Below are 144179 nucleotides of genomic sequence, written 5' to 3'. Positions count from 1 at the left end.
CTGCATACCCTCGTCAGCTTGTTTGAACTCTGCCAAGCTAACCGCCTCCACTACGTTCTCCGGCAACAAATTCCAGAGTTTAATTACACGTTGGGTGAAGAAAAATTTTCTCCGATTTGTTTTAAATTTACTACACTGTAGTTTCATCGCATGCCCCCTAGTCCTAGTATTTTTGGAAAGCGTGAACAGACGCTTCACATCCACCTGTTCCACTCCACTCATTATTTTATATACCTCTATCATGTCTTCCCTCAGCCGTCTCTTCTCCAAGCTGAAAAGCCCTAGCCTCCTTAGTCTTTCTTCATAGGGAAGTCGTCCCATCCCCGCTATCATTTTAGTCGCCCTTCGCTGCACCTTTTCCAGTTCTACTATATCTTTCTTGAGATGCGGCGACCAGAATTGAACACAATACTCAAGGTGCGGTCGCACCATGGAGCGATACAACGGCATTATAACATCCTCACATCTGTTCTACATACCTTTCCCAATAATACCCAACATTCTATTCGCTTTCCTAGCCGCAGCAGCACACTGAGCAGAAGGGTTCAGTGTATTATCAATGATGACACCCAGATCCCTTTCTTGGTCCGTAACTCCTAACGTGGAACCTTGCAAGGCGATAGAACTAGAAGACGTGAATTGAGGTTGAAGGGGAGTTGAGCAGGTATACATATGAAGTATCACATCATACCATATGTAATGAGTTTATCTTGTTGGGCAGACTGGATGGACCGTACAGGTCTTTATCTGCTGTCATTTACTATGTTACTCTTTGGGGTTCTACATGGAATGTTGCTACTAATTGGGATTCCGGAATCTTGTAACTCTTTAGGATTCCAGAATCTTCAGAACTTTTAGTGCGAGAACAGTGCTGGGCAGACTTCTACGGTCTATGCCCTGACCGTGACTGAATAGATAGGGATGGGCTGGAGTGTAAATTTTAAGGGGCTTTGACATTAGCTTCAGAACTTTTAGTACAAGAAGAGTGCTGGGCAGACTTCTATGGTCTGTGCCCTGAGAATGGCAAGGACAATTCAAACGGGCATACATATAAAGTATCACATACCATGTAAAATGAGTTTATCTTGTTGGGCAGACCGGATGGACCGTACAGGTCTTTATCTGCTGTCATCTACTATGTTACTATGATCATGACCCCTTTTTCAGATATGTGTGTAAATTTTAGGTGCAGATTCCGAGCCTAAATTTATGCAGATAAATGCCAATTCAGTCTAATTAGTGCCAATAATTGCTTGTTTAAAATCCATTTATTGGAACAACTGAAAGGTCTACACTTATTGTTTCATTTGTATTTGAACAGGATTTCAATTCAGTTATGAGACTTTATTTTAAGAATGCTAAAACCCTCTTTGGAGGTGAGAAAGTGTGGATATTTCCTGATGTTACAAAACAAACCCAACAAAAAAAGGAAAATATTCTTAGCTATGAGGAAAAGAACTGTGGAGCTGGGGGGGTTCTTTTTTTCCAGCTTACCCATGTAAGTGTGTAGTAAAGATGGGTGAAACAAAATATATATTTTATTCACCAGAACAGCTAAAATCTTTTCTGGACTTGAAACAACTGCAAAAATAACAGATATGTTTCAATCTTGATCTAACATTGAGTGAAAACTATTTTTCTTTATTGTGATTTATGCTGTATTGCTTTGACAAGTTTACTCTCGTTAAATATTTTGAAAGGATAATAAATAAATATTTTTTTAAATCCATTTATTGGCGCTAATTAGCTCATTATTCAATTAAATTGAACACGAAAATGGACATGTGCCCAAATTTGCACCCATAGTTTTTGGCAACTTTTATAGAATTAAGGGGATAGCGCACTCTTAATGACATCGCCCCTTAAATGAAAACGAAGGCTAAGCAGAACAAAGCAACATAAACAATGCTGAAACAAAATGAACATTTTTGCAGTGCCCCACCTCTAGGGGGCACTGTAGCAGCCAGAGGAGATCTGAGGAGGAGGAGAATGATCTGGGAAGAAGGGTGGACTGGTGGTCCGTGTAATGTTGGCCACTGGTCTCCTGTAATTAAAGCTGGCTAGGCTGGCCAAATACAGACTAGTTAGCAACCTTCTGTGGATTTCTCAGTTCCAGCCTGACAGCTCCTATCTCCCAGATATGCTGGCACTGGCTGTCTTCATGGCCTGCAGTATATCTCCAGAGGCAACACATTCTGACACACAGTACATTGGCAGCCTCCACATTTTAACAGTTATCTGATTTCCAGGTTTGTGGAAACAGATAGTTTTTTTAGCCCAACTGCTGGTTCTAATTATCTCAGCCTTGTTTAAAAATAAGTGATAGAGATAAATCCATAAATTACCTAAATAATTGATGTGAGCTCTGGAGCTAATAAAAACTTGCTCAGTCTGAGAGATTTTTTTTTCCCTTCTCTCTCTCTCTCCCTCTTCTTCTCTGTGTCTCTTGTGCTCTCTGTCTCATCCTACCGTGTCTTGCCCTGTTTTTCCCTTCTCCTGACCCTCCCTGTCTCTGTCTCTTCTCCATCTGCTCTAGCTGTGCCGGGTACGTTTTGTGGAATAGATCTAGCCCGGGCTGTGATCCCCTATCAGGGCTGGGTTGTCATTGCAACGACATGGAAAATGTCATAAAAAATGATGACAAGGGAAAAAAAATGGATATTTTGTGCTTTTTCATTTGCGGAGATCATGCACTTTTTGTCAAAATTGCTATTCCAGAAACGGTGCTAAAATTACGGAGGGAGATTAGGGGGCACCTATAAAATCGACATAGAAATCAATGCTGACTAAGCGTATTCTAGATTTAGGCGTGGTATATAGAATACACTTAGTCGATATGTCAGCGCCTAAAACTACGCGCCTCCATTTACACCAATGAAAATGTGGCGTAAATCACGGCGCACAGATTTATGTGCACAGGGCCATATTCTATAACTATGAGCATAAATTTCAGAACGCCCATGAAATGCCCAAATTTCCCCACTCATAACTACACCCCTTTTTCCCTGCGCATGTTAGAACTTAGGCGCACTGCATTAAGAATGCGTTTAGTGAGTTGCGCATGTAAATTCTAATTAATTGCCAATTAGTGCTCATTATTGCTTGTTAAGAGCTTGTTATGCCAATTAAGTTATGCGCGTTGTTATAGAATACGATTGGATTTCGGCATGCCTCTCTAGGTGCATTATACAGAATCTGGGGGGGGGGGGGGGGGGGTAGGTGCCCAAAATCTGTGCTCTATGATAATATTCTATAATCTTATCTGGGTGTCAAGATGCTGTTAGAGAATAGAGCCTAAATTGGCATTTGGGTGCCAACATTTAGATGCCAACACTTGAATCATGTTAACAGCAGGTGGCTAAGGGAGGAGTAGCCTAGTGGTTAGTGGAGTGGACTTTGATCCTGGGGAACTGGGTTTGATTCCCACTGCAGCTCCTTGTGACTCTGAGCAAGTCACTTAACCCTCCATTGCCCCTGGTACAAAATAAGTACATGAATATATGTAAACCGCTTTGGATGTAGTTGCAAAATACCACAGAAAGGGGTATATCAAGTCCTATTTCCCTTTCCCTTATGACATCACAATATCAGAAGTGAGCCAAGTATCAGGCAATCAAGCCATTGTGACATCACTGATGAGGTTGGCTCTTATTGGTGGAATGAGTGGAGGAGTAGCCTAGTGGTTAGTGCAGTGGACTCTGATTCTGGGGAACTGGGTTCAATTCCCACTGCAGCTCCTTGTGACTCTGGGCAAGTCACTTAACCCTCCATTGCCCCTGGTACAAAATAAGTACCTGAATATATGTAAACTGCTTTGAATGTAGTTGCAAAAAACCTCAGAAAGGCATTATATCAAGTCCCATTTCCCTTCTCCCTTTCCCTTTTATTAAGCTGTGTAAAAAAAATTGCCTTAGCATGCCTTTACATGGCTCTTTTACATATGCTAAGACCATTTTTACTGCAGTGGTAAAATGACCATGTGCTAATGTTGCCAATAACGTGCATACTGTCAAATATTATATAGCATGCCTACAGGGGCATTTTCGAAAGAGAAGGGCGCCCATCTTCCGACACAAATCGGGAGATGGGCGACCTTCTCTCAGGGTCGCCCAAAATCGGCATAATCGAAAGCCGATTTTGGGTATCCTCAACTGCAGTCCGTCGTGGGGATGATCAAAGTTCACGGGGGCATGTTGGAGGCGTAGTGAAGGCGGGACTGGGGCATGCTTAAGAGATGGGCGTCCTCAGCCGATAATGGAAAAAAGAAGGGCGTCCCTGATGAGCACTTGGACGACTTTACTTTGTCCATTTTTTGTTACGACCAAGCCTCAGAAAGGTGCACAAACTGACCAGATGACCACCGGAGGGAATTGGGAATGACCTCCCCTTACTCCCCCAGTGGTCACTAACCCCCTCCCACCCTAAAAAAAACTTAAATTTTTTTTGCCAGCCTCTATGCCAGCCTCAAATGTCATACCCAGCTCCATGACAGTAGTATGCAGGTCCCTGGAGCAGTTTTAGTAGGTGCAGTGCACTTCAGGCAGGCGGACCCAGGCCCATCCCCCCCTTCACATGTAGGTGCCCCCCTTCACCCCTTAGGGCTATGATAGTGTTGTACAGTTGTGGGGAGTGGGTTTTTGGGGGCTCAGCATACAAGGTAAGGGAGCTATGCACCTGGGAGCAATTTGTGAAGTCCACTGCAGTGCCCCCCTAGGTTGCCTGGTTGGTGTCCTGGCATGTGAGGGGGACCAGTGCAGTACGAATGCTGGCTCCTCCCACGACTAAATGCCTTGGATTTGGTCGTTTTTGAGATGACCAAAAACCAGGGACGACCATCTCTAAGGTCAACCATCTCAACATTTAGGTCGACCATCTCTAAGGTCGACCTAAGTGTTGAGATTTGGGCGTCCCCGACCGTATTATCGAAACGAAAGATGGACGCCCATCTTGTTTCGATAACCCTTCGCCTCTCCTAGAGATCTCTGTTGAAATCCAGGCATATTCTATAAAAACCCGTGTAACTTAATTGGCTTAAGAAGGTCATCAGCATTGATAACAGCCAGGCCTAGTCAATCTCCCCCCCCCCCCCCCCCCTCAGCAGCCCTGGAAAAGAGAAAAAAATTACAACAATAGCAAAATGACAGGCAGACAGCAAAAAAGAAACAGCAACTCTTGGGGCCCTTTTACTGAAATGCTGTAAAATTTGGGCTTAATGCATATAATTTACCCATGAACTTGGTGATGGGTGTCTTCCTCTTTTGTGTTTCTTGGTTTTTTTTTTCTTTTATTTATCATTTTACTTAATTACATTCACATTTATCACATAAATATAAGGAAATACAGAAATTAATATAAAAAGGAAAACGTTTTCTCTCAACAATATATATTTACATAATTGTCCACAATTGGAAGATCCAAGATCAGGAAAACAATCAAAGAAAATAAGAAAAACTCAAAATGGTTAATCTTACACTTCACATTTTCTGAGGGAGGAAGGTTAATCGGTTATTGCAGCCGGTACAGTGGTAACTGAAGGAAGTTGCTGCAGAAAATTCTTCAAATTTCCACAAACTCTTATAATTTCTTAGGTTCAAACAAATAAGTAATAAGGAAAATAAAACACCTACAAGGGAATCGCGCTAGGAAGGTCCCACCTGGGGCAATGATTCCTGGCTTAAAAGCCAAGACTTCACACCTCCCCGTCTGCGATTCCCTTGATGTGTCAGGAAATATATGCATCTTTGAACCCCAAAAAACTATCAACCATGTATCGGAAATACAATTTCAAAACATTGTTCCTATCTAAATCAAAGACGAAAGTCACTAATAATATAACTCTATCTATAACTTAAGAGATGTAAGTTTAACTGACATTTTGGAAAATTCTTGTATTTTTTTCATTTATGATTTGGTCCGATTTATCATATTTGACATTCCGCCTTTAGTAAACAAAGTTACATCAAAGCAAATCACAATACAAATAATTAAACATGCAATAAAACAAAATAATAAAATAGTCAACTGTTATGTCTACTTTTTATTGGAAACAGCCTGGAATGTTGTGATATGTGGTATATTAAAAAAAAAAAACCCTTTTTCAATAAATACAAGCTCTAACTTTACCCTTGTGGCAGCTGTTCTGGAACTTTCCATCTTGAAGGTCTTTCTGCTTAAAAATGTAAAGAATTGCAAAACTCACAAACAACATTTACTCAGCCACAAACAACATCCTTAAATGTGTTGTTAATTATCTTGCTATGTGTTGAAATCTCCTTATGATTTGGCTTCCTTTGTGCGTCCAAGGTTTGACATTTTTCAGCTCCTTCCTGAGTTGCTCCTCCTTCGGTCTGTGAATGTTGTGCTGCAGCCCGCTTTTCTTCTTTTACCAACCTACGCCGCAATTTCTACATATGTACATAAGTAATGCCACACTGGGAAAAGACCAAGGGTCCATCGAGCCCAGCGTCCTGTCCACGACAGCAGCCAATCCAGGCCAAGGGCACCTGGCGAGCTACCCAAACATACAAACATTTTATACAAGTTATTCCCGAAACTGTGGATTTTTCCCAAGTCCAATTAGTAGCGGTCTATGGACTTGTCCTTTAGGAAACCGTCTAACCCCTTTTTAAACTCTGTCAAGCTAACCGCCTTCACCACGTTCTCCGGCAACGAATTCCAGAGTTTAATTACGCATTGGGTGAAGAAAGATTTTCTCCGATTTGTTTTAAATTTACTACACTGTAGTTTCATCGCATGCCCCCTAGTCCTAGTATTTTTGGAAAGCGTGAACAGACGCTTCACATCCACCTGTTCCACTCCACTCATTATTTTATATACCTCTATCATGTCTCCCCTCAGCCGTCTCTTGTGGTTCTTCGTGGCGCTGTGGCAGCTCATGTTTTTGATGGCGGTTCACCTGTTGAAATATTTATTACACTACTTTATTTTTTTTAAATGAAAGGGTCCTTTTACGAAGGCGTGTTAACGGATTTAGCGGGCACTAACCCCCAGATTCTATACATGGCGCCTGAAACTCCGTGTGCAAACTCAAGCATATCGCATTACGATGTGCATAACTGAGGGGCACTTTTACAAAGCTGATTAGGCACCTATGGGCGTCCAATGCCTGTCAAATTGGCACTACCGCCCAGCTACCACCAGGGGCGTAGCCAGACCGGTGGGAGGGGAGTCTAGAGCCTGAGGTGAGGGGGCACATTTTAGCCCCCCCCCCCAGCGCCACTGACCCCCTCACCATTTTTAACCCCCACCCCGCCATTTTTGACCTCCCCACCGCCACCGCCACCTTTGACCCCCCCCCCCCCAGCGCCAACCCTTTCGACCTTCTCTTCCCGCCGCCGCCAACCCTCCCCTGCCGCCACCGTCGGGTACCTTTGCTGGCGGGGGTCCCCAACCCCCCGCCAGCCGAAATCCTCTTCGGCACAGCCGCGTTGCTGATCTGCAAGGGCAGGCTTCTGTTTCCGTGAGTCTGACGTCCTGCACATACATCAGACTCACAGAAACAGAAGCCTGCCCTTGCAGATCAGCAACGTGGCCGTGCAGGCTTCTGTTTCTGTCTGACGTCCTGCATGTACATAGATTAATTGTTTTAACAAGCTAAGCGTTGTTAACAGCTCTTAAGAAGCAATAACAAGCGCTAATGGTCAGAAATTAGAATTTACATGCATATATTGCTAAGCATATTCTGTAATCTACTGCAGCTAAATTCTAGCGCGTGCAGGCAAAAAGGGTGTGCTTAGCGGCTTTGAAATGGGCGTTTCATGGGTGTTCCAAAATCCACGTGCGTTGTTATAAAATATGGGCCAGTGCGTGTAAATGTACGCACAGGGATTTGCGCCAGCTTTTCATTGGTGTAAATGGATGCATGTAGATTTAGTCGAATAAACTACACTTAAGCATATTCTAAATACCGTGCGTAGATTTACGTGTGGTATTTAGAATACGCTCAGGTGTAATTGCCTAGCATGTGCTAATTTTAGGATCCATAAATAGAATCGGGCTCTAAGTGTATTCTATAACGTTATGCGCCTAAATTCTAAGTCACGTAGTTGAAAAGGGGGTGTGGCCATGGGTGGAGCATGGGCGTTTCTAAAATCTATGCACATAATTATAGAATACATCCGATCTGTGCCTAATTTAGGCATCGGAATTTACAGTCCAGGGGCGTAGCCAGACCTCATTGTGGGAGGGGGCCAGAACCCGAGGTTGGGGGCACATTTTGAGTGCCGCCCCGCCACTCCCCCCACCCCCACCGCCACACCTCACCTCCTCGCTCCCCATCACCTCGCTTCGCTTCCTCGCCTCCTTGCTGCTTCCCCTCACAAACAAATACCTTTGCTGGTGGGGGCCCCCAACCCCCGCCAGTCGAAGCCTTCTTCAGCGCTAGTCTCCGGCGCAGCCGCATTCGCTGCCTGCCCCCTGCTTTTCTTTCTTCTTGCTCCGCCCATGCACGCAAGAAGAAAGAAGAGCAGGGGACAGGCAGCGAACGCAGCTGCACCAAAGACTGACACTGAAGGAAGGCTTCAGCTGGCGGGGGTTGGGGACCCACACCAGCCAAACAGGGGCCCGGACGAAACTTGTGGGCCCCCGTGGCCCCCCGTGGCCCCCCGTAGCTACGCCCCTGATTTACACCAAGTAAAATGTGGCCTAAATGGACATGACCAAATTTAGTTACGTGGCGAGCTGCCCGGTGTATTCTATATGTTATATGGAAATTTATCTATTCTATAAAATGTAGGTGTACTTTCGAGAATAGGCCTGGGGTAATTTTTTTCCATGGGGATTTCTCAGGCACCATAGACAGAATCTAGCCCTAAATGCTGCACAGCCCATGAGCACGTAACAAACACAAATTTGTTAAAAAGACCCCGAGTGTTTTACAATTCATTTTATTTGCTTTATTTATTTACTAGTTTAAAAGGCCCGTTTCCGAAACAAATGAAACGGGCGCTAGCCAGGTTTTCCTCGTAGTGTGTATGTTTGAGTGAGTGTGTGTGTGAGAGTGACTGTGTGAGAGAGAGAGAGTGACTGTGCGATTGTGTGTCAGAGAGAGATTGTGTCTGTGTGCTTGTGTATCTGTGAGTGAGTGTGTGTGTTTCAGAATGACTGTGTGCGAGTGCGTATGTGAGACACAGTGAGTGTGAGAGAATGAGTGTGTTCCCCCCCTCTTATGTTAGCTAAAGTAGCATCCCTTCCCTTACAGGCGAGGGCAGTGCAAACGCTCATGGGCAATCTTTGATCTACACCACCACAGATTTAGAATGTTGGGACTTATGGAGGCTTCATTAGAATGTTAGAGGTGCGTTTTATATAGAGAGATTTACTTTACATTTTGTTCACACCTTCTTCAGCAGTAGCTCAAGGTGAGTTACAGTAAGGTACACTAGGTATTTTCCTGTCCCTGGAGGTCTTACAATCTAATCAGCCCTTGTATTAAACTGTGCTAAAATTTGCAGTTACCTTGATACGGGATTTTACTTGGTGGTAGCTGCAAATTTTACGTGCCATCTTTTGGGGGTATTACCACTATTGTGTTCGTGTTCCCATTAGCACTCAGCATCTGCTGAGAGATAAACGTAGGACCACTTACCGGCTCCTTTTTACGTAAGTGCAGTGTGCTAGCTGGTGAACACTTTTATGCCTGTTTCCAGCAGTGGCCAATCCGGGTCAAGTACCTGGCAAGAGTAAAAGAGATTATACACTGTTTATCCCAGAAATTTTAAAAAAATGGATTTTCCCATCTTAATAATGGCTTATGGACTTTTCTTTTAGGAAAGTAGCCAAATCTTTTTTTAAACCCTGCTAAGCTAACTGCTTTCATCACATTGTCTGGCAACGAATTCCACAGTTTAATTATATGTTGAGTGAACTAATATTTTCTCCCCCACTGCATGCAAATCTCTCTCATGAATATTGCTGCAGAATTTTGAAACCCTTGCCACAGAATTTGCAAACTCTCGCTGCAGAATCTTAGAAGCATCTGCCGAAGGAAAGTAGCTGCTATGATTGATTTTTCTGTAGCACGAGTAGTTTCCCCTTCCTACAAGAGGAGCATGGAACATGGTGCATGTCTTTAAAACTAGAAATCCTACTACTGTCTGGGTGATCATAGTTCTGCTATGTCACACAACATCTCCAAATGGAAACAAAGCAAAGAAGACACTTGCGAGTGCTGATAAAACCAGGGCTTTTTTTGAGGGGGTACTTGGGGGTACTGAGTACCGGCACCTTTTCCATTGTCTGCTAAAATTGACCCATGGTCTCCAAGTTTTAATGAAAGAGCTCAGGCTCTACACACCAACTCTGCCTTGTTATAGATTCTGTGACTGATTGCAGGGGACCTGGTTATTGTGGGGTAGGTTCCTCAGTGATCACCCTACCCCTGAAGGGTGGCCTGCCATTTGAGTACTGGCACCTTTTTCGCTAGAAAATATGCACTGGATAAAACTTCCATTGAGCAGCTCATAGTCACTTGGACCATTCAGCAGATATAAAATGCACATTCTGGCCAGGTGAGCTTTCATGCTGATACAAGCACACCACACTGTCAAAAGCTCCTGCGTCCATGTCTCTGGGTGTGTAAGTGTGAGTCAGCTTATGTTGGATAAACCTGCTGATACCCTGTCGATGCATGTGGGATGGCATGCAGAGTCCGTGCTGATGCGGGCGTGTCGCCGGACGCAGGCTTTTCTCATTTTTCTGGTGTCTGGTGCAGATTTGAAATAAAATAAAGCTGGACATCTTTAGCAGGCGCCAGAGCGGGCGATGAAACTGCTAATGAGAAAAAGCTTTGCAAAAGCCTGGCCAATTAATTGGAAGCAGACAGATAACAGCCAGCCTCCTCCTCCTTCCCAGAGAAAGATCTGTTTCTTATCCCCCCTCCCCCCCCCCCCCCCCCCCCCCCCCCGACCAAGAGTCCAAAGACCCAAAGGATCAGTTCTGCAAAACAAGGAAATACACCACCCAAACCGAGAACTGAAGCAGGAGGAAAACACTGCATTCCACACTCTCAGCTTAACTCTCTAAAGACGCTGAGAGTTGCAGCCGTTTTTCCAGGTCCAGGGCAGAGATGCCAAGTTATTCAGCTCAAGACCGGAGACTTTTTTTTGGCCAGCCATCTCATAGCAGTGTGGGATTTGTAGTGCTTGATGCTGCCCATTGAAATCAGTGCCGCGAGTCCCATAATGCACCAGGATGGGCTAGTCAGAATTCCAGGACTGTCCCAAAATCTCTAGCCTGGAACTGGGTAACGCAGCATCTCTGCTATGGTAAGCTACTCCACTCTGGAACAAGGAACTGGGAAAAAAAAACAGACCCCCGTCTGACCAGTAGAGAAAAAAAGGCAGGCCTAAGGTTGTCACACACAAGTGTACAGGTGCGCAGGGCCTGTTCTTGACACACAGCACAATCGGACAACGATGGGAGGAGAATGACGCTATCACTGATTAAGCCTGATCAGGGGCAGCCCAAGACAATCTGCTGCCTGAGATTTTATTTATTTATTTGTTGCATTTGTATCCCACATTTCCCCACCTATTTGCAGGCTCAATGTGGCTTACAATGTTCCGTCATGGCATTCGCCATTCCAGATTAAAATACAATTGGTATTACATAGAGAACCTAGGTAACATAATACGATAAAACAAACAGGTATAGAGAGAAAACATTCAGAATATCAAATAAGTGGTGATGCGTTATAGTTCTTATTATGGATCGTTGTGGTATGCCTTGTTGAAGAGATTAACCTGCTTATAATCGAAAGAGAAAAACGCCTATATTGTGACCCAAATCGGGAGATAGATGTTTATCTCCCAAAAACGAATAAAGCGGTATAATCAAAAGCCGAATTTGGACGTTTTCAACTGCACTCCGTCGCGGATGCGGACAACGTTGATGGGGGCTTGTCGAAGGCGTGGTGAAGGCGGAACTGGGGCGTGGTTATCGGCCGATCAGAGATGGGCGCCTTTCGCCGATAATGGAAAAAAAATATGCGTTTTTAGCGAGAATTTAGGGCACTTTTCCTGGACCCTGTTTTTCCACGAATAAGGCCCCAAAAAGTGCCCTAAATGACCAGATGACCACTGGAGGGAATCGGGGATGACCTTCCCTGACTCCCCCAGTGGTCACGAACCCCCTCCCACCACAAAATATGCCGTTTCACAACTTTTTATTTTCACCCTCAAATGTCATACCTACCTCCCTGGCAGCAGTATGCAGGTCACTGGAGCAGTGGACTTCAGGCAGGTGGACCCAGGCTCATCCCCCCCCCCCCCCCCCACACCTGTTACACTTGTGCTGGTAAATGGGAGCCCTCCAAACCGCCCCCCAAACCCACTGTACCCACATGTAGGTGCCCCCCTTCACCCCTTAGGGCTATAGTAATGGTGTAGACTTGTGGGCAGTGGGTTTTGAGGGGGATTTGGGGGGCTCAACACCCAAGGGAAGGGTGCTATGCACCTGGGAGCTGTTTTACCTTTTTTTTTTTTTTTTTTGTAAAAGTGCCCCCTAGGGTGCCCGGTTGGTGTCCTGGCATGTGAGGTGGACCGGTGCAGTACGAATCCTGGCCCCTCCCACGAATAAATGTCTTGGAGTTATTCGTTTTTGAGCTGGGCGTTTTCGGTTTCCATTATCGCTGAAAAACAAAAACGCCCAGCTCAAAAAAAGATAAACGTCCATGTTTTTTCGAAAATACGATTCGGTCCACCCCTTCACGGACCCGTTCTCGGAGATAAATGCCCATGGAGATAGGCGTTTCTGTTCGATTATGCCCCTCGATGCGTTACAGTTCCCATATTATGGATCACTGTGGTATGCCTTGTTGAAGAGATAAGTCTTCAGTGATTTACGAAAGTTGATAAGGTCGTAAATTGTTTTCAGGCCAAGTGGCAATGTGTTCCACAACTTCGTGCTCCTGTAGGAAAAGCTGGACGCATGTGTTAATCTGTATCTTAGTCCTTTACAGCTGGGGAAGTGAAGATTCAGGAATGTGCGTGCTGATCTTTTAGCGTTTCTGGGTGGTAAATCAATACGGTCTGTCATGTAGGCCGGGGCATCTCCGTGAATAATTTTATGAACCAGGGTACATATCTTGAACGTAATACGCTCTTTAGGTGGAAGCCAATGTAGCTTTTCTCTTAGGGGTTTGAGATGAGGAATGAGCCACCGAGGAGAGAAAGCTGCCTCCTTTGCCGTCACCAACCCCGCCATGGTCTGCCATCTCCCCCTTCCTTCTCCAGCCCCCTTCCACCAACATACCTTTTCTTTTTTGTTTTTCAAAGGTGGCAGCAGCGATTCAAAGAGGCTGCTCTGCTGATGGTCCTGGTCCCTTCCCTCTACTGCGGCCTGCCTCTTTGACATAACTTCCTTGGAGGCAGGCCGCTGTAGACAGAAGTGCCGGGATCGGTGGCAGGGCAGCCTCTGGGAATCGCTGCCACCGCCTTTGGAAAAACAAGAAAGAATAGGTAAATTGGTGGTGGAAAAGGATGGGGGAAGTAAGGGCCGGAGGCGATGCCTGCCTCAGAAGAGTGCCGTCTGAGGCCCCCCCCCCCGCCTCAGGTGGAATAATGGTAGGGCCGTCCTTGAGCCTGATAGTACTTTGCGCATAGCTTACCCCTTTGCCTGTGTGTGTTGCACCTGTGCCTTGTCTATATTGCTTTCCAACTTGTTTCCTTTCTGTACACAAACCAAAAGACTCGACACAGCAGCTGTGTTTCGACGCATCAGCGCCTGCCTCAGGAGTCTTGTAACAGGCTTTATGAGAATATGCAGGACTCCTGAGGCAGGCGCTGATGAATGGAAACACAGACGCTGTGTCAAGACTTTTTGATGTATATCTACTATAATAAAACTCACCCTCAACATTCTGAAGACAACGTTCTGAAGTCACTCAGTCACTCCCTGAAGGGTTCATGGATTCATGGTGGTGAAGCCACAACACTGACCATGTCTCTCTGCCCCGCCCTCGCATGACGGACCAATCAGAAAAAACAACTTCAACATTCTGAAACACAAAGGACCATCACAACACCGTTCCCAGGCAACACTAGGCAACGTAAGACAGACCAATCAGAGGAAACTACGTGACAATAAGGGAGGAGCATTCACCAGCAGAATGGCCCATTATCTGTGCAGCAAGGAGAGCACAGAACCACCGCTGGAACGAGAGAAGAATATTCCTGCTGTGGGTATGTGCAAAAATAGACCGGCACAGCACATCCCACAACCCCCAAGCAAAAAACAAAACCAAAAAAGAGACACATCAACAACCTGCACACACACCGCACCCTCACACACTCACACACACACACACAAAATAACTCTGTGACACATACACACACACACACACAAAAAGCCACATGCTAGCGCCCGTTTCATTGGTTTCGGAAACGGGCCTTTTTAACTAGTTTTCAATAAATTTCACATACAAGATGCTTTTACCTACCCTTTACCCTACTCTTTTGATTCGCCTACAACGGTCGTAAGGATCCCTGTCCTTCCGCTTCTTGTGGCTCCTCCCCTCACCTACTTTTTCTGAACAGCAAAATGTTCTATTAAACGGTGTTAAGAACGGAGAGCAAGCTCTGTGTTGTACAACACTTTTTTGGGTTTGTAGGTTCTCCACAGAGAAGACTGTATTATATTTAATCACAGACTGCGTACAGCTGATGCTCAGACAGGACCTGATTCATCCAAATAAATTTTGGCTTTCTGCGAGGGAATGACAGTAAGAAATTAGTGATCTATTTATCACAGCAGTTCCAGCCCCCTTCCTCTCTCTCCGGTGAATAGAGGCAGACATTCAGCTTTTCCTAACTCTTTCTCTCCCTCTCCATTCCCCCCCCCCCCCAATGTACCTAACATGCGTGTACCTCATTCTACTACAATCTCACCTGTATTCGTTCATACCTTGTATTTGTTCAGACCCGAATCGGCTAACGCCGTTAATGGTACTGTGTAAGCCACATTGAGCCTGCAAAAAAGTGGGAAAATGTGGGATACAAATTTAACAAATAAATAAATAAAGTGGAAGAGTGGCCTAGTGGTTAGAGTGGTGGACTTTGGTCCTGAGGAACTGAGTTCGATTCCCACTTCAGGTACAGGCAGCTCCTTGTGACTCTGGGCAAGTCACTTAACCCTCCATTGCCCCATGTAAGCCGCATTGAGCCTGCCATGAGTGGGAAAGCGCAGGGTACAAATGGAACAAAAAGACAATAGATACTATTGGAGATTCTACATGGAATGTTGCTACTATTGGAGATTCTACATGGAATGTTGCTATTCCACTAGCAACATTCCATGTAGAAGGCTGCGCAGGCTTCTGTTTCTGTGAGTCTGACGTCCTGCACGTACGTGCAGGACGTCAGACTCGCAGAAGCCTGCGCGGCCACATTGGTGATCTGCAAGGGCCGACTTCTACATGGAATGTTGATAGTGGAATAGCAACATTCCATGTAGAATCTCAAATAGTAGCAACAGTGGAGGAGTGGCCTAGTGGTTAGGTTGGTGGACTTTGGTTCTGGGGAACTGAGGAACTGAGTTCAATTCCTGGCACAGGCAGCTCCTTGTGACTCTGGGCAAGTCACTTAACCCTCCATTGCCCCATGTAAGCCGCATTGAGCCTGCCATGAGTGGGAAAGCGCGGGGTACAAATGTAACAAAAATAAAAATTTCCATGTCTGAGCGGCTTGTTACATGACCCTGCATTTTTTAGCATTAAATCTTAGCTGCCAAACTCTGAACTATTCTTCAAGCTTTGCAGGGTCCCTCCTCATGTTAGCCACACCATTTTGGTATCATCCGCAAACAGGCAAACCTTACCAGACAGCCCTTCAGCAATATCACTTGCAAAAATATTTTAATAAACAAGCCCAAGAACCAAACTTTGCAGCAAACCACTGGTAACATCCCTTTCCTCAGTGAGCTCCATTTACCACTCACTACCTTCTCTCGCCTTCCGTTCAACCAGTTCCTAACCCAGTCACTTTAAGGTCCATACCGAGGGCACTCAGTTTATTTATAAACTAGTAAAAGTGGCCCGTTTCGGAGGGCAATGAAACGGGCGCTAGCGAGGTTTTGTTGTTTTAGCGATGTTGGAGGGGGGGGGGGGGGGTCAGTGACATACCGACAGCTTGTGGTCCCGTATCCTTCCATTATTGCAGCTCCTCGATCGGTGCTTCGTGTGTAAGGTATTGGTGTGTGTCGTTCGGTAGTGTAGCATTGTGGGTGCTGTTTGATTGGTCCTCCGTGGCTCTGCCCTCGACGTCATGACGTTGTACGCGAGGGCGGGGCAGACAGTCATGGTTCCACTGCGATCTACACCATGACGGAAGTTGGAGTTGAAAAATGTTGCCTCATTAGAACGTTGGGGTTGTGAATTATGTCCGGAAGGGGCGTGGCTGAGGGAGTGTCTACTGAGTGAGGGTGAGTGGTGGTGACAGCCTAGCCTAGGAGGGTGAGTGGTCCTGACAGCCTACCCTAGGAACAGTACATTCAGTGCTTCACTGAACGTTGGAGGTGAGAATTATTTATATAGATCTATGTGGAACTGTGTCAAAGGTTTTCCTAAAATCTAAATACACCATATCTAGCGCTCTCTCTTCATCCAACTCTCTGGTCACCCAGTCAAAGAAATGAATCGGATTTGTCTGAAACGACTTGCCTCAGGTCCTTTAATCCAATGGATTTCAGAAACATCACTATTCTCTGTTTTAAAAACTAAGTGTTGATAAGCCTTTAGTTGCAACCCAGTGAGAAATGCTATAAGTAGCCTAGCAGATTTAAATGCTCTCCAAGCAGTGGCGTTCCTAGGGTGGCTGACACCCGGGGCGGATCGCCGATGCGCCCCCCCCCCCCCGGGTGCAGCGCGACCCGCCCACCCCCAGCGAAACGACGGACACCTCCCCCCGGTGAAACGACACCCCCCCGGGTGCATTTTTACCTGCTGGGGGGGTGCCGCGCTCCTGCCGGCTTCGCTCGTTCCCTGCTCCCTCTGCCCCGGAACAGGAAGTAATCCGTTCCGGGGCAGAGGGAGCAGGGAACGAGCGTTGTCGACAGACGTGTGGCACCCTCCCCAGCGGCGTGCACCCGGGGCGGACCGCACTCACCACCCCCCCCCCCCCTTAGTACGCTACTGTCTCCAAGTTTCATTGATGGAGATTAGTTATCTAATTTTTATTTTTTTCCTAGTACTTGGATCATGGTTTAGTGGACGAAGCGTATAGAGAATAATATCATTCCTTCTTTTTGTTATTTCTATATTTAATTGTTGTCTTGAATATTTCCATTGCATTTATGTTGTAAATGTAATTATAAAATGATATAAATAAAGTATAAAAAAAATAAATCTATGTGGAACTGTGTCAAAGTTTTCCTAAAATCTAAATACACTATATCTAGCGCTCTCTCTTCATCCAACTCTCTGGTCTCCCAGTCAAAGAAATGAATCAGATTTGTCTGAAACGACCTGCCTCAGGTCCTTTAATCCAATGGATTTCAGAAACATCACTATTCTCTGTTTAAAAAAAAACAGTAGAACTTCCAGTCTCCTCCCACCCACCCTCCAGACAAGCCAGGAAATTCAGACTCGGTCCTTGCACCATTTCTTTTTCCAGAAACCCTGAGGAGTTGTAATGTATCACACAGTTGAGTTGCATCTCCTGGAAGCCTTGTCAGTCGCAAGCTTATTGCATCAACTTTCCTGGAAGCCTCTGAGTCAAATGCTTGTTTGCTTTTCTGACTTATACTGTTGTGTGTGCATTTACTATTTACCAGTGCGTTTTTTTCTAGCGAAAAGGTGCCAGTACTCGAATGACAGACCACCTTTCAGGGGTGGGGTGATCACTGAGGGATCTACCCCACAATAACCAGGTCCACTGCAACCAGTCAAGGCATCTATGACATGGCAGACTTGGTGTGTAGAGCCTGAGCTCTTTCATTAAAACTTAGGGTCCATGGGTCAATTTTAGCAGACAATGGAAAAGGTGCCAGTACCCCCAAGTACCCCCTCAAAAAAAGCCCTTCTAAAGGGTGACAAGATTCCATGCAGAATTTCAAAGAGTAGCAACATTCCATGTAGAACCCCAAAGAATAGCAAGATTCTGGAATCCTAAAGAGCAGTGTGTTTTTTCTAGCGAAAAAGGTGCTGGTACTCAAATGTCAGGCCACCCTTCAGGGATGGGATGATCACTGAGGGACCCACCCCACAATAGCCAGGTCCCCTGCAATCAGTCACAGAATCTATAACAAGGCAGAGTTGGTGTGTAGAGCCTGAGCTCTTTCATTAAAACTTGGGGACCATGGGTCAATTTTAGTAGACAATGGAAAAGGTGCCGGTACTCAGTACCCCCAAGTACCCCCTCAAAAAAAGCCCTGCTATTTACCATAGATGCCATACAATACATTTGTTGATACTAAGCTTGTTGGTCCACCAATGTTTTAATTTTTTAAAACATTGGTGGCGGGAGGGGGGTCGAGAGGGTCGTCGGCAGGGGGGGGTCAAAGTTGTTGTTGGTGGTGGTGGTGGCGGCAATGGCGGGGGGGGGGGGGTCAGCGGGAGGGGGCTCCAGAGCCTGCCGAAGTCTGGCTACGCCCCTGATAAACAGTATGGATTTAGTCCAGAGGGTGGCTACTAAAATGGTCAGCAGTCTTCATCATTAACATATGGGGACAGATTCAAGCTTTCAATTTGTATATTTTGGAAGAAAGGTGGCACAGGGTAGATAGGATAGAGACATTAAAATACTTCCATGCGCAGGAGGCGAGTCTCTTTCTGTTGAAAGGAAGCTCTGGAACGAGAGGTCAAAAGATGAATATGAAAGGGGAGAGACTAACAGGCTCATTTTCAAAGCACTTAGCCTCCCAAAGTTCCATAGAAACCTATGGAACTTAGCCTCCCAAAGTGCTTTGAAAATATGCCTCTAAGTATATAAGTGTTGCCACACTGGGACAGACTGAAGGTCCATCAAGCACAGCATCCTGTTTCCAACAGCGGCCAATCCAGGTCACAAGGACCTGGCAGAAAAACAAAGAATAGCAACATTCCATGTAGAACCCAAAGAGTAGCAAGATTCCATTCAGAATCCCAAGTACATAAGTGTTGCTATACTGGGACAGACCAAAGGTCCATCAAGCCCAGCATCCTGTTTCCAACAGTGGCCAATCCAGGTCACAAGTACCTGGCAGAAACCCAAAGAGTAGCAACATTCTATGTAGGACCTTAAATAATAGCAAGATTCTAGAATTCTAAAGAATAACAAGTTCCATGCAGAATTTCAAAGTGTAGCAACATTCCATATAGAACACCAAAGAGTAACAAGATTCCATTCAGAATCCCAAGTACATAAGTATCACCACACTGGGACAGACCAAATGTCCATCAAGCCCAGCATCCTGTTTCCAACAGTGGCCAATCCAGGTCACAAATACCTGGCAAGATCCCGAAAAAGCTCAATACATTTTATGCTGCTGCTTATCAGTGGATTTTCCCCAAGTCAATTTAATAATGGTCTATGGACTTAGGAAGCTGTCCAGACCCTTTTTAAACCCCTCTAAGCTAACCGCCTTTACCACATTCTCTGGCAACGAATTCCAGAGTTTAATTACACGTTGCGTGAAGAAAAGTTTTCTCTGATTCGTATCGTCATCGCATGCCCCCTAGTCCTAGTATTTTTGGAAAGAGTAAACAAACAATTCTTGTCTACCCGTTCAACTCCACTCATTATTTTATAGACCTCTATCATATCTCTCCTCAGCCATCTCTTCTCCAAGCTGAAGAGCCCTAGACGCTTTAGACTTTCCTCATAGGGAAGTCGTCCCATCCTCTTTATCATTTTCATCGCTCAGGAGTAACCTCATATTTCTTTATGGAAAAGGTGGTTAATTCACAGAACAGCTTCCCTACGGAGGTGGTAGAGACGAAGCCTGTATTGGGACATGTACATGGCATGGATGGGCAGACTGGATAGGCCATATGGTCTTTACCTGTTATTTTCTCTTTTTCTACCTCAGTTGTTTTTCCCATCATAAAGAGCATATGAATTGGGGGGGGGGGGGGTGAAATGTGCAGACAGTGGGACAGTTTCTTTTCAATATGATCTCCTTCCTTGCAGAGACATAGAATTACTAGGGGACAACACTGGGGTTTTTCTCTTATGTGGGCCAAAATTTAAAAATTCATTTGGTGGAGCTGAATTCAAACTGGATGTAAAAAAAATAATAAGGAAAACAAAATTGATGTTCAACAAGTATAATGTGAAATGTAGATCCAAAGCAACTCATTTACATGACAGAAAACCCAGAATGGACCTACTTTTGCTGCTGCTTCTTTCCTCAGGACCTCTGGCCGGGGCCTGGGCAGTGCAGGACTGGGAGTTGTCTTCTGGCTGCATAAGTCCCTGAGGTGGCTGCAGGTTGTTCCACGTTTAGCAGCTCAGTAGAAGGCTAGACAGTGTATACGTAGCACACTCAAATGTCAGCAGATAAAAACCCACAAGGTTCATCTAATCTACCCAACAAAATCCAGAATCATGCCTGCCATTCTTTGCAGGGCCCCAGAGATATAAAATCTCCACCATGCCAACCATACAGGCAACCAAACATGATGGAGTCTTGGTTATTATTTATTTATTTATTGCACTTGTGTCCCACATTTTCCCACCTATTTGCAGGCTCAATGTGGCTTACAGAGCACTGTCATGGCATAGCCATGTCAGGTTACATCATACAATTGGTGTTACAAGAAGTTAAAGAAGGCAAAAGGATTTGTTCAAGCATTTGTAGGAAAGTACATTCTGAGTAAAGTTGTAAAGGTGTTGTATTCTAGTTGGATAGGTGTTGTATTATAGCTAGTTAAGGGTTCTCGTGGTAGGCTTTGTTAAAGAGGTAAGTCTTCAAGGCTTTATAACCACATATCATCTCCAAGTATTGCTTACAGTATTCAACCTACCAGTTTAGATGTCTTCCCCTCTCCCCTCAGCTGCATAACACCTTCACTCGCAGCACGTGATGATAAGGTGATCTGCAACACTGGCGCTGCCAAAGCCTCACCTGTCTTTTGCCATTTGCGAGACACAGACCCTAGAAGACTGTCCAGCATCGGGCCTCCGTTCCCCCATGCTAGACTTGTTAAATTTTCTTTCCGTCTTTTACCATTTGTGTCCCTGCTTAAGAAGATGAAAAGAAGATTCCAAAACCAGGGCAGTCACGTAGGCAGGTTGCAAGGAACAAGGCTTGGTCAGGGTTCCAGGGTGGATCGTACAAAATCAGGACAGGGAACAAGGTGTAATGCAGGTTCAGGACTTCACTGTCAGATGAACTTTCCAAGAGCCCAGCTCAGGGAAGAGCTAAAATCCCTGCTGGACCAGTCCTGGGTTAGAGCAGGTACAAACACAGAACAAAGAGCCAACTGGATAACAAGACATAAAAGCACAATACATTACGTTTATAGACCGTACATAACCACATGCTCAGAAGACCGGTAAAGAACTGTGAAGGGATGGTCAGTGTGTGTCCAACAGGAGATGCTGCAAAATCTTCAGGAGAGTCTAAGAAGGTGCAATAGAGGTCTGAGCTGAGGAGGGGGAATGAAACTGAGGTAAGGACTTGAGACTGGGGGTGGGAGAAGGGTGAGCCCAGAAAATCGATCTTGGGGAAGGAGGTAGAATACTCAAGACACAGATACTGGAAATGGACTAGTGTACAGTGGTCGTGAGATGCTTCCAGGAAATCTCAGTTGACACAGGTAATGTTAATATATATAGAATAGGACCTGCTGGGGGTCCATCTAGCCCAGTATCCAGTTTTCAACAGTGGCCAGTCCATGCCAGCTACCCCCCCCCCCCCCCCCCCCAAGGGATAAGCACTGGCTTTCCCCGGGTCTATCTTGATAACAGTTTATGGACTTTTCCTCCTGGAATCTGTCCAAACCTTTTTAAAACCCAGCTACAATAACTGCTTTACTTGCTCCAGCAGTGAGTTTCAGAGCTTAACCATTCTTGAGTGAAAAAAATATTTTCTCCTATTTGTTTTAAACGTATTACTATGTAACTTCACGGAGCGTCCCCTCGTCTTTGTACTTTTTGAAAGAGCACCAAGTTTATTCAAATTTAATATACCGCTCAGGCAGAATTCTAGGCAGTTTACAGCAATATTTTTAAAAATTATAAAACTGGAAAAGAACGCCAGTGCTAACCGGAAAGAAAAAGGAAGAGAAAAAAAAACAACACAGCAAACTATTTTAAATCCAGAGAGAAAGATTCGGAAGATAACAATAAAAGAGGAAAAAAAGGTCAAACTTTAGGACCAAAAGCCACAGTTGTTCTTTAAAAGATGGATTAGTTACCTCTTGCCAGATGTTCAAAGGCAAGGTGTTCTAAAGTTTAATTCCAGCAACCAGAGGCGTAGCCAGACAACAGATTTTGGGTGGGCCTAGGCAAGAAGTGGGTGGGCACCAAATGTTCCCTTCACCCCCCCCCCCCCCCACCAAAAAAAAAAAAAGATCTCAGCTGGTGAAAAAACGCTCCTTTCCACCTTGGCAGTCTGTAGCAGGCATGCGCTGAAAGCTGAGCATGCGCAGGTGCCGGTATTGTGGACAGTAGAATTTTCGTTACTCTCAGGGGGGAAGTCTTCAGCTGGAGGAGCTTGGGATCCCAACTGGCTACCGCTAAATGTGTGCTAATGTCGGGTGGGCCTGAGCCCTAAGTGGGTGGGCCCCGGCCCACCCAGGCCCACCTGTGGCTATGCCACTGCCAGCAACCATAAACAACCTTCCCTGAAGAGACTGCAGTGCTACCTCATGGGGAGAGGGGACTACCCACAGGCCCTGTGACGCGGACCTAAGGGTCCGGCATAGGAGCCAACTTTTCAAAATGATTGGGGGTGCTAAGCCCAAAGGACATAACCCCTCCCTGGACACATACAAGGAATTTTCTCAATACTGGGGGTGCTCAAGCACCCACAGCACCCACAGAGTCAGCTCCTATATACGTGGAAATATAGGGAGTGACAGAATCGATTCACTTCTACCTGTTCCACTCCATTCAGGATTTTATAGAACTTTGTCATATCTCCCCTCAGCCGTCTCTGATCCAGTCCTGGGTCTGCCCCACTGCATCTCTGGACTTGCAGTTCCACTGTCTCTAGGAAAGTCCAGACCTGGACAAGTCTGTGAAGGTGGAGCTGGGTCAGATGTGGGTGCTACTGATATAACAAAACCATCCCAGCTGCTTCCTTTTCCCGGTGTAGACCATAGAGCAATGTTTCCCAAGTCCGGTCCTGGAGTACCCCCCCCTTGCCAGTCAGGTTTTCAGGATACCCACAATGAATATTTTTTCACGGAGAGAGTAGTGGATGCTTGGAATGCCCTCCCGCGGGAGGTGGTGGAAATGAAAATGGTAACGGAATTCAAACATGCGTGGGATAAGCATAAAGGAATCCTGTGCCAAAGGAATGGATCCTCAGGAGCTTAATCAAGATCGGGAGGCGGGGCTGGTGGTTGGGAGGCGGGGATAGTGCTGGGCAGACTTATACGGTCTGTGCCAGAGCCGGTGGTGGGAAGCGGGACTGGTGGTTGGGAGGCGGGGATAGTGCTGGGCAGACTTATACGGTCTGTGCCAGAGCCGGTGGTGGGAAGCGGGACTGGTGGTTGGGAGGCGGAGATAGTGCTGGGCAGACTTATACGGTCTGTGCCAGAGCTGGTGGTTGGGAGGCGGGGATAGTGCTGGGCAGACTTATACGGTCTGTGCCAGAGCCAGTGGTTGGGAGGTGGGGCTGGTGGTTGGGAGGCGGGGATAGTGCTGGGCAGACTTATACGGTCTGTGCCAGAGCTGGTGGTTGGGAGGCGGGGCTGGTGGTTGGGAGGCGGGGATAGTGCTGGGCAGAGTTATACAGTCTGTGCCAGAGCCGGTGGTTGGGAGGTGGGGCTGGTGGTTGGGAGGCGGGGATAGTGCTGGGCAGACTTATACGGTCAGTGCCCTGAAGAGCACAGGTACAAATCAAAGCAGGGTATACACAAAAAGTAGCACATATGAGTTATCTAGTTGGGCAGACTGGATGGACTGTGCAGGTCTTTTTCTGCCGTCATCTACTATGTTACTATGAATATGCATGAACTTGATTTGCATACACTGCCTCCTGAACTTCCGTAAACTATTGAAAACCTATTTATTTAAGAAAGCTTACAATAACAACTCATCTTAAAAGATGGATTAGTCACCTCTTGCCAGATGTTCAAAGGCAAGGTGTTCTAAAGTTTAATTCCAGCAACCAGAGGCGTAGCCAGACAACAGATTTTGGGTGGGCCTAGGCAAGAAGTGAGTGGGCACCAAATTTTACTACTACTACTACTACTATTTAGCATTTCTATAGCGCTACAAGGCATACGCAGCACTGCACAAACATAGAAGAAAGACAGTCCCTGCTCAAAGAGCTTACAATCTATTTATTTAAGAAAGCTTACAATAACAACTCATCCTAAATACCAACTAACAAAACGTACGTATACAAAATGTATTCTTTATGTCTTAATTGTTTATGCTAAATTATCCTGATTTATAGTTTAATATTCCTAATTGTTCAAGTTAATCTGTCACAAATGAAGTTTAACCTAATACCTTTCAGTTCTTATCGTATGACCAACTTTCCTTCCTGTAACCTAATGTACTCTGTCTCCTCTTCCTCAACTATGTATTTCTCCTCTCCGGAACTGGTAATCACCACTTACGGAACTATGTAAGCCACACTGAGCCTGCAAATAGGTGGGAAAATGTGGTATACAAATGTTATAAATAAATAAATAAATTATATGCAAATCTCTTTCATGCATATTCATTGTGGATATCCTGAAAACCGGGTTGGCAAGGGGGGGGGGGGGGTACTCCCGGACCGGACTTGGGAAACACTGCAGCGTAAAGGAAGCTTACAAACTGCAAACAGGAAACCCTACTGCCATCCAGCCTTACTGGGCGCTTACCAGAGAGGCTGTGCGTTCCCAATCATTCCCAGATGAGCTGTTGTGCATCACCCTGTTCTGTTTTTATTTTGGCTGGTGGACGTGGTATGCTCTTCCTAAACATTGATCTTGGAATGCGTCTGTCCTTCAGCCCCCCCTCTGGGAACTGAGCAACGCTTGAGTTATGGGAATGGTAGCTGTCAGTGCTGGGACACGCCAAGGGAGATATTCAGGCAGGTCCATAGTGGTTACACATGGACCTCATCCTCTCTCGCTGTGTGTGTCCCCCCGAAATCCCCCCCCCCCCCATCACCACCATCAGGTCAACATATTCTACATACTAGTGTCAGAGGTACTCAGCCTATAAAATGCAATCAAAAACAGGCCTTGAGAGCTGAACAACAGACAGGAGAGGGGAGGAAGAGTGAGAAATGATTTTAAAGTATCTAAATCGCATCCATAACAAATAATAGGCGTTTTGAGGCCACTTCAGTACTCGCCTTCTTTTTTGGAGATACTAACCTGGCATTCTCCTTTCACAAGTTTGCTCTCTGCAGAATCCTGCCCCACATATTTACCTGCAGAAAAACTCTGTAATCAAATCCAGGGCCGCCGAGAGGGGGGGGGCAGGGGGGGACAAAATTCCCCGGGCCTGGGCCTCCAAGGGGGGCCCGGCGCCGCAGTCCCTTCCACCCCCCCCCTCCTTCCACCACCGGGCCTGGGCCCCCTGAATTAAAATCATAGCGCCTCACCTCGACCTCGCTCTGTGTGAAAGAAGCGCAGCAGCAGATCGCCTCCCTTTGGGCCTTCCCTCCCTGTGTCCTGCCCTCGAGGGCGGGACACAGGGACGGAAGGCCCGAAGGGAGGCGATCTGCAGACTGCCGCTGCTGCTGCTTCTTTCACACGGAGTGAGATCGAGGTGAGGCGCTATGATTTTAATTCAGGGGGGGCCGGGCCCGATGGTGGACGGAGGGGGGCGGTGATGACGACCTCGGGGGGGGGGGGGGGGGGGGGGGCGGGGCCCCGGGGGCAGCCTTGCCCCGGGCCTAGCCCAGTCTCTCGGCAGCCCTGATAAAATCACTCTGTGGCTAAAACTATATCAACTGTCTGACGTATTGTTTCTTCACTGCTGACATTTATCATGTTTCAATTAATATGATTGTTCTGTGCATTTTAATGTTATAAATATTTTTTATTGTTTACATGAAAAGTCAAACGAAGATGTATTTGTACAGAAAATTAAGCGCAAAAGAGAAACAAAGAGGAACTGGTTAATGGATAGAAAACAGAGGGTGGGGTTAAATGGCCATTTTTCTCAGTGGGGGAGGGTGAATAGTGGAGTGCCACAGGGATCTGTACTGGGACCGGTGCTATTTAACATATCTATAAAGGATCTGGAAATCAGAACAACAAGATTGTTCTTTTAGGGGGCCTTTTACTAAGGTGTGCTGAAAAATAGCTTGTGGTAGTCTAGGCGTGGGTTTTGATCCATTTTTCAGCGCACCTGTAAAAAAGGCCTTTGTTAACAACAAGGCAAGCGATCTGCAAGATCCAACGTGGAAAACAGATGAGCAGATCAATGTAACATCAAAAGGATTTTATTAGAGATACCGTATATAAGAAAGTTGCCCGACACAGGCCGTGTTTCACCCACAGGGGGCTGCGTCAGGGGCTAAAATGTATCCTCCTGAAAGGAACAATTGCAATTCTCATATAAGGGCAAGAAAAAGTAAAAGAAGAAAAAGCCAGCACAGACGGCAAGTCCTATTGTGTTGTCGAATCGCAAATCAGTACTCCGTTACTGAAGCCGGGTCTGGCGTTCCTCTCTCAGTTACTGACTCCATATACGCCTCTGCATGCTCTCCAGTCCCGATACCAGCAGCTTGCTCTGAAGAAAAGGATGTCGTCAGTGGAGTACCGCAGGGATCGGTCCTAGGGCCGGTTCTTTTTAACGTCTTTGTGAGCGATATTGCGGAAGGGCTGTCTGGTAAGGTTTGTCTCTTTGCGGACTAAACTCTGCAACAGGGTGGACACCCTGGAGGGTGTGAATGACATGAGAAAGGACCTAGCGATGCTAGAGGAATGGACCGATATTTGGCAGCTAAGGTTTAATCCCAAAAAATGCAGGGTCATGCACTTGGGTCGCAAAAATCCGAGGGAACGGTACAGTATAGGGGGTGTAGTGCTTCAGTGTGCGAAAGAAGAGTGGGACTTGGGGGTGATTGTGTCTGACGACCTTAAAGCTTTCAAACAGGTAGAAAAAGCGACGGCCAAAGCCAGAAGGATGCTTGGGTGCATAAATAGAGGCATGACCAGCAGGAAAAAGGAGGTGATAGTGCCATTGTATAAGTCTCTGGTGAGACCTCATTTGGAGTACTGCGTGCAGTTCTGGAGACCGCACCTACGGAAAGATATAAACAGGATGGAGTCAGTCCAGAGGGCGGCTACGAAATTAGCAAGCGGTCTTGAATGCAAAAATTATAGGGACAGGCTTATGAACCTCAACATGTATACGCTGGAAGAGAGGAGGGAGAGAGGAGACATGATAGAAACGTTTAAATATCTCAAGGGCATTTATGTACAGGAAGAGAGCCTTTTTCAAATGAAGGAGAGCTCTGGAATGACAAAGTTAAGAGGGAATAGGCTTAGGAGGAGTAACCTAAGGAAGTATTATTTCACAGAAAGGGTGGTGGAGGCGTGGAATGGCCTCCCGGTGGAGGTGGTGGAGTCGAGGACTGTTCCAGAATTTAAAAAGGCATGGGATAAGCATGTGGGATCGCTTAGGAACAGGAAGAATTAGGGGTTACAGAGGATGGGCAGACTGGATGGGTCATATGGCCTTTATCTGCCGTCATGTTTCTATGTTTCCATACCTACAATTAAATACATTCGCTATGATGTTATTCGGAAAATAAGTTTTTCGGTGATGGCCCCCAGTCTTTGGAATACTCTCCCTTCATATATTCGTCAACAGGATTCCCTGGACAAATTTAAGACAGATGTAAAAACTTCTCTTGACCTTTTCCTTTTTAGCTAGGAGGAGAGGGGATTGGGATTGTCAGTGTGGCAGAATAACCTGAATAACCTGGAGGTTTCCGTGTGGAATGTTTTGTACTCTTTGCTCATCTTTCCTATCTGAATGGAAGCCTCTTCAATATTTATTACATAGATTTATTTTTTTGATTAAGCAGACCACTCAGACAGCTTGGAAAAGAGACGGCTGAGGGAGGATATGACAGTTACTACTACTACTACTTAACATTTCTAAAGCGCTACTAGGGTTACGCAGCGCTGTACAATTTAACATAGAAGGCCAGTCCCTGCTCAAAGAGTTTACAATCTAAAGGACAAGTGAACAGTCAGTCCGATAGGGGCAGTCAAATTGGGGCAGTCTAGATTTCCTGAAAGGTAAGAGTTAGGTGCCGAAAGCAGCATTGAAGAGGTGGGCTTTAAGCAAAGACTTGAAGATGGGCATGGAGGGGGCTTGGCGTAAGTTCTGGTAGCAGAATTAGAAAAGGTTCAAAGAAGAGTGACCAAGATGATAGAGGGGATGGAACTCCTCCCATGTGAGGAAAGGCTTAAAAGGTTGGGGCTCCTCAGCTTGGAAAAGAGACGGCTGAGGGAGGATATGATTGTGGTCTACAAAATCCTGAGTGGTGTAGAACAGGTAAAAGTGAATTGATAGTTTTAAAATGAAAAGGAGGAAATATTTTTCCACTTAATGAATAATTGAGCTCTAGAACTCGGTGGAAGAGGATATGGTTACAGTGGTTAGCATATCTGGGTTTAAAAAAAGATTTGGACAAGTTTCTGAAGTAAAAGTCCATAGACATGGGGAAGCTACTGCTTGCCACGGGATTGGTAGCATAGAAAGTTGCCACTATTTGGCTTTCTGCCAGGTACTTGTGACCTGGATTGGCCACTGTTGGAAACAGGATACTGGGCTAGATGGTCTGACCCAGTATGGCTAGTCTTATGTTCTTAGATATAATGATTTATTTTCTTGAAGACATCTGGAAATACTACCTCAGGCTTAATTCTCTGATCCAGGAGTAATCTCATATTCCTCTTTTAGCCTAGTGGTTAGTGCAACAGGCTTTGATCCTGGAGAACTGGGTTCAATTCCTACTGCAGCTCCTTGGGATTCTGGGAAAATCACTTAACCCTCCTTTGCCCCAGGCACAAAATAAGTGCCTGCATATAATATGTAAAATGGTTTGATTGTAACCACAGAAAGATGGTAAATTAAGTCCCATTTCCTTTCCCCTTGAACTAATATGTATAGATTATAAACTTTAACACCTAGATTCTATATATCAAGATTTCCGTGTGCTTATAATATTCTCCTTCAAGACATTGTAATTATATTTACTATGTAAGCCGCATTGAGTCTGCAATGTGTAGGAAAGCGCGGGGTACAAATGTAATAAATAAATAAAATCAAAGCCTATTCCATAGCAATGTGCATATCCACCCTCATTAAGGCTTCCAACTGGATCCCGAGTTGCAGGAAATGGTTAATCCAGGCCTGGGTTTACCCCGTTGCATACAGGGATTTGTATTTCTGATTTCCCCATTGCATTCCCTGAGAAAAACAAGACTACAATTCTCAGTTTGCCCTGGGATAAACCCAGGACTGGATCAATCCTGTCCTGCAAATCTGGATCCAGTTGGCAGCCCTAATCTTCATCCTTCTCTCTCCAGCATCTGCACCATGCCTTGTCTCTCTACTAGTACTAGTAATCATTTTTATAGCGCTGCTAAGACGTACGCATCGTTGTCCACATTATATGCAGGTACTTTCTCTGTCCCTAGAGGGCTCACAATCTAAGTTTTTGTACCTGGGGCAATGGAGGGTTAAGTAACTTACCCAAGGTCACAAGGAGCAGCAGTGGGAGTTGAACCCAGTTCCCCAGGATCAAAGCCTGCTGCACTAACCATTAGGCTACTCCTACACCATTAGGGTCTCTCCTCCCTGCTCCCTTTCCTGTCCATCACCATCATATATCTTCACCCCCACCTCTACCTCTCCCTACCCCACATCAGCGTCTCCCACTTCTCCAATATCTGCTTCTGTGCCCCCCCCCCTGATTCTGTATCTGCCTTACCCACTTTCCCTTCCTGTCACCATCTACCTTTGCTCTTCTCCCCTCCCTTCATCTCAGCATCTACTTTGCCCTGCTACCCACTCCCTCCCAGAACCTGCCCATGCCTGTCCTCCCCTTCCCTCCCAGTTACCTGCACTATTGTTTCCTTCCCTTCCATCCATCATGAACATATTCGAAACTCATGTATCAACGCAGAGGAAGCAGAGCTGTGGCAGTCAGTGGCACAGGCTCCTCCAGACCTTCAGCTAGAGGGCACTGGGAAACCCTGCCATAGGACCACTCCCTGCCCATCTTCAAATCCTTGCTCAAAGCCCACCTCTTCAATGTTGCCTTCGGCACCTAACCACCGTACCTCTACTCAGGAAATCTAGACTGCCACAACTTGACATTTCATCCTTTAGATTGTAAGCTCTTTGAGCAGGGACTGTCCTTCTTTGTTAAACTGTACAGCGCTGCGTAACCCTAGTAGCGCTCTAGAAATGTTAAGTAGTAGTAGTAGTAGTAGGTGGGGCAGCGGTGATAAAATTCCCCGGACCCGGCCTCCAAGTGGGGGTCCGGGCTCAGCACTGGCAAGCTTCTTCATGCCTGCTTCCAGGTCTGTCCTCTCCTGCTCCTGCGTGGCACCCAGGACCCAGATGATTGCATTTGCATTAATGCAATTATCCAACTCCCGGCATGGACAGGAGCAGCGCAGGAGAGGACAGAGTGAGAGCGCAGACAGAAAGGCACGGGGGCAGTGACCCAGATGGGGTGGGGGCACTCACATGTATGTGGTCCAGCCCTGCCTGCCTAGTTGTTCTGGTCTCAGGTCTGTTTTGCTTCTTAGGCAAGTGAGACTTGGGGATCCCCACGAGCCTCACTGCTCTGGTCTCCCTGATGCAGTCCCCGCTCAATGTATGAGATGAGAGGATGTGTGTGTTTGTATCAGAGATCGCGTCCAACTGTATGTATCTCATGCCTAATACATAGTTGGTGTCTCTGTGAGGCACAGGGGGATATAATGGACTCTCTGGGTTCAGGAGGAGAGTCAGTGACCGAGACACAGTGAGATAAAGTGACTCCCCAGGATCACACAGAGAATCAGAGTGAAAGTGACTCCTTCAGGGAGAGTCTGTGACTGAGGCACAGGGAGAGAAAGTGACTCCCCCAGGGTCACACAGAGAGTCAGTGACTGAGACACAGTGAGATAAAGTGACTCCCCAGGATCATACAGAGAATCAGAGTGAAAGTGACTCCTTCAGGGTCACCTGGAGAGTCTGTGACTGAGGCACAGGGAGAGAAAGTGACTCCCCAGGGTCACACAGAGAGTCAGTGACTGAGACACAGGGAGAGAAAGTGACTCCCCAGGGGCAGAGAGTCAGTGACTGAGACACAGTGAGATAAAGTGACTCCCCAGACAGAGAATCAGAGTGAAAGTGACTCCTTCAGGGTCACCTGGAGAGTCTGTGACTGAGGCACAGGGAGAGAAAGTGACTCCCCCAGGGTCACAGAAAGAGTCAGTGACTGAGTCACAGGGAGAGAAAGTGACTCCCCAGGGTCACACAGAGAGTCAGTGACTGAGACACAGTGAGATAAAGTGACTCCCCAGGATCATACAGAGAATCAGAGTGAAAGTGACTCCTTCAGGGTCACCTGGAGAGTCTGTGACTGAGGCACAGGGAGAGAAAGTGACTCCCCAGGGTCACACAGACAGTGACTGAGACACAGGGAGAGAAAGTGACTCCCCAGGGGCAGAGAGTCAGTGACTGAGACACAGTGAGATAAAGTGACTCCCCAGGATCACACAGAGAATCAGAGTGAAAGTGACTCCTTCAGGGTCAGTGCTGGTATGTCTAGTAGTGCTACAGAAATGATTAGTAGTAGGGTCACCTGGAGAGTCAGTTGATTGAAGCACAGGAAGAGAAAGTGACTCCGCCAGGGTCACACAGAGAGTCAGTGACTCCGTCACAGGGAGAGAACGTGACTCCCCTAGAGTCACACAGAGAGTCAGTGACCGAGGCACAGGGAGAGAACGTGACTCCCCTAGAGTCACACAGAGAGTCAGTGACTGAGACACAGGGAGAGAAAGTGACTCCCCAGGGGCAGAGAGTCAGTGACTGAGACACAGTGAGATAAAGTGACTCCCCAGACAGAGAATCAGAGTGAAAGTGACTCCTTCAGGGTCACCTGGAGAGTCTGTGACTGAGGCACAGGGAGAGAAAGTGACTCCCCCAGGGTCACAGAAAGAGTCAGTGACTGAGTCACAGGGAGAGAAAGTGACTCCCCAGGGTCACACAGAGAGTCAGTGACTGAGACACAGTGAGATAAAGTGACTCCCCAGGATCATACAGAGAATCAGAGTGAAAGTGACTCCTTCAGGGTCACCTGGAGAGTCTGTGACTGAGGCACAGGGAGAGAAAGTGACTCCCCAGGGTCACACAGACAGTGACTGAGACACAGGGAGAGAAAGTGACTCCCCAGGGGCAGAGAGTCAGTGACTGAGACACAGTGAGATAAAGTGACTCCCCAGACAGAGAATCAGAGTGAAAGTGACTCCTTCAGGGTCAGTGCTGGTATGTCTAGTAGTGCTACAGAAATGATTAGTAGTAGGGTCACCTGGAGAGTCAGTTGATTGAAGCACAGGAAGAGAAAGTGACTCCGCCAGGGTCACACAGAGAGTCAGTGACTCCGTCACAGGGAGAGAAAGTGACTCCCCTAGAGTCACACAGAGAGTCAGTGACTGAGGCACAGGGAGAGAACGTGACTCCCCTAGAGTCACACAGAGAGTCAGTGACTGAGACACAGGGAGAGAAAGTGACTCCCCAGGGGCAGAGAGTCAGTGACTGAGACACAGTGAGATAAAGTGACTCCCCAGACAGAGAATCAGAGTGAAAGTGACTCCTTCAGGGTCACCTGGAGAGTCTGTGACTGAGGCACAGGGAGAGAAAGTGACTCCCCCCCACGGCCACACTGAATCAGTAGTAGAGAAATCTTGAACTCATATCGCAGGATATCTGTTGAATCCTAATTTGCTGTTTTACACATGAGGCTATTCCTGCTCCAGAGAAGAACATGTATTATAATCAGCTGTAAGGAAAAGATACAGCATCACAGTGGTCTCGTCTTTCTCATCTGATATCATCTCTCCATGCAAAGCTGGTGCTCACTGCTCCAGCCCCCAAACTGCTCCACTTCTCAGGGAACCACCATGCAACGCAAACCAACCCAGTTCTTAGATTATGCATATTGTACCTACTGTACACCACCTTGGATGACTCTCTTCATAAAGGCAGGTAATAAATCCCATTCAATAAATAAATATGCATTTTCATTCTATGAATATTCATTATGTAGAGCAGAGCTGTACCAAATAGCATATTTTACTATTCGGCCGACTACGAGTAATGGGCATTGAGTTTTAAAATCATAAAGAATCAACTTGAAATCAGGGATCAAGTGTTTATTTCAGTAGGATTTAGCACAGAAGAGCCCCAGATTATTCGTATTCGAATTTAAATCACTATTCGGCTGAATAGAATATGAATATTTGATACAGCAGTAATGAAGAGGCTGAAAACCAGATCTGTGGAGAGGGGCTGAGGCTGTGTCCTCCAAGACAGGATTCGGAAGGCACTGATTGAATTAGCAAATGTCTGGAACTTTGGAGCAGTATCTAATTCACCCATTTCTGCGTACATTTCTCACATGCTCAGGATTTCTCTGTACATGTTCTCATATGCATGTGTATATTTTGTGTCCTATTCCAGGTTTTGCCCATAGTCGCAGTCAAGTAAACATACCAACATCGACCTCTAGTGTTCAAGAGGAGCCATGGCACAAGAGAGTCCGGCAAGAGGATTTGGTATTAAAACAACAGGAATCTAATGTCTTCCCTTCTCACCTCCTGTGCATCCATATGTGCTTTCCTGCTAGCCCTTACAGAGTATCTGGTTGCCCTGCACCTGAAAGCACAGAAATAAAGGTTCTCTAAGGAAAACAAACATTATAAGATGAATTTTTTAATTGTATTAGCTGGTAATACAGTTTTTGACTTGCTTTCTGGAGCTGACACTCTGTTTCCTCAGATCAGGATAGAAAAAGCAAAAAAATGACATTTATCAGAAAATATAGCTGAATCATGAAAAACACATCAAGGGTGCCTCAAATGTCACTAAAGCCTTCTGTTGAGCACAGTTCCCCCCTAAGCTGAGTGGGAGTCGTCCATGTACAGTCCTGCCAGTGGGGAGTGCTGTTTCACTATCACATTTTCAACAGTGAGGATGTTATAATGTATCGCTCCATGGTGCGACTGCACCTTGAATATTGTGTTCAATTCTGGTCGCCACATCTCAAAAAAGATATAGTGGAATTAGAAAAGGTGCAGAGAAGGGCGACGAAAATGATAAAGGGGATGGGACGACTTCCCTATGAGGAAAGACTAAAGCATCTAGAGCTATTCAGCTTGGAAAAAAGGCGGCTGAGGGGAGATACGATAGAGGTCTATAAAATAATGAGTGGAGTTGAACGGGTAGATGTGAAGCGTCTGTTCACGCTTTCCAAAAATACTAGGACCAGGGGGCATGCGATGAAGCTACAATGTAGTAAATTTGAAACGAATCGGAGAAAAATTTTCTTCACTCAGCATGTAATTAAACTCTGGAATTCGTCGCCAGAGAATGTGGTAAAGGCGGTTAGCTTAGCGGAGTTTAGAAAAGGTTTGGACGGCTTCCTAAAGGAAAAGTCCATAGACCGTTATTAAATGGACTTGAGGAAAATCCACTATTTCTGGGATAAGCAGTATAAAATGTTTTGTACATTTTTGGGATCTTGCCGGGTATTTGTGACCTGGATTGGCCACAATTGGAAACAGGATGCTGGGCTCGATGGACCTTTGGTCTTTCCCAGTACGGCAATACTTATGTAAGCAAGCTCTACATGCATTAGATCAATCAAATAACATAGGCATGGTGCTCATAATGTCCAATATGATACCATGAGACACCTTAATAAGCAGTTAAGGGGGTAAGTAGATTTGCGATATATAGCCGGAACAAGATGGAAAGTACAAAGTCATTGGGATAAATAGATGGTTGGCTAAATTGAAGGCAGATTGAATAAGGTATGGGGAACTGGTCTAAGGGGGTCTTTTACTAAAGCTTTACTCGAGTTATCTGCAGCAGGGCCCATTGCTAAGCTTTAGAAAAAGACCCCCTAAGTTACAGGGTGTGGGGCAAGCTAGACCAGATGCAGAAAGAGTGGCTAGTCGGTCGCCACTAGGGACGAGCTGTTGTTACATGTCAATAACAAATGAAAACGAGCAGAAAAACCCGTAACCTTTAGTGTATTTTCATTTGCCGATAATAGTGTACACCGGTTCTGTATTTATTAGGATTTACTTACTGCCTTTTTGAAGACATTCACCCAAAGTGTTATACAGCAAGAAAAAGCCCCTTGATATTCAGCCGGCGACGGTCGTCAGCTAAATTAGCCCCCATTATTCAGTGCCGAGCCACATACGGGCACCGGCACTGAACACTGAAGGCTACAAGTGGGCAACCCAGTTTAGTGCCGCTGAATATGGGCAGTTGGGCAGGGACAGGTGATTTAAGTGGGTCAGAGCCTCTCTAGCCTGCTTGAATTGCATATATTTTTTTAAAGTTACATTTGTACCCCACGCTTTCCCACTCATGGCAGGCTCAATGCGGCTTACATATACAGGTACTTATTCGTACCTTGGGCAATGGAGGGTTAAGTGACTTGCCCAGAGTCGCAAGGAGCTGCCTGTGCCTGAAGTGGGAATTGAACTCAGTTCCTCAGTTCCCCAGGACCAAAGTCCACCACCCTAACCACTAGGCCACTCCTCCCTTGAAGTTGATTATAAGCAACAAACAATTACAGCAGTAAAAATATTGAAATAACAGCACATAGGATGGCATAGGATGCTACTTACAATCTCAATATGTAAGTAGAAGTGGAATATATAGAGGAACTCTTTCCTGCCCTGAAGAGGTCAGTAGACCACCAAGGCACCACACTAAGGTAAAGGAGGGGAGGGGAGGGGAGGATTTATTTATTGCATTTGTATCCCACATTTTCCCACCTATTTGCAGGCTCAATGTGGCTTACAGAGTTTTGTTATGACATAGTCATTCCAGGATGTCAGATACAATTAGTAATGTAAAAAGATTAAGTAAGGGAAAAGAGAAGGAAGGTGTTAGGCAGGATAGTATAAAAGGTGGATTTTAATAACTGGGTGGGTTGGTGAGGTAGTTTTGTAAGGAGAGGATGCCTGCCTGCCCGTCTGTCCACCAGCCTGCCTGTTCGTCCACAAATCCAGACAAATGGGTAGGCTGGCAAAACCCACCCGGTTGCCCGGCCATGTCCTCAAAAAGAGGACATGTTCAGGTAAAACTGGACGTATGGTAACCCTAAGCAGAAAAATCACATGTCTCGGCCACGAAGAGAAGCCAGAGCTGCTATGCATCCTGATTGCAGCAGGTTAACTTGGGCCATGGTAGAGGGGGGGAGCAAGGTGGAAGCTTGATGGCAATATGTGGGGGGGGGGGGGGGAAGAGAATGGGAGAGAAACTGAATTGAATGGGACTTGGGGGTGTGGAGAGCAAAGCAGTAGTTCAATGTGACTGCTGGGGGGGGGGGAAAGGGAAATGGGACTTGATACACCGCCTTTCTGAGGTTTTTGCAAATACATTCAAAGTGGTTTACATATATTCAGGTACTTATTTTGTACCAGGAGCAATGGAGGGTTAAGTGATTTGCCCAGAGTCACAAGTAGCTGAAGTGGGAATCGAACTCAGTTCCCCAGGATCCAAGTCCACTGCACTAACCACTAGGCTACTCCTCCACTCCACTTAAAATTGGAGGAGGTCTAGGATAGGGACGGGAACAGGGCAGAAGCTGGATACGACTTGAGGGGTAGGGAAGGGACCAGAACAGTAGATGGTTTTGACTGGTGGTGGTGGTAGTAGCAGAAGCTGGATGTGACTTAGAGGGGAACAAAGCAAAAGAAAAACTGAAAGAACTGGGACTTGGTGGGTGAATGAGAGTGTGTTGGGGACAGAACAGGAAATTATGGATGGGAGACACTGAGTGGGAATTTGGAGGGGGGTCACTTAACCCTCCATTGCCCCATGTAAGCGGCATTGAGCCTGTCATGAGTGGGAAAGCGTGGGGTACAAATGTAATATATATATATATATATACTGGTGTTTTAGGACCCAGTGTAATATTTATAATATTGTCTTTTCATAGATGGATTAGGGCTGTTATGGTGTGATAAGTTTCCTATACCTGTATATGTTTCGAGTGTCTTTTTGCAGGGTCTTCTGTTATTTTGCAAAGTGTCTGGCCCTTTTTGAAAGCAGGCTCTGGGGCAAAGTCAACCAAAGGCAGCCCTTGGCACCCAAAATAAGAAAGCTCAGGAGCAGTGGTTTCCACATCCTGTAGTCACCATACAAACAACAACTGTCTGCTTGAAACAAAGGGCCTCTTTTATCATTTATTTATTTATTTGTTGCATTTGTATCCCACATTTTCCCACCTCTTTGCAGGCTCAAAGTGGCTTACGATACATCATGAGTAGTGGAAGAATGTTAGTAAATAAACATTTTAGGGTTTTGGTCAGCATGATGATAATAAAACAAAGTAATAGTATACAATAATAGTATACTAGCGGTCCCCAGTGCTGTAACGCCGACAAAGCCCATTCACTTTGAACGGGCTTCGCCGGCACTGCCGCGCAGGAACTTGCTAGTGTGGCTTGATAAAAGAGGCCCAAAGTGTCTGGCAGTGGAAGGAGCGTGGGCTGTTCCTGAGGTGATGATCACAGTTTGAATATAGTAACATAGTAACATAGTAGATGACGGCAGAACAAGACCTGCATGGTCCATCCAGTCTGCCCAACAAGATAAACTCATATCTGTATACCTTACCTTGATTTGTACCTGTCTTTTTCATGGCACAGACCGTATAAGTCTGCCCAGCACTATTCCCCGCCTCCAACCACCAGTCCCGCCTCCCTATCACAGGATAGAATGTGTTCTATCCTTTGACAGCCTTTCCCTGGTTCTGATGTGGCTCTCGGGTGAGTGGGACACCTTTTCTGTTATGCGCACACTCACCCGAGAGCCACATCAGCAATGCATTGTGGTGGGTGTAGGGTACTGGGCTCCGTGATTCCACTAGCTTGTGTTAAATGCTCACGTCACGATGTTGGTAGTTGGTAGGCTCTACTCCCATGGTGCTTTTCCCTCTGCTTACTGGGTCAAAGTGTGCCCTGTTTTGTTTCCGGTAGTCCATGAGGTAGTAGTGGCCATTTTTGTAAGCCAGTTTTAGATCCCTTTCATGTGTTAGCCACGTTACAGAACTTAGTTCTTACCTTGAATGTTGCTGAAAGAGGGCATTGTACAGCATTCTGCCAGCTCTGACCTACTGCTAATCTCAGTACCAGAGAGACTCTTTGCCAGTAACATAGTAACATAGTAGATGACGGCAGAACAAGACCTGCATGGTCCATCCAGTCTGCCCAAGACAAACTCATATGTGTATACCTTACCTTGAATTTGTACCTGTCCTTTTTAGGGCACTGTCCAGCAGTATTTCCCGCCTCCCAACCACCAGTCCCGCCTCCCATCACCGGCTCTGGTACAGACCGTATAAGTCTGCCCTCCCCTATCCTCGCCTCCCAACCACCACCCCCTCTTCCCCCCACCTGCTCCGCCACGTGTTGTAAGGGGTATAGCTCTATTGTTGCGGAATATTGCGTTTGTGATAGAAAAATGAAGATGGAGGATTTATATTGAGATTCTCTGCAATCCTGGAGAGAATCCAGAGATCCAGACTTCACTCCCACAAAGAAGAATGTGTTGAATGATGTGTTGGTGGGGTGGGGGGGGGGGGGGTGGGAGTATCAGTTATAATTGTGTTTGTACTGGGTAGGTAGAACTGGCTGGGGAGGGGGGAGAGTTTCTTTTATGCGTAGAATGCCTTTTGTGTCTAATATTCCTAATTTAAAAGTGTGTGTGTGAGGGGGGGGGGGGGGAGAAGAGAAATGTCATTTTGGCTTCTCTTCCCCCCCTCCCCCCACCTAGCTTGTTCCCCTGTTCCCGCCCCAAAACTTTCTGTCTACAGGTGCCACAGTGGGCACCACAGATCAAGAACTAAAAATATAACCTGTCAGCAAATCCAGGTTAATAATTCATGAACATAACTGCAGATTTTTGATCCGGGCTTTGTGTTACCCCATTTAAAGGACTTGTGATTCTAGTTTCCTTGACAAATGTTGCACGGATGTTTGCATGATGAGACCCCATAGGCACCAAAATTAGGGGGATGCGTAGAAGCAAATACAGGTTGCTCCCTCGCTGGACACAATGCAGGAGTTCGTTGCTTCTTTGCTCCATATTGCTCAGCAGCAGCAAAGGCAGGCTGCGCAGTCCCTCCCAGGCAGCAGGGGGCGCGCCTCTTTCAGGCTGATGGCAGGCGACGGGCGCACTGCACTCCTCGCACCTCAGAGACCTGCGCGCGACGGGGACCTTTCCTCACCGCGTCTGCGCCTCAGTGCCGCCCACTCCCGATTGGCTGAGCGAGAACCAACGAGGCGGTGCTACGTCCTAGGGCGGCCTGGGAGGCCCGGAAGTGAGCGGCGGCGACGGCGTTGGTGCCTGTTGGCGTGAGTGACGTGAGGAGGCCCTGCGGGCTGGTAGGTCAGTGAGTGCCGGAGCCTCAGCGGGGCCCGGTAGTTCAACCCCCCCCCTCCCTCCCCAACCGAGCGGTGGGGGCGGCTTCCGTTGTCCCTTAAAACTTTGGTCTCTTGTTACACCGAGAGACTGTTTACACGGAAGGGGCTTTTTCTGAAATATCCCCCGGGGGTGTCGAGCCAGGTCGCCTGGAGCAGGACAGGTTCGAGAAACCGCCTTGTTCATGGTTTCTGTGCAGCTTCTTTCTCTGTCAAGCGGACTCAGAATCTTGTTGTCTCAGGGCCAACAGAGGGGTTAAGGGACCTGCCGGGGTCGGAGGGGTTAAGGGACTTCCAGGGTCGGAGGGGTTAAGGGACCTGCCAGGGTCGGAGGGGTTAAGGGACCTGCCGGGGTCGGAGGGGTTAAGGGACTTGCCTGGGTCAGAGGGGTTAAGGGACTTCCAGGGTCAGAGGGGTTAAGGGACCTGCCGGGGTCAGAGGGGTTAAGGGACTTCCAGGGTCGGAGGGGTTAAGGGACCTGCCTGGGTCGGAGGGGTTAAGGGACCTTCCGGGGTCGAAGGGGTTAAGGGACTTCCATGGGTCGGAGGGGTTAAGGGACTTCCATGGTCAGAGGGGTTAAGGGACTTCCAGGGTCGGAGGGGTTAAGAGACCTGCCGGGGTCGAAGGGGTTAAGGGACCTGCCTGGGTCAGAGGGGTTAAGGGACCTGCCTGGGTCAGAGGGGTTAAGGGACTTCCAGGGTCGGGGGGGTTTATTTATTTATTTGTTACATTTGTACCCCACACTTTCCTTAAGGGATTTGCCAGGGTCGGAGGGGTTAAGGGACCTGCCAGGGTCGGAGGGGTTAAGGGACCTGCCTGGGTCAGAGGGGTTAAGGGACTTCCAGGGTCAGAGGGGTTAAGGGACCTGCCGGGGTCAGAGGGGTTAAGGGACTTCCAGGGTCGGAGGGGTTAAGGGACCTTCCGGGGTCGAAGGGGTTAAGGGACTTGCCTGGGTCGGAGGGGTTAAGGGACTTCCATGGTCAGAGGGGTTAAGGGACCTGCCGGGGTCGGAGGGGTTAAGGTACCTGCCTGGGTCAGAGGGGTTAAGGGACCTGCCGGGGTCAGAGGGGTTAAGGGACTTCCAGGGTCAAAGGGGTTAAGGGACTTGCCTGGGTCAGAGGGGTTAAGGGACTTGCCAGGGTCAGAGGGGAGCTGCAGTGGGAATTATTTATTATTAGCATTTCTATAGCGCTACCAGACTCACGCAGCGCTGAACACCTGACATAAAGAGACAGTCCCTGTTCAATAGAACTTATAATCTAAGTAATACAGACAGACAAGACAGTTACGGATGAGGGAAGTAATGGGTGAGAAGGGAGGAAGGGACAAGGGGAGGGCAATTGAGTATTGGCTAGGAGCTAAAAATCAGCAGTGAAAAGGTGGGTTTTCAGCATAGATTTGAAAACAGGTAGAGATGGAGCTAGACGTATAGGTCCAGGAAGTCTATTCCAGGCATAAGGTGCCGCAAGAGAAAAGGAGCGGTCTGGAGTTAGCAGTGGAGGAGAAGGGGGACAACAAGAGAGATTTGTCCAGTGAGCGGAGTTCACGGGGAAGAATGTAGGGAGAGTGGAGAGGTAATGGGGGGGCTGCAGAGTGGATGCATTTAAAGGTCAGTATAAGAAGTTTAAACTGTATGTGGAATCGGACAGGGAGCCAGTGAAGTGACCTGAGGAGTGGGTTAGTGTGGTGGGTAAAATTATTCTGGCAGAAAATAAGTTGTGCCGCAGAATTTTGGACAGATTGGAGAGGAGAGAGATGGCTGAGCGGAAGACCAGTGAGAAGTTAATTGCAATAGTCCAAGCGAGAGGTGACAAGGGTGCTGGTAGCGTATTCAGAAAGGAAGGGGCGAATTTTGCTAATGTTGTAGATAAAGAAACGACAGGTTTTGGTGATCTGTTGAATATATGCAGAGAAGGAGAGAGAGGAGTCAAAGTTGACTCCAAGGTTACGGGCCGAGGAGACAGGGAGGATGTGACCCAATTTCTATCCATTAAGCTACTCCCCCACTTCTCGATTATTAGCAAAACCTTTAACCTCATCAGGTGCATAGAATAATCATTTTGTAGTTTGCTGGAGCACAGGGTAAGGGACCAGGTGTGTCTGGGGCATTACTTCCAAAATACAGTTAGTATTTCATACTCAAGGTCCAACTGTTATTTCTTTTTCTTTTTGACCCTTGAGCTGCTTTTCAAAATGAGGTTTGTTTGTTTGTTTGTTTTTTTTTCATTCATTCTGTTGCTGCTTTTTATTCTAGTTGTTTGCATATTAGCCCGACTGTTCTCAATCAACAATGTCACTGTCTGCGCCTCTCTCAGATGTTCTCTTTCTGACTTAAAACAGACCATAGAAAGTTTAAAAAAAAAAAATTCTGACACTCATTGGAGGCACAGTAAGACCACTTGCTTGATGGGCCTTTTCTGCCGTCATGTTTCTGTGTATGTGGTGATGTTACATTTCCACTATTTCTGTTATGACTAGACTTTGAGCCCGTAAAAACGGGCTATTATAGGAAGGGGGGGGGGTTGAAAGGCCCGCCCCCACCACCGAGTTCGCCGCTGCCCCTCCCCCTCCGAGTTCGCGCCCCCCCACCGAGCCGTCACCACCCACCTTCCACCCGGCCGGGCCCTCGCTCCGCTATTGAAACAGCGAGGGTCCGGGAACGCAGCACTGAGCTCTGCTGAGCTGCCGACATCGGCCTTCGTTCTTCTTCTCTGCCTGTCCCGCCCTCGTGTGACGTAACGTCGTCGAGGGCGGGACGGAGGCAGAGAAGAAGAAGGAAGGGCGATGTCGGCAGCTCAGCAGAGCTCAGTGCTGCGTTCCCGGACCCTCGCTGTTTCAATAGTGGAGCGAGGGCCCGACCGGGTAGAAGGTGGGTGGCGGCGGCGACTCGGGTGGGGGGGAGCGTTAGACGGCGGTGTCCCTCCCTCAGCAATGCGCAGTACAGACCCTCTGTGTTCCGCCCCCCCCCCCGTCATCACGTATTGACGTGGGGGCGGGGCAGAGAAGGTCTCTACTGCGCAGTGTTGCCAGGTGGGCGGTTTTACCGCCCAATTGGGCGGTTTTCCGCGACCCGCCGCGGGAAATTTTTGCCTGCGGCGGGTTGCGGTTTTTTGGGCGGCTTTTTGGGTTTCTGTGCGGTTTTTTGGGCGGCTTTTTGCCTTTTTCGGCCGCGGGGGGGGCGGGGTTAGTGACGTTTTTTGGGCGGGGTTAGTGACGTTTTGGGCGGGCTGATGACGTGGGAGGCGGGGCCGATGACGTGGGAGGCGGGGCCGATGACGGGGAGGCGGGGCCGATGACGGGGGAGGCGGGGCCGGTGACGGGGGAGGCGGGGCTGGTGACGGCGGGGCCGGTGACGGCGGGGGTGATGACGCGGGGGTGGGGGTGTCAGGGGCGGGGTTTGTGTTTGGCCGGGTTTTGGGCTGGTTTTTGGGCTGGATTGGGCTAGAAAAAAATTTTCCACCTGGCAACCCTGCTACTGCGCATTTGCGAGTGAGTACGGTCACTCGCCGTTTATATGTTTGATTCTCAGCAATATATGTACATGTGGAGAGACATCCAGCACACACAATGGCAGCGACTTTTCTTCAGGAGTGTTACTGCTCCCGCGCTGCTGAAAGTCGTTGCTTTAAATAAAATCAGAAAAGTTACAGAGAAGGTTGACCAAAATGATGAAGGAGATGGCATTTTGCATTTAGCCCACATCATTTTGGAAGTGAGCTTCAGAACGAGTTGCATTTCCCTATCCTTGGAGACTTTACAATTTAAAGGGGCAATTCAATAGTGTCTAAGACAGCACAATAGGGCGTTAAAGTGTACCTAACCTGTTATAGAATGCCAAAGCTTAAATACAACCACTTAACCCCAGGTCAATGGCTGGCATAAGTTGATGCATCTCAGTACGCCATGCAGTACACGTAACTGATAGTATTCTAAAGTTGTACAAGCTGCATGGTGACATGCTCTTTCTTTGCCCATGGGTATGGCCTACTTGCAGTTGTGTTAAGCAAGGTGCGCACTAAATTTATAGACTTCCACCAAGCACTTACGTGTGTCACAGCCATTAATAACTCCAGTCCCTTGTGTATGTGCAGCTATTCTGTATTCTTTGGCCCACAATTAGATGCACCTTATAGATTTGCCTTTCACATGTGTACCTGAGGCAGAAGTCACAATGGTGGGATTTGAACTGAGCTTTCTGGGTTCTCAGCCTGCTGTTTTATTACTCTGCTATCTCACATGACGACAAGCTAAAGTGATTGAGGATCTTCAGCTGGGACTGCCTCCATTGCCTCGGGTACAAACTTAGATTGTGAGGAGTGGTCTAGTGGTTAGAGCACCGCTCTTGACCTCCAGAGGTGGCCAGTTCAAATCCCACTGCTGCTCCTTGTGATCTTGGGCAAGCCACTTAACCCTCTGTTTTGTTTTTTTGTTACATTTGTACCCCGCTCTTTTCCACTCATGGCAGGCTCAATGCGGCTTACAGCCTGTGCCTGAAGTGGGAATTGAACTCAGTTCCCCAGGACCAAAGTCCACCACCCTAACCACTCCTCCACTCTGATGCCTCATCTACAAACTTTGATTTTGAGCCCTCCAGGGACAGGGAAATATCCAGTGTACCTGAGTGTAACTCACCTTGAGCTACCACTGAAAAAGGTGTGAGCAAAATCTAAATAAAATAAATAAAATAAAATAAGGCTGAAGGAAGATAATGATAAAGGGTATAAACTCATGAATGGAATGCAAATCAGTTGTTAATTCATTTCAAAAACTACAAAGACCAGGAGCACACTGTGGAGTTACTTAGTAGTTTATCTAAAACTAACCAGAGAAAATATTTTGTAATTGATAAAAGAATTTAGCTGTGCAGTTTGTAGCCTGAGAACGTGGTAAAGGGAGTTAGTGTAGCTGGGTTTAAACGTATGCTCACAGTTTTTGGAGGGAAAGTCCAAAAATCATTAACGCAGACTTCAAGAAATCTGCCACGTATCCCTGAGGATAAGAAGCATAGAATCTACTTTTTTGGATCCTGCTAGGTACTTGTGACCCGAATTGGTCACTGTTGGAAATGAGTTTGGTCATGATGGACCTTTGGTCTGACCAAATATGGCAGTTCTTATGTAACTAAGTGATGCAAGGTCTACATTCTGTCTCTTGCTATCTCTGTTTCATAGGTTAGGTCATGGGTCTTCACTTCCCAGTCCTCAAGATCAGATGTTGAGGATATCCTTAAATATGCATAAGAAAGATTTACGTACGATGGTGGTAGTAGGCATGCAAATCTTTCATGCTTATTCATATCCTGAAAACTTGACCTATTGGAAACCCTTGAGAACTGGGACTGAAGATCAAGGGGGTAGATACTCAACTAATATTACTTGTCCAACAACTTAGTAATATAACGAGGGTATATAAATGCCAGTCCTTGAAAAACTTGCAAATAAAGTGCAAGTTTCTAAATACACAAGTGTTACAATAAGCTTTCTCATTGTAGTTTCAGAGCACAGGAGTAGGCAGAACGTTTCAACATCAGTTTATACGGTAAGCAAAAGTGGGAGAACGTTCTGACCTTTTTTTGTTGTTGTGGTGATCTCCACATGAGAATATATTTTAGACCGTACTTTGAAAGTGCTTGAATCTGCCATGATCATGTAGTCAAGGATGATCGTCTACATTCCCTTGGGAATGGTTTCAACCAATCCTTACTTTGAGAGTGGAGAATTTCTGCTATGTTGTGATGGAATCATTCCTGACTCTCCAGCGCTATTTTCTGTTTTTTCATGGAGGACTTGGGATGCACATTTCACCTTTTATTTATTTAATTTTTTTATTGTTGTATATCACATTAGTTTGAGCTGGAGAAATTTCTTTCGCAAGTTAATATTATTCCAGAGTCATGGTTTATTGTAATCCGCCCTGGATAAGAGCGGGCTAAAAAAATAATTCCTCTAATCTAAGCCAAGATTTAACTGAATTTCTTTCTTGATTCTCTTCCTCTAGCTAATTATCAGAAGTGTGAGAAAGGTGAGAACTACATCCCTCAACAGCCATGGAGCTTCCCAACTATGGCAAACAACTGTTACAGCAGCTGCATAGTTTATGCAAAGAACAGTGGTTCTCCGACTGCACCATCTTTGTGGGTGTGGTACACTTTCGGGCACATAAAATAGTACTGGCTGCCTCCAGCCTACTCTTTAAATCTTTATTGGAGAGTACGGACACCATCTCTATTGATGCTTCAATGCTAACCCCAGAGGAGTTTGCCCTTCTGCTTGAAATGGTCTACACTGGCAAGCTACCGCCTGGCAAACACAACTTTACTAAAATAATCTCCGTCGCTGACAGTCTGCAGATGTTTGACGTGGCTGTCAGTTGCAAAAACTTGCTGACGGATCTAATGAACCGCTCTGCTCAGGGAAATGTGCGTCAGGAAGTTTCTGCTGTTGTGCTGGAATCACCTAGGAAAGAGGCACCTGTCCTGCTACAGACTGAGAAGGCAAGCAAACCTCAAGCGTCCATAAAGCTTACCATTCCTCCAGCTCCTGTAGCCGCAGAGACTGTGCCTACTCTGGGAGGGTCAGAGACAGCGGATGCTGTGGCAGAACTAAAGGTACCAGGTGCTCCGGTGCAGTCAGGAACAGCAGCAGAATCGGGAACAGCTGGGGGCCAGATGGGTTTGGGGACACCTGGATCTGAAAAAGTGGCAGAATCTAGGACAGCGGCTACTCCAAGGGTAAACGACGCTTCGGGGGGCTCAGCGATTGTAGCTGAGTCTGGGATAGTGAGCGTTCCGGTGGGATCAGAACTGGCAGAAGCCCCAGCAGAACCAGAAACACTAGTAGCACAGTCTAGGACTGGAAACGCTGTGGCAGACCCAGTGACCATAACAGATACCTTGGTGGAATCGGTGACGGCAGCTTCTCTCTTTGCAGAGCAGGACGTGAGTCGGAACCAGGAAGCTGCACAGGAGGAGGATGTAAAGGTGGAAGTTATGTCCACCTCTGGATCCCCCAAAGAGGATTTGTGTGTTGAGACACTGCAGATTTCCACAGCTAAGCAAGAAGCTGAGGAAACGCAGCCCCCTGAAAAGAAGAGGAGGATTACAGAGCCAGGTATGAGACTGCCAGTCGTTGCTTTATTCTTTAACCTTGGGTTTGTAATGTGGGAAATAATCTTCTCTCCCTGGAGTCACCGTCTCAGAACTCACTGTTCCGTCTTGTGTTTGTTGCCAGGTAGTTTCTGTTAAACAGTTCCAAAAAAGGGACACGTGAGAGCAGAGCTTTGTTGTTTCTGACTCGTTGCAAATGCTAAATTTGGAGCTGCAGAATAGGGGGTCTGGTGTCCAAAGGATTTTTTTCCATAGTCATAAAATAACAAGATAAGCAATGGGACATCATGGACTCCAAATCCCCCTCTTCCCCCCCCCCCCCTCCAAAAAAAGAAAGAGACGATGCTGGTGTACGTAAAAGTCCTGAGAGAGGAGAAAATCATCTCTCTATATAAAAGGCAACACCAACGTTCTATGAAGCCTCCAGCCGGAAGTGTGAAGGGGGCGAGATATCCGGTTTCCCTATGAGTGTCTGCCCCGCCCTCTCTGTAACACAGTCAGTGAAGGAAAACAGCAGAGCACGAAATCAAATCGCTGGCTCTGTAACAGTGAAGGACTCAGAGGGGGGAGGGGAGAGAGGCCAGAGGGCAGGGACACACACACTCCCACATGCACACAGAAGAAAACATTGCTAGCCCCCGTTTCATTTGCATCAGAAACGGGGCTTTTTAGAGCACAAAATCAAATCACTGGCTCTGTAACAGTGAAGGACTCAGAGGGGGGAGGGGAGAGAGGCCAGAGGGCAGGGACACACACACTCCCACATGCACACAGAAGAAAACATTGCTAGCCCCCGTTTCATTTGCATCAGAAACGGGGCTTTTTTACTATCTCTCTATATAAAAGGCAACACCAACGTTCTATGAAGCCTCCAGCCGGAAGTGTGAAGGGGGCGAGATATCCGGTTTCCCTATGAGTGTCTGCCCCGCCCTCTCTGTAACACAGTCAGTGAAGGAAAACAGCAGAGCACGAAATCAAATCGCTGGCTCTGTAACAGTGAAGGACTCAGAGGGGGGAGGGGAGAGAGGCCAGAGGGCAGGGACACACACACTCCCACATGCACACAGAAGAAAACATTGCTAGCCCCCGTTTCATTTGCATCAGAAACGGGGCTTTTTAGAGCACAAAATCAAATCACTGGCTCTGTAACAGTGAAGGACTCAGAGGGGGGAGGGGAGAGAGGCCAGAGGGCAGGGACACACACACTCCCACATGCACACAGAAGAAAACATTGCTAGCCCCCGTTTCATTTGCATCAGAAACGGGGCTTTTTTACTATCTCTCTATATAAAAGGCAACACCAACGTTCTATGAAGCCTCCAGCCGGAAGTGTGAAGGGGGCGAGATATCCGGTTTCCCTATGAGTGTCTGCCCCGCCCTCTCTGTAACACAGTCAGTGAAGGAAAACAGCAGAGCACGAAATCAAATCGCTGGCTCTGTAACAGTGAAGGACTCAGAGGGGGGAGGGGAGAGAGGCCAGAGGGCAGGGACACACACACTCCCACATGCACACAGAAGAAAACATTGCTAGCCCCCGTTTCATTTGCATCAGAAACGGGGCTTTTTAGAGCACAAAATCAAATCACTGGCTCTGTAACAGTGAAGGACTCAGAGGGGGGAGGGGAGAGAGGCCAGAGGGCAGGGACACACACACTCCCACATGCACACAGAAGAAAACATTGCTAGCCCCCGTTTCATTTGCATCAGAAACGGGGCTTTTTTACTATCTCTCTATATAAAAGGCAACACTAACGTTCTATGAAGCCTCCAGCCGGAAGTGTGAAGGGGGCGAGATATCCGGTTTCCCTATGAGTGTCTGCCCCGCCCTCTCTGTAACACAGTCAGTGAAGGAAAACAGCAGAGCACGAAATCAAATCGCTGGCTCTGTAACAGTGAAGGACTCAGAGGGGGGAGGGGAGAGAGGCCAGAGGGCAGGGACACACACACTCCCACATGCACACAGAAGAAAACATTGCTAGCCCCCGTTTCATTTGCATCAGAAACGGGGCTTTTTTACTAGTGTCTTTATAATACACAAGTGCTCTACCGAGTTTTCTTCCTTATTAATGTTTGTGGCGTTCAAATATTTCATATAAAGGAACTCGGCTCAGGTTACACGTTCTCCATAAACGTAACCTTTTCTCACTGTTTGGTGTGTTGGGCGTTCTGTGTTTCCATCAGGTTTCTGAGAGACGGAGAACCAATACCATAGCCCTTCATTAAGCCATCCAAAAAAGTTGGTATCTGCCCATTGTACTCCCAATGAAGTATTTTAAAATTTAGATCACCCGTATTTACGGAAGCATAAAACTGCTGAGCCTTTCCAGTTTGAGGGAAATCTCATCAATGTATTTTTCAGAATTGTCTGTGGTCAGATGAAGAGCAAAGACTCAGCTGTGCGTGTTCAGTATTTGTAATATTTGCAACCTCAGCTGAACCCATTGCAAAACAGAAATAGCTATCAAATGTGAAAAAAAAAACCACAGATGCCATATCATAAATGAAACACATAAGGATGTGACTAAGGGGGATCATTTGCTAAATGTTCTACCTATTGACATAAAATGAGAAGAAAGCCTTAGGTCCCGATGCTCAAAACTCTGGCGCTGGATGGAACTGCGGCAGAACAGCACGGAAAAAAACTTCCTAATGTTCAGCTCTTATCAGTATGCAAATCTATTGTGCACTGGTAGCGTTGAGCATTAGGAAGTCAGGGGGGAGGATAGTGCGTGGCACATGCTCACAAGACCTCTCTGTCACTGAAACCTCTAGCTTGGCCGCCTTTATCCAGAGAAAGAGGAGGAGGGTGTGGGAGAAGGGGAGGGAGGGGGAGCCCCCAAACAACTCCTGGGCAGCTTCTCCTGCTGCCCTCAACGCCTCACAGCCTTCTCGCCTCCTTTCCCGGTCTTCCCTGCCGATGGATCTCAGCCTGTCTTTCTCACCTCTTTTCCCCCTTCCTCACCCTACTGTCATATTTGCATTTCTTCAAACAAACAGATGTGGTTGGAGTACGAGGTTAGCTCCTTCTAAAATCTCTATGGTATTATTATTGTCTTTATTTTGAAAATGGGAGTGGGGGGTAGGTAAGTCACTGCTGAGAGAGCTGCTGTCCGATGCCAGTCACCTGTTTCCAGTTCCAACTGCTCATACGTTTTCCAGCGGTAAGGGCACCCTTGTGAAGTGCGCTGTTCTGTGAGCATTGGAGGGAATAGGAAATGGCCTTATTTGCATCCTTTTGACTACATTAGCATCCTATTCGCGCTGTTCCTTTGCAGGCTCTTTCTTTCCCGCTTTAAGGACCTCTGTGCATTGTGCGTTGGTAAATGCGGGCGCTGATGGCCTGTTGCACCCGCATTTGTTTCTGAGCATCGGGCTATTAGTAAATCAAGCCCTGGGAGTGTCCTCTAAGTATCGAGAGTAGCCTGGTAAGTACTAGATCTCTTCAGTAGTCAGGGCATCCAGTACATCTCTCACCAAAAAAGAATATTGGCCACAGAAATAAAAATCAGCTCTTAACATAGAGCCGTTAAGCAATATAAAATGTTTTGTACTTTTTGCCAGGTATTTGTGACCTGGATTGGCCACTGTTGGAAACAGGATGCTGGGCTTGATGGACCTTCGGTCTTTCCCAGTAGGGCAATACTTATGTACCCAATGTTATCAGTTTTCCTGATGATGGATTCAATGATTAACGTACTTTAGAGAGAATCAGTGCCAAGGCTCCCAAGCAAAATCTTGCTGACTGTCCTCCACCCCTCCCCCCTCCCCCCCCAGCCTTAAATTTAGGAGCACAGCAACCATGTACTTTTAACAGTGTCACTGCGTAACCTCATTATTCAGTTGAATTAGCCAATCTGCGCCCCCCCCCCCCCCCCCCCCCCCGGAAAAATAGTTAAACGACTCACCTCCTGCTGCCAGGCCAAGTCTCATGATAAGAGTCACATTATTGCGTTCTTATCGCAAGACTTAGCCTGACAATCGGAAATGATGCATTTAAGCACTTCTCCAGCTGCCCAGGGGGGCGTTGGCTAGTTTAATTGAATACAGATGTTTTGGAATCTGCACAGCTGCACTGTTAAGGGTAAATACAATGTTGCTGCAGAGACTTCTAGGGGAATATTTACTGATCGAAAGGAACGTGGAATAGCTAAGAAAGTTGATTCTTTGCTAAGAAACAGCACTTTTGGTCAGTTTCAGTCAAGGGTTTTAATCACTTCCTGGTTCATTGTGGAATATAAGTGAAAGTTGTCTTTTACTCACTGGCTGCCAGTTCAGGCTTAAATCATATCGGACCCCTAATGTGACTGACTGAGGTCCCATGGGACCCTATCATTTTTATGTTGGGCAATTTTTGTGTTCTAGTAACTGATCAGGTGGCAGTTACTAGATTAAATTTGGTGCAGAAACATTTTTTTCCTTTGAGGTCCCCGAGTCCTCCATATTTCTATTTGAATTAAAAAGCTTGTATTATAATAACTTTGGGTTTTACCTGTGCTGCTGGTCACTTACCTCACAGTCTTCATGAGCAATATGGCAAGAGGGGTTAAGTTTAGTAATGCAGATGCCCAAAAGTGTGTTTCTGGAGGAAAGCAAAGAGAGCTGGGTCAGTTCTGGTACCATCAGCGTCCAGTCTGACATTATTTTCTTTCAGTTGATTGGTTTGATATAAATATCACTTTTACATGGACTAATAAAATAGTTGTGTAAAATTGAGATTGTGATATTTCTCATACTCATTCTGTGCACACTGAGTGCGGGGTCGGATGAGGGTTAAGGTCAGTCTTGTTTTGTAGGAGCCATTGCTCATTATTATTATTTGTTTCATTTGTAACCCACATATCCCCACCTATTTGCAGGCTCAATGTGGCTTACATGGTACCGTAACGGCGTTCGCCAGTTGCGGTGTGAACAAATACAGGTGTTATTGATGGTAAAAGGATCGTGTTTGGTAGATACATAGGGGAAGTTAGGGAGAGGGGACGAGGGTTAAGGTGTGTCCATTACAGTCTTTGGTTTTGCAGTGTCGCAGGAACTTGGATTTTTATGTTGGGTCGGTGGGGTATGCCTTTTTGAACAGGTTTGTTTTTAGTTCTTTCCGGAAACTTAGGTGGTCGTACGTTGTTTTTACTATTTTTGGCTATGCGTTCCATAGTTGTGCACTTAAATAAGAAAAGCTGGATGCATAAGTTGATTTGTATTTGAGTCCTTTAGTACTTGGGTAGTGGAGATTTAGGTAAGTTCGTGCTGATCTTGTAGTGTTTCTGATTGGTAGGTCTATGAGGTCTGTCATGTATCTCGGGACTTCTCTGTAGATAATTTTAGGAACCGTGGTGCAGACCTTGAAGGCAATGCGTTCTTTGATTGGGAGCCAGTGCAGTTTTTCTCAGAGTGGTTTGACGCTATCATAGCGTGTTTTTCCAAATATAAGCCTGGCTGCTGTGTTCTGGACGGTCTGTAGTTTCTTTATAATTAGTTCTTTGCATCCCGCGTAAATTCCATCCAGTGGAGGAGTGGCCTAGTGGTTAGGGTGGTGGACTTTGGTCCTGGGGAACTGAGTTCGATTCCCACTTCAGGCACAGGCAGCTCCTTGTGACTCTGGGCAAGTCACTTAACCCTCCATTACCCCAGGTACAAATAAGTACCTGTATATAATATGTAAGCCGCATTGAACCTGCTATGAGTGGGAAAGCGGGGGGTACAAATATAACAAAAAAATACAAAATATAATACCTAACATTCTAGTTGCTTTCTTAGCCGCCACTGCACACTGAGCAGAGGTTTCAAAGTATCATCAATGATGACACCTAGATCTTTTTCCTGGTTGGTGACTCCTAATGTGGAGCCTTGCATCACGTAGCTATAGTTTGGGTTCCTCTTTCCCACATGCATCACTTTGCATTTGCTCACATTAAACGTCATCTGCCATTTGGATTCCCAGTCTCCATCTTTCCATAATCGGTACACACACCATATAAGTCTGCCCTATTTTGTCATATTTGGAGCACAGACTGTAGAAGTCCGCCCAGCTCTTGCTTTACCTCCCAGATACCGGAATTGCTCTAAGCGCTTCCAAATTTTGTTTTCATTCCATCATATTTCCATATAAGGATTCTTTATGTTTATCCCATGTATTTCAAATTCCATTACCGTTTTTGTCTCCACCACCTCCCGAGGGAAGGCATTCCAGGTATCTATCACCCTCTCTATGAAAAAGTACTTCCAGATGTTACTTCTAAGTTTACCATCCTGCAACCTTAGTTCATGTCCTCTAATTCTACCACATCCCCTTCCCTGGAAAAGGTTTATTTGTTTATTAACACCTTTCAAGGTTTGTTAGGAACCGGGCAACATTCTGGGAAAGGGGGAGCGTATTCCGAAAGGATAGATTCTACTTTAACCGGGATGGAACCAGGCTGCTGGTGCTAACTTTTAAACTAAAATGGGGGATGGGGGGTGGGGAACCGACAGTTGCCCAAGAATGCATGGTTCAATGTGGAGTTACTATTGAAACAGGACATTTAGGTAATCCTAATAGAGAGGTTTCAACAATGGTGAAAGAAAGCCAGGAGTGTTTAAGGAGAGAGCAGTATGTCTACTACTACTATTTAGCATTTCTATAGCGCTACAAGGCATACGCAGGGCTGCACAAACATAGAAGAAAGACAGTCCCTGCTCAAAGAGCTTACAATCTAATAGACAAAAAATAAATAAAGTAAGCAAATCAAATCAATTAATGTGTACAGGAAGGAGGAGAGGAGGGTAGGTGGAGGCGAGTGGTTACGAGTCAAAAGCAATGTTAAAGAGGTGGGCTTTCAGTCTAGATTTAAAGGTGGCCAAGGATGGGGCAAGACGTAGGGGCTCAGGAAGTTTATTCCAGGCGTAGAGTGCAGCGAGACAGAAGGCGCGAAGTCTGGAGTTGGCAGTAGTGGAGAAGGGAACAGATAAGAAGGATTTATCCATGGAGCGGAGTGCACGGGAAGGGGTGTAGGGAAGGACGAGTGTGGAGAGATACTGGGGAGCAGCAGAGTGAATACATTTATAGGTTAGTAGAAGAAGTTTGAACAGGATGCGAAAACGGATAGGGAGCCAGTGAAGGGTCTTGAGGAGAGGAGTAGTATGAGTAAAGTGACCCTGGCGGAAGATGAGACGGGCAGCAGAGTTTTGAACCGACTGGAGAGGGGAGAGGTGACTAAGTGGGAGGCCAGCAAGAAGCAGATTGCAGTAGTCTAAACGAGAGGTGACAAGGGTGTGGATGAGGGTTTTGGTAGAGTGCTCGGAAAGAAAGGGGCGGATTTTACGAATGTTGTAAAGAAAGAAACGACAGGTCTTGGCGGTCTGCTGGATATGAGCAGAGAAGGAGAGAGAAGAGTCAAAGATGACCCCAAGGTTTCGAGCTGAGGAGACAGGGAGAATGAGAGAGCCATCAACAGAAATAGAAAACGGGGGGAGCGGGGAGGTGGGTTTGGGGGGGAAAATGAGAAGCTCGGTTTTGGTCATATTTAATTTCAGGTGGCGTTGAGACATCCAGGCAGCAATGTCAGACAAGCACGCTGAAACTTTGGTTTGGATGCAAGGTGAGATATCAGGGGTAGAAAGGTAGATTTGGGAGTCATCAGCATAGAGATGGTAGGAAAAGCCATGGGATGAGATTAATGAACCAAGGGAAGAAGTGTAGATAGAAAAGAGGAGGGGACCAAGAACAGAACCCTGAGGTACGCCGACAGGCAGAGGGATAGAAGTAGAAGAGGATCCACCAGAGTGAACACTAAAGGTGCGGAGAGAGAGGTAGGAAGAAAACCAGGAAAGGACAGAGCCCTGGAATCCAAGGAATGCAAGGAAAAAACACAGTTTGAAGTGCCTGTATATAAATGTTAGAAGCCTAAAAAATAAGATCGGAGAGTTGGATTACATAGTACTAAATGAAGAGGTAGCTATAATAGGCATCTCAGAGACTTGGTGGAAAGAGGACAATCAACGGGACACTGTGTTAAGAGGGTACAAATTATATCACAATGATAGAGGGGATCAAATTGGAGGGGGGGTGCGCTCTATGGTAAAGAGGGAATTGAATCAAACAAATTAAATATGCTACATGAAACAAATTGCAGCATGGAATAATTATGGATAGAAAGTATAGGGAAGGAGTATACTGGTAGGGCTGTACTACCGTCCACCAAGACAGAACGAGCAGACAGATGAAGAAATGTTTACAGAAAATAGGAAAGCTGGCAAATTGGGCAACACTATACGATCTGTGCCAGAGCCGGTGGTGGGAGGCAGGGATAGTGCTGGGCAGACTTATACAGTCTGTGCCAGAGCCGGTGGTGGGAGGCGGGGCTGGTGGTTGGGAGGCGGGGATAGTGCTGGGCAGACTTATACAGTCTGTGCCAGAGCCGGTGGTGGGAGGCGGGGCTGGTGGTTGGGAGGCAGGGATAGTGCTGAGCAGACTTATACAGTCTGTGCCAGAGCCGGTGGTGGGAGGTGGGGCTGGTGGTTGGGAGGCAGGGATAGTGCTGAGCAGACTTATACAGTCTGTGCCAGAGCCGGTGGTGGGAGGCGGGGCTGGTGGTTGGGAGGCAGGGATAGTGCTGAGCAGACTTATACAGTCTGTGCCAGAGCCGGTGGTGGGAGGCGGGGCTGGTGGTTGGGAGGCAGGGATAGTGCTGGGCAGACTTATACAGTCTGTGCCAGAGCCGGTGGTGGGAGGCGGGGTTGGTGGTTGGGAGGCGGGGATAGTGCTGGCCAGACTTATACAGTCTGTGCCAGAACCGGTGGTGGGAGGCGGGGTTGGTGGTTGGGAGGCGGGGATAGTGCTGGCCAGACTTATACAGTCTGTGCCAGAGCCGGTGGTGGGAGGCGGGGTTGGTGGTTGGGAGGCGGGGATAGGGCTGGCCAGACTTATACGGTCTGTGCCCTGAAGAGGACAGAGTGGAGGAGTGGCCTAGTGGTTAGGGTGGTGGACTTTGGTCCTGAGGAACTGAGTTCGATTCCCGGCACAGGCAGCTCCTTGTGACTCTGGGCAGGTCACTTAACCCTCCATTGCCCGCCGCATTGAGCCTGCCATGAGTGGGAAAGCACGGGATACAAATGTAACAAAAAATATATATGAATTTATCTTCTTTGGCAGACTGGATGGACCGTGCAGGTCTTTTTCTGCCGTCATCTACTTTGTTACTATAATGGGTGATTTCAGTTACCATGAATCACAATCCAACTTCTACACAAATAAGAGACACTCCTACTTGTAAGGCAAAACCTTCATTATATAGGAGGCATAAAAAAACTCCACTTACAAACAAACCTTCCATGGATACAGACTGAGCTGAAAATGAATACGAAAAATGTTGCCCAACAATTATACTTAATACTTATCTCGGATCTCACAGTCTCTTTTTCTTTCATCTTTCTTAACTTGCTGCAATCCAACGCAACATCTCCATTCCAAAATCCAGATTGTATAATTGATGTGCTGCTAGTGATCTGTAACCTGTCGTTAAAGTCATCCGTAGCACCTGAAGATTGGAGGGTGGCCAATGTGACACCAGTTTTTAAAAAGGGTTCCAGGGGTGATCCGGGAAATTACAGACCGGTAAGCCTGATGTCAAATATCCGGTCTGGAACTGGCTGCAGGGAGCCCGACTGCAAGCTCTAATTAAAGACAGCCTGAAAGCTCCTGACTGGGGCTGTGCCACAGGGCTAGTTGGCCAGGGAGAGCTTCCAGCAAGAGTCGTCTGTCTGACCTGAGCCCTGCCTATGCGCCAAAGGTTACAGCGACTGCTTCTCAATTATCCAAGAAGCCGGTGCCGTTGACCGAAACGCCTTTGTTTGCTGTAGGCGTCGGGTGTGTCTCGTTTTGTCAGTTGGCCAGCGTTATGTGCTGGCTGCGCACCTAAGCTAAGTAGTCGCTCCTTCTTTGTTAAAGTGTGTTTTAAGGTTTACACAGAGGTTTTACACATTTAGAAAATACGACGCATGAGTCAAGTGATTGATGACATAGTAGAGCTTAGATCTGGAATAACTGTGCGCTATAAGAGAACCAATAACTCACTTTTAAGAAAAGACATCAGATGCCTCAGTGTATCTACACAAAAATGAATTAAAATTAAGTTAATACAGAAGTTACAATTAGTTAACATTATTGTTAAAATGTTATGAGTTGATAATGGACTTGTGTTGTTTTGCCTATTGGATGTCTGTTGCAGTGCCGTAGCGAGGGCAGCTGACACCCGGGGCGGTTCGCCGCTGCACACCCCCCCTCCCCCAAGTGCAGCATGGTGCACCCCCCCCCCTCGGCGCACGCATGCGCCCCCCCCCCAGAGCGCATTCTTACCAAAGGGGGCGGGCGGGAGGGCCGCTCTGCCCCGAGTGCATGTCGCTGGGAGCTGCGTCGGCTCCGCTGGTTCCCTGCTCTCTCTGCCTCGGAACAGGAAGTAACCTGTTCCGGGGCAGAGAGAGCAGTGAACCGGCGGAGCCGACACCCCCCCAGCGGCGTGCACTCCCCCCCCCCCCCACCCTTCCTACGCCACTGGTCTGTTGCCATGTTGTCTCTGCTCCAATATTCCTTTGTTATTATTTATCGTGGAACAGTCTCACTTTTATATTTTGACTATTTGGGTTTCTGCCAGGTTCATGTTACCTGGTTTGACCACTGTTGGAAGCAGGATACTGGGCTAGATGGACCATTGGTCTGACCCAATGGTCTTGTGTTCTTAAATGTCTGTATCTGATGATACCCTTAATCTCTCCTTGGAGTCTTGTACCATAGTCTTTGAAGGTTTGCTCCGAGTGCCAAAACAGGTGTAGCCCAGCAAGTCTAACAGGGGAGAGAAGGCTACTTTGGGCACTGGCATGTATACTTCATGAAGTGGTGGTGGTGGTGGGGGGTGCTGGGGCAGATGTTGGTGGATATAGCTCCTGGTATGGAGAGGTGGCTATGGATTCTGGTAGTGCCTGTTGTCTTAATCTCTTTTGTTGTGTTTTTGCCCTGTCGTATATTTCTGAATCCTCTGTTTTCTTGCAGGGTTTTAGTAGGGTGTAACCAGTGCGCTGTTGTATTTCACAGTTGTTTCTTTTCTCTCAGCCACAGGGTCGGAGAGCGTGCTGGACTTTTTAGTGCGACATGAAGGCATCTTCTCAAAAGCTCTGTCAGAGACGCCGACTCTCATAGAGAAAGTGTCCGATAGCGAGGAGATCTCGGAGGCGCAGAAGCAGGTGAGTGGTACCACCTGACATTTGGGGCAAGGAAAAGTAGCTGATGTCCCTTTACATATCTGATGCCCATGGGGATGGGAAGGCTCCTGGGAATTGTTGCAGCCTTAAAGAGCCTTTCAGTTCTACGGCATGGGTCAAGACCTTGTTGCAGTTTCGTTCCAGGGCTCATAGCAGAGACCTTAGTCTCCCAGCTCCATAAATTATTACTGGTGATCACAGATAGATAGTTTATTGAAAAAAAGGAAAACTTTTTTTTTTTCCGTGCATTTTGTAATTTATCAGAACACTCTCCACTAACACGTACAGCTTTTCTCTATATAGAATCTCAGCATCATCTGATGTCAGCCTTCAAATGAGTCGCTGCAGGTTGAGGACAGTTTTCAAAAGAATGTACTGTTCGTAACTTGACGGTTACCTGAGTAGGACAGAGGAGATGGGGGATAAGAGCCTGAATATTGCCCCCTCCACCCGCACTGTTGCAGAGCTGCATGGGTAACTCTAAAATTTTAAAGTCCCCACGTGTAGTTTCAGCTGCGTACTTTGACCCTGCAGCGACTCTCCACCCATCAGTTTTGCAAGTCCCTGGTATACAGAGAGTGAGAGCAGCTGCCACCCTGAATTGCTGTGCTTCACTCCCTCTCTTGTTTCCTTTTGATATTCTCCTAAAGGAAGCCAGGAAGGTACTGGAATCGGGCCAAGCACAGGGGACTCAGTGGCGGAGAAGCATCAGCAGCGCTACAGATCAGTTAGCGACAGCCAGGAAGAGTGGGCCTGTGTGATGAGTTTGACAGGTGTTTTGTTGCTCTCTGCTTCTGTTACTTTTCCTCAGTTGGTCGTACAGTGCGTCACAGGAGAGCCACAGACATTATTTCAGAGGCTCGTGGAGCGAGTGAAGGCTGGGCAGGAGCTCGAGGCTCAGACAGTTTTGTCAGTGCTGGAGCTGTGCAAGAGTACCCACCAGGAGATAGAAACCATGTTGCTGGAACGAGAGCCCCAAAGCAGCGCAGCTCTGCAGTCAACGGGTAAGAAGTTGGAGGAGACTCTTGCCTTTTCTTCCCTTTATCTTCTTATGGCATTTCCAACAGACTGGAAAAGTATGGTCTTTTGATCTTATGTCCGTGTATCATGATGATAGGATCAGCTCCACAGTATTCATTTGCCACTGGTGCCTTTGGATGCCCAGAATGTCAGCCTTGGGCTGGAAGCCTAAAATAATCTCTGTGTGAGGCAAGTGAGACACTTAGAGAGGAATAAGAACATAAGGGTTGCCCTACAGGTCAAACCAAATATCCATCTAGCCCAATATCCTGTTTCTAACAGTAGCCAATGCAGGCTCAGTGTGGCTTACAGAGTAGGGTTATGCTAAAGTCAGTACATGATTAAAAGATGGTTGATCATGAGCTGAGGTAAACAAGGCGTTAGATGGACAGATGTTGGGTAGGTTATGTGAAGTGTTTTAGGTGTGCTTGGGTGGTTTGGGGGATGAATTGTATCATTGAGGGTGGTTATTGTAGGCTTTGTTAAAGAGGTGTGTTTTCAGAGCTTTGCGGAAGCTGGTTAGATTGTTCATGTACCTGGCAGAATCCCAAAGGGCAGCAAGATTCCCTGCTAATTAGCCTCAGCAGTGACTTTCACTGTTTCTCCTTGTTTATAGACTTTTTATCTCCAGGAATTGGCTTGCTCGGAAGCTTCAGTCTTCAGGGTGGTGGCACCAGGATCCCCCACCCACTCTAGGGATTTCTTTTGAACATCCCACAGGTTCTGGAATAGTGGGAAGCTACATAACGGAAGGAGAAATTAGGTCTTACGTGAAAATTTTCTTTCTGTACTATTTCAGAGGCCCGCCCGAGGTTTCTGAGATGTTTATTTGGTGCGAAGTAATAGATCAAATAACAGCTTTCACCTTGCACGGTGCTTCCTACATATCTCTTGTTCTCTACAAGTTGACCAGAGATGAGAGAGGTCCACACATGTTTGCTTGCCTGGTTAATGTTAGGTTAACGAGCTGTTTAAGGTGGTTGTGTTTATTCTGAGTTTGTTCTTACTGCTTGTCTATGTAAATACTGATGAGCTGGACTGGATGCCGAGAGAGAAATGTCCCAGATCAGTTTTCTATCTTCATGTGCTGGTTGATGGGACTCAAGTATCCCACAGGCCTGGAATAGTTTTCTTTCCATTAGTCCTTCTCACTATTGGGTGAGATTTTTTTTTTGTTTATTTGTTTGTTTGTTTTTTTTTTGTTGTTACATTTGTACCCTGCGCTTTCCCACTCATGGCAGGCTCAATGCGGCTTACATGGGGCAATGGAGGGTTAAGTGACTTGCCCAGAGTCACAAGGAGCTGCCTGTGCCTGAAGTGGGAATCAAACTCAGTTCCCCAGGACCAAAGTCCACCACCCTAACCACTAGGCCACTCTTCCACTTTATTTATTTATTTGTTACATTTGTATCCCACATTTTCCCACCTTTTTGCAGGCTCAATGTGGCTTACACGGTACCATTAACGGCGTTAGCCGATTCGGGTCTGAACAAATACAAGGTATGAACCCTAACCACTAGGCCACTCCTCCACTAGCAACATTCCATGTAGAAGTCGGCCCTTGCAGATCACCAATGTGGCCGCGCAGGCTTCTGCTTCTGTGAGTCTGACGTCCTGCACGTACGTGCAGGACGTCAGACTCACAGAAACAGAAGCCTGCGCAGCCTTCTACATGGAATGTTGCTAGTGGAATAGCAACATTCCATGTAGAATCTCCAATAATAGCAACATTCCATGTAGAATCTCCAAGAATAGCAACATTCCATGTAGAATCTCCAATAGTAGCAACATTCCATGTAGAATCTCCAATAGTATCTATTTTATTTTTGTTACATTTGTACCCTGCGCTTTCCCACTCATGGCAGGCTCAATGCGGCTTACATGGGGCAATGGAGGGTTAAGTGACTTGCCCAGAGTCACAAGGAGCTGCCTGTGCCTGAAGTGGGAATCAAACTCAGTTCCCCAGGACCAAAGTCCACCACCCTAACCACTAGGCCACTCTTCCACTTTATTTATTTATTTGTTACATTTGTATCCCACATTTTCCCACCTTTTTGCAGGCTCAATGTGGCTTACACGGTACCATTAACGGCGTTAGCCGATTCGGGTCTGAACAAATACAAGGTATGAACCCTAACCACTAGGCCACTCCTCCACTAGCAACATTCCATGTAGAAGTTGGCCCTTGCAGATCACCAATGTGGCCGCGCAGGCTTCTGCTTCTGTGAGTCTGACGTCCTGCACGTACGTGCAGGACGTCAGACTCACAGAAACAGAAGCCTGCGCAGCCTTCTACATGGAATGTTGCTAGTGGAATAGCAACATTCCATGTAGAATCTCCAATAATAGCAACATTCCATGTAGAATCTCCAAGAATAGCAACATTCCATGTAGAATCTCCAAGAATAGCAACATTCCATGTAGAATCTCCAATAGTAGCAACATTCCATGTAGAATCTCCAATAGTATCTATTTTATTTTTGTTACATTTGTACCCTGCGCTTTCCCACTCATGGCAGGCTCAATGCGGCTTACATGGGGCAATGGAGGGTTAAGTGACTTGCCCAGAGTCACAAGGAGCTGCCTGTGCCTGAAGTGGGAATCAAACTCAGTTCCCCAGGACCAAAGTCCACCACCCTAACCACTAGGCCACTCTTCCACTTTATTTATTTATTTGTTACATTTGTATCCCACATTTTCCCACCTTTTTGCAGGCTCAATGTGGCTTACACGGTACCATTAACGGCGTTAGCCGATTCGGGTCTGAACAAATACAAGGTATGAACCCTAACCACTAGGCCACTCCTCCACTAGCAACATTCCATGTAGAAGTCGGCCCTTGCAGATCACCAATGTGGCCGCGCAGGCTTCTGCTTCTGTGAGTCTGACGTCCTGCACGTACGTGCAGGACGTCAGACTCACAGAAACAGAAGCCTGCGCAGCCTTCTACATGGAATGTTGCTAGTGGAATAGCAACATTCCATGTAGAATCTCCAATAATAGCAACATTCCATGTAGAATCTCCAAGAATAGCAACATTCCATGTAGAATCTCCAAGAATAGCAACATTCCATGTAGAATCTCCAATAGTAGCAACATTCCATGTAGAATCTCCAATAGTATCTATTTTATTTTTGTTACATTTGTACCCTGCGCTTTCCCACTCATGGCAGGCTCAATGCGGCTTACATGGGGCAATGGAGGGTTAAGTGACTTGCCCAGAGTCACAAGGAGCTGCCTGTGCCTGAAGTGGGAATCAAACTCAGTTCCCCAGGACCAAAGTCCACCACCCTAACCACTAGGCCACTCTTCCACTTTATTTATTTATTTGTTACATTTGTATCCCACATTTTCCCACCTTTTTGCAGGCTCAATGTGGCTTACACGGTACCATTAACGGCGTTAGCCGATTCGGGTCTGAACAAATACAAGGTATGAACCCTAACCACTAGGCCACTCCTCCACTAGCAACATTCCATGTAGAAGTCGGCCCTTGCAGATCACCAATGTGGCCGCGCAGGCTTCTGCTTCTGTGAGTCTGACGTCCTGCACGTACGTGCAGGACGTCAGACTCACAGAAACAGAAGCCTGCGCAGCCTTCTACATGGAATGTTGCTAGTGGAATAGCAACATTCCATGTAGAATCTCCAATAATAGCAACATTCCATGTAGAATCTCCAACAGTAGCAACATTCCATGTAGAATCTCCAATAGTAGCAACATTCCATGTAGAATCTCCAATAGTATCTATTTTATTTTTGTTACATTTGTACCCTGCGCTTTCCCACTCATGGCAGGCTCAATGCGGCTTACATGGGGCAATGGAGGGTTAAGTGACTTGCCCAGAGTCACAAGGAGCTGCCTGTGCCTGAAGTGGGAATCAAACTCAGTTCCTCAATTCCCCAGGACCAAAGTCCACCACCCTAACCACTAGGCCACTCCTCCACTCATGTAATTTCTTCATCCTTTTTCTGGAGCAGAGGGATTTGGAAAAGAACAAATTCAAATTGTTATTTAGTGCTTCACTGTATTGACAACACCCCCCCCTCCCCCCCTCAAAATTCTTTCAAAACCCCCTTTCAATTCTTTTACTCTCCTTCTTCTTTAAGCACCGCACTTCCCTGCACTGTGTCAAAATCATTCTCCTCCACTTGGTACCGTTCTGCTTTGTATCCTGACTGAGACCCAGCAATGATGAATAGAAATAAGGCATCTTTTCTTTTGCCTAAGCAGACAACGGATTTCCAGTTCTGTTGTATTTGCTACAGCCTCTCTTTTCCTGTATTATCGTGACAGTGACGCTGCCGTTTGGCTTCAGCGGTGCCTCAAGGGTGTTAATACTGGTTTGTTTTGCAGGGCCTGGAGCAGATGAACACGGCCTGTTTCAGCTTTTGTTGCAGCACAAGGAGGAACTGATACACAGCATCACGGAGCTGAGCCCTATCATCGAGTGTCTGGATACAGCAGAAGAAGGTTTCCTAACCAACCAACAGAAGCAAGTAATCACAGTTTTCATATTTTCTTTTCTCATCTCTAGAAGGCTTTGAGCAGAAAACTTGTGAAATCCTTGAGGTATCGGTGGACCAGATTCCAGCTCTGCGTGGTAGCTTAATTAATCCTTAGGGATGCGGAGGTGGTTGTTTTTCATAATGTTTTCATTATTTACTAGCAAAAAAGGCCCGTTTCTTTGAGAGATGAAACGGGCGCTAGCAAGGTTTTTGTGTCCAGCGACCGTCCTGTTCCCCGGCCCCCCCCCTGCAGGCACCCATGGCCAGGGACCCAGCTGTCCCCCAACCCCCCTCCAGGCAGGCACCTGTCTGCTGCTGTCGCTGGCGCTCCATCCCTCGGCCCCCCCCCCCCCCCTGCAGCCACCCATGGCCAGAGATCCAGCTGTCCCCCAACCCCCCTGCAGGCAGGCACCTGTCGCTGCTGTCGCTCCATCCCCCGACCCCCCCTGCAGCCACCCATGGGCAGGGATCCAGCTGTACCCCAACCCCCCCCCCAGGGACCTGTCCGCTGCTGTCGTTGGTGCTCCGCAATGCGGTGTGCATGTGCATGTGAAAAATGGCCAGCGAGGGGCAGGGGGAGATGGCGTTTTGTGGAGTGTGTTTGCTTCGCCCTCGTCGTCATCACGTTGTGACGCGAGGGCGGGGCACACACTCTTGGGCAAACCGGATATCTCGCCCCCTTCACACTTCCGGCTGGAGGCTTCATAGAACGTTGGTGTTGCCTTTTATATAGAGAGATGTGTGACATTGATAACCCACATTATCCCAAACAATTTTGGGTTCAATGTGGCTAACTTTGTATTTTTTAAAGATGTAAACCGTTGTGATTTGCTATGCAAGAAGTAACAGTATAGTAAATAAATAAACGATAATGAACATTTTGCAAAAAGTACAATACAGTTAGTATTAGCTTGCGTAGTAATAGTACAATACACATCGTATTAAATTTTTGTAATGGATGATGACTTTTAAACTAACAATATTGGCAAATAAAAGCAACTTCAAAGAATCCCAACCAGATACCCTCTGCTACCGTATGAGAGTCCTACTCACAGAAGCTATGCTCTGTCTACCACCTTATTCCTGACCTCCGTTGCCTTTCCAGGTGATTTTGGATTGTTGCGAGGGGAGGACCCATCACAAAGCTATGGAGAAGCTGCTGAGCAAGGTGGTGCAGGACAAGTCGCTGAATGCCGAGAGCTTGCTGAAACTTCTGCGGGCTGTGAGGGAGGCCTTTCCTGCCCTGCATCTGCTGCTGGATACACTGGAGCCGCAGGGGAAAAGCTTCCATTTCGCAGGTAGGAGAGTAGTACAAAGTGATGCAAGCAGGGTCGTGTTCACTGTGTAAGAGAGCTCGCGATTGCTGTGTGCTGGTAGGTTTATTTTTGAAGTGGATTAATGGAGGGAAGTTCTGTAGTTCTTATAGATCTCCGTTGTAAGTGTGATGTGTGTGCACAGTTCCTTTTTCCATCCAGATTGTGTTTTTTGGATGTGCTCCCTCTTCGTCATCTGTTTTGGCTCATTGACATTGCAGTTATCTGAGCTGTGCCAGATGAGCTGTGCTTTCGGTCCAGTTGTGCACATCAGTTTGGTACTAACTGGAATCAGCAAAGAGACTAAAGATTAACAGGCATCAACTGAATTACCCTCTCGCCTCTGAACCTGGTGTCTGTGGAACGGGGTTAGGCAGTTGGCCCAGCAGTGCGTAGGGAAAGCTTGCACCATTGTTGCCTGAGTCATATCTATGCTGTGCATAAGAACTACTGTATTGGGTCAGACCAAAGGTCCAATATGCCCAGTTTCTTGTTTCCATCAGAAGCCAATCCAGGTCAAGAACCCGACGGGATCCTAAAAAGTAGATAGTCCATGCTGTTTATACCAAGGGTAAGCAGTGGCTTTCCCCATGTTTACCCAGTTAGCAAGTTTGTGGACGCTATCTCCAGGAACATCTCCAAACCTTTTTTAAACCCTGCTATTCTAAGTGTTTTCACCACGTTCTCCAAAAACAAATTTTGGAACTTTAATTTTGAATTCAGTGAAAAAATATTTTCTCTGGTTTGTTTTACATGTACTACTTAGAGGAATATGCCACAAAGTTACTTTCAAAGAGTAAACAGTCAATTTGTGTTTTTACCCGCTACCTTCATTCATGATTTTCTAGATCTCTTTTCAAAGCTCCTCTCAGCTGTCTGTTCTCCATGCCGAAGAGCCCTAACTTCATAGCCTTTCCTCACAGGGGTAAATGGAGGACTTTAGTAGCATCCAGTATCTCTTGTGAGAGCTAAATAACTAGAAAAAAGGCCATGGGGTAAAAAAAAAAAAAAAGCATCAAACTGATGCCCTTTGGTTTGCATACTGCAATGCCAACTTTACCAAATTGCATCTCATCTAAATCCCCTGGCTTTCGGGTATCTTTATTCTATCAAATCGATAACAGATTGCTCAAAGTCATTCTCTGATGTTTACTTCCTGTTTCTCCCCTTTCACATTCTCCAAACCCTCCACCCCAGATCTTGCTGCATGACTGATTTGGAAGTGTTCTAATTGTAAAAAATACTGAGATCCAGTGTGAGCAGGAAGTTTTGCTTATATAAACGCTGGTGTTTTGTTTTGTTTTTTTTCTCTGAATCTCTCTGCATGCCCAGCCCAGCGCAACCCGGAGGACTACGGAACAGAGCTGTTAAGACAGTACCACGAAAACCTTGCTGAGATTCTCACAGACCCTAAACAGCTTCTCAAGGGTCTCTCTGCAGTACAGAATTTAGCTCCCAAGGATAGAGAGGTGAGAGCCATTCGTACAAAGAAAGGAATGTATGCAGGCTTGTCTTAGTTCAGTCTTGGACAGCTTCACACAGGCCAGATTTTCAGGATATCCCTAATGAATAAGGGGCCAATATTCAGACCTCAGCAGTTAGACCGGCTAACTCCTGAGGTCGGCACTGAGCGTTTCTGGTGACCGGCATTGAATGTCTGGTTTATTTTTGGCCGGTTTAAAGATAACCGGCTGTGTCGTTATTCAGACTTAGCCATTTATCTTTAAACTGTCAAATATGGCCACTAAACAGGCTTTAAAAAGTAGCAGATAACTGGTTATATTGGGCGATATAACCGGCTATCTGCTAGCTGTTAACCGGGGATATTCAGCAGGGGATAGCCAGTTCAGTGCTATTTAACTGGTCAGCAGCTGTTCTGGCCAGTTAAATAGTGTTGAGTATCGGGGAGTAAGTATATAAGAGGTTTGCATACAAATGTATCATGGCTGTTAAAGATGTAAATTGCTATGATTTAGTTGGAAGAGTGGTATAGCAAATTTGTAAATATAAAACATTCTGAAAATATAGTCTGTTTGTGTCCCTCAGGGACTTGTTACAAAAAAGAAAACCACATCAATAAAAAAATTACAACTCGACAAATAACTACCTGTCACAAAACGCCTAGCACCCACCTGGGGTTAACCCTGCATCCACCTAGAGGGTCTGTCCCCAGCACTGCTCAGGCCCGCCTGCAACTCTGCCTGTGTTCTACACTTGCACCGTTCTCCCACCATCTGGATCTCGCTTGCCACTGGGCAAGTTCCCCACCCACAAGTTATTTCCCTGGTGGTTTCTAAGGACACTGGGGCCACAATCCCAGGGGTCACACAGCTTTTAGAAACCACCCACAGACCCAAAAGACAATCCACCAGAATTCTTAGTCCAGGACAACAGAGCTAATAAACTAATGGGTTTATTATCAGAAAATGAATGGAACAGTGAATGGTGGCAAAAATAGATGAAATTAGCAAACAATAACAGGTAACCAAACATGGATCAACATTAAACTATCTAAACACTGTATTACTACCTGAGTAGCACCTGGGGAGTTCAAGAAAATTAATTGTTCAAAGTCTTTGAACAGGGTCTCAATGTAGAGATCTCTACCCTTCACACTCCCTTGCTGAGACTGGGGGAAATCCAGTACTTTCTGCTGGATTTTGAACTCTAGGGCCAATCAGAGCCCAGAGCATTAACTTTGAAGGTATCTGACCAATGGCACTGCAGGTTACTTTTCCTCAGGGCTGCCTTCTCTTCCTGTGGAAGATAAGCTGAAAGGAAAACAACTGCAGCCTTAAAGCATAGAACAGGCACCGCCTGCTGGCCAATTAAGGGAAATACATTGAGGGGAAAATGGGTGTCATAAAGCATATAAGAAATTACAGTCATAAGTCCCCTGTTTCACCACACTACCCTACCCTAAAAGATTGAGTAAGAGCAGAGCTTCCCAAACTGTGGGTCAAAAAAACCTACCTTTGTGGTCATGACCTAGATGGGCTCTCCATGGGTGCATCACTATTCTGCTAATCCAGGGGGGTCACACAGTTTTATTTGGTCTCAATCATGGGATCACAGACACAAAAAAATTGGGAAGCACAGGGCTAGAAGATTGGGAAATTATGGGGATATTTTCTAAATTTGCCATTGAAATGGAGATGATCTAAGAAATTGGAAGTGGAAAATGATACATACTCATGTTTGTCCCTAGAAAAGGAGAGTGCTTTATGTAATAGGGTGTAAGGTCATGTGATACGGGATGGCATGTGAAATGCGCTTCACAGTATGGTGGTGCTGGTACACAAGTTACCTTAGGGTGTTGGCATGTTTAGGTGCTGATTATCTGGAGTTAGTGTGGCGTTTGGACTATGTTGTGTAGTTGTGTTGCACAGGCTGCTGCATGGAATGATTTTGAACTGTGGGATTCAGTGTATGAGAAGAGAATAGGATTTGTAAGATGTGTTGAAAGATTTATTTTATTTATTTATTTATTGCATTTGTACCCCACATTTTCCCACCTATTTGCAGGCTCAATGTGGCTTACATAGTACCATCAAAGGCGTTGGCCCAGTCGGTGGATAACAAATACAAAGTTGTATAGTGATCGTATGAGGTATAAGTGGAGGGTCGGAATGGATGAAGATTGCGTGTTGTCCTGTTCGATCATAGTCGTGCTGTGTTGGTAGGTGAAGAGGGTTACGTGGGGTCGTTGGAGTAAGCCTTTTTGAAGAGGTTGGTTTTTAATGGATATTAGATGCTGCTTAATGCACTAGAATGCACGATGCATTGTCAGGTGCAGCGCTGTGGTGTGGAGATGTGGTTTTGGAAGCAGGCTGTGAGGCAATGTGCAATAGAGCTGGAATGTGGGACAGGAGAGCACAGAGAGGAGCAGCAAAACTAATAAGGAGATATCGGGCATGGTTAGACCGAGTAGGCCTGTGTTCCGCTCCTGGGAATAGCACTGATTAAATTGTAAGCTCCCATTAAAACCAAAGAAATTCTATATATTGATGCAGATGGTTATTCTAGGATAGACACTTAATTAACATTACTTTAACAGTCATGTAAAAAAGAATTTGGACATCTTAGCTGCCAGTGTCTTTAATGAGCACATCCTTGAATAAAGGCAGGCTGTAAATTAAATAAATAATCCTCATTAGCTCTCCAGGCCAGTCCAGATCTGGTAATACACACTCCTGCCAGCAGATGGAGACTGAAAGCCACTGATTTAATTATGTCAGCCTATAAAGGGTCCTGTGCTTTCCGCGCTAGCCAGTATTTCTCATTTCCAGCAGATGGTAGGTGAGGTAACCTGTGCAGTCTGAAACATGGCCTGTTAGGCCCTTTTGCAGGGGAGCTGCTGTAACAATTTAACTTTTAATGTGGGATGGTTATCGGGACCTTTGCTCTTTATTTTCAAAATAAGGGGTCAATGTTCAGTGTGGTTTAAGTGGGTAGAAGAGGCTCCTGTTTGCTTAAACTATTCTATGTGGGCCAGCTACCGATATTCAGGGGCGCTTAGCTTGGCAGTGCTGCTAAATTATTTTATTTTTTTTAAGGGAAAGGGGATGGAATTTGATATACTGCCTTTTCTGTGGTTACATATTCTTCTGTACCTGAAACAATGGAGGATTATATAGACGCTGACCGAGTTTTGGTTATGGTGCTGAAACTGTCCCCAAATCCTTTTTCTGCCCGCTTTCGGTATCAGCTGAAAGGCTGCATCCATAGTTTTGGTTTCAGTCAAAACTGGTTTTTTTTCAGTGGAAGCCAAAAAATGTGTGCTGTGTCTTGTCAAATATTTAAATGTCTGTATCATATCATTCCTGTCCCTCCTTTCCTCTTGGATATACATATTTGATTCCTTGAATCTCTTCTTTTGGTCCAAACCCATATCAGTTTTTGTTGCTTTTCTTTGAACTGCTTTAAGACTTTGCACATCCTTGGTGAGATATGGCCTTCAAAACTGAACACAGTACTCCAAGTGGGGCCTCGCCAATGATCTGTACAGGGGCATTAACACCTCTTTTCTTCTACTGGTTATACCGCTTTCTGTGCAGCCTAGCATCCTTCTGGCTACAGCCACCGCCTTGTCACATTGTTTAGCTGCCTTGAGATCCTAAAACACTATCACCCAAAGGTCCCTATCATGAGTTGTGCTCATCAGTCTTTCACTTCCAATCTAATACATCTGCTTTGGATTTCAGAATCCCAAATGCATTACTTTGCACTTCTTAGCATTAAATTTCAGCTGCCAGGCCTGGTTTTGAAATAGTGAGAAAGCTACGTAATGGAAGGAGAAATTAGGTCTTTCCTAATAATTTTCTTTCCATTAGTCCTTCCCACTATTTCAGAGGCCCACCTGATGTTTCTGAGATGTTGAGTTGGTGCAAAGTAATAGATCAAATATTGATTGTCACCTTGCATGGTGCTTCCTTCATTTTTCTTGTTCTCTACAAGTTGGCCAAAGATGAGTCCACACGTGTTTGCTCATCTGGTTAGTGTTAGGTTAGTGAGTTGTTTAAGGTTGTTGTGTTTTTTTTCTGAGTTTATGCTTAAAGCTTGTCTATGTAAATACTGAGGAGCTGGACTGGATGCCAAGAAAGATATGTCTCAGGTCAGTTTTCAGTTCTCTGTCTCCACCTGCTGGTTGATGGACACAGCTATCCCACAGGTTCTGGAATAGTGGGAAGGACTAATGGAAAGAAAATTATCAGGTAAGACCTAATTTCTCCATCCTGAATTTTGGCTTGGTTTGATGAAATGCAAGACATCATGTTAGGCTTGTCTTCAGGCAGTCTTTGAGATGTGGAGTCTCCTAAGTCTTTCTAGATCTTCTCCAAAAACTGACTTACCTCTGAAAAGAAGTCTGTTAAGTTGAGTTTTAGAAGCGGAATCCACAGACCAATTCCTGAGCCTTAACAGTCTTCTAGGAATCACAGCAAATGCCATGCCTTTTGCAAATGTACAGATAAGGTCATAAGGATATCAGCCTTATAAGCTGAGGTCAATTCCAGTTGGACAGGCTTTCCAACTGAGCTGTACCATGTGCTTTTTGGACCGAACGGGAGAAGCTCTGGAGACATGTGTGCTGCACACAGCTGCTTTTGAAGGGCTAATGCTGGCACCTCAAAAGATTGCTTAAGAAAAGATTCCAGCTTGCAATCTTGTACATGCTTAAGCACTGTTCCCCCTTCAACCAGATTTGTAGTCCTTTTGCTACCACTGTTAACCAAAGCATCCTTCTTAGATTCTTTTTCTTCAGAAACCAGGGGTAAATCTTTGCCATATCTATCCCTACTTTCATTCCAGCCTCAGGAGTGTCCTCCTCCACTGAGATAAAAGCCTGTATAGTTTGATGTAAGGGAAAGACGGCAAGGTTTCTCATGCCGTACAGGATGGTAGCTCCAACAGAGGACGACTCCTGTACTGGAGAAGCCAGTCTCAATATTTCCAAAGACTTAGAAAATAAATGTAGAAAGCTCTTCTCTCCAGAAGAGGGGTCCTCCCCTTCAGCTACCTGGATTTTCCCCTCCTTCAACTGTTGTACTATGGATGGAGCCCTTGAAGCCAGAGAACCATCGATAGACTGCGCCTCAGTATCTGTCAGTAAGTCCAGACATCTCCAGTTAGAAACTGGACCAAACATCTCCACTCAGAAACTGGACCATCAAGTAAAGATTTAGAAGTGGAAGGCAGAAGGTCTACAAATTAGAATTCTGATAGTGTTTTAGTTAAAAAAAAAAAAAAAAAAAATCTTTCTGCAAAAAGAAAAATTCTGCTGAAAAAGGCCACTTCTATGTGGAATGGCTCTGACAATTCTCCTTCTTAGAGTTTGCTTGAACATTCTGACTAATTGGCTGCTGACTTGTCATATCTGTAAGTGTGACAGATACTGAAGCTCCTTCTTCAAGCGCATTATGTTCCCTCCTTATGACATTTCCCCGAAAAGCATGGAACTGCAATGTTTTGCTCTGAAATAAGTTGAGAGGCAAATACTGAAGTGTTCCCATGATCCCCATCGGATTAGAACCAGTCCAACAAGATAAATAATGACCAGAAAAAGAGCGCTGGTCCCCACAGAGGGAGCAGCATTTTTGCGCACTCCGCTAGGGCCTCCATGGAACAGTGTGCCTGAACTTTACTTCACATGGGTAACCTGCACTAAATTTATCTTGACGTTTCAGCTTCTACAGTTCGGAGAAAAGGAACAGCCACAAATTCAACAGTGCTGGTAATCTGAGCTCCCCAGGAAGGCAACAAGGCAGACCCTCTTAAGACAAATAAAGGAACACTCCTACCTGAAGTGTGAAATTTCTGGTTAGGCTCCTAGAGGCAGATGCACTAAACGTTTTTCATCGTTAAATGAGCCCTCGGGGAAGAATTTCCGATCCTTTCCATGCACTTAAGCCTATTTTCCGACGACAGTAGCAGCTAACGAAAACGGAATGGAGATGAGCAATTAGTGTGAAAACCCCATTGAAACGACATGCACTAACCTTTTCCGATTGCCTTTACGCAGGAAAAAGGCAGGAAAACTAACGAGAGGTCTGGACCTCTCGTTAGGACAGCTCTGTGCCAGGAAAAAGTGTTAAGTGAAAAAATAAACAAACTTTGAGCCAATCCCAGCGCATTAGCAGAGCTAAAAGCGCTGTGATTGGTCCAAAGGACCTCAGAAAACACATAAAAAAAATAAAACTAAAAAAAGGATCGGGAGGGGGCAAGGGCGCTCATCAGGAGCGTCCTGTACGGACGGCCTTGCCCCCCCCCCCCCCCGCCGCTGCTCCCCACTTTCCGCCGCTCCCCCCACCCCGAAAAAGCAAAATTGTAGCAGCCCCTGCCCCCCTCCCTTCCTCACTACTCTCAGCTCCGCCTCCCGACATCCTCCGTGCCCCGCCCCCTTTGGGGGTCGTCGCCGCCATTCCCCTTCTCCATCGGGCCCCCCTCCCTCTTACCGGGCCCGTGCAGCGCCTCTCTCCTCTGTCCGAAGGCGCTGCACGGGCAAGAAGAACGCTGAATCAGCTGATGCCTGCCTTCGCGATGGCGCGTCTTTCTCCTGCTGCGCCCGCCCCTGTCTGACGTCAGTGTTACTGACGTCAGACAGGGGCGGGCCCAGGAGGAGAAAGACGCTCTATCGCGAAGGCAGGCATCAGCTGATTCAGCGTTCTTCTTGCCCGTGCAGCGCCTTCGGACAGAGGAGAGAGGCGCTGCACGGGCCCGGTAAGAGGGAGGGGGGCCCGATGGAGAAGGGGAATGGCGGCGACGACCCCCAAAGGGGGCGGGGCACAGACGGAGGATGTCGGGAGGCGGAGCTGAGAGGAGGGAGGAAGGGAGGGGGGCAGGGGCTGCTACAATTTTGCTTTTCGGGGTGGGGGGAGCGGCGGAAAGTGGGGAGCAGCGGCGGGGGGGGGGGCAAGGCCGTCCGTACAGGACGCTCCTGATGAGCGCCCTTGCCCCCTCCCGATCCTTTTTTTAGTTTTATTTTTTTATGTGTCAATTCAATTTGCCATGTGCTTGTGATTTGACTGTTTGTGGCATGCGCAGAGCAGCTAACATAACGCTTGGCTGGTCTGCGCATGATTTGGGGGCCGATTAACGATGTGTATTGTGATTCTTTGATACATTGTACGTTTCAATACCGATTCCAGCATGTGTGACTTTTTTTTTTGGTGCATTTTTCGTTATTTTAAAATCGTTAGGGACTTTAACGATTTAGATTTTTTTACGTTTGGTTGCTGCATCTGCCTCCAAGTTACTCAGCAGTTCTTGTTGCAAAATTCTTTGTCTCAGTGTCATTATTTTGAAGAGGAAAGAAGAATAGCTGGTGGGAAAAAGAGGAGATTCTCAGACTTCTCTGAGACACCTTCCTGCTCCAGCAAATTGAAATTGTATGTGTATATGTATGTGTGTGATTCTTAGAATCATCCCCTGTTCTGCTAAGACAGTTGTCTAACTGACTCGGGATCTATTCCAACAGTTCAGAAGCTGTATGGTAGTCTGGCTGTATCTGCTGGAGACAGAGAAATACTGAGAAGGTTAAGCTGCACATTGCCCTTAGTTCTGTCCTATAACAGCTCTTGTTCTTTGTCGCCATCTGCTGGTTGACAGATATAACCCACAGGTTCTGGGCTGGTCTGATGTGGATGCTAAGGAAATATGTATTCAGTGCTGCTAACTATGCATAAAGTGGTCAGCGCCCTACTACTGTCAATTTAGTTTAGGCCTTCTGTTGAGGGTTAACCAGCTTTTCCTGCTCTCTCAGCTTTGGGAATTGTACATCTCTGATCATCTTGATATTTTGTACAGAGGGGAAGGAAAGGTGTTTCTGTTTGTATTTGTCCAGTGTCACACTGTATATAGGGTTTGGCTTCTTGATGTTTCCAGTTCAGGTTTTGTCTGTCTATTTCTGCTTCCACTTTGTGGTCACTTATTCTGTGTTTAGTGAGGCATTCTGCTAGTGCATAAATTCTATTTAGGTATCTGTAGCAGTGCAGCTTGTTCTGTTTTCTATTTGTCCATCAAAATAAGTGTCATTGGTATTCTAGGGCTCTTTCTCGCTCTGGCTATTGCCTCTGCCTCTCTCTCACTTTTCTCCCCCTTTCTCCTTAGTGGTTCCTCTTTATCTATTAACCTATAAATGTACTCACTCTGCTGCTCCCCAGTATCTCTCCACACTCGTCCTTCCCTACACCCCTTCCCGTGCACTCCGCTCCATGGATAAATCCTTCTTATCTGTTCCCTTCTCCACTACTGCCAACTCCAGACTTCGCGCCTTCTGTCTCGCTGCACCCTACGCCTGGAATAAACTTCCTGAGCCCCTACGTCTTGCCCCATCCTTGGCCACCTTTAAATCCAGACTGAAAGCCCACCTCTTTAACATTGCTTTTGACTCGTAACCACTTGTAACCACTTGTAACCACTCGCCTCCACCTACCCTCCTCTCTTCCTTCCCGTTCACATTAATTGATTTGATTTGCTTACTTTATTTATTTTTTTGTCTATTAGATTGTAAGCTCTTTGAGCAGGGACTGTCTTTCTTCTATGTTTGTGCAGCGCTGCGTACGCCTTGTAGCGCTATAGAAATGCTAAATAGTAGTAGTAGTAGTATCTGACTTTGGGCCTTTCCTTGCCTTGCCTGCTTGTCCCTCTCTCTCTCATCAGTCTCACTGTCCTGGGGTTACATTCTGTGCAGGTGATGGAAGGGATCGTGCAGAAGGACGGCAGCGTAGGCACTTTCAGCAACTTGGTGTCGGCAGTACTGGATGAATTTCTTCTGCCAGCTGTGGCCATGTGGCAGGTGCTACTGGCTATACAGAAGGATGAATTTCACCTTAATGTGCTCATGGAAGAAATCCGTAAGGAGCCAGGCGCTGACCACTTCTTCCAGACAGGTAACACTGCTGCACGTACATACTCATTGTCAAACTGTGCACAGAGCTAGACTCTTATATCAGTCAGGTAACACTTGTCCATGCTTTGGGGGTTTCCTTTCCCTCTGGTGATTACTGAGATTTCAGGGTACTCTTCCTGCTTTCCCTGTGTTCCTGTAGTACACCGAACATACTGACTACTTGAGGTGATCTGACGACGTTCATGTTTGTGATAAGAACATAAGATAAGCCAGGCTGACTCAGACTAAGATTCCAGCTTCCTCTCTCCCAACAATTTGAATTTAGCCCACACTTTTCTTTCAATACTAGCACAAAGTCAGTTACGTTCGGGTACAGTAGGTATTTCCCTATCCCCGGAGGTCTCGCAGTCTGTACATAAAGTGATTGAGGGTTAAGTGATTTGCCCAAGATCACAAGAAGCATCAGTGAGATTTTGAACCCTGCCTTTCCTGGTTCTCAGCCCACTCTTCTACCCATTCAGTTACTCCGCTCCACAAGTACTTGGCAGAACTGATTTCTTTATCTTTCATTTTTTTTAGCAGCTAATCGAGAATGCGTTGCCAGAGACATATTGTTACGACACAGTGAGCTGATTGGGAAGGCCATAAGCGAGAGCCCTTCATTGGAATGTGTGTTACAGGAAGAGGAAGGACTGACACAGATTGTCAAAGAGGTACTGTACCAAATGAGAGATCTCCTGGGAGGGGGTGACTACACAAAGAGAAGGCAGAATACTCTACTGGAAAAGGGGCACCAAGTGGAAGGAGTAGAGTAACGAAACTTTCTCACAGATGGTGTTCAAATCAGCGTGTATTCAAGTCTTCTAAAACATTGGTGACGACCCAGAGGGGGGTGACTACATACAGAGATCATAACCAGTTAAAACTCCCAGGAATGTTTATTTCTTGCATAGTGTCTTGGCGCTCTGTGAGATTTTTTTGGGCATGGTATTTTCCTTGACCGTACCCACAAGTGTTGAATACGGGTCATTGAAGATGCCTCATTTAGCATAGATGTAAAACGACACTGAATATGGGGCATTGTCTGCCGATGCTTCCAGCAACTAATCAGTGTAACTGTTAAGGCCCAACAGATAACATATACATAGTAGATGACGGCAGAAAAAGACCTTTACGGTCTATCCAGTCTGCCCAACAAGATAAACTCTTATGTGCTCCTTTTTACTTGTACCTGTCCTCTTCAGGGCACAGACCGTATAAGTCTGCCCCGCACTATCCCTGCCTCCCAACCACCAGCCCCACCCCCCACCAGTTGGCTCTGGCACAGACCGTATAAGTCTGCCCATCACTACCCCCTCCTCCCAACCACCAGTCCCGCCTCCCACCAACGGCTCTGGCACAGACCGTTTAAGTCTGCCCATCACTATCCGCTCCTCCCAACCACCAGTCCCGCCTCCCACCACCGGCTCTGGCACAGACCGTTTAAGTCTGCCCAGCACTATCCCCGCCTCCCAAACACCAGTCCCGCCTCCCACCACCGGCTCTGGCACAGACCGTATAAGTCTGCCCATCACTACCCCCTCCTCCCAACCACCAGTCCCGCCTCCCACCAACGGCTCTGGCACAGACTGTATAAGTCTGCCCAGCACTATCCTCGCCTCCCAAACACCAGTCCCGCCTTCCACCAGCGGCTCTGGCACAGACTGTATAAGTCTGCCCATCACTACCCCCTCCTCCCAACCACCAGTCCCGCCTCCCACCAACGGCTCTGGCACAGACCGTTTAAGTCTGCCCATCACTATCCCCTCCTCCCAACCACCAGTCCCGCCTCCCACCACCGGCTCTGGCACAGACCGTTTAAGTCTGCCCATCACTACCCCCTTCTCCCAACCACCAGTCCCGCCTCCCACCACCGGCTCTGGCACAGACCATTTAAAGTCTGCCCATCACTACCCCCTTCTCCCAAACAACCAGTCCCGCCTTCCACCAACGGCTCTGGCACAGACTGTATAAGTCTGCCCATCATTACCCCCGCCTCCCAACCACCAGTCCTGCCTCCCACCAGTTGGCTCTGGCACAGACCGTATAAGTCTGCCCCGCACTACCCCTCCTCTGAACCAGCAGTCCCGCATTTCACCAACGGCTCTGGCACAGACTGTATAAGTCTGCCCATCACTAACCCCGCCTCCCAACCACCAGTCCCGCCTTCCACCAACGGCTCTGGCACAGACCGTATAAGTCTGCCCATCACTAGCTGGTTGTCTTACAATTAAGTGAAGTGGTGGAGCTCTCATTGACTGAGGTCTGGTGTTCCATAGAAACACAGAATTAGCAGATATGGACCATTTGGTGTGCTTCTATGTATCTGTCTGCCATGCTGTCACAGATTCTACTTGATCTGTGGTCGTTCTCTTATCCTTCCCCCTTCTGCTAAGGTCCCTTTGTGTCTACCCCAGCAATGCTTGAATTGTGCTGCTGTTTTACCTCCTACCTTCTCTCTGGAAGTTTTACTGTCCTCTACAGATGTTTTTCCTTCCTTTTAGCTTATAAGTGTTTCCGCTCAGAAGGCTGATGATGGAACATCTGCGGAGAAGGTTCTGAGCGCTGCACTGGAGCGGTCTGTCTCTTCTGTGGCATTCTGTCAGCTGTTGTGCTGTGTCCATGACTCCTTCCCTGATCTGTGGCCAGTAATGCAGGATCTGGAGCAGATAGGTAAGAGATGTTCCAGGTGTCCACCGTCCTCTCGGTGAAAAAGTCTTTTCCCACATTCCTTTTGCGCTCCCTTCAAGCTTCATTTGATGATCCTTCTCATTTGATGGATAATGTTCTGATACTTTTACTGAAACTTAAATGGTTTATCATATCTCCCTTTTCTTCTAGAAAGAACATTTATTTATTTATTTGTTATTTGATAGACCACAGTGTGTGCAATAATATAGTATAAGTTGGCAGCAGAAAAGACAAGTTGCACCTACCTGGAATTACTGTACAAACAAACTTTTTCCAGAGACGGGCAAGTGGTAGAACTTGAGGGGCATGAATTGATGTTGGATGGGGGGGAGTCAACTCAGGAGTAACGTCAAGGAGTACTTTTTCACATAGAGGGTGGTGGAGACGAAAATGGTGTGGAATAAACAGAAAACCAGGGGACACAAGATGAAGCTAGAATATGGTAGATTTAAAACAAACAGGAGAAAGATTTTCTTTACTCAGCATGTAGTTAGACTCTGGAACTCGTTGCCGGAGAATGTAGTGACAGCAGCTGGCCTTACGGAGTTTAAAGGGGGTTTGGACAGATTCCTGAAGGAAAAGTCCATTTAACATTATTACATTTTTTGGGGGGGGGGGGGGGGTTGCCGGGTTCTTGAAGCCTGGATTGGCCGCTGTCAGAGACAGGATGCTGGGCTTGATGGACCCTTGGTCTTTTCCCAGTATGGCGGTACTTATGTGGAAAGAGAATGGAATCAAAACAATTGGGACATAAGGCTAGTGCTGGGCCCCAGTTATAGCTAGACAGGTCTGGATGGGCTGGAGTGGGTCTTTGGTAGCAAACTCCAGTAGTTAGGGGAATAAGGCCAGTGCTGGGCAGACTTCTAAGGTCTGTGCCCGGAAAATGGCAAGGACTAGATTGAAAACAAGTGTGTATGTGTTATATTGAATCATACCTTATGCCAGTGGATCCCAAACCTGGTCCTGGAGGCACCCCAGCTAGTCAGATTTTCAGGATACCCACAATGAATATTCATGACAGAGATTTGCATGTAGTGGAGGCAGTGCATGCAAATCTCTCCCATGAATATTCATTGTGGCTGTCCTGAAAACCTGACTGACCGGGGTGCCTCCAGGACCAGGTTTGAGAACCACTGCCTTATGCTATGAGTTTATCTTGTTGGGCAGACAGAATGGACTGATTGGGTCTTTATCTGCCATCATCTACTATGTTGCTATTTAAGATAGGACTAGATGCGATGGGGAAGGACTGAATAGCACAATGACATCATTCCTAAACCAAACAGAGAATCAGGCAGGATGCCAAAAGAAATAAGAGAACAGGGAAAAGGGAGCCAAATATATTTGTTTCCTAAAACTTGATATACTGCTTAGCTTATTCCTTAAGAAAAGGCTTGAGAAAAAAATCCCAGGTCCCGAGAGCTGATTTCAGCTTCTTAGAAGAGGATTCTAAGCGTAAGTCCACAGGCAACGTTGCGAAGTGTGGGGACCAAATTACAAAAGGTCAGAGATCGAGAGCAGTCCAACTGAACTCTAGTAACAGAGGTCAATGTTTGAAGACCTGAGAGAATGGGCAGGTGTCTGAGGGATGGATGAGCATGGGGGACAGATAAGGTAGGCCTGAATAAAAAGCACAGTCAGTTAACATCAGAAACTTTCTGTCTTTCTAGGCATGGCTTATACTGCCCTGCTGTGTAAGTATGTCTACGCTGGCTGATTTGTGGAGAAATTAGAAATAAACATTCTTTGCTTGGTTTCTCTCCCCTTCACCTCTGAATATTGGAGATCTTGAAGAGGTTATGCAGTAATCCAGTGTACATTATGATGGGACATATTTCTGAAATTACAGATAGGCACTTAACCTATTTTTGAGCATAAGTGGACTTAACTTCCTTCTGCCGTTGCAGGGCAGTACAGGTCATGGACCCTTTCAGTAGCCCTCCTTTGAATTAACACTGAAACTAAGGAACATTTTGTCATTGAGTGTCATTACAGCTGCAACACTAAAGGGTTTTTTTTTTCTTTTGTACATAAAGCCAGGTTTACTCATAAGTATATAAGTATTGCCATACTGGGAAAGACCAAAGGTCCATCAAGCCCAGCATTCTGTTTCCAACAGTGGCCAATCCAGATCACAAATACCTGGCAAGATCTCAAAAAGTACAAAACATTTTATACTGCTTATCCCAGAAATAGTGGATTTTCCTCAAGTCCATTTAATAACGGTCTATGGACTTTTCCTTTAGGAAGCCGTCCAAACCTTTTTAAAACTCTTTTAAGCTAACCGCCTTTACCACATTCTTTACCACTCATAGGAAACAGTTTTTATAAAATTGCGTGATTATGTCTGTGTTTAAAATATGTGCACGGAAAGCGTGTGCCTGCTTTTGTGTGTTCTGCTCATAGGAATGCCTGGGGCGTACTTTGAGAGGAGCGGAGGCGGAGTTGCAGTATTCACATAGGATGTGTGTGTGTACATGCACACTGCGACACCAACTTCAGAGCAGGTGTAAATGCATGTGTTGGCATTTGCAGAATGTTGGGACTGGATCTGGGAGCCTTATTGTATCAAAGTTCAGAGGCACCTATGTTAGTTTTATAAAATAATCTTAACGTAGGCACCTTTTTGGAGTTCTTGCCTTCGGGCACTAAAATGGGCAACTTTGATAAGTTTTTCCTTAGATAAATAGGTGGAAATACACATTTCAAAAACTGTCTGCACCCCGATATGGGAGATAGTGGTGCACTACTTTTCCCTGTGGAACCAGTGCTGGAAGTTTCCACACATGTTGGGGAAAACCTTTCAGACCTTTTCTGCAGCTTTCAAAGAATTGTTCCAATAGGCCATTTGCCACCAGAAGGCATCACCCAGGGCCTCCAATTGCCATGGTAGACTAGGGTCAAAGTAGCTGCCACAGTCCTTGAATCTCTCTTCCTAAAACAAATAAGAGAAAAATTTTCTTAGCATGTAATTCAACTCTAGAATTCGTTGCCAGAGAATGTGGTTAAGGCGGTTAGCTTAGCAGAGTTTAAGAAAGGTTTGGACGGCTTCCTGAAGGAAAAGGCCATAGAATGTTATTAAATGGACGTAGGGAAAAATCCACTATTCCTGGGACAAGCAGTACAAAACGCTTTGCTCCGTGGATCTTGTCGGGTGATTGTGACCTGGATTGGCCACTGTCGGAGACAGGGTGCTGGGCTAGATGGACCTTTGGTCTGTTCCAGTGTGGCGATGCTTATGTCTTATGTCTTCCCTCGCCCCCACCCTCTATCTAGTGTGGTCTTGGGCTTGTTTGAAAGGTAGCAGCAGCGCAGTGTCCTCAGCTGTGTCCATCTCTTCTGTTGCCCAAGGCTTGAGTGTCACACTTTGGCAAAAGCGTTCCTACCTTTGTTCTGTATTTGTCCGACTTTCCCTTAGGATTTTTGCTCTATCCACTGTCCTATTGAATTTTGTAGTTCCTTTCATTTTCTAATGAAACCTTTTGTGCCGAAAGCTGCCAGTTAGTCATTGCAGTGTAGCAAATCTAAATAAACCAGACCACTGTGGTGTACCACACAGGTCGAAACGTGACACAGCAGAGTGGAAGGTGTGGCCTGTGATGGTGTTCTGCTGTTGCTGCTGCTTCTTCCTACAGCCAAGTTGTATGGAGGGTGAGGTGATGGGGGTGGGGAAGGTGGAGTAAGTAAGGGGGGTGAAGGGGGGGTTCTTAAGGGTGAACGAAAGGGAAAGAGAGAATGAGTGAGGGGATAGGGAAAATAATGGATCAAGAGGTGGTGTAAGAATTGGGAGGGTGGTTTGTGAGTGAAGGGGGTAGGAGGGAGCAAGATGAATGAGGTCAGAGGGGACACAGGTACCTTAGTGAAATCGGAAAGCACCCTGAGCTCAAATGAGCTCACTCCTTAGAGATTTACATTGACCTCCAGTAGTATGCTATTTATTTTAAAATTCATACTCTTTCTTAGTATTGAATGGGATTGTTTTCCCGTGTATTTACTACTACTACTTATCATTTCTATAGCGCTACAAGGCATACGCAGCGCTGTACACCATATACAAAAGACAGTCCCTGCTCAAAGAGCTTACAATCTAGATAAGACGGGTAGACAGAACAATTAAGGGTAAGGAAATAAAGAGGTGAGGATACAGGACAGGGCAAGTGAGTTAGGAGTCAAAAGCAGTGGTAAAGAGGTGAGTTTTGAGTTTGGACTTGAAAACGGCCAAAGACGGGGCTAGACGTACAGGCTCGGGAAGTCTATTCCAGGCGTGAGGTGCAGCGAGATAAAAGGAACGGAGTCTGGAATTAGCAGTAGAGGAGAAAGGGACAGATAGGAGAGATTTATCTGCAGAACGGAGTACTCGAGGGGGGACGTAGGGGGAGGCAAGAGTGGAGAGGTACTGGGGAGCGGCAGAGTGAATGCACTTATAGGTCAAAAGGAGAAGTTTGAATTAAATTTCTATTTAATAGAAAGTCTGTCCACTACCATAAGTTCCAACTTAGAAAGAAATTACTGTGTCGCTGGGGTGTGGGAGGCTCAAAGAGAGAAAAACAGCAGAGTGCCTTTTCTGTTGTCCCCCCCCCCCCCCCCCCATCCCCCCCCCCAGTTCATGAAGAGTACTCCCTTTGGAGGTCAGACCAGTAAAGGATTATTAGGTTTTATGGTAAAAAAAAAAAGCTGAAGGCCTGGTATTGAGGTTAGAAATGTAGCAGTGTTGTTGGGTGCTTAGTTGCTGCCCTTGTCTGAACTTAGATAAGCCTGTTCTTAGAAAGCTTTACGCACAGTTTTCCAGCTTGTGCCTGAGAATTTACCCTTGACCTTCTGCAGAAAACCAGAGTCTGTGATGTCACTTCTTTCCTGTGGCTTTGGTGATGAGTGTTAATAGACTGATTCCCCGTATTAGGCGATAGAAGGGATTGGCTGCAGATTGTGCAGGATGCGTTCACTTTCCTTTGGATTAACCAGTGAAGGCTGCGCATGATGAATCTTAAGTCTTTTGAGTGTAAACCTTCTGTCTAACTATATAATCAGTCTTCAGAAGGAAATGTTTTTGAAGCAGGTCTGGGTTTTGCCTTGTATAGTCCCCAAAGTCCATCTCCCTGTGTCAGCATCTGCAAACTATGCAAACTGACATACAGGAGCTCTTCCCACCTTTCCTTCCGTGTATCCGGAGGTGTAGTCGTGACAGTTCCTTCCAGAAGCAAATTCCACTTTCCCACTTTGTATATGTATCATTTCCTTCATACTCAGCTCTATGGTAAACTATAGAAAACTAGTAAAAGAGGCCCGTTTCTAACAGGAAACGGGCGCTAGCAAGGTTCCAGGGCCCCCTCCCTCCCTCCCTCCCTCCGTCCTCCGAGTTCCAGGCCCCCCTCCCTCCCGCCCTCTGTCCTCCGAGTTCCAAGCCCCCCCCTACCTCCCTTCCTCCGTCCTCCAAGCCCCCCCTACCTGCCTCGCCCACACACCCCCTCTTTCCTCCTCCCACCCTCATTTCCTGTTTGCAGAAGGGCGGGACCAGAGGAACAGCTGAAAGAGAAGCAAAGGCAGTGTGAAGCGGCGTCCGTGCGTGCCGGACTTCACTGTTGCCAGCAGAGCAGGAGGTAAAACATTTTAAACAGCTGGCACGTACGAAGGGCTGGGGCACCCGCACATGTCCTGCTTGCACTCGGAGCCCAGAGAGAGAGAGGGAGGTGCTGGATGGCGGAAATCGGAGGGGGGGGGCGCGGAAATCGGAGGAGGGGGGGCGTGGGGCAGTCGGACTTGAGTGGGCCCGTGGAACTCGGATGGCCGGGAGTAGAGGGAGGGAGGTAGGGGGTCATGGAGCTCGGGGGGGGGGGGGGGGGGGGGGGGGGGGGGATTGTTTACTCACCTCCGGTGGCTGCTGCTGGGTTCCCTTCCCTCTCACTTCCCATTGGTCCGCCTTGTGAATTCCAGCACTGTTAAATGTGTGTATTTTTGATACTGTTTCACGGTAGTTCTATTATTAGGTTTCAATTTACTGTTTTCAAGTTTACCTCATTTATTGTATTTATTATTATTTATTGCATTTGTATCCCACATTTTCCCACCTTATTATTATTAATGTTTATTCTTGGTTATTTTACTATTGTTATGCTGTTAATAAAGTAGTAAGTTTTTTTTATGTTAAACTGTACCTGTTGTACTCCGCCTAGGGTGAATCTCTTCATAAAGGCTGTTAAAAATCCCAATAAATAAATAATCATTGATTTTTATGCACCTGTCCAGAGGAGGTTTATCTTCACCTCTTATTTCCAATGCATTTTTTTTTTTCTCTGCCAGGAATTCTTACTGAGGGAACCGGGGAGGTGAAAGGCATTAAGAAATGGAAAGTGAACAACAAGTTACAGGTCGAATGGCTGGATAAAGGAGAAAACTGTAAACCAGAGCCATCAGGAAAGGAAGAGGAGAAGGTGGTGGAAGCAGAAGCATCAAGTGAGAGAAAAAAGAAGATACCTCAGCCAAAGCAAGAAAAGGTCACCCCTGTGTCCTCCAGAAAGAGCTACGTCTGTAAATCCTGCGGCAAGAGCTTCCACTTCCGCTGCCGACTGGAGGTGCACGCGAAACGCTGCAGGATGGCTCGGGAGACCTCCTTGGAGTGTGTGGACTGCAACGAGCTGAAACCGTCCAAGAAAGAGCTGGAGAAGCACCAGCAGCAAGTCCACGGCTACTCCGGCGGCAGCTCCAGAGGGAAGAAACGCAGACTACTGGTCACCTGCGACATCTGTGGCAAGGAGTTTGCCCATCCATCAGGTAACGTTACATCACTTGGAGAGGGGGGAGATGGCCACAGAGTTTGAGTTGAGGGTTTAGGGCTCATGCCTCAGGAAACTTTCAGCTTTGTACCATCCTCAGTTATCTTCCATGACACTACTGCACCACCCTTATATTAAACTCAACAATGATAGTTATCCTAATATCACCCATGCTAGAACAAATCCTATAAAAATGCTGACATGGTCATCAGAATTTTATTTTTTTTTTTTTAAGTTTTCAATCATTATTTTTAACAAAACAAGAAAACATAGCAAAATGAATGTATGGATATGTGGGGTAGCTACGTGGGGCCACGGGGGGCTTGGGCCCTCGTAGATTTGACCCCCCTCCCACTCCGCCTCCGTGGGCTACCTTTGCTGGCGGGGGACCCCAACCCCCGCCAGCCGAGGGTCGTCTTCCGGCACAAGGCTTCGTTCTGTTTCTGAGTCTGACGTCGTGCAGGATGTCAGACTCACAGAAACAGAATGAAGCCTTGCAGATCAGCCAGTGGCCGCGTTGCTGGCTGATCTGCCAGGCTTCATTCTGTTTCTGTGATACAACGTGCAGGACGTCAGACTCGGAAACAGAACGAAGCCTTGCGCCGGAAGAAGAGGACCTCGGCTGGTGGGGATTGGGGTCCCCCGCCAGCAAAGGTAGGCGGCGGCGGGGGGTGGGGGGCTAAAATGTGCCCCCTCACCTCGGGCTCTGGACCCCAACCCCCGCCAGCCGAGGGTCGTCTTCCGGCACAAGGCTTCGTTCTGTTTCTGAGTCTGACGTCGTGCAGGATGTCAGACTCACAGAAACAGAACGAAGCCTTGCAGATCAGCCAGTGGCCGCGTTGCTGGCTGATCTGCCAGGCTTCGTTCTGTTTCTGTGATACAACGTGCAGGACGTCAGACTCGGAAACAGAACGAAGCCTTGCGCCGGAAGAAGAGGACCTCGGCTGGTGGGGATTGGGGTCCCCCGCCAGCAAAGGTAGGCGGCGGCGGGGGGTGGGGGGCTAAAATGTGCCCCCTCACCTCGGGCTCTGGACCCCAACCCCCGCCAGCCGAGGGTTGTCTTCCGGCACAAGGCTTCGTTCTGTTTCTGAGTCTGACGTCGTGCAGGATGTCAGACTCACAGAAACAGAACGAAGCCTTGCAGATCAGCCAGTGGCTGCGTTGCTGGCTGATCTGCCAGGCTTCGTTCTGTTTCTGTGATACAACGTGCAGGACGTCAGACTCGGAAACAGAAGGAAGCCTTGCGCCGGAAGAAGAGGACCTCGGCTGGTGGGGATTGGGGTCCCCCGCCAGCAAAGGTAGGCGGGGGGTGGGGGGCTAAAATGTGCCCCCTCACCTCGGGCTCTGGACCCCCCCCCCCCTTCCCGCCGAAGTCTGGCTACGCCCCTGATGGATATACTGGACAATTCTTAAAAATTATATCGTGAAAGCTCATCAAATTACAGACCTACAACAGTCTAGTGACTTCCATTTACAAATCTTTGTGGAGCAGATGGGAATCTTATGCTGCAACATTTTCAGATTAAACATACTCAGTTCCACCCTAAATTTGCAATTAATTATTTTTCTGTTAGTTAATAGTAAGCATAAGGGCTATTGAGATCAAGGACTCAAAAAGATGTCTGTTATTTTTTGAAGTGCAACAGGAAGAACTAATGAGTTCCATACAAGTAACTTTAATGATAATATCGATATCACAATTCTCTCCAAATAATCTGCAGGACACTTATAATTAAGAAGAGTCCGAGTGCCAACTGACTTATTACATACAGAAATGATTTATTATCACCGTTTTGATCTTAAACTTTTTTTTGTTTATACTTACATAATGAGGGAAACTTCCAAAAGCTGTTTACCCGGGTTTATGGCAATTTTCAGATAACCATAAATCTCCCTGCAGGTTAAGGCATTTGCTTGACTGTTTTTTTTTAATTTTGTGGCTGTTGGCATCTGTTGTTTTGCATTGATTGCAGCTGTTCTTTGTATCTGTTGTCTTAAGCGACTGCCTAGTTTGCCTGATGGTTAGGCCGGCTCTGCAGACGCTCTGTTTCTCCTCCTCTCATCACCTCGTTTGCTCTTTCTTCCTCAAGTCTAGTCCAGGGCCGCAGTCCAGTCAATTTTTCAGGATTTCTCCAATGAATATGCATGAGATTGGAGACAGTGCATGCAAATAAGTTCATGTATATTCATTGTGGAAATCCTGAAAACTGTGGACTGGGTTGAGGACTGATGTTGCCCACCCCTGGTCTAGTCTGTGTCTGTCTGTCTTTTGTTGAGATGCATGGTATAAAGCAGGATTGTTTTATCCATTGGGGGCTATTAAAACTCAGGAAATAGTAACTTTAGGTGTTCTACCTCTCTTTCTATCTGTTTTGGGGTGATGTACCTGCTGGTGACAACCCCTTCTCAGGGATGCAGTATCACAAGCGGACAGAGCACTTTGACGAGAAGCCTTTCTCCTGCTCCGATTGCGGTGCCAAGTTTGCTGCTAATTCCACCCTGAAGAACCATCAGCGCCTGCACACAGGGGAGAGGCCTTACGTATGCAAGCACTGTCACATGACCTTCACGCAGGCTGCGGCACTCGCCTACCACACCAAAAAGAAACACTCTGAAGGTGCGTGGGATGCAAGCTGCAAAGAAAGAGACCTCCCCCGTCTCACTGTCAAACGCAGCTTTGCTCCATATCTTTATGTTGAAGAGCATGTAGAATGACTTGGCTGTTCTCTTAAAAGATCCCCATGACCTAATTAAAGCTTGAGATAAGCTCCATTAGGCCCCATTTCCTGCCTTTTAGGCCAACACAGTTGAAGAGTCTGCATGGATGACTGGGAATCGTGTGGAAACTGCCATATAAAAAGCATCTATTCAGTGTCTGGTTAAGTTCTAGGGTAGCCTAGGAAGGACCATGTCCCGCAGATGAGACGATTAGGTGGCAGTTGCTATTTCTCTTCCCAGCCATGAGGCTGACTGGTCCCTGTGTCTCGGCCCTTTCTATAGGCTGCTACTGTGCATTCATTTGTACAGAATGCATATAGTCTTGTCACCTACCATTTAGAAGCTTAGAAACCCAGGACTATTCCCATCCTGAGGCTCCAGTAAGCTACGCAGATGCAAGAGAAACAGAGTAGAGGGAGAGCAGTCTGTGTTGGCCCACCCAAAAAGAAAATGAGCCTTATTAAACAGACAGACAAGCCAAAATGGAATTGTGTAGAGACTGAGAAGTGGTTTTATACATTTATTAGTTAAACCAAAAACGTGTACAGAGTGCTGCACGGTGCTAGACCAAACAAGGAAACCATGACTGAAAGACCTAAATATGAAAAGGTTTTTAATTTATATCAATCGTAATTTCAGGGGGGAGGGGGCAGGAGAGACGGTGGTGGCTAGACATCGCCTCCTACTCCTGTTCCCCCCACCATTTGAAACCTGCCCCAATCCCGCTCACTGCTCTGTATGACTGAAGCAGGCCAAGGCGCTATGAGCAAAGCTTTCTCCCAGTTTTTTTCAAGTTATCTTCCCCCTTGCCCCTCCCCCCCCCAGCTCCCTAAGAGACGCAGGCTATTAGCAGTCCAGGTTCTATGAAGGCCCCCCACCCCCACCCACCCCTACCCAGTAATCCAAGCAGGATCTGTTCTCATATTATCATGGTTTGCCTTTGGAGACTTTTTAATGTTCTACGTGTTTACCAGAAATTTACATATAGCTCACCTATATCCGATTACTGTATTACTCTGATGGCGAGCAGCAGAATGAGTTGTGCAATTGACCCATCTCCCCTTCTGGGAAGTATTTTACCCTTTTTGTATTGAATTTTATCACTGTATTATGTTTACATTAAGTTTTTTCTATTTTATTTTATTTGTAACATTTGTATCCCACATTTTCCCCCCCCACTAGCAGGCTCAATGTGGCTTACATATTACCGTAAAGGCGATTGCCAAGTCCGGTGGGGGTAGACAAATACGATTTGAAGTAAGGGTCAGGTAAGGGGAGGGTATTAAGGTACAATAAGGGTCAAAGATAGTAAGGAACATATAATGTCCAATACAATCTAAGGTTTTGTTGTGTTGCAGAGTTGAGGCATTTAAGTTGGGTCAGTTGAGTAGATCTTGCAGAACAGGTAGGTCTTTAATGATCTCCTGAAGTTTAGATGGTCATAGATCATTTTCATAGTCTTTGGTAATGCATTCCACATTTGTGTGCCTAAATAAGAGAAATTGGATGCATAAGTTGATTTATATCTGAGTCCTATGCAGCTTGGATAATGGAGGTTCAAATAAGTACGTGATGCTCTGGTCCTGTTTCTGATCGGAAGATCTATCAAGTCAACCATGTAACCTGGGGTTTCACCATAGATAATCTTGTGGACCAAAGAGCAAATTTTGAAGGTAATACGTTCCTTGATAAGGGAGCCAATGCAGTTTTAATCGGAGAGGTTTGGCGCTTTCTCCTAGTCTGAGTCCTTTATTTCCTTGTCATTTTCAACTCTTGCTGCCACTGCTCTTCTTGGGACTGGTCCAGTTTGTGGTTGGCATTTCACCGATCTTTTTTGCTACTTCAGCTCCTTTTAAGGTTTACAGTGAGGTGAAGAGCAGCTTCTGTCAGAGAATAACAATTACTGGTTAAACCATTACAAGTTATTCCGTTCTGTGAAAAACTCTTTGAGACCCAATGTATGAGGTTCCTCCATCCCAATAAGGGACAGGCTGACTGGATGCTGATGGGAGTCTGCAGGGAGGAGTATTTTCTCAGCAAAAGAACACAATACCCTTTCTGACCTTGCTCATGTCAAGCAGTGTGGAGTCCTCAGACCCTGTATAATAGATATGTAGCACTGTAGTGATTCACAAGAAACAGGAAGCCTGCTATACGAAGACATTTAATGTAATTCTCTTTCCAGGGAAGATGTACGTATGCCAGTACTGCGATGCAGTCTTTGCTCAATCTATTGAACTCACTCGGCATGTGAGGACTCACACCGGAGACAAGCCCTATGTCTGCCGGGAATGTGGGAAAGGATTCAGCCAGGCCAATGGGCTGTCCATACATCTTCGCACCTTCCACAGTGAGTTCTGTCTTTCTCCAGGCACCCGAGCACCTTCCCACAGGGAGTGAATGACTGGATGCTTTCATTCTGTCCATTTTCCTTTTTTTTCTGTGATGTCTATTTTGTCACCTCTCCTTTCTGTCCCTGTGGATCTGCACGTCCCTGACTGCCTCTCCTCCTTCCCGTCCTCTTCCTATCATCAGATATTGAGGACCCCTATGATTGTCAGAAATGCCGGATGAGTTTTCCCAGCCTGGACGAACATCGCCAGCATATTCAGGAGGTGCACTCCCGAGAATACCACCCCTGTCCCACCTGCGCCAAGATCTTCAGTGCACCCTCGCTGCTGGAGCGTCACATGGTCACGCACGTGGGAGGAAAGCCCTACAATTGCGTGATCTGTGACAAGGCTTATCAGGTAAGTGTAAGAACTTGCTGGCTCAGGGTAATGAGTAGCTATAGACAGGGGAGATGCACAAGTGTCTGAACGGTTCAAACTTGGGAAGTGATAACCTGTGTGGGTGCATGCAGGGAAGGTGAGTTTCAGCCCTGCGCAGACCGGGAGAAATGTTTACACCGTTGTCTGAATGCTGTATTGTGTACCGCATGTGCTAAGCAGCCACTAAGTGGGTAGAGTAGGAAGCGGAGAACTAGGGTCCAGTGCTCCATGTGATCTCTGGCACCAGTCTAAATTATAAACCACTACTACTACTATTTAGCATTTCTATAGCGCTACAAGGCGTACGCAGCGCTGCACAAACATAGAAGAAAGACAATCCCTGCTCAAAGAGCTATGTAATAAAAGTGAGCCAAGTATAGGACAATCAAGCCATTGTGACATCACTGATGAGGTTGGCTCTTATTGGTGGCCTGAGGCATTATGACATCACAATATCACCTCTGATTACAAGAGACTACTACTACTACTATTCAGCATTTCTATAGCGCTACAAGGCGTACGCAGCGCTGCACAAACATAGAAGAAAGACAGTCCCTGCTCAAAGAGCTTACAATCTAATAGACAAAAAATAAATAAAGTAAGCAAATCAAATCAATTAATGTGAACGGGAAGGAAGAGAGGAGGGTAGGTGGAGGCGAGTGGTTACAAGTGGTTACGAGTCAAAAGCAATGTTAAAGAGGTGGGCTTTCAGTCTAGATTTAAAGGTGGCCAAGGATGGGGCAAGACGTAGGGGCTCAGGAAGTTTATTCCAGGCGTAGGGTGCAGCGAGACAGAAGGCGCAAAGTCTGGAGTTGGCAGTAGTGGAGAAGGGAACAGATAAGAAGGATTTATCCATGGAGCGGAGTGCACGGGAAGGGGTGTAGGGAAGGACGAGTGTGGAGAGATACTGGGGAGCAGCAGAATGAGTACATTTATAGGTTAGTAGAAGAAGTTTGAACAGGATGCGAAAACGGATAGGGAGCCAGTGAAGGGTCTTGAGGAGAGGGGTAGTATGAGTAAAGCGACCCTGGCGGAAGATGAGATGGGCAGCAGAGTTTTGAACCGACTGGAGAGGGGAGAGGTGACTAAGTCGGAGGCCAGTAAGAAGCAGATTGCAGTAGTCTAAACGAGAGGTGACAAGGGTGTGGATGAGGGTTTTGGTAGAGTGCTCGGAAAGAAAGGGGCGGATTTTACGGATGTTGTAAAGAAAGAAACGACAGGTCTTGGCAATCTGCTGGATATGAGCAGAGAAGGAGAGAGAAGAGTCAAAGATGACCCCAAGGTTTCGAGCTGAGGAGACAGGGAGAATGAGAGAGCCATCAACAGAAATAGAAAATGGGGGGAGCGGGGAGGTGGGTTTGGGGGGGGAAATGAGAAGCTCGTTTTTGGTCATATTTAATTTCAGGGGCATTGAGACATCCAGACAGCAATGTCAGACAAGCACGCTGAAACTTTGGTTTGGATGCAAGGTGAGATATCAGGGGTAGAAAGGTAGATTTGGGAGTCATCAGCATAGAGATCGTAGGAAAAGCCATGGGATGAGATTAATGAACCAAGGGAAGAAGTGTAGATAGAAAAGAGGAGGGGACCAAGAACAGAACCCTGAGGTACGCCGACAGGCAGAGGGATAGAAGTAGAAGAGGACCCACCAGAGTGAACACTAAAGGTGCGGAGGGAGAGGTAGGAAGAGAACCAGGAAAGGACAGAGCCCTGGAATCCAAGTGAGGACAGGGTATCGAGAAGTATGCTGTGATCGACAGTGTCAAAAGCAGCGGAAAGATCAAGAAGAATGAGGATGGAATATTGACCTCTGGATTTAGCCAGTAATAGGTCATTGGAGACTTTAGTAAGCGAGTTTCGGTTAAGTGGAGAGGGCGAAAACCAGATTGTAGTGGGTCAAGGATAGCATGTGAGGAGAGAAAATCAAGGCAGTGGCGGTGAACAGCACGCTCAAGTAATTTGGAGAGAAAAGGAAGGAGGGAGATGGGTCGGTAATTAGAGGGACAAGTAGGGTCGAGTGAAGGCTTAAGGAGAGGTGTGACCACAAAATATTTAAAGGCAGCAGGGACAGTCGCAGTGGAAAATGAGAGGTTGAGAATGCGACAGATAAAAGGAATAAGAGCAGGAGAGATGGCATTAAGAAGGTGGGTGGGAATAGGATTAGAGGAACAGGTGGTACATTTTGAGGAAGAAAGGAGAAGTGTAGTTTCCTCAATAGTAACTTCAGGAATACAAACCTAGTAACATAGTAAATGACGATAGATAAAGACCTGTACGGTCCATCCAGTCTGCCCAACAAGATAAACTCATTTTACATGGTATGTGATACTTTATATGTATACCTGAGTTTGATTTGTCCTTGCCTTTCTCAGGACACAGACCGTAGAAGTCTGCCCAGTACTGTTCTTGTGTTAAGTTCTGAAGCTAACGTCAAAGCCCCTTAAAATTTACACTCCAGCCCATCCCTATCCAGTCACGATCAAGGCGTAGACCGTAGAAGTCTGCCCAGCTCCCGTTTTGTTTCCAGTTACCGGCGTCACCACCCAATCTCCACTAAGATTCCACAGAACTATTCCTACCTACTGTGCCTAAATGTAACTTGCTTTTTTTTTTTAACTTTATTCTTCAGAAAAGAAAGAAATCACTATAGAGCAAAAAGAAGGCAACAAAAGTGCAGTATTTGGAAAAACAAAATTATAGCATTATCAAGTGCCTCCTTATACACTTACGAGCTCCTCTAGAGACTGATATATAACCATAATATGAATCCCCAGGGGTGGGGGGGGAGGGGAGTCTTATCCAGAGAACTCGTAGTGCTAATTTTGCCATTTATTTACACAGCTTTTCCAAACTCAAGCTCGTAGCAAATTACATTTACCATCTTTGCTGTTAAATGTAAATGTAACTTTCTTTGAGCTTGAGTTTGGCAAAGTGAGTAGATAAATCTACAAGAATCCTGATTTCCAATTGCAGGATCTCTTCTCCCAGGCTCCACAGAAATGTGTGTTCCTTCCAGCGCTCAAGAGAAAATACTTCAGATCTTGATAAAACCCAGTAATGTGACGTGGACGGCAGACTTGGAACAGGGACGGCTAGCACAAGAATTTTCACTCGCTCAAGGCATAAAAACGGAGGACCACCCTGAAGACTTTAGGCAAAGGCAGGGCAAGAAAGGGTAGGTGGCCTGCAGGTCAGAAGGTTCAGTCCAACAGATTTGATTGATGAAATCAGGTTTTACCCAGTTAAATTGTCGCTTTTGAAAATATTGGCTCTTTACCTAGCTGAATCTGTGGAGATGAACTTACTACCCTCTCAAATTTATCCAAACAACTTGCGACCCTGGGTAAGTCACTTAACCCCCTCTTGCTGCAAATACCAAAAACACCTTAGATTGAAAGCCCACTAGGGACACAGAAAACACCTGTATTTTATGTGTACAGTGCTGCGTACGTCTGGTAGCGCTATAGAAATGGTTAGTAGTAGTAGTAATAAAGGGGACTGAGTCATGTGTCCTGGGATAGTATTTTTAAATTTAGCCATGCTCCACATTTTGTCCAGAGAAGGGGAAACAGTAAAACTAGAGGACATGAATTGAGGTTGTGGGGCGGCAGAGTTAGGAGTAATGTCAGGAAATTCATTTTCATGAAGAGGGTGGTCGATGCCTGGAATGTCCCCCCCCCCACCCCCGAGAGAGGTGGTAGAGACAAAAACAGTAACGGAATTCGAAAAGGCATGGGATGAACACGGAGGATCCCTAATTAGAAAATAGATGGTATAAAAAAAACCCCAAAACTTAAATGGCTGCATGTGTGTGGATGTGTCGAGTGGCACTTAGATGGCGACTCCAGCTGTAAAGAACTAAGGTTGGTGCCAAACGTTTTCGGTCTGTCTCCCAAAAATGACGAGACGAATTTGGATAGGCTGGAGTGTGCTTCAACCGTAACGCCGGTAGTTGGAACTTAAGGACAGAGCCGAGTGTACTTCTACTGTCTATGTCCCAGAAATGCCAAAGAAAGACCGTGATCAATTATTTTATATCACATTCATTGTTGGTTTAATCATGAATTGATAATGAGCGTGACTGTTGGGCAGACTGGATGGACCGTTCAGGTCTTTATCTGCTGGCATCTACTATATTCAGCTAAATCTGATCAACCTCATCCCTGCAAATTCTTTCACTTTCATTTGACTAAGATTTTGAGCAGTCAGATTTAACCAGCTGTTCTAAGATTCACCTTCCCTGCATGTATATATTTTTTTATTTGTTACATTTGTACCCCACATTTTCCCACTATTTGCAGGCTCAATGTGGCTTACATAGTACCTTAAAGGCGAGCTTCTCATTTTCCCCCCCAAACCACCTCCCCGCTCCCCCCTTTTTCTATTTCTGTTGATGGCTCTCTCATTCTCCCCGTCTCCTCAGCTCGAAACCTTGGGGTCATCTTTGACTCTTCTCTCTCCTTCTCTGCTCATATCCAGCAGATTGCCAAGACCTGTCGTTTCTTTCTTTACAACATCCGTAAAATCCGCCCCTTTCTTTCTGAGCACTCTACCAAAACCCTCATCCACACCCTTGTCACCTCTCGTTTAGACTACTGCAATCTGCTTCTTGCTGGCCTCCCACTTAGTCACCTCTCCAGTCGGTTCAAAACTCTGCTGCCCGTCTCATCTTCCGCCAGGGTCGCTTTACTCATACTACCCCTCTCAAGACCCTTCACTGGCTCCCTATCCGTTTTCGCATCCTGTTCAAACTTCTTCTACTAACCTATAAATGTACTCACTCTGCTGCTCCCCAGTATCTCTCCACACTCGTCCTTCCCTACACCCCTTCCCGTGCACTCCGCTCCATGGATAAATCCTTCTTATCTGTTCCCTTCTCCACTACTGCCAACTCCAGACTTCGCGCCTTCTGTCTCGCTGCACCCTACGCCTGGAATAAACTTCCTGAGCCCCTACGTCTTGCCCCATCCTTGGCCACCTTTAAATCTAGACTGAAAGCCCACCTCTTTAACATTGCTTTTGACTCGTAACCACTTGTAACCACTCGCCTACACCTACCCTCCTCTCTTCCTTCCCGTTCACATTAATTGATTTGATTTGCTTACTTTATTTATTTTTTGTCTATTAGATTGTAAGCTCTTTGAGCAGGGACTGTCTTTCTTCTATGTTTGTGCAGCGCTGCGTATGCCTTGTAGCGCTATAGAAATGCTAAATAGTAGTAGTAGTAGTACCTTAAAGGCGTTCGCCAAGTCCGGTAGAGGAACAAATACAAGGTGATGATGTGGTCGAATAAGGAAGGTGTGTTTCAGGCAGATTAGGGTCAAAAGTAGGGAAGGTTATATAGTGTCCAGTACGATCTTTGGTTTTGCTGTGTTGCAGAGTTTAGGTCTGTATGTTGTACCTACACAAAGCCACTGAATGTGTCAGGTTAATTTGCTTAACTTCCTCTACTCACACTGTCTTTTAAAAAAATTAACTTCAATTATGTAGAGCTTACTTGGGGTGGTGGGGGGGAATTGTTTAATCAGAATGCACTTTGGCTTTAGGACTAAGGGGGTCATTTACTAGCATTTATAGTACATGCTTAAAGTCAGCTGGCGCTAAACACTGAGAAGCCCATTATATTCCTATGGGCCAGAGGTGTAGCTAGGTGGGGGCATGGGCCCCCTGCTTTCACCCCCCCCTCCCTCACCGCCGACCCTCCCCCGCCACATTTGACCCCCCCCCCCCCCCCCGCCAACCCTCCCTCCGCCGTCAGGTACCTTTCCTGGCGGGGTCCCCAACCCCCGGCAGCCGAAGTTCTCTTCAGCGCCGGTCTCCGGCGTGTTGCTGATCTGGATTCTGTTTCTGTGAGTCCTGACGTCCTGCAAGTAGGAACATGCAGGACGTCAGGACTCACAGAAACAGAATCCAGATCAGTGAACGCGCCGGACTCGGAGACCGGCGCTGAAGGGGACTGGCTGTTGGGGGTTGGGGACCCCCGCCAACAAAGGTACCTGTCGGTGGCGGGGGAAGGTTGACGGCAGCGGGGGGTGGGGGTGGGTTCAAAAGGGATGGGGAAGGGGCGGCGGCACTGGGGGGGGGGGGCTAAAATGTGCCCCCTCACCTCGGGCTCCGGACCCCCTTCCCACCGAAGTCTGGCTACACCCCTGCTATGGGCATCTCAGCGTTTATGATTTTTAGCACAAGCGACAAACTCTAATGCACCTTAGTAAAAGACTCCCTAAATCTTTCTTCCTAGCTAGCTGTGAGGAAAGGCAGGACAGTTGAGAAGGAAGAGTTGGTTGTAGCCAGGAGAGTGAATTGTAGTTTAAGAGCTGCCCTTCTTGTATCCCCTTCCTTCTTCTCCCCTGTCCTCCCAACTGAGATTTTACCTGCTTCTTCACAGCAACTCTCAGGTTTATGGTATCATAACCGCACCCACCACCCTGACGTATTTGCAGCTCAGAATCATCGCTCCTCCAAGTTCTCCCTGCAATGCAGCTCTTGCGAGCAGGTCTTCTCCAGCACTACCACCCTTCAGAAACACGTCAAGGCGGAGCATGCAGGTAGGAGCAGGAGGTGGGTACAAAAAAAAGGGTGGTGATGGGAGGGCGGCGGTGGCATCGCATAGCTTCACAGCAGAAAGGCCAAAGGTAAATTATTAGAATGTTTGGGATAGGAGTGCAGGATATTTGACACCAGCAGAACATGGAAAGGGCCAGAGATCCTTAGTTTACAATATTAAAGTAGGGAGGAGAGGACAAGAGCTGGGAGCAGAGAGATGGACACGTTTTATTTATTTATTTATTGCATTTGTATCCCACATTTCCCCACCTCTTTGCAGGCTCAATGTGGCTTACAATAGATCATGGGTAGTGGAAAAGTGAGGAGAGTAGACATTTGGTGTTACAGAAGGATTTGGTTTACATGGTAATGTAATACATAATAGTAAGAGAAAAAAAAAACCCCAGAAGGCATTAATTTACATTCAGGGTTATATGTCGGAACTTCAGATGACTTGGTCTTTCTGATAGGTCTTGTCGAAGAGATGGGTCTTTAGCAGTTTCCGGAAGTTGGTCAATTCATAGGCCGCTTTCAGGTTACGTGGCAGTTCGTTCCAGAGCTGTGCGCTCGTATAAGAAAAGGTTGATGCGTGCATTAGTTTGTACTTTAGACTTTTACAGCTGGGGAAATGAAGATTGAGGAATGTGCGAGAAGATTTTTTAGCATTCCTGGATGGTAGGTCTATCAGGTCTGACATATAGGTCGTACATACACATACATACATACGTACATGACATAATGACATACACAGGTCAGGCAGGTGAGAAGCATTTTTATTCTGTACGTATTGTAAACGTCTCAGAATATTGTAATAGGAGGTGTATAAAAAATCTTTAAGCATTTAAACGAAGCAGAGTGAAGCTTTTGGCATAAGGAGAAGTTGTTACATGGGACTGAGGGGGGCCTTTCACACAGGAGAGCACACAGCTTGTGATGGAGAGGGTGTTGTGCAGGAGGCAGGAGCAAACAGACGAGGCATGTGTTGAGGGGGGTGGTGGGTGCAAATGAGAGGGACATGTTCTCTGAGGATAAGCAGGGTAGCAAGTCTTCCCAACATTGGGTCATTGGGTTCTAAAGATAGAAGCGGAGAAAGCCATCCAAAATGTTCAAGATGACCAAAGTTTATTCTTCAAAATAAACACTGATAGAATAACCCAACACGGGCCGTGTTTCGACAAACACAGTCTTCGTCAGGGGTGTCTTTCAAATCAGCAAGCAATGTGTCGTCATATTGGAATTGCCATAACAGCATTCTTATGGAGGCGAATCATGGCCAATCAGCTGTTTGCTGATTTGAAAGATACCCCTGACGAAGACTGTGTTTGTCCAACCATGGCCCATATTGGAGTAGCCTAGTGGTTAGTGCAGTGGACTTTGATCCTGGGTTCGATTCCCACTGCAGCTCCTTGTGACCCTGGGTAAGTCACTTAACCCTCCATTGCCCCTGGTACAAAATAAGTACCTGAATATATGTAAACCGCTTTGAATGTAGTTGCAAAAACCTCAGAAAGGCAGTATATCAAGTCCCAGTTCCCTTTCCCTTATGACATCACAAGTATCGGGCAATCAAGCCATTGTGACATCACTGATGAGGTTTGCTCTTATTGGTGGAATGAGTGGAGATGTAGCCTAGTGGTTAGTGCAGTGGACTTTGATCCTGGGGAACTGGGTTCAATTCCCACTGCAGTTCCTTGTGACTCTGGGCAAGAGAGGGTTAAGTGACTTGCCCAGAGTCACAAGGAACTGCAGTGGGAATTGAACCCAGTTCCCCAGGATCAAAGTCCACTGCACTAACCACTAGGCTACGTGCCCCTGGTACAAAATAAGTACCTGAATATATGTAAACCGCTTTGAATGTAGTTGCAAAACCTCAGAAAGGCGGTATATCAAGTCCCATTTCCCTTTCCCTTATTATATCGGCATTTATTTTGAAGAATAAACTTTGGTCATCCTGAACATTTTGGTTGGCTTTTTCCATTTCTTTGCTTTGATTTATGAGACTGTGTGGAATTCATCAGTTCCCTCTGATGTTTGGTTCTAAAGATAGTCCAGCTCGGCTACCATGTTCGTCGATTTGAATCCCCTCAAAATTGCTCACTGAGAGCAACATGGTTAAGCTGTTAGTATCGGGACATATTTATAGGGAAACTCTATTCCCTTTTAGAAGCCAATGCAGTAGAACCCGTTCCACAAGGAAGGGGTTCTCAACCCAGTGCTTAGAGTACACCTAGAGGGGCATAATCGAAAGGTGCGCCCAAGTTTTCCTGGGGACGTCCTCGCAGGACGTCCTGGCGAAGGGGCGGGGAAACCCGTATTATCGAAACAAGATGGGAATCCATCTTTCGTTTCGATAATACGGTTGGGGACGCCCAAATCTTGACATTTAGGTCATCACCAGAGATGGTCGTCCTTAGACTTGGTCGTTTCTGATTTTCGGCGATAATGGAAACTAAGGAAGCCCATCTCAGAAACAACCAAATGCAAGCCCTTTGGTCGTGGGAGGAGCCAGCATTCGTAGTGCACTGGTCCCCCTGACATGCCAGGACACCAACCGGGCACTGCAGTGGACTTCAGAAATTGCTCCCAGGTACATAGCTCCCTTTACTTGTGTGCTGAACCCCTCAAAAACCCACTACCCACAACTGTACACCACTACCATAGCCCTTACGGGTGAAGGGGGGCACCTAAATGTGGGTACAGTGGGTTTTGGAGGGCTCACATTTATCACCACAAGTGTAAGAGGTTGGGGGGGGGGGGGGGGTGGGCCTGGGTCAGTCTTCCTGAAGTGGTGCACTGCACCCACTAAAACTGCTCCAGGGACCTGCATACTGCTGTCATGGAGCTGGGCATGGCATTTGAGGCTGGCACAAAATATTTTTAAACTATTTTTTTGAGGGTGGGAGGGGGTTAGTAACCACTGGGGGAATAAGGGGAGGTCATCCCCGATTCACTCTGGTGGTCATCTGGTCAGTTCGGGCACCTTTTTGTGGCTTGGTCGTAACAAAAAAAGGACCAAGTAAAGTCGTCCAAGTGCTCATCAGGAACACCCTTTTTTTTCCGATTATGGGTCGAGGACGCCCATGTGCTAGGCACGCCCAAGTCCCGCCTTCGCTAAGCCTCCGACATGCCCCCCGGGAACTTTAGTCGTCCTCGCGACAGAAAGCCGTTGGGGACGCCAGAAATCGGCTTTTGATTATGCCGATTTGGGCAACCCTGGGAGAAGGACGTCCATCTTCCGATTTGTGTCGAAAGATGGGCGTCCTTCTCTTTTGAAAATAAGCCTGCTAGCCAGTTAGGCTTTCAGGATATCTACAATGAGTATGCATGAGATGGATTTTTATAGAATGGAGGTAGGGCATGCAAATTTGTCTCATGCATATTCATTGTGGCTATCCTGAAAATCTGACTGTCTTAAGTGTCACCTGATGATTGGGTTGAGAATCTCTGCGCTAGGGGAATGAGGGATGGGATTTTATTCCAAGTATTTCCTGATCACAGGAGTGGAGGAGTGGCCTAGTGATTAGGGTGGTGGACTTTGGTCCTGGGGAACTGAGGAACTGAGTTCGATTCCCACTTCAGGCACAGGCAGCTCCTTGTGACTCTGGGCAAGTCACTTAACCCTCCATTGCCCCATGTAAGCCGCATTGAGCCTGCCATGAGTGGGAAAGCGCTGGGTACAAATGTAACAAAAATAAAATAGATACTATTGGAGATTCTACATAGAATGTTGCTACTATTGGAGATTCTACATGGAATGTTGCTACTATTGGAGATTCTACATGGAATGTTGCTACTATTGGAGATTCTACATGGAATGTTGCTACTATTGGAGATTCTACATGGAATGTTGCTATTCCACTAGCAACATTCCATGTAGAAGGCTGCGCAGGCTTCTGTTTCTGTGAGTCTGACGTCCTGCACGTGCAGGACGTCAGACTCACAGAAGCAGAAGCCTGCGCGGCCACATTAGTGATCTGCAAGGGCCGACTTCTTGTGGAATAGCAACATTCCATGTAGAATCTCAAATAGTAGCAACAGTGGAGGAGTGGCCTAGTGGTTAGGGTGGTGGACTTTGGTCCTGGGGAACTGAGGAACTGAGTTCAATTCCCACTTCAGGCACAGGCAGCTCCTTGTGACTCTGGGCAAGTCACTTAACCCTCCATTGCCCCATGTAAGCCGCATTGAGCCTGCCATGAGTGGGAAAGTGCAGGGTACAAATCTAACAAAAAATAAAAACTGAGAGGATTGCATCCCATCCTAGACCTAAGAGCCTGAGCAAATACTGTACACATAATAATTTACAAAAATGTACTTGGGCAACAAGGAAAAATACATAAGGCAGATCAGTGTGAAAACAGGCATGCACCAGATCTGCCTTAGCCAATATAAATCTTAGTTTGCTTAAAAACTGTTGCAAAAATGCAAAAAAAGGAAGAAGAATCAAATACAAAATGAACAAAGTGCCCTGCTGTCCTTTTGAAACACTTGTGTCACTGCTAAAGCAACTAAACCCTGCAAAGCCAATAAGGATCTTCTCGTTTAGCGCAATCCATCAACACACCTTGCTAAAAGGACCTCATAATCTTTTAAATCATAGGTAATTATGGTACCAAAAAATAATAGCAGTATAAAAATATTTATATACACAAAAGCGGTCCTTTTACCAAGCTGTGTTAAAAAGCGGCCGGTTGCGTGGTTTACATGCAGCTTTGTAAAAGGAGTGCAATAAGAGACTTCTGTGCACTTGGGTGGACAACCGAGGTAGGTGAGCATGAATGAGGTAAACTGGAGGTTATACAGTTTTTACCACATACGGGGAAAAAGTGGGGGGTTTTTCGATGGGTGGGGAAAAGGGCCAGCACACGTCTATTTACGACCTGAGCCCTTAACGCCACCCATTGATCTAGCGGTAAGGGCTCAAGCGCTAAGCGAATGGTAACTGGCTGGTGCACGCCAACTGCCGATTAATGCCAGAAATGCCGCTCGCAGTAGGAAATAAAAAATAATTTTGTCACGGCGTTATGTGCGTACGCCAAATCTGAAATTACCTGCTTGGGGTTTTGCTGTTCCTGATCTCTCTTCTCCGTGACAGATGTGAAGCTGCATGAGTGTGAAAAGTGTAATCAATTCTTCTCCTCACCGACTGCTCTGCAGATGCACGTGAAATGCAAGCACTCAGGTGAGACCTGTCACATCTGTAATTTGTGTCCATTTAAATACCGGTATGCTAGGTGTGGGTCTCCGCACAAGCTCTGGGTGTGCGTAATCTCATCATAGTTCCTGAATGCACTGCCTTCCTGGGTCGGGCCTTTTGTACCCCATGCCGGCTGGGGCTAGGGGATGCTGTGGAGATAAGTTTCACAGCTCCTGGGCAGAGATACCCCCGACGAAGACTCTGTTTGTCATAATGAACCTTCCTTCACAACTACCCATGAAATTATGGCCCCATCTTCACAGCCCCCCCCCCCCCCCCCCCCCCCGCTCAAGAATTTTGCTCTCATCTTCATAGCACTCCCCCTTCAAACATTTTGCCATCTTCACAGCCTCCCTGGAATTTTACCTCGATTTTCACAGGCCCACCCCCCCCCCCATTTTTTCTATTCTGTTAATTGCAGCAATGTTTCTGACGCCAGGGGCTATGTAGCAGGATTCTTTCTAGAACTTACATTGACCTGTAAGAAAACAGACAGGGGAACTACCAGGTCAAAACCAAACAACAAAAATATGGGATTGTCCTTTTGTTTCTTGCTGTTTTCTTTTACCCTGGAGCTGCCGTTGCTGAGTCTTCTATGCTCTGACCACAGGTTCCCAGCCGTTCCGCTGTCTGTACTGCTCGGACTCCTTCCGCTTCCCAGGAGCTCTTCAACACCATGTGGCCACAGAGCACTTTAACCAGACAGAGAGCACCTTTGGCTGCCAGATCTGTGGGGAGCTCTTCACTACACAGACACAGCTGGAAAAACATTATGAGGGAGAGCACCCAGAGGTGGTCCTTACAGAAACACAGGACGTTGCAGCACAGCCAGGACAGGTATGCTGGGTTGTTGTATTATATGCAAATTACCTTTTGCATATTTATTGTGGGTTCCCTTAAAACCTGACTGGCTAGCTGTGTCCCGAAGACTGTCTTACCTTTCCAGACAAGTTGCAGTTGGACATTGTATGTGGTTCTTTCCCCAGAGGGCTTTGTACCTAAGACAGTGAACTCGTAAGCCATTTGCTCAAGGTCATGAGGAGTGTCGGTGGGAGAGGTGGATTTTGGACCCTGGCTTTCCTGGTTCTCAACCCACTGCTTTAACCGTTAGGCTACTCCTGCAGCCCAATTTGCAAGGGGCATCGCTTGCAGAATGTTAACATTCATACCCACTCTCTCCATTTGGACCTAAACTGCTTGTAAGAATTGTAATTTGATAAGATAATGTCAGAGTTCTGAGGAGTTAACATTTATGTCCAAATTTACATCTGTCCTCTTTTAATCCAGAAGATATTGCTTTATGTATTGATTTTATTTATTTATTGGGATTTATTAACCGCCTTTATGAAGAGATTCACCCAAGGCGGTGTGCAACAAGTACAGTTTAACGTAAAAAAAAACGTACAGTTTTGTTAACAGCATAACAATAGTAAAATAACCAAGAATAAATATAAATACAATAAATGAGGTCAAAACAGTAAATTCAAACTTAATAATAGAACTACCGTGAAACAGTATAAAAAATATACACATTTAACAGCGCTGGAATTCAGATACAATACAATGTTAGCATAATACTAATGATACACCTAATAAATAAGAATTAGAACATTCAACTAACATAGATACGATGCTAAAGATTTTCTACAATACGGCATACCATATAGCTGAGGGACCAAGAGCAGATGTATGATGGGAAAAGATGCATGCGTGTGAATAAGTACACAGTGGTAATTCTAAACTCAGTCCTTGGGCACACCCAGCAGTCAGGTTTTCAGGCTACCATAATGAATATGCATGAGAGAGATTGGCATATAGTGGAGGTAGTATATGCAAATTTATCTCATGCATATTCATTGTGGACATCCTGAAAACTTAACTGGATATGCCCCAAGGACTGGGTTGAGAATCCCTGCCTTATGTAAACTCTGCCCCTCAGTCATGGAGGTTTTTCACCTCTCTTGTTAAGAGAGAGATTAAAATGTCTTGACTTTGTTTCCTCTTGTATCAGGTTTTTTTTTTTTTAATTTATTATTTATAACCATTTAAATTTTTACAAGCAATAAAACAACTTGCTGGAAATACAGAGAAAGTAATATGTAGGAATTATTTCAGTCAGGTAATTCTATTCTCTTCCTTAGACCACTAAATAGGGAGAGTGAAACAAGATAAGGAGATCAATTAAACAGTAAACAGAAAAAAAAACCGTGGTATTAACCTGATTATCCCCAGATATTACTCGTCTAATTCATTATTCCACATTGATCATCTGGTTGGCTTCCTCAAGGCCAATACGGTGTATAGTCAAATCATTTCATTGAAAACATACTTATTGTCCAATATTAGTTAGAAATAATACATCTGATTTTATTCTTTCTCTTTTAAAAACCAGAAGTATTACAATACATATACTTAAGTCTCTATTCAAATCCCACTGATTAAAGTAATCCCAGTTTCACAGGCTTCACTCCTTTTAAAGTAATAATCTGAGGAACCTCTTATATCAGGTTTAATATAAAATGCAATGTTTTATCTGGGGGCTTCGTAAGTATGGGGGCAGTGATTCAGTGCCAGGAAGAATGTGATATTGTGTAATACTGAAGGACTCCCGGTTGATTGTGAGATTCTGTCCCCTTCATAGGCAATACAGATGCCAGAGCACGGAGCCACGACCGAGCAGGTTATTGCGCTGGAAGAAACTCATCTAGCTGGTTCTCAGGTGATCGTGGCACTGCCAGGCTCCCAGGGTAGCCAGGCCAGCTCGGAGCTGGTGGCAGTCAGCGTAGAGGACTTGCTGGATGGTACGGTCACGTTCATCTGTGGAGAAACAAAGTGAAGGGAGTCCACGGCAAGACATCAGGGAAGAATCTGCAGCTCATGTCGGAGAGAGAGCTCCTGCTGGGCCCTGAGGAGAATACAGAGTTCATGCGAGGGCACAGTCCAGGTGCCTCCAGTAACCTTGGACATAGTTACTGTCAGTTACCTCCATTTTACTTGAGAGAGAGAGCGAGAAGCCCGAACAACAGTGGCTTTCTATATCGTGCTTTATGCATTGATTGGCATGATATTACTGTGTGATAATAATAGGAAAAACTACAGCAGCCACCTGTTAATTAACTCCTGACGAGGGACCTCATGGTTGAAGTTGAGAAGTCTCCAATGTCGCTGCTAAGACTGTAAGTGCGCTTTATTAAGAATAAGGCAGGATTCCTGATTAATCCGACCCTGTTCCTCCAAAGGTTTCACATCGTTTTTTTTTTAAAAGCTTCTTATGTTGTTGCTGGTGAAACCTTATGAGGTTCAGGTGCCTTGAGCGCTGGACAGCAAGGCCTTCTGCTCTCCAACAAGCACTTAAACCAGTTAAGGTCCTGGTGGCCCTGTGGAGATGATGACAGAGCAATCCACTCATCTTAAATCAGGAAAAAGCAAAGGTAATCTTGATTTTGCCTCATTCCATGTCTGTGAAAGCACAAGCATGCAGTGAGGGAAAACCAAGCCTGGATCAGCCTGTGCAGATAAAGTGGAGTTAGTTGGTTGCCTTAGTGTAGAGAGTCTGCAGAGCTGTGATAGCAGTAGGCAGGGCCACTGTGCAATGTCTGTTTGTGAAATGAGACAGTCCGAGCTTCCAGATACATTACCACTGTGTACTTATTCAGAAGATGAATTTCAAAGCCCCACACATGCAAACAGGCTGTAAAAAAAAAAAAAAAAAGCCCCCCCCCCCCCCCCCCCTCAGTAGGTTAAAAGTGCATAGTTGCACTTAGGCGGGGCGTTCCCAAGGGCATTCAGGCTAAGGTCGAAGGTAGCACATCTAGGTTGCACTTTTCCGTAAAAAAAAAAAAAGTCTACCCACACGAAAATCAAGTGCAAAAGTTCCACAGGCACTTCACATAGAGTGCGTTTCAAAGGGAAACTGAGGGTGTACCTTCTGTTTGAAACTTTGTACAAAGTCTGAGGATAGAAAGTACCCCCCCCCCCCCCCCAAAAAAAAAAAAAGCTTTGTCGCAAAGCGGAGCCCTGAATGTATGAGGAAGAGATTGTATGCCTGTTAACTGATCAGGCAGTCAGAAGATACGAACGAGCAGCTGTGCACAGCTGTCCCAGAGGTGTAATAGTTTTGCAGAGTGATTCTCTCTGTGGGGACATTTTTCATTAAATTGGTTTTATTGAGACTGTTTCTGTGGCTGTTCTGTGGGCACATCCGTAAACTTTTCTTTATGCGCGGAACATTTCTGTCCCTGAGTATCAGCCACTCGGGCAGTTGCTGATACAAAGCCCTAGTGAGCAGCTCGGGGACGCAGTCTGTCTGTACTGTGCTGATGCTGGTATATTTTTTTCTTCCACTCCCTGCAGTTTTACACGAGTTTGTTTTCTCACATTTGGGCCTCCTCAAACTCTCTCAACCCAGTAGGTTTACCAGAACTTTGTAAACATGTGTTTCTTTATCTCATTTATTGCCCAGCCTTGTGAAAGGAAAATTTTTTTTTCTCTCCTACTCTTGGTGCAGCTTGGCCTGTGATTTTGTCACACGTACAACCCCTCACCCCATTCCACTTGGCGTTGCCTTCTTTTGAAACTATTATATAACACTGAAGGTGCCTTGCACATCAGAAAAGCATTCTAGGTTTTTCAAGAGCCATGGAGAAGATGTCATGCACTGGCACCAGTGGGGGGTGGCATCAGTGGTGTAGGAAGGGGGGGCGGTAGGGCGGTCCGCCCCGGGTGCACGCTGCTGGGGGGGTGTCGTCTCCGTTGGCTCCTTGCTCCTTCTGCCCCAGAACAGGTTACTTCCTGTTCCGGGGCAGAGAGAGCAAGGAACCAATGGAGCCGACGCAGCTCCCAGCGACGTGGGCTCGGGGGCGGATCGGTCCTCCCGCCCGCCCCTCGCTGCCAAAGTAAGTTACAATGTGCTCGGGGGGGGGGGGGGGGGGAGGAGGGTGCGTACCAGAGGGGGGGTGCCGTGCTGCACCCGGGGGGGGGGGGGTGCGGCGGGTCGCCAGCCGCCCCCGCTACGGCACTGGGTGGCATCCTTCACTTTTCTGACTGATCGCCCTGCTGTCTAGGGAGAACATTCATTACAGGTAAGCAACTTGTGTTTATTACAAAGCTGGCTATTCTTGTCTGTCACCATAACTATCAGAGCACTTTACAAATTCAAATCACAATCAATATGAAATTTAAACTTAGTTTTCTCTTCCCTGTAGTATGGATTCACAATTTATGCACTGTTGAAAATCACTTTTACATACCACAGGCAGTCCCACCACATCCAAGAAGACAGACAAAAGTGAAAAGAAAAGCAAACCTGTTGGAAATAAAAATGTATCCTAAAATATTAGATTAGAGTCGCAGGTGAAACACGAGAGGGCATTTCCCCGTGTGAAATGACTTCCATTTCACAGAGATGCCAGCCAGACAGCTTCGGGTTTTGCCCCTTGTGCTCTGCCAGCCAGCTGGCTGTTCAGTAGGATGCCATGAAACAAGTGGTGTGCATTTCGGGCACTGGGGCAGTGTGCAGATGGGAACTGCACTAGGTGTCCCACTTACGAAACCTGAGCAGCTGCGTTGGTAGAAAGCAGCTTTCATTCTTCACTAAGCTACTAAGCCATGGAAAAGCTGGACGAATGAGTGTCACAGCACAGCAATAGAAATGATTTTTTTATGATTTGTTCGGGGGGGGGGGGGGGGGGGGGGGGGGGGGGGGGGGGGCTTCAGCTGTATCCAGTCTCTACCTTTTTGAAAGAAAGCCAACAGCTGTTAGGAGAAGATCCACATGGCAATAAAGGAGCAGGTGGAAAGAGGCAGCCACTCTAGCGACACATGCCGGGAAGTGTTTTCACCGTGGGGTCCTTGCTGTGGTGCCTGCCTGGTCCCATTCTCTCAGAGAAAGTGAACCGAAAGGAAAATAGAGTATTTCAGAGCATTCTGCCATCTATTTATTTGTGCTTTCCTCTTGGTCCAAACCCTGCTACATCCATGATTTTCGCAGCTGGTCCTGGTAATATCTGAAATTAATATTCATGAGGTGTTTGCATAATTTAGCTTGAGTTTTGCAGGATTGGGAGCTTCTGATGCACTGAATTTGAATCGACTTCTCTGCCTCTCACACTTTCGGTCAGGGTAGCACTGAGAACAGCCGTGAGATGAAGTGTGCTGTCTGTTCCCTAACGACAAGATGTTTATTAGTTGGCGTGATTTGCGCTCATGTTGTCTTTTGTTTCTAGCAAATCCAAGAAGACAGGAGGAGCCTCCACGGAAAGTCAAAGCAAAACAGCAAAAGTAGAGGCTGACAAATGCGCAAACCAATAGGGAGATAATCTCAAAAACCAGTTTATTCAGAATATTCATATCAATGTCAAGGTCCTTGATATTGATATGAATATTCTGAATAAACTGGTTTTTGAGATTATCTCCCTATTGGTTTGCGCATTTGTCAGCCTCGTCTTTTGTTTCTAGATCATCAGCCAAACCCATCACTGGACAGTAGTGACCATGAATAATTGGTTGAGGTGGGGGTGTATGTATATATTTGTGTGGGGAGGGAGGGGGAATGGGGAGACAGGAAGCCTGCTCTACTGTCTGTAAGACACCTGCTCTGTGATGGGGCAGTGCTGAAGGAATCTTGTACTGCCGAATGCGATTTGGTTTTAGAGTTATCTATAGAAAAAAAAAAATATTAACTAGGTATAATTTAAAAAGACTTTATATATTTCACCTCCTTTTCATGAACTATTACTAATTATTTATAAAGTGCTACTAGATGTGTGCAGCGCTGTACACATTATATGCAGGTACTTTCTCTGTCCCTAGAGGGCTCACAATCTAAGTTTTTTTGTATTTGGGGCAAAGGCGGGTTAAGTGACTTGCCCAAGGTCATAAGGAGCTGCAGTGGGAATCAAACCCAGTTCCCCACTGCACGAATCACTAAGCTACTCCTCCACTAGCAACATTCCATGTAGAATCTCTCAAATAGGGAAAGGGAAACGAGACTTGATATACTGCCTTTCTGTGGTTTTTGCATAGTATATACAGGTATTTATTTTTACCTGGGGCAACGGAGGTTTAGTGACTTGCCCAAGATCACAAGGAGCTGCCGTTTGAATCAAACCCAGTTCCCCACTGCACGAATCACTAAGCTACTCCTCCACTAGCAACATTCCATGTAGAATCTCTCAAATAGGGAAAGGGAAACGAGACTTGATATACTGCCTTTCTGTGGTTTTTGCATAGTATATACAGGTATTTATTTTTACCTGGGGCAACGGAGGTTTAGTGACTTGCCCAAGATCACAAGGAGCTGCCGTTTGAATCAAACCCAGGTTGCCAGGATCAAAGCCTGTTGCACTAACCATTAGGCTACTTGAACAAAGAGCTCTTCAAACTCAGGCCCTGTCTTGCAGGGATTCCTGATCGACTGACTCCGCTTCTCCTTTCGTTTGAGTCAAGTGGCTTCCATTCCAACTGGCTCTTTGTTTTGTTTCATGGACCGTGCAAAGAGGAGGCACTTCTAGTCTTCCCTAGTGTGCTGGATTAAGGTGCTGATAGAGGGAGTATATATCTTCAACTGGAGGATAGTTCCAGTAGGGCAGTGGAACTTGTACATTGACCCAGGAAGATATTTGTAGGTGGGTGATATGATTGTCAGTGCATTCCGTTGTTGGACATTATGAGACTAATGTCTGGGCTAGGAACAATAGTGCCTTTGGTAGAGCGGTGTTTGAGGGAGTCTTGTCTTCGTTGTGCCTGGTTGGATAGAGCTTTTGTACATCCCATTGGTCTGGACTGGTCTACCAGATTGAAAAGATAGGTAAAACTTGGTCTTACCTGATTTCTTTCCTTGATTCTTGCTTAGATAAGTCTGGGGCCCACCCAAGAGGACTGTGTTGCTTGGGGAATTCCAATGTGGCATCTGCAGGCTTTCTCAGCTCTTAGGGCCCTAAGAGGTGTATTTTCAAAGCACTTAGACTTACAAAGTTACATCGAAACCTATGGAACTTTGAAAGTGTAAGTGCTTTGAAAATGAGCCCCTTAAGTGTCTCTCTTTGGGTTTATTATTAACCCTTTAGTGTCCAATGTTCCCATCAATCTGTTCCCATATGGCTTATTACAGGAGCGTTGGACACTAAAGGGTTTTAATCTGTGGAGGGTTCTCTTAGGGGTTTCATGATTGATTGTTTAGATTGTGTACTTTAGTATTGGCATGATAACAAGTTCAGGCTGCACCACTCCTTATACTAGTGATATCGCTTTGTTTTGATCGTTTTATCATCATCCATGATCTTGTAACACCAACTGTATTGTCTCCTGGAATGGCGATGCCATAACAGGTTTTTTGTAAGCCACATTGAGCCTGCAAATAGGTGGGAAAATGTGGGATACAAATGCAATAAATAAATACATCTCTGAAGCAGTTCAGCTTCTCTGCCTCCATCTGTTGGTAGGGCGACATAACCCATGGTCTGGACTGGTCTAGCAGTAATCTAGGATAATAAATTAACAGGTAAGACCAAGTTTCACCTTTGGACACTTTGCTGGAGCACTGGTCCCTTAATATGTATTAACTGGATAGACTTATAATGCAACGTAGTACTGTTGGCGTGAACAAGAGAGCATGGATCTCCTCTTGGCATCTGTTGGGAACTACTGCCAGGTGATCAGGATTGGTTACCTCACCTCTAGGGTGTAAAAAAAACAGAGGGGGAAAAAAAAAGGCAGATACGGACAGTTTTATTCTTGATTCGGTGCCTGACTCCAGTCTCTGGCTTATCCATCATGTCTTTTATTCTGTGCCAGCTCCAGACTGTCTTGAATTCCGTGACTGACCATGTTTTCACCACCTCCGCTGGGATATTGCTCCAGGCATCTACCACAGTCCTTGTGCTGAAATATTTTCTAATGTGACTGCTGAGTCTGCCATCTTGACGCGTCACACTGTGGTATTCTTTCTCCTGGAAAAGGTTTTCTCCTTGTACTTGAGTGAATGTCTTTCATATCTGTCCTACCCATCTGCCGTCCCTAACACAATTTGTTTCAAGTCTCTTTTTGAAGGGTTTTGGTGTAGGCGGTGCAGTAGCCTCTCTCAAGACAACCTTACTCTATCCTTTCAGAAGTATGGTCTGCCTTCAGATCATTGGATATGATCATCCTGGGGTCTCATTTTGGATTTAATTATACTCTTTTCTAAAGCCATGCGCAAGGTAAGCTATAATTCAGGTTAAGCCTAGAGAGAGCTTACAATCTCAGTTGGTGTCTGATGCAATGAAAGGGTAAAGTGACCTGTTCTAGATAGCGGTGGGAGAAATGGGATTTGAACCCTTATTCTGAGCCTGCTGCTCTAACTTCTAGGCTGCTTCTCTTACATAGTAACATAGTAAATGACGGCAGATAAAGACCTGAACAGTCCATCCAGTCTGCCCAACAAGATAAACTCATTTTATGTGGTATGTGATACTTTATACCCGAGTTTGATTTGTCCTTGCCATTCTCAGGGCACAGACCATAGAAGTCTGCCCAGCACTGTACTTGTACTAAGTTCTGAAGCTAACGTCGAAACCCCTTAAAAATTACACTCCAGCCCATCCATATCTATTCAGTCACGATCAGGACATAGACCGTAGAAGTCCGCCCAGTACCGGTTATGCTTTCCAATTACCGGAGTCGCCACCTAATCTCCGCTAAGATTCCGTAGATCCATTCCTTCTAAACAGGGTTCCTTTGTGTTTATCCCACGCACATTTGAATTCTGTTACCGTTTTCATGTTCACCTCCTCCCTCGGGAGGGCATTCCACGTATCCACCACCCTCTGTGAAAAAATACTGACATTGCTCCTGATTCTGCCCCCCCCCCCCTCAACCTCAGTTCATGTCCTTTTGTGCATCGCTACCTCACTCTTGAGGGTATGTTTACTAAGTCGTGTTAATGTTTATAACACGCCTTTAAAATTAAGGAGCGTTAAACACTAAACGCACATATACATTCCTATGGGTGCATCAGCCGCGTCAAAAATGCTAACATGCCTTATTAAACATACCCCAGGAGTTTTGCGTCCCATATGCATATTTTGCATTGAAACTTAGCTGCCAAGTGCTGAGCCATTCCTTCAGCTCTCTCAAATCACTTTTGATTCTGTTTGCTTTTCCAGGACTATCCATTCTATTTGACCTTTTTTTGCAGGTAACAGTTAAGATCTAAATTGTCTTTCTAGCTCTTCTATAATATTGCTTATATAAAGCTATTGAACATCTCTTCATAAAGGCGGTTAAATAAATCCCAATAAATATCAGGCATTCCTTTCTCTGCGAAAGTGCTTCAGACATGTTGGAAAGGTCACTGTGCTGTGCATCATGGAACGGTAGGATGCCCTCAGCCCAAGAGCCAATGTCTCTGTTGTTTTAAATTTCCAAGCTCTCTATCTGCTGTTTCCTAAAAATAATCTTAGAATTAATGGTTTCCAGAATGCATTAGGAAGGGTAATTAGAATTTTGCAGACACCTGCCGTTTGTAGGTAAGTGGCAAATATATCTTCTGCCCAGTGATACATAAAGGACGAGAAATATTTACATAGCTAATAGTGACTCCCCTTCCCTAGTGTGTTGCACAGCTCCCACCTTCGAGAGGGAAGGGGTGGGGAGAAGAGAAGCTGAGGAAAGAAGGAGAGGCAGATAGCTGAGGGAGGGAGAAGATGAGATCATCTTGTGTTCCTGGTAGCAGGACTATTTGGCTTTTTTTAAGTTTATTTATTCATAGGAATATTATTTATCTTTGACCCTTGTATCTTGCTGAAGATATAGTTTGATTTAGAGGACAGCATGTGATAAGAGTACCTCTGTCTATTTCATCTGTGTTTTAGGTTAGGTTGAGGACATTTCAAGATATCCACAGTGACGATGCATGAGGTAAATTTGTCTGCAGGGTCCCTAGGGTCAGGTTTGGGACAAAAATAAAACAAAACTGAATCTATATCATCTGAGCCACCCCTCATTTTACCCCATTTATTTTTCACCTGTCTTTAGAATTCAGAACAAGCCCATCATCCTTAAACGTTGGCCAACTTTTGGAAGGTTTGGAAAAGGTGGCATAGCAGTTTGGGCTGGTACCCAACACCATGATGAACCTTCAATGTAATTTGCATGAGATGTGTCTCCACATCCTCCCCTGTTTTCCCCAACTCAGCCCAGTCAATGCAGTGATATTCCTGGCCAAGGAGCCTGCAGTTGTGGGCTGTAGATGTAGCCACCAGGTGTCACTGTTGCATAATGACTTGGACGCTTCCTTCCATTCTCCCTTTCACTTACAGATTTTGTCTACTGCTTTTAGTCCCAGCTCAGGAAACAGATGAAACCCAAAAATACAAGGATTAGGGTGCACACAATGAAGCTACTAAGTAGTAAATTTAAAACAAATTGGAGACAATATTTCTTAAATGTGTAATTTGTTGCTAGAGAATGTGGTAAAAGCAGTTAGCTTAGTGGGGTTTAAAAATGGTTTGGAGCAGGGGTGGTCTGGGCTCCTGGGCCATATGGGTTATAGGCCCATAACCACTTATTAAATGTGATTAAACTAAATGGAGGCTAAGAGAAAGTGGGTCCTCTACTGCTGTGGTCCACGGTTGCTACTCGCCCCAGTGGTCAGTCCGTCTCTGGTTTGGACAAGTTCCTAAAAGAAGAATCCATATGATGGACTTGGGAATATCCAATGCTTGTTCCTGGCCATTTTGTTCAAACTTATGCAGGAGCATGTTTGGTCTTCAGCTGGAACCTCTTCCCTGAGGAAGAAAACAAAACTTGGCCATGTTGGTGGAGGTTCTCCTGTGGATAAAGTGTTGCCGTTGAGAAAGATAAGTGCAGATATATACTTTTAAGAAAATTGTGAAAAGCGTAAAAAATATTCAAAGAAAAAATAGGAATTCTAATATAAATGATAGGTGAATAAGGGTTGATCTATGAGGATTTGCACCATTGTCCAGGAAGGATAAAAGAACATTGAAAACTATGTTCATATGGTGAGAACAGTATTAGTATCTGAAGATCCCCGAAAAAGAGAAATGGATTGCTACAGAGTGATATACTGATGCAATAACTACATAAAACATAATTAAGATGATGTAAAGACTATGGTGGTTTGGGACAAGTATTGTAATATATTGTTCCTGGGATAAGCAGCATAAAATCTGTTTTACTCATGGGATTTCACCCAGATACTTGTGCCCCAAATTGGCCACTGTAGGAAACAGGATGGCTCGATGGACCTTTGACAGTGCTTATGTACTTATTAGTTTATGCCTTCTGACTAGTAGGTCAAGGCATCCTAACATATTGACTAGTCTGGCCAGTCAGCCCAACAAGGTAGTCAGAGTTGCACCTGCCACTTGGCATCACAAACTAGGTAGTTGGCATTTTACCCCAATGCCACCCACATATAGGCAGTTACATCTGATTCAGTCTTGGAGCAGAATACCAGAACCCTGTGCCAGTATTTCAAAGAGTGGTTTTATTATTATGACTGCAGCAGAGTCTCAACACATGATTACAAAATTGGATTGTAACCCCTTCAGGAACAGGGATATGCCTACAGTTCCCGACTGTAAGACAAGTTGTATACAGGAACTGTGTAGGCATGTCCTGTCTCTGGAGGGAGTCCCGATCTAATTCTATAGCTGGGGCAATGAAGGGTGAACTAACTTCCTTGAAGTCAAAAAGAGCGTCCTGGCTTCCCTGGTTATCGGCCCACATGCTCTAACCTCTAGGCACGTTTAGTGATGTGGTGTTTACCTTCGAATGATGCCAAGCCGTTCACAAGAAGCAGAATACACGTCTGTTGGTATTGGAGAACTTTTATTCCAGTGGATTTAAAACACAGGGCCCGACATGATCACATTTTGCCTTATCACAAGGCTGCATCATGTGCAAACTAAAATAAAACATATACAGAAATACATAAAGCATACATACTCCACTTGCAATAAAGTGATCAAAATAATAACAAAATATAGTAACCCAATCATGTAAAAACTGCTCTTGGTTTTTTGTATCCTTTTATGAACAAGTTTTTATGTGGACCAAATATTATAATGCCTCTGTATCGCTCCATGGTGCAACCTCACTTTGAATATTCTGTGCAGCTGTGGTCACCGTATCTCAAAAAAAAAGATAGAGCGGAATTAGAAAAGGTTCAAAGAAAAGTGACCAAAATGATGAAGGGGATGGAACTCCTCTCATATGAGGAAAGGCTGAGAGGTTAGGGCTCTTCAGCTTGAAAAAGAGACAGCTGAGGTGGGATATGATAGAGGGCTACAAAGTATTGAGTGGTGTAGAATGAGTAGAAGTGAATCGATAAAGACTAGGTGACACGTGGTGAAGTTACATGAAAATAGGAGGAAATATTTTTTTCATTCAATGAATAGTTAAGCTTTGGAACTTGTTACCAGAGGATATGGTTACAGCGGTTAGCATATCTAGGTTTAAACAAAGGTTAGACAGTTCCTGGAGGAAAAGTCCATAGTCTGTTATTGAGAGAGAAATGGAGAAAGCCACTGCTGTCCCCAGGGTTGGTAGCATGGAATCTTGCTGCTCTTTGGAGTTCCACCAAGTACTTGTGACCTAGATTGGCCACAGGAAACTGGGCTAGATGGACCATCAGTCTGACCCAATATAGCTATTGTTGTTATGACTAGGCAGCGTCTCGTGGGGCATACTCTGTGCGTTCCTCGATGTTTCTCCTAAGTTACGCTCTGTTAATGTCTCAGTGTAGAAATGTGAGTTCTGTCTTATCCATAAGAGGCTGCTCTCTGTTGTATAGCTGTCTCTCTGCCAGATTTGTTGGTGATAGAAAATACTGTTACACGTTAAGTTAGTGTGTATTAGGGTTTAAGGTGTTCAGGTGCGGTGTCAGTTTCTGTAACAATCCCATGGAGGTTTCTGTTGGCTGTAGCAGTGGCCTTGTACACTGGATAAGATAGGACAGTTTAAGTGGTTGGTCTGCAATTCCTTGGTGGGCCTTGGAGCAGCCATGTTTTGCAACAGTCACAAATTTCTAAGCCCCCAGCTGATTCATACAGGGCCTAACAGTGTGGGTCAGAGGTCCTGCAGGATCGGTTTATAAATGAGTATTTTAAAGCATTTAAAAACTCATTCCAGCTTAATACTTGTTGGAGTGTAGCTCTTCTTTTTTGCAAAGGCAGCTCTGAAACATTCTGTTACAGGTAACGCAGGCTACACAGACCTCCTGATACCTGTAAAGAAGGAGAATGGCCACTAGGTGGCAAGCAAAGCCTGCCATGTTTGTAAGGTTCTGCAGCCACATTCTAGCCCCCATCACCACCGCACAAAATAGTGATTTTCAGGCTGGAATATGTGTGACCACAGCGCTTTGCTCTCATAATCTTTTGAAGGGCTAATAAGAGTAGTGTAGTCGGTCTCCAAATCCATTTTTATGGGGAAATTTGGACCATGATGCACTGCACTGAAAGAAGAGGATTCTCAGTGTCTTTCTGCAGGATGGGGTGAGAAGAGAATCAAGTTTTAACTAAGTTAAGTTGATGTGCTGTTAAATGCGGACCAGTTACCTGAGCATCTCAATAACAAGAGATTTACTGCAATAAATTTGCCTGCTAGACTTTTAAGATGGAAATAACCTTGCTGCAGTCTAGGCTAGTTGCATTTGATCTGTATGCTGGGCTGTTGGCTGCGCTCCTCATGCAGTGCAAACCCTTATCTCACTAAGGGGCCCTATTATTAAGCCGTATAAGCATCTACACATGCCCAACACGCACCAAAATGGAATTACCGCCTGGCTACAGCATGGCTCTTGCGGTAATTTCATTTTTTGCGTGCGTCTGAAAAGTTTTATTTTCAGACGCACACCAAGTGGCATTTGATGCACATAGGTCATTACCACTCGGTTACTGCATGAGCCTTTACAGCTAGGTCAATGGCTGGTGGTAAGGTCTCAGACCCAAAATGGACACACGCCAATTTTGATTTTTCCGCATATCCATCTTTGGCAAAAAATTTTAAAAGGCATTTTTTACAGGCACGCTGAAAAATGGGTTGGCGAGCGCCCAAAACCTGTGCCTACACTACCTCGTCATTTTTTAGCGCACCTTAGTAAAAAAGGACCCCTGATACACTGCTCCCTGGGCCCTGCTACAGACAGAGTGTTTAGGACACTTTTTTGGTAAAGGCTGTGTCAAACATTAACACATTTCAGAGGTGAACCGCCTCTGCCCTGGCAGTCAGATCAGCTGTGTGAGGGCACAGTAAGCACGCAGTCAGTTTCTCTTCAGCTTTTCCTCTGTTCCTGATTCCAAAAGGAAAGAGTACCTTCTAGAAGAAAGGCAGCCAAGATGACCTGGAGTACCTGCTCAGTCTCTCATCTTTCTACCCCATTGTCCACAGTACAGTGCCTCTGCAAGGAAGTTGGGAATGGAGTAAAGAGAGACATATGAACGTAAAGGAGTGATGGAGAGTGGGAAAGGAAGGATGGTAGAGGAGAGGAGAACAAATAGAGAAGGAAAAGAAATAGTGAAAGCGCAAATATGACGCTCCCAACAGACCTAAAAAACAAAGGGGCCCTTTTACTAAAATATGGTAAAATCAGGACTTTCCCGCAAGCTAAACCCAGATTTACTGCAGCATAGTTTGAAGGAGGTCAGGTGCTAATATTTCCATTAGCCTGCAATACCTTAGAAAAAAAAAAGATTTAACACAGGCCTAGTTTTTCTCTGTAGGAGGCGCTAAGGGGCTCCCATGTTAACCCAGTGTTATCCAGTTAGGGCCACACTCAGTAAATAGCGCTCAAAAATCAGCACTGGAAAATATCCTTTGCTCAGCGCTATTCTATAAAGGTTGCTCCGGGCTGAGCGCCCTTTATGGAATAGTGCATTGCGCTGATTCCCGCAGCCAACTTTGCGCACCGGGACTTACAACTGCTGTAATTCGTGGTGTGCATCCCTGATATTCTATAATACTGTCTGCAAACGTTCAGAATGCCCCTCACCCACACATGGCCACGCCCACTTCTGGATGTCACGCTACGGGATTTTGGCATGTAAAACCTAAGTGGTGCCAATTAACATCCATAATTGCTAGTGCCCAATTATTGCTGTTAACCAATTAAGTTGTGTTTACATCTCAGGATTGCACCTAAATTTTGGCATGTAAAATTTGGGTGACCTTTATAGACTCTAGAGGTTAATGCGAACTAATCCTCATGTATTAACTGAATGGATAATGCATCTACACCCACTCTTCCCATGACACCCCCTCCAAAACTATGTTTAAGAAAAAGGGTGAAACACCCTTTAGTAAAATGGTTGATCACAGTCAGTTGAAAGCCCCCATAATTATTTGGGGGAGGAAGTGTTAAGGAGAGCTGCTTCTTGGCTTTGTATCAAGGCTTTAAATTGGGCAGGATCCTTCTCAGTTGTATAACCACCCATCTCCTGAGAAGGACGCCTATGAAGCAGTAGCATGAGGCCTTCAGTTCTAAAATTCCTTCCTCACACTGAGTCTTGGGTGTGAAAGCTAAACTACCTTACGCAGGGCCGGCCCAACCATTAGGCAAGATAGACAGTTGCCCAAGAGAAACTGCAAAGAAAGCACAACAGTCTATCCTGACAACCACACAAACTCAATGGAAAGTTGGGCCAACTTTCAAGTAACCCAATTTCTTGTGTAAATGACATGGAATTTCCCTATACAACCCAGTTTAATATTTTTAAAGCATGATATCTTGGAGGAATTAGAGGCCTGAAATTATATTGGGGGGGGGTGGGGGCATTAAGACTGAAGGTTCACTTAGGGTGCTCTGCTAATACGTCCTACTGGTAATTTCTCGCACTGATGTCTCAAGAATCTCATTCAGGTTACTTGATATTGTTGGATCTAAACGTCATTCCCCACATTCCTAATGGAGCCTGGAATATTAAATGATCTTACCATTATGAGAAAAATGCCAGGATCTAAGTGCAAAATCTGTATAGATACTGTCTCAACATTTCAACTGGGGCCATTAAAAAGAGATGATTCAAGAATCTAAGATCATTTGCTTTTGGAGCATTTTCTGCTTTTTTTCCATTTAGATTCTACAAAGCAAATTGCACTTAAAGACTTTTGGCTCCTTCCAACAGTTCTAATCTTTTGTTAATATCCACCAATTCCTTCCTTTGACTCTTCATTTTATTCTCCAAACTAAAACAATTTCTCCATGGTCTTACTGGAAAATCTACAGAGCTGTGATAGGCAGCCAGACAATGATGTTTCCATCTTAGCTATCAGCTTCTGTATATCCAGATTTAGAAATTCTTTAGGATGAGTCAAAGGCATGGAACCAGAGCAAGATGAAAATACTACAAGCTTCAGGCACTGTTTAGGAGAACTATCCAGCCTTCCTTTTATTTCCACAGCCAATGAAAACACAAATGGAACCCCAAAGCCAAGTACAAGATTCGTCTTCCGCAGCCTAGTGCAATCCCTCATCCTTAGCCACTTGGATTACTGCAACTCATTATACGCAGGCTGCAAAGAGCAAATACTGAGGAAACTTCAAACAGCCCAGAACACAGCAGCCAGGCTCATCTTCAGAAAACCTAAATATGAAAGGGCAAAACCACTACGAGAGAAACTACATTGGCTTCCACTCAAGGACCGCGTTACTTTTAAAATTTGCACATTAGTCCATAAGATCATTCACGGTGAAGCCCCAGCGTACATGTCTGATTTAATAGACCTACCACCCAGAAACGCCAAAAGATCATCCCGAACTCACCTCAACCTTCACTACCCAACTTGCAAGGGCTTGAAGTACAAGACGATACACGCGTCAACCTTTTCCTACAAGAGCACGAAGTCTTGGAATACATTACCGCGCAACCTAAGAATGATTAACGAACAAGCCTCCTTCCGTAAACTACTGAAGACTCACCTGTTTGAACAAACTTACGGAAAGAGCCAAAACACATAGAGACCACACTCACTGTTCACCAATGCAATACACATCCACTTCTGATCCATCATCCCTTTATCCAGTCAATCATACATTTATTCACGGAACTATGTACACTATATGTCTAGGTGTCTAATAATGCCCTTTTTTCCCATTGTCTCCTTCTAATGTTTCTATGTTGATGTCCCATTGTTATACTCCCAATGATATTCGAATGTCTCGCACAACTCTGTTCAATGTAATCCATAACCTAGGCGTAACAAATGTATTTCTATTATTCAAGTCTTATTGTAAGCCACACTGAGCCCGCAAATAGGTGGGAAAATGTGGGATACAAATGCAATAAATAAATAAATAAATCCTTGCTAGGGTTAGAATCCAATGTGGGAAACCCTTCCAAGCCCTATGTCCACCGTACAGGACTAAGGACTAAGAAGGACCCATAGGACTCAACAATTGACTGAAGAGGCAGTGAATGAGAATCAGGGCTAAGTGTTACCTCCACCTCAGAAGAGACAATCAAATTAATTCCAACCAAGCCAACCACTCCCTCAACAATCTTACCCAAGGATACAAAAGAAGAGACAGCTAGACCAGTTTTCAAAGTCATAGATGAAGTCTTGATGATCTTACCTTAATTACTCTGGCATCTCCACAGTTGACTCTAAAAGGGACAGTCCTTTTTCTGACATGCACCTGCAGGATTTGTTTTGTGAGTGTTCCTAGCTTTTGAAAGGTGAGGGCACCTAGCAATGATGTCTCAGTGCATTGATAGTCTGCAGAAGCCCAAGAGGGGAAGACTTGCTTCATCCCACAACTCTCCACCACTCAAGACCAGGTCTCACTGTCTCCACATCTCTGACATTCTGAGGGCATTTCTGAAAGGTGAGGGCGGAAACAGGAAATGAGCTGAGAGAGAGAGAAGGGAAACGGGACCAGAGCTGAGAGAGAGAGAAGGGAAAACAACTAAGCACCGAGCTGAGCCTGCATGCTTTTTACCGCTGCTGCCACCCTAACCCCGACGAGGTAAAATAGATGACTTTTAAAATTCGGAAGGAGGGGGCCTGGAACTCGAAGGGAGGAGGGAGGGAGGGAACGAACTTCCGGTGGGTGAACAGACTTCTGGTGGGTGAAATATTGGGGGTGCTCAAGCACCCACAGCACCCACGGAGTCGGCGCCAATGCTACTCTCTTTTCTATCTTTTAACCAGGTTTTAATCCACAATAGAACACTACTATACCCCATTTTAGCATAGACCCATGTAGGCCCCTCAATAGAGCTTCACACCACTGACAATTCCCACATGTACCATGATAACCTTCTTTTACCAAAACAGTACAAAGCTGGGTCCCTGAAGATCAGAACTCTCCAATTGTAGAATTTCGTTATATTGCAAAAATTGGTCTACCTGGAAATAAGATACAACAATTCAAGGACATGCCATCGTTATATATTTTTTTTATAATGCGAGAAACCCTTGCAGATAATTGCAAGTATGGTTGTACAGATGTAAGCACCTTTGTTGTTTCTGTCGATATTGTAATAACAACTCCCGTTGGGAGTTGCCCCTGCCAGTTCTTCCTCTATACTCAACTCAGAAATAGTGACAGGATTACAATTCACTCATCCTCTTCTCAAGGCAGGTGACCTGAGAGGGACTGAGTGGTCTCATCCTGCACTGCTTATTACCAGCAAATAGTCTGAGACCCTGAGAAATGTTGAGCTGTGTGTTTCTGCACAGAAAGGTGGGGGGGAGGAGGTTTTATTGATTTCTTTATCTTTCATCTGCTCTTAGGAGATCTCTGAGGCTCCACTGTTAACTATAGGTTATGTCTTTTTTAAAGGAAGAGAAAAAGCAGGGTAAGGCAGGGCAGAGCTTAAGTTCCAACTGATGCTCTTCAATAGACAGTTTAAGAGTTACCGGATGATAACTTCTTTCAGAACTCCCTCTGTGCGTCAGCCGAAGTGTCCTTGAAGAACACCTCTACAGATGACAGTCAACATACGCGGGTCTTTCTAAAACAGACATCCACGTGTGGCTCACGGAACAACGTGAATTGGGCAAGCAAATTCCCTGGGAATTGCAACAGTAAAGACATCAAGGTTCAGGTTTATTAAAGACTTAAACCCTGCCGTCATTTACTATGTTATGTTACATGATACAGACATTCAAATATTGGAAAGGTATTAATCTGCAAACAAAACTTTTCCGGAGACGGGAAGGCGGTAGAACTAGAGGACATGAATTGAAGTTGAAGTGAGGCAGTCTCAGGAGTAATGTCAGGAAGTATTTTTTTCACGGAGAGGGTGGTGGATACATGGAATGGCCTTCCATGGGAGTTGGTGGAGATGAAAATGGTAATGGAATTCAGATATGGATGGGAGAAATATAAAGGAATCCTGTTTAGAAGGAATGGATCCACGGAATCTTAGCGGAGATTGGGTGGCAACACCGATAATTGGAAAGCAAAAACCAGTGCTGGGCAGACTTCTATGGTCTATGCCCCAATCATGACTGAATAGTGTGACAAAGCTAGCACTCGGGGCCCCACAGAGAAGCAGCTAATCCCTGAACTACCGTTCCCAGAAGCCCTTGCAAGCAGGAGAGAGGAGGGTAGCCCCAAAAGGGTGGAATGGATTTCCAATCCCAGCAGGGGGAGCAGTGGCTCAGTGCTAGGGGAGCCAGTTACTCCCTTCCCCAGTAGAGGGCAAAGGGGAGGTGAAGCTCAGTCCCTTAACTGCATCACCATTATATAATTCCCTCCAGCTGTGAGAGGAGAGAGAGACTTCTGGGTGGCTCCCAGCTACCAGGAGGGACAGGAAACTGATTGAGAGAGAAGCTGCCATGGAGTAGGTGGGGGACAGAAAGGGCCTGCCACTGGAGCTTCCCTGTGGGGGACGAGTAAGCTGCTATGGAGTGTGAGAAGGTAAATGTAGCCCTTTCCAGCACATGAAGGCAGTGTGAGAGGCCACAGGGGTGTGGTGCTGTGAGGTAGGAGGAAAGCTGCCAGCCCTGTTTGGTACAGGGTCCTCCTGGGTGCTGTGAAGAGGACAGGGGCATGAGGTATTGGTTTCCTTTGAAGAGACTGTTTGTGAAAGGGTTGAATTATTGGGATGCATAGAACAGCAGGCTGAACTTTGACTGAGCCCTTCTGAGGGAGAGTGGAGGTAGTGCAAAGGACGTGGGCCTGAACTGTTAAGGAACTGAATGTTGGCTGGAGTTTGGAACCCAGCCTAAACCCTGTTTGTGAACTGCATTTCAATTTTGAGAGTGGAACTGAATTGAGAATAAAGCACTTTGGTCTTAAGTCCGTATGGCAGTCTGGTTCTTTGCTGGAAAGCTGTGAGCCTAACAGGGCTGCTGGCCCCAACCCAGAGTGGAGGAAGCAGGACCCCTTTACAATTGATGTGGATGGGTAGAGTGTAAATTTTAAGGGGCTTCAACGTTAGCTTCAGAACTTTTAGTACGAGAACAGCGCTGGGCAGACTTCTACGGTCTGTGCCCTGAAAATGGCAAGGACAAATCAAGGTCAGGTATACATATAAAGTATCACATACCATGTAAATGAGTTTATCTTGTTGGGCAGACTGGATGGACTGTTCAGGTCTTTATCTGCCGTCATTTACTATGTTACTCTTTGGGGTTCTACATGGAATGTTGGTACTAACTGGGATTCCGGAATCTTGTAACTCTTTAGGATTCCAGAATCTTCAGAACTTTTAGTACGAGAACAGCGCTGGGCAGACTTCTACGGTCTGTGCCCTGAAAATGGCAAGGACAAATCAAGGTCAGGTATACATATAAAGTATCACATACCATGTAAATGAGTTTATCTTGTTGGGCAGACTGGATGGACTGTTCAGGTCTTTATCTGCCGTCATTTACTATGTTACTCTTTGGGGTTCTACATGGAATGTTGGTACTAACTGGGATTCCGGAATCTTGTAACTCTTTAGGATTCCAGAATCTTCAGAACTTTTAATGCAATAACAGTGCTGGGCAGACTTATATGGTCTGTGCCCTGAGAAAGGCAAGGACAAATCAAACTCAGGTATGAAGTATCACATACCATGTAAAATGAGTTTATCTTGTTGGGCAGACTGGATGGACTGTTCAGGTCTTTATCTGTCGTCATTTACTATGTTACTATTTTACTATGTAAAATAATAGAGAGAGAAGTTACGGACACATTATTACTGTTTTACCTAATTCATTAGCTTCCCTAATTTCTGCTAAAATTCTACATCTGTCTGTTCATTCTAACCAGGCAGACGGAAGAACACACCTATCACTTTTCTTTTCCCCTTTACACAGCCATAGGGATTCCAAAGTGAAGGCGGTTAGCTTAGCAGAGTTTAAAAAGGGGTTGAACGGTTTCCTAAAGGACAAGTCCATAAATCGCTACTAAACGGACTTGGGAAAAATCCAAAATTCCAGGAATAACATGTATAGAATGTTTGTACGTTTGGGAAGCTTGCCAGGTGCCTTTGGCCTGGATTGGCCGCTGTTGTGGACAGGATGCTGGGCTCGATGGACCCTTGGTCTTTTCCCAGTATGGCATTACTTATGTACTTATGTACTTATGTTCTGTGGCCTACATAACTTGTAGTCTGTTTCAAGGCTCTCTTTAATGTATAGTGCTGATCCTCCCTATCATCACTGTGATATAATTTGTATCCTGATATGACAGTATCCCACTGGTTACCCTCTTTTCACAGATCCCATTTATTTCAGTGTTATTTATTCTAACTCTTCCTTGTAAGGGAAGGAAGCGGACAGAGAAACCCTATATGAGGGATGGGAATTATACAAAGATTTCTGTGTTTCTTATGTAAATATTTATTTATTTTATTTATGCATTCTTGTATCCCACTATTTTCCAAAACAAGCTTCGGTTCAAAGTGGCTTACAATTTATAGTAAGTTATAATAATGTTTTACAGTTTTTGACTTAAAAGTGAACTGTGTGGCTTGTGTGGTTAGCTATAGAATTTTTTCAAAAGGCGTGTTTTCAGTTCTCTTCTAAATTGAAGGTAGTTACTGCTCGGAAGGAATGGATCCTCAGAAGCTTAGCGGAGATTGGGTGGCAGCACCGGTGGTGGGAGGCAGGGCTGGTGGTTGGGAGGCAGGGATAGTGCTGGGCAGACTTATACGGTCTATGCCAGAGCCGGTGGTGGGAGGCGGGGCTGGTAGTTAGGAGGCGGGGATAGTGCTGGGCAGATTTATACGGTCTGTGCCAGAGCCGGTGGTTGGGAGGCGGGGATAGTGCTGGTCAGACTTATACCGTCTGTGCCCTGAAGAGGAAAGGTACAAATCAAGGTAGAGTATACACAAAAAGTAGCACATATGAGTTTATCTTGTTGGGCAGACTGGATGGACCGTGCAGGTCTTTTTCTGCCGTTATCTACTATAGATACTTTTTTTATGGATTTTGGTATCGAGTTCCACTATTTTGATCCCAGGTTAGCTAAATCCTGCTGTGTAGATGGTTTTGTACGTTATGTTTCTGCAGTTGGGTAGATGATGAAGTAGGTAGCTTCTGGGTTCTGGGCTTGCGTTTCTTGGTGATAGTTCTGTCATGTCTTTGCTTAGAATTAATATTGCAGAGCTGGCGCTAAACAGATTTCAGGGGGAGTGTCCTTGAGACAGCTCGCTTTCAAGCGAAACATGCATGTCGGACAATAGAACCCCTGGGTCCGACTGAAAAAAGATCTAATAAGATAAGTTAATTTATCTATTAAGAGTTCTTTATAAAAGTCGAGTAATGCTTTTGAGTGAACCAATGAAGAAGTTGATGTTTACATCGCCATAAAAGACTTGGGTTATGCTGGCGACGAACATCACTGAGGATAAAAAACTAACGAAACAGATTATGAAATTTAGACTCATGAATTAGTCTTTATTGAGCTTGACCGAATACCGAGAAACTTCGGATTATATGTCTTGCATATATGCAGGTGCCATTCCGAATAGTATTTTGAAAACGAGGGTGTGCTGGCTTTGAAGATTAATCTTGCTTTGATCGACAGCCATTGTAGCGTTTCGAGTAGCGGAGTAGCTTTTTCATATTTTGACTTTTTGAAAATCAGTCTTGCTGACGTGTTTTGGATGGTTTGTAGTGATTTTAGCGTCCTTTCTTTGCACCCTAAGTACGCTGTGTTACAGTAGTTTAATTGTGATGGTGTCGTTGACTGTACCATTATCCGGAATGACTGTTTGGGGGGTGGGGCCCTTTTACTAAGGCACGCTGAAAAATGGCCTTGCGGTAGTGTAGATACATGTTTTGGACGCGCGCAGAATCATTTTTCAGCGCACCTGTGAAAAATGCCTTTTTAAAACATTTTTGCCAAAAATGGGCGTGCGGCAAAATGAAAATTGCCGCACATCCATTTTGGGTCTGAGACATTGACCTAGCTGTAAGGTCTCACGCGGTAACCGGGCAGTAATGGTCTATGCATGTAAAATGCCAATTACCACCCACGTGCCAGAAAATAAAAATATTTTCCTGCATAGCTATTTCATGCAAGGTTCCACGTTAGGAGTCATGGACCAAGAAAGGGATCTAGGTGTCGTCGTTGATGATACGTTGAAACCTTCTGCTCAGTGTGCTGCAGCAGCTAAGAAAGCAAATAGAATGAGGACATTATAATGCCTTTGTATCAGTCCATGGTGCGACTGCACCTCGAATATTGTGTTCGATTCTTGTGGCCGCATCTCAAAAAAGATATAGTGGAATTAGAAAAGGTGCAGAGAAGGGCGACAGAAATGATAAAGGGGATGGGACGACTTCCCTATGAGGAAAGGCTAAAGCAGCTAGGGCTCTTCAGCTTGGAGAAAAGGTGGTTGAGGGGAGATATGATAGAGGTCTATAAGTACATAAGTACATAAGCAGTGCCACACTGGGAAAGACCAAAGGTCCATCTAGCCCAGCATCCTGTCACCGACAGTGGCCAATCCAGGTCAAGGGCACCTGGCACGCTCCCCAAACGTAAAAACATTCCAGACAAGTTATACCTAAAAATGCGGAATTTTTCCAAGTCCATTTAATAGCGGTCTATGGACTTGTCCTTTAGGAATCTATCTAACCCCTTTTTAAACTCCGTCAAGCTAACCGCCCGTACCACGTTCTCCGGCAACGAATTCCAGAGTCTAATTACACGTTGGGTGAAGAAAAATTTTCTCCGATTCGTTTTAAATTTACCACACTGTAGCTTCAACTCATGCCCTCTAGTCCTATTATTTTTGGATAGCGTGAACAGTCGCTTCACATCCACCCGATCCATTCCACTCATTATTTTATACACTTCTATCATATCTCCCCTCAGCCGTCTCTTCTCCAAGCTGAAAAGCCCTAGCCTTCTCAGCCTCTCTTCATAGGAAAGTCGTCCCATCCCCACTATCATTTTCGTCGCCCTTCGCTGTACCTTTTCCAATTCTACTATATCTTTTTTGAGATACGGAGACCAGTACTGAACACAATACTCCAGGTGCGGTCGCACCATGGAGCGATACAACGGCATTATAACATCCGCACACCTGGACTCCATACCCTTCCTAATAACACCCAACATTCTATTCGCTTTCCTAGCCGCAGCAGCACACTGAGCAGAAGGTTTCAGCGTATCATGGACGACGACACCCAGATCCCTTTCTTGATCCGTAACTCCTAACGCGGAACCTTGCAAGACGTAGCTATAATTCGGGTTCCTCTTACCCACATGCATCACTTTGCACTTGTCAACATTGAACTTCATCTGCCACTTGCACGCCCATTCTCCCAGTCTCGCAAGGTCCTCCTGTAATCGTTCACATTCCTCCTGCAACTTGACGACCCTGAATAATTTTGTGTCATCGGCGAATTTAATTACCTCACTAGTTATTCCCATCTCTAGGTCATTTATAAATACATTAAAAAGCAACGGACCCAGCACAGACCCCTGCGGGACCCCACTAACTACCCTCCTCCACTGAGAATACTGGCCACGCAATCCTACTCTCTGCTTCCTATCTTTCAACCAGTTCTTAATCCATAATAATACCCTACCTCCGATTCCATGACTCTGCAATTTCTTCAGGAGTCTTTCGTGCGGCACTTTGTCAAACGCCTTCTGAAAATCCAGATATACAATATCAACCGGCTCCCCATTGTCCACATGTTTGCTTACCCCCTCAAAAAAATGCATTAGATTGGTGAGGCAAGACTTCCCTTCACTAAATCCGTGCTGACTTTGTCTCATCAGTCCATGTTTTTGTATATGCTCTGCAATTTTATTCTTAATAATAGCCTCCACCATCTTGCCCGGCACCGACGTCAGACTCACCGGTCTATAATTTCCCGGATCTCCTCTGGAACCCTTCTTAAAAATCGGAGTAACATTGGCTACCCTCCAGTCTTCCGGTACTACACTCGATTTTAGGGACAGATTGCATATTTCTAACAGTAGCTCCGCAAGTTCATTTTTTAGTTCTATTAATACTCTGGGATGAATACCATCAGGTCCCGGTGATTTACTACTCTTCAGCTTGCTGAACTGACCCATTACATCCTCCAAGGTTACAGAGAATTTGTTTAGTTTCTCCGACTCCCCCGCTTCAAATATTCTTTCCGGCACCGGTGTCCCCCCCAAATCCTCCTCGGTGAAGACCGAAGCAAAGAATTCATTTAATTTCTCTGCTACGGCTTTGTCCTCCTTGATCGCCCCTTTAACACCATTTTCGTCCAGCGGCCCAACCGACTCTTTGGCCGGTTTCCTGCTTTTAATGTATCTAAAAAAATTTTTACTATGTATTTTTGCTTCCAACGCTAATTTCTTCTCAAAGTCCTTTTTTGCCCTCCTTATCTCCGCTTTGCATTTAGCTTGGCATTCCTTATGATCTATCCTGTTACTTTCAGTTGGTTCTCTTCTCCACTTTCTGAAGGATTGTTTTTTGGCTCTAATGATTCCTTTATCTTACTGTTTAGCCACGCCGGCTGACGTTTAGTCTTTTTTCCCTTTTTTCTAATACGTGGAATATATTTGTCCTGAACCTCCAGGATGGTGTTTTTAAACAGCATCCACGCCTGATGCAAGTTTTTTACTCTGCGAGCTGCTCCTTTCAGTCTTTTTTTCACCATTTTTCTCATTTTGTCGTAATCACCTTTTCTATAGTTAAACGCTAGCGTACTTGATTTCCTAGTTTCACTTCCTTCAATGCCAATATCAAAACCGATCATATTATGATCACTGTTATCAAGCGGCCCTCGTATCGTTACCCCCCTGCACTAGATCATGAGCACCACTAAGGACTAAGTCTAGTATTTTTCCTTCTCTTGTCGGCTCCTGAACTAGCTGTTCCATGAAGCTGTCCTTGATTTCATCAAGAAATCTTATGTCCCTTGCGTGTACAGATGTTGCATTAACCCAGTCTATATGCGGGTAATTGAAATCCCCCATTATTATTGTGTTGCCCAGTTTGTTTGCGTCCCTGATTTCCTTTAACATTTCCGCATCCGTCTGTTCGTCCTGGCCAGGCGGACGGTAGTACACTCCTATCACTATCCTTTTCCCCTTTGCACATGGAATTTCAATCCACAGTGATTCCAAGGAGTGTTTTGTTTCCTGCAGAATTTTCAATCTATTTGATTCAAGGCTCTCGTTAATATACAATGCTACCCCTCCACCAATCCGATTCACCCTATCACTACGATATAATTTGTACCCCGGTATGACAGTGTCCCACTGGTTATCCTCCTTCCACCAGGTCTCAGAGATGCCTATTATATCTAATTTTTCATTTAGTGCAATATATTCCAACTCCCCCATCTTATTTCTTAGGCTCCTGGCATTCGCATATAGACATTTCAAACTATGTTTGTTGTTCCTAAGTACATCATGCTTAGTACTTGACAGTATTAATTGGCAATCTTTTGTCTGATTTTTATTGTTATTTAAAGATACCCGATCTACTACAATCTCTTTTGCAACCTCACTATCAGGATACTCTATCTTCCCTGTTATGGTGATATCTTTGAAAGATACCTTATCCCGAACCATGCTCTTTTGAGCGACTGTCGGCCTTCCCCCCATAATGAGTGGAGTAGAACGGGTAGATGTGAAGTGTTTACACTTTCCAAAAATACTAGGACTAGGGGGCATGCGATGAAGCTACAATGTAGTAAATTTAAAACAAATCGAAGAAAATTCTTCTTCACTCAACTTGTAATTAAACTCTGGAATTCGTTGCCAGAGAATGTGGTAAAGCCGGTTAGCTTAGCAGAGTTTAAAAAAGGTTTGGACGGCTTCCTAAAGGAAAAGTCCATAGACCATTATTGAATGGACTTGGGGAAAATCCACTATTTCTGGGATAAGCAGTATAAAATATTTTGTACTTTTTTGGGGATCTTGCCAGGTACTTGTGACCTGGATTGGCCACTGTTGGAGTCAGGATGCTGGGCTCGATGGACCTTTGGTCTTTCCCAGTATGGCAATACTTATGTACTTATGCACGCCAAAAATGAAATTACCGCAAGGGCCACACGGTAGCCAGGTGATAACTCAAAATTGGCACACAGCTGCGCATATGCACTTAAGTGGTTTAGTGAAAAGAACCCTTGGTTTCCAAAGTGATCTGAAGCATTTATATTAAAAACGTGACTTTAAATCAGCAAAACAAAGTTAATCTTGCAAAAAACCTGGGAGATTTTTCAGCTAAAATGGGATAAAATGATATGATGACTGTATTAGTCCATTTGAATGTGTTGCAATAAAGGTCGTAAAACTAGAAGTAGACGCTGTGTATATTAATTTTGATATTCACCTTTAGAAAGGTGAGTTCACGACAAGTTACTTCAGCTATTCCCTGTGCCCAGGGAGTTTTCAATCTAAGTTGTACCTGAGGCAATGAAGAATGAAGTGACTTAAACAAGATCATAAGGAGTCCCAGAGGGAGAAGCTCAATTTGAACTCTGACTTCCCTGGCTTGCAGCCTGCTGTAGCTAACCACCGGGCTACTCCTCCAAGCTACAGCTTTTTAATGGACCTACTTAAATACATTTCTGGACTAGCTTTCAGGCGCTAACCTTTGCTCTGAGAAGACCTTTCTAGCTCCACTGCTATTAATCAAAGGTCATGCCTTCTGTAAAGTAACCTGAAAAGGGGTGAAAAAGCACCCCAAAGCAAGCAATATATTATTTCAGTGCAATAAGAAGTATCAGAATATAAGTGGTTTGATTGTTACCTTTCATTTCCACTCGGGGAAAAACTGAAAATGAAGGGTTTTAAGGAGTTTTGAGACAATCTCTATTCTCTCCCCCCCTCCCCCAAAGACCCACACAAATTTCCTGTAATACAGTACTACTACTACTTATCATTTCTATAGTGCTACCGGACGTACGCAGCGCTTTACACTAGAACATGGAGAGACAGTCCCTGCTCGATAGAGCTTACAATCTAATTAGGACAGACAGACAGGACAAGTGAGGGATAAGGGTTAGGACAGACAGCAAGACTATATTGTGAGCTTACAACAAATTTCCATAGCTAAGGAGCCCCAATCAAGCCCTAAAATTGCAAATCAATCGCAACGTATCAGAGGATAAAAACATATGATTTTTTTCTTGGAAAATAATAAATTGCCAATGATTGTTTTAAGGGAAAATGTCAGGAACAACTCTTTTACAGCTAGGTGGGAAGGTATTACTTCAGCCAACAGCCAGCAGCATGGAAAATGTTGCGCTAATATTCAAAGGGACTTATAACCGTCAAATTATCCCAACCGACTCTACCATGCATCTTGTTCTCATCATATACCTGCTCTATTGTAGAAAATCTTTAGCATCATAGCTATATAAGTACAAAAGCATCGCCATGCTGGGACAGACCAAGGGTCCATCGAGCCCAGCACCCTGTCACCGACAGCGGCCAAAAGAACAAGCACTTTGTCCCGCCCATCCTAGAAATACTGTATTATTCCCTCGCCCATTCAATAACATTCTACATGGCTTTTTTCTCCATCTTAGTTGAATGTTCTAATGCTGCTTATTAGGTGTATCATTAGTATTATGCTGACGTTGTACCTCTGGTATTTAAATTCCGGTGCTGTTAAACGTGCTCTTTAGCACAGAAAGTTTTGCGCTCCATGCTATTCCACTATTTTACTCAGCGCCAGTGGCGTACCAAGGGGGGGCGGTGGGGGTGGGGGTGGTCCACCCCAGGTGCACGCCGCTGGGGGGGTGCCGCGCGCCGGTCAGCGTCGTTGGTTTCCATGCTCCCTCTGCCCCGGAACAGGAATTAACCTGTTCCGGGGCAGAGGGAGCATAGAAACCAACGACGCTGACCGGCGCGTGGCACCCCCCCAGCGGCGTGCACCCTGGGGGTTCTTTCGCCGGGGTGGGGGGTGTCCCTTTGCCGGGGGGGGGGGGTCGCGCTGCACTGGGGGGCACTGCACCTGGGGGCGGGGCGCATCGGCAATCCACCCTGGGTGTCAGCGCCCCTCGGAACGCCACTGCTCAGCGCTGACAGACTTACTGGTCTGTAATTTCTGGGCTCAAACCCTTTCTAAAAATCAGCGTCACAATGGCCACCCTCCAATCTTCAGATACTATGGATGATTTTAACAACAGGTTACATATTACTAACAGCAGATCAGTAATTTCATGCTTGAGTTCTTTGAGTAACCTCGGATAGGCGCCATGAGGTATGGTTATGAGGGAGAGAACATTCCGGCAACGTTTTTCCAAAGTCTGGCCGCTTGAATGTCAGTACAATAAAAATAATGCAATAGGAGTGGAGTGGGTTGCAGACCTGGGGAACTGGGTTCAATTCCCACTGCTGCCTGATGATTGGCAGTGGGTTGAGATCCTGGGAACCAGGTTCAATTCCCTCTGCAGCTCCATGTGACCCTGGGCAAGTCACTTAACCCACTGTTGCCCCAGGTAAAACAGTCGCACAATGTGCTACTCAGATTGTGAGCCCACTAGGGATAGATCCAGTACCTATAAAGTGAACCTGTAAACTGCTTAGGTATAAGTGGTATATAAATACCGAAATGAAATATCATATCATAATAGACAGCATGGAAAAACATTTAAATAACATTTGTATCTATGATGTCAGCATAATACCAATGAAACATTTAATAAGCAACGCAATAGAACATTCAAATAGCATAGATACGATGCTAATGCTTTTCTACAATACAGATGACCATGTAGCTGAGGGACCGAGTGCAGATACAGTGATACCTCGGTTTTTGTCGATAATCCGTCCGAAAACACCTTGGCGATGAGAGGAAGGCAGGCTCCAACGTTGCTTCCCTTTCCATTCAGCTCCTGAGGTTCCCTACTTCAGAAAAGAAAACTACACACATCTTGGGCAGCATGAGATCAAAGGAGGCAATGGAACTCCACAGGGTGTATTACCAAAGAGCCCACTAGGTGTCACTATTCTGTAGCTGCATATATCATATGCTGTCCTGTTGTAATTGAAAAATAATACCAAGTCTTCCTTCTCACTCATGCCCAAACAATAACCAGTGTAACTCCGCCACACAGACAGACTCACAATCCCTGAGGACCATGCAGTTTCCCCCCTTAACCTGTTGCAAACCTCACATAATAGGCTTGCTTAATTGCTTCGCTTAAGTTAATTACTTTTTGCTTGAACAACAAAGCAACATAATTGATGTCAGGACATATTTGTCAGTTCGATTAATGTCCCAGAAGAGGGATTCTCACTATTACTCGGCACTTACATTCCCTTCGCTGTCTCCTTCCAGAGGAATGCATGAGGGTGTGGTCCAAAGCCAGACAAGCTACAGCCTAGGACCCTCAAACTTCACTAGAAAAGAAAAAACAATAATAGCATTTGTAAAAAATGAAAATTACAATATAAAATAATCATAATTATTGTTTTTATTATTGACTTCTGTTGGTTGTTTTATATATTTTTTTATTTTTGTCTTATGATTCAACAATTTTATTGATGACAACCAGGATATACATTACATGTAATACACTTCAAGCCCCAGAAGGCTGACACAGTATAAACGTTACAGCATTATCAGTCATCAAGTTTTAACATTGTTTGATTAACCTCCTAACTCCCCCTTATTTTTGTCTTAAACCTAAAATGTACTTCGTACTTAATTGAGGTGGACTTCTTAAGTGCTACGACTTAAGGGCCACAACACTCAAAAAATCCTTCCCTGAGTCCATACCGAGGAAAGAGGTGCCTCCCCATGATCTTCCCTCCATGGATGATATATGTTGGGCGATAGCAAGCAGAGTGGGGGGGGGGGGGGGCAAGAAAGGTTGTGATTTTCCCTTTGTAAAGTAAAAAAAAAAAATCTGGGATTGGAAGAACCAGCTTAGTTCCGGATTTTAGTTCCAGCCTTGAAAAATAAAAGAGCAGAGTAATCCCTGGGCTTGCAAAAACTAACATTTCTCAGTGGGATGAAATTTCTACAAGAGGTTGTGATATGAGACTTCAAGGGGGTAGGATTATGAGTGCCAGTAGAAAATATTGTTGCTCAGGAGTGTGGATAGATGCAATGGTTGAAGGGCGACGAAAATGATAGCGGGGATGGGACGACTTCCCTATGAAGAAAGACTAAGGAGGCTAGGGCTTTTCAGCTTGGAGAAGAGATGGCTGAGGGGAGACATGATAGAGGTATATAAAATAATGAGAGGAGTGGAACAGGTGGATGTGAAGCGTCTGTTCACGCTTTCCAAAAATACTAGGACTAGGGGACATGCAATTAAACTACAGTGTAGTAAATTTAAAACAAATCGGAGAAAAGTTTTCTTCACCCAACGCGTAATTAAACTCTGGAATTCGTTGCCGGAGAACGTGGTGAAGGCAGTTAGCTTGGCAGAGTTTTAAAAGGGGTTGGACGGTTTCCTAAAGGACAAGTCCATAGACCGCTACTAAATGGACTTGGAAAAAATCCACAATTTCGGGAATAACATTTATAGAATGTACATTTGGGAAGCTGCCAGGTGATTGGCCACTGTCGGGGGACAGGATGCTGGGCTTGATGGGCCTTTTGTCTTTTCCCGGTATGGCATTACTTATGTACTTATGTACCTATAGTCTTGCATTGGTTGCTAGTAGTGGAGGGCTGTTTTTAAAATCTTGTGGTTGTTCTGTCCCATGGCTGATGATGCTCCATTGTATTTTGTGCAGTCCATTAATCATTATGCTGCTTCTAGAGTCCTTCGATAGGTTGTTGTAGATCTCGTCTGCTAATTCGTATTGGCTTTTGCTGACACACAATAATTCAGTTACAACTGGCAGACCTTTTGAATGGAACACCTTGCCTGCAGACATTTATTTATTTGTATTTATTTGTATTTATTGCATTTGTATCCCACATTATCCCACCTCTTTGTAGGCTCAATGTGGCTTACAATACATCATGGATAGTGGAATTTAGAAAAGAGTAGACATTTGGTATTACAGAAGGATTTTGGGTTACATGGAGATGAAATACATGATATAAATGGGCAGAATGGGCAGGAATGACTGAGCCAAGACCCTTGGACTGCCTGGACCCCTGAATGACCCTCTCCTGGATCACCAATGCCATTTCACAGGAAGCCCCGGGGGGTGGGGAGGGGCTGGGTCATGCACGAGGTGATTTTAGGTGGGAAGATGCAGGCAGGACTGGGGGAACCCTCTCCGTGCGGCCGGGGAGCATCTGACCGCGGCTTTGCGTCCCGATGATCCTGGGCAGGAAAATAACCCCAGCAAAAAGCTGGAGTTATTTTACTGTACTTTCTGGGCCCTAACAGGATTTGCAGTGTATCACCACAAGTTGCGTTAGAGTATTTGCATAGTAATGAGATGCAAACCAGGCATGTGCATATTTTGCATCTCGTTACTAACTAACCTGTGGCAACTTAAATATTGCCGCAGTATTAGGCCCTAATAAAGTTACACTGTGATCCCTTTGAACCTGAATGTAACTTACCTAAAAGGTGTGAGCAAAATCCCAAATCCCTTCCCTTTGCCTCTTCCCATCATGGAGCAAGAGTGATCTCATGGTTCCTCCTGCCCTGCTCATGCAACAAAACGCACTGCCCTTAAATACTGTAGGGACAAAACTGTTGCAGCCAACCCTGGGCACAGAAGGAGCATCTCCAGCAAAAGCCAGGAATGAAGTGCTTAAGACCAACACAGAGCAAATGAAGACAGAAAGGGAATTAAATCCAGTGTGTTTTATCTAGCAAAAAAGGTGCCGGTACTCAAATGCCAGGCCACCCTTCAGGGGTGGGGTGATCACTGAGGGACCCTCCCCACAATAGCCAGGCCCCCTGCATCCAGTCACAGAATCTATGACAAGGCAGAATTGGTGTGTAGAGCCTGAGCTCTTTCATTAAAACTTGGGGACCATGGGTCAATTTTAGCAGACAATGGAAAAGGTGCCGGTACCCTTCTAAAGAGTGACAAGATTCCATGCACAATTTCAAAGAGTAGCAACGTTCCATGTAGAACCCTGAAGAATAGCAAGATTCTGGAATCCTAAAGAGTGACAAGATTCCATGTAGAATCTCAGAGTAGCAACATTCCATGTAGAACCCCAAAGAATAGCAAGGTTCTAGAATCCTAAAGAGCAGTGTGTTGTTTCTAGCGAAAAAGGTGCCAGTACTCAAATGCTAGGCCACCCTTCAGGGGTGGGGTGATCACTGAGGGACCCATCCCATAATAGCCAGGCCCCTTGCAACCGGTCACAAAATCTATGACAAGGCAGAATTGGTGTGTAGAGCCCGAGATCTGTCATTAAAACTTGGGGTCCATGGGTCAATTTTAGCAGACAGTGGAAAAGGTGCCGGTACTTAGTACTCCCAAGTACCCCCTCAAAAAAAGCCCTGCTTAAATCATTTTATCAGACAGAAAGCTCCCCTCAGTTTTCTTTAACAACAAAACAAGAAAGAGCTCTTTTATAGGTCTGTTACTGCTTTTCAGTCTTTGATTTGCTTCCACCCCTCCCCCATCAGTTAACATTTTCACACCATCCCATCCTTCTGCTCTCTCCCTCTTCCTCCTCCATTTGCCCTCCTTTGAGTGACCCCTTATGTCCCCTCCAAATGCACACACTACAGATCTCTCAGCCTTTTTCTCCTTTGGCTTTCTCTCATCTTCTTATCCTATGAAACCTGTCACTGCCTAATCTATGGACCGCTTGCCCCCTCCCACCCCCCACCCTCAGTTCATCTGCCATTTCTATTCCACTTGTTCCCCACATCCTTCCTAGTGCCCTCGAACTTCAAACAAAGTTCCTATCGATCTTAGTGCTAAAAAAAAAACAAACCTCTCCCCGGCTGCTTCACTTTGCTTTCTAAGCACAGCTCAGTTTCATTTGCTGTCTTACACCTTGGAAGAAGCTGCTTCTCTTAAATGTCCCATATTTTCACTTTCAGTACTTCCTTTGCCTTCCAGTTTTCCATGCCAATCTGGTTGTCTACAATTACCTAGAACAGTGCTTCCCATATAGCTGCATTGTTTCTGGGGAATAATGTTATCATCTTCACTTTAATATTCCATTATCTCTTGTTGGTCCTGTTTGTCTGTCCTGATTAGATTGTAAGCTCTGTCGAGCAGGGACTGTCTCTTCATGTCCAGTGTACAGTGCTGCGTACGTCTAGTAGCGCTATAGAAATGATAAGTAGTAGTCTTTGGGATTCCGGAATCTTGCTGCTCTTTGGGATTCCGCACAGAATGTTGCTACAGTGGGATTCCGGAATCTTGCTGCTCTTTGGGATTCTGCACGGAATCTTGCTACTCTTTGTCCTTATCCCTTGTTTGTCCTGTTTGTCTGTCCTAATTAGATTGTAAGCTCTGTCGAGCAGGGACTGTCTCTTCATGTTCAAGTGTACAGTGCTGCGTACGTCTAGTAGCGCTTTAGAAATGATAAGTAGTAGTAGTAGCCTTTGGGATTCCGGAATCTTGCTGCTCTTTCAGATTCCGCACAGAATGTTGCTACAGTGGGATTCCGGAATCTTGCTGCTCTTTGGGATTCTGCACAGAATCTTGCTACTCTTTGTCCTTATCCCTTGTTTGTCCTGTTTGTCTGTCCTAATTAGATTGTAAGGTCTGTCGAGCAGGGACTGTCTCTTCATGTTCAAATATACAGTGCTGCGTACGTCTAGTAGCGCTATAGAAATAAGTAGTAGTAGTAGTAGTAATAAAATACAAATATTTCCTGATTTAAATAAGGAAACTCAAAGAAGAAGGCGGCAATTCATGGATTTGAAGCCAAGAATCATCGCCCTTAATGGAACTTTTCTTTTGAAATTTCCTAGTAGATGTTTAGTTTCCTTAAATTCGATTAATTATGTCTTTTTTTGAACCTAGGAAAATGCAGGAATTTATAGTATCTAAGGAAAGTGGTGTTGTTCATAACTTGGACGCACCGACAGTTTAAAATGCTGGAAATTGCTTGCATTAGTACTGCATTCTCCCTCTCAGTAATATTATATTTATAATTTCCTTATACTTATTTCCTTGTATCTTGTCTTAAATCGTTGTGGACAAAAGTATAAGATTGGTTTTCCAGTAATGAATACATTTTATGTTAATCTTTACTAATTTTCTGTGCATTTGTGTATAATGAATTTAAAATTGAAACTCATAAATAATTTTTAAAAAGAACAGTGCTTCCTGAGCCTCTCCTAGAGGCATGCCTAGCCCAGGAGTGGGCAACCTCGGTCTTCGAGAGTCACAACCCAGTTGGGTTTTCAGGATTTCCCCAGTGAATGTGCATGAGATCTATTTTGCATACAACAGAAGCAGTACCCTCTCCTCAAGACCCTTCACTGGCTCCCTATCCGTTTTCGCATCCTGTTCAAACTTCTCCTACTAACCTATAAATGTACTCACTCTGCTGCTCCCCAGTATCTCTCCACACTCGTCCTTCCCTACACCTCTTCCCGTGCACTCCGCTCCATGGATAAATCCTTCTTATCTGTTCCCTTCTCCACTACTGCCAATGATTTGAACCTGCCCCTCAGTTTCCATCAGATTCAGCTCAGTATTTTTTTTTATTTTATTTGTTACATTTATATCCCACATTTTCCCACCTATTTGTATGCTCAATGTGGCTTACATAGTACCGGACAGGTGTTACAGACTCCGGTGTAAACCAATACAAAGTGATGATGTGGTAAGATAAAGTTCATGTGGCACAGCCACACTAGGGAGTTGTACAACGGAAGAGTTGTGTTATGGCCATTACGTTCTTTAGTTTTGTTGTGTTGCAGAGATCAGGCATTTATGTTGGATCGGTAGGGTATGCCTTTTTAAACAGGTTAGTTTTTAGTGTTTTCCGGAAGTTTAGGTGGTCATTCGTACTTTTCAAGACTTTTGGTAATGCGTTCCACAGTTGTGTGCTTATGTAGGAAAAACTGGACGCGTAAGTTGGTTTGTATTTGAGTCCTTTGCAGCTTGGGTAGTGCAGATTTAGGTACGTTCGTGTTGATTCGGATGTGTTTCTAGTTGGTAAGTCAATCAAGTCGGTCATGTATCCCGGAGCTTCACCGTAGATAATTTTGTGAACCAGAGTGCAGATTTTGAAAGCAATGCGTTCTTTGATTGGGAGCCAGTGTAGTTTTTCGCGAAGGGGTTTTGCACTTTCAAATCGCGTTTTTCCGAAGATAAGCATAGCTGCCGTGTTTTGAGCGGTCTGACGTTTCTTTAAGGTTTGTTCTTTTCATCCCGCAGTAAGAGCAAGTGACCAGTTCAACTTAAAGGGACAAGAAATGATAAGCTGCACCAGCACCTTCCAGCCCCTCTCAGTGTCCAAAATGATTTATATGTATTTATAGGGTTGTTGAAAACTGTCCCTCCCTGCCCCCAATGCAACAACAAACAGAGATAATTTACTCCAGACCAGGGGTTCTCAACCTACTCCTTGGGATACACCTAGCCAATCAGGGTTTCAGGCTACCCGCAATGAATATGCATAAGATAGATTTGCATATGATGGGGATAATGCATGCAAATTTATCTCTTGCATATTCATTGTCTATCCTTTTTCAATGACCTAATCTTCTATTATCCAAATTAACATAGAAAATATTTTTCAAATACAATATTTTATTAAATTTAACACACACTACAAAATCTACTTATAAAATCTACTTATAATCTATATTAACGCCTATGATACTCTATGTGCTGTTTCTCACAAACATATAGCATCAATAAAGTCAAATGACTTATCTGTCTTCATTGCAAACAACGAAATGTTCCATATAGTTCATGAAAGAGTATCCTTGATTAGTCCGTTGGTAAACCAAATCCAAGGCAAAGTGAAGTATATAATATAATCCACAGAGTGGGTCAATACTCTCTGCAGTGAGTGACTCCACTCTAACCGAGTTCTTCTATCGGATTTTTCTTCACAATGATGTTTAATTTCATATATAGACAAATACATCCACAGATCTCAACACAGGCCGTGTTTCATTCAAACTTCATCAGGAGATCCAGCGACATTTAGAACACTGAGTTCAAAACAGGACATCCCTTCTGAGAATCTACGTCATCGTGACAGATTGACGTAGATTCTCAGAAGGGATGTCCTGTTTTGAACTCAGTGTTCTAAATGTCGCTGGATCTCCTGATGAAGTTTGAATGAAACACGGCCTGTGTTGAGATCTGTGGATGTATTTGTCTATATATGAAATGAAACATCATTGTGAAGAAAAATCCGATAGAAGAACTCGGTTAGAGTGGAGTCACTCACTGCAGAGAGTATTGACCCACTCTGTGGATTATATTATATACTTCACTTTGCCTTGGATTTGGTTTACCAACGGACTAATCAAGGATACTCTTTCATGAACTATATGGAACATTTCGTTGTTTGCAATGAAGACAGATAAGTCATTTGACTTTATTGATGCTATATGTTTGTGAGAAACAGCACATAGAGTATCATAGGCGTTAATATAGATTATAAGTAGATTTTATAAGTAGATTTTGTAGTGTGTGTTAAATTTAATAAAATATTGTATTTGAAAAATATTTTCTATGTTAATTTGGATAATAGAAGATTAGGTCATTGAAAAAGGATAGAAGATTAATTTGACCGATAATTAAGATATTTTACCCATGTTAGTAGTGTTGCATATTCATTGTGGATATCCTAAAAACCTGACTGACTGAGTGTGTGACAAGGATGAGGTTCAGAACCCCTGGTCTAGACAAAATGGGGATGGGGATTGCATGCAGAGATTTAATTTCAAAGCAGATTCAAAGACTTCAGGTACAATACTGAAGGGCTCCGCTTAACACAAGACTAACTCTACTTCAAGAAGCAGGTAAAAGCTTGGTTCGTCAACCAGGCCTTTAATGGAAGAAGTAACTAACTTCTTAGTCTCCTCATACACACAAGGAGTGACTCGGGCTGCATATACTGGAGCGGGACATGTTTATCCACTCCTACCCTAGCTGAGATAATATTTAACCATCTCTCCGACCTCATGTGCACCTTTCTTTAAATTAGTCACCTTATTTTCTAACTCCTGTTACTCTCTTACCTAACTATATGTTCCATCTTTGCTTATATTCTACACTGTCATTTAAAATATTCTCTTACATATTGTGTTGGCATTGTAAGTAGATTTACTATGCCATACTTTGTATTGTTATTTGACTATTTTTACTGCTATAATTGCCTATTGCTCATGTTTGATTTATTCTTATTGTACACCGCCTTGAGTGAATTCCTTCAAAAAGGGCGGTAAATAAATCCTAATAAATAAATAAACTCCCCCCTAAGAGAAAAACTACACTGGTTTCCATTTAAAGAACGTATCACGTTTAAGGTATGCACTCTGGTTCATAAAATCATTCACGGAGATGCCCCAGCCTACATGACAGACCTTATTGACTTACCACCCAGGAACGCTAAAAGATCAGCACGCACATTCCTAAATCTTCACTTCCCCAGCTGTAAAGGACTAAAATATAGATTAACGCATGCGTGCTCATATAGGAAAAGCTCAACGCATCTGTGGAATGCACTGCCAATTGACTGGAAAACAATTTACGACCTAATCAACTTTCGTAAATTTGTGAAGACTTAATCTCTTCAACAAGGCATACCACAACGATCCATGATAAGAACTATAACGCATCACCACTTATTTGATATTCTGAATGTTTTCTTTTTATAACTGACTGCTTAATACTATTTCGTCATCCGTGTTCTTTATATTATGCGAATTGTAACTTTTATTCTGAAATGGCGAATGCCATGACGGGACATTGTAAGCCACATTGAGCCTGCAAATGGGTGGGAAAATGTGGGATACAAATGCAACAAATAAATAAAATACAGCGTTTTTCCCTCACCGACCCACTGGGAGTTTCTCTTTGAAAAATAATTTGCAGGGCTTGCAAACGCTGTCAGCCAGTTAAAAATTGTCCCCTAAATGCTGCAGGCTTACCGGACCCTCCCTATCCTGAGCGGTAGGCTTTTTCTTCTTGATTGACAGGTGCACTTTGCAGTTTCTTGGCACGGTCCTGGGGCTGCTAATGAAATGTATTAGCTAATGACATCAACGAGATTGTTTGATATACTTTCACTTTCTGCTCACACAGATGATTCATTGTTTTCTTTCTTATTATACGCGGTAATTTAATATGTGTAGCATATTATTGCTTTTTTTTTTACTTTTTATTACACTTTACCTTGGGGAAAGGTGGGTTAAAATTAAATGCATTTGCCTTTCATCATTGGAAGGTGAGGATAACATTAATTGCGTCAGGCCTCACCATATAGCAGTGATCCATCCTCTCTCGGATTCCGGAAGGTCGGTTCTCCAAGTCCTGATGTCAGGGGCTTTGATTTCAAATCACTGTCACATGAGTCCACACCAGCACACGTCAAACAATCTGGTGTTCAGCTCCCCCTTGATGAAGCATAGATTGCGAAACAGGCACCTGTCGGGGCTCAAGAGAGAGCGCACCAGTTTGACCAGATAAGTGTCACGTAACCACAGTGCTATACTTACGCGATATTAAGAGTAAATGAGTAATTGAAAAAGTTATTGCAGCATAGGTAGGTTGGGGGAAGAGTCGATGATTAAATAAAAAATACACAGGAGCACAGATTCACCGAGGGAGTGAAGTGAAAAGGAGCCGTGTTTGTAATATGAGACTCTACCTCATATAATTAGTGAGGGGAGGAGTGGCCTAGTGGTTAGGGTGGTGGACTTTGGTCCTGGGGAACTGAGGAACTGAGTTGGATTCCCACTTCAGGCAAGTCACTTAACCCTCCATTGCCCCATGTAAGCCGCATTGAGCCTGCCATGACTGGGAAAGCACAGGGTACAACATTCCACGTAGAAGGCTGCGCAGGCTTCTGTTTCTGTGAGTCTGACGTCAGACTCACAGAAGCAGAAGCCTGCACGGCCACATTGGTGATCTGCAAGGGCCGACTTCTACATGGAATAGCAACATTCCATGTAGAATCTCAAATAGTAGCAACAGTGGAGGAGTGGCCTAGTGGTTTGGGTGGTGGACTCTGGTCCTGGGGAACTGAGGAACTGAGTTCGATTCCCACTTCAGGCACAGGCAGCTCCTTGTGACTCTGGGCAAGTCACTTAACCCTCCATTGCCCCATGTAAGCTGCATTGAGCCTGCCATGAGTGGGAAAGCACAGGGTACAAATGTAATAAAAATAAAATAGATACTATTGGAGATTCTACATGGAATGTTGCTATTCCACTAGCAACATTCCACGTAGAAGACTGCGCAGGCTTCTGTTTCTGTGAGTCTGACGTCAGACTCACAGAAGCAGAAGCCTGCGCGGCCACATTGGTGATCTGCAAGGGCCGACTTCTACATGGAATGTTGCTAGTGGAATGTAGAATCTCAAATAGCACCAACAGTGGAGGAGTGGCCAAGTGGTAAGTGCAGTGGACTTTGATCCTGGGGAACTGGGTTCGATTCCCACTGGAGCTCCTTGTGACTCTGGGCAAGTCACTTAACCCTCCACTGCCCCAGGTACAAATAAGTACCTGTATATGTAAGCCGCATTGAGCCTGCCATGAGTGGGAAAGCGTGGGGTACAAATGTAACTAAAATAAAATAAATAATTTAATAAGATTGCAGAGTTACTCCGAGAATATTCCCTACTACATCTTTTGTTTTGATCTATCATTGAAGAAACTAGTAGGACAGTGCCAGG

General features: G+C 45.6%; 1 protein-coding gene across 6 annotated transcripts; it reads left to right on the top strand.

Moving 5' to 3' along the window:
* Positions 1-39687: 39687 nt before the first annotated feature.
* LOC115456645 (zinc finger and BTB domain-containing protein 40-like) lies at positions 39688-105123 on the top strand. 6 transcript variants are annotated; one of them, XM_030185864.1, is made up of 19 exons: positions 39741-39770; positions 45300-45340; positions 45800-46911; positions 57988-58118; positions 58948-59140; positions 63513-63655; positions 64770-64962; positions 66310-66446; positions 75167-75365; positions 75905-76038; positions 77869-78037; positions 84353-84823; positions 87236-87442; positions 89729-89893; positions 90079-90293; positions 96703-96862; positions 101953-102039; positions 102665-102891; positions 104696-105123. In XM_030185864.1, exons 3-19 carry the CDS (start codon positions 45849-45851, stop codon positions 104888-104890), a joined length of 4089 nt encoding a protein of 1362 aa, XP_030041724.1. In that variant the 5' UTR covers positions 39741-39770; positions 45300-45340; positions 45800-45848; the 3' UTR covers positions 104891-105123. The 6 variants fall into 6 exon arrangements, 5 of the variants coding, with proteins under 5 accessions (XP_030041726.1, XP_030041725.1, XP_030041724.1 ...); XM_030185863.1 differs by having other exon boundaries at positions 39745-39766; XM_030185866.1 differs by lacking the exon at positions 45300-45340 and having other exon boundaries at positions 39688-39770.
* The last annotated feature ends 39056 nt before the right edge of the window (positions 105124-144179 follow it).

This window comes from Microcaecilia unicolor, chromosome 13 (genome assembly GCF_901765095.1).
Source record: "Microcaecilia unicolor chromosome 13, aMicUni1.1, whole genome shotgun sequence".
In the NCBI taxonomy this organism is placed as follows: Eukaryota; Metazoa; Chordata; class Amphibia; order Gymnophiona; family Siphonopidae; genus Microcaecilia; species Microcaecilia unicolor.
This window is presented reverse-complemented; position numbering and strand designations above follow the sequence as displayed.

What these genes read in the sequence shown, in the direction of transcription:
- LOC115456645 (XM_030185866.1), top strand. Translation starts at nt 45,849, where the DNA reads ATGGAGCTTCCCAACTATGGCAAACAACTGTTACAGCAGCTGCATAGT. An exon ending in TAACCAACCAACAGAAGCAA is followed by an intron (nt 63,656 to 64,769) that starts GTAATCACAGTT and finishes TTGCCTTTCCAG; the next exon opens with GTGATTTTGGATTGTTGCGA. An exon ending in ACATCTTCGCACCTTCCACA is followed by an intron (nt 89,894 to 90,078) that starts GTGAGTTCTGTC and finishes TCCTATCATCAG; the next exon opens with ATATTGAGGACCCCTATGAT.